The sequence below is a fragment of the Diabrotica undecimpunctata genome, chromosome 4 (genome assembly GCF_040954645.1).
Source record: "Diabrotica undecimpunctata isolate CICGRU chromosome 4, icDiaUnde3, whole genome shotgun sequence".
Lineage (NCBI taxonomy): Eukaryota > Metazoa > Arthropoda > Insecta > Coleoptera > Chrysomelidae > Diabrotica > Diabrotica undecimpunctata.
The window spans coordinates 92,327,358-92,471,536 of record NC_092806.1 but is presented as its reverse complement, the minus strand read 5'-3'; the positions used below and the strand labels follow the sequence as shown (position 1 = coordinate 92,471,536).

Here is a 144,179-nt window from a genome sequence, read left to right as displayed (position 1 = left end):
AGTTGTTCAAAATTTTACATAAACTTACTAATAGGCAAAAACGACTTTTCACAGATTTAATAACCTGAATTATAAAAAAACGTTTTAACAATTCAAACTTTGGTTTTCGAGCACCCAGAGAATTCTACCATCACTTAAGTTAAAGCTCTTGGTAAGTACTTTTATTATCTATATTGAGAAAAGGGGTTAGTATTATGAAATTGATTCAAGAATGCCAAAACTGCCGAGTACTTTGGCTTACTTTAGATGCATAATACTCGATTTTTCCAATTTTTGAATCAGTTAGATAAGGTCAATAATGGCTAAAACACCAAAAATAAAGAGTTACAGGTTGTTGTACATATGAAGAACTATCATCACACCAAGTTTCGTTACTCTAAAAGTTCAAAGATTTTTTTGCTGCTAGCTTGAAAATTCGAAAAAACGCGATTTTCACGAAAATGATCAATTTCAAACAGCTCTAACTCTGAATCTACTCGATAAATTTTAATTTACCAAGTCTCATTTTAAAGGTAATAAAAAAACCTTTCAAATAAGGCCTATCGAAAGTATTTCTAATTACCCATTCACTATTTATGATTTTTTAAAAATAACCAAAATCTTTAAATTTCGTCCGCACTAATTTAGTCCCCGACAATGGATCTTGGGATCTAGGATTTTGAAAATTGTTTTGTAAATAGCTGACGTTATAACAAAAAAAATGAGCTATTCTAAATTAAAATCGGTTTATAGGACATCGAGATATAGCTTTTTGAATATAGGCTAAAAAGGGCCTTTTTTGGGCCTTTGAGAAGGGATTTCTCGGGGCCTAGTGTACCTAGAGGGCTGAAATTTGAACTGTAGTCTTATTTCATAAGGTATAATAACATACTATAATTTGGAGCAAATCCGAAGACCCCTCCTACAAAAGTGGGTGAAAAGTATTGGAAATGCTTTTCACCCACTCGTGAAAAGTGCACTCGTAAGTGAATGGGATGTTTTCGGTCAATTTGGAGATAAAAAAGACATGAGTTGTGCTACTTTATTTATTTATTGAAGACGTTTCGCCCACTGTTCAATGAGCATCATCAGTTCATCTAAAAGAGTGTTATTAGCGATACATCTAATATGAAAAACAATTAAGTAAATGATCTTACCTTTAAAAGATCTGTAGCATTAAAATGTTATTATTGTGAAGAAACATAAAAAATTAATCTACTAAATACATCAGCAAAAACACAGAAACACAGAACGCCGAAAGATTCCCAATTTAAGTAATTTTATATTAATTTTTTTTTAATTTGACTTTTGAAAACATTGATTGATTATAAAATCTATCAAAATATACGTTTTGGTAACGCTAGCCGGTTAGGGTATACAAAAAATTTTTGGACAAGAAAATTATCACTTTGGGCTGTGAGACATGATATTGCACTCTAGACATAATCCTACATCACATTTGACACACATAGTACGAATACTTGAGCTACAACCTTCTCCAGCACATCGACGCCTCTTATTATTGGGGATGTTTATCAAAAAATGGTCTGTTCTGTCATATCTCAAGTTATCCGAAACCCTATTAAAAGATAAACTTGATTTAGCAGCCGCAGGTCTTCCAGCACCTTTTGAAGCCATGCCATATTTTATCAGATAGGCTTGAGCAATCTCTCGTCTGAATTCTAGTTGGGTAAGCTGTGTTTGATGTTTACACTTCTTGGATATACACCAAGCATTGACTATAGCAGCTTCTAGTAGCCAAGTAAAAATTGACCACCACCACTTCTTTCTACGAATTGAAATCCTGTATCTGGATATCTGCTGGTCCATGAAGTCAGTGCCTCCCATAAATCGATTATATTCAGAAATCAGTTAAGGTTGTGGTACTTGAATAATTTTTTTTTCGGCTCGAGAGTAGCGTTTTACTTGAGTGACTGGATTGACGCCATGACATGTAGATGCTACTGTCACTACATTATTATCCATCCACTTGACTAATATTATTGCATCTTCTTTGTCGATGACAGATATCGTGTCTCCTCTTTTTTTCGATTTCGAAAAAATACTTTTTTTAGGTAACTCACAACTTGTAGGAATTCTATTTTCCCTCATAGTTCCCGTACCATCATACCCTCTTTGTTTCAAGTAATATAACAAATTAAAGCTTGTGAAGAGATTGTCGAAATAAAATGTGAACGGGAGCTTTTTTATATCATCCGAAAATTCATCTATCATGCAAAGTAGAGGAGCAGCACATTTTCCAAAATTGCTTTCGTAACTAGTGTTTGACTTTGGGTTTTTTCCTTGATATATATCAAAGTTCACCAAATAACCAGAAGCAGAGTTTAGGCACCACATTTTATACCCAAATCTGATGGGCTTACCCCGAATAAACTGTTTACATGAATGCTTCCCAAAGTATTTGATCATAGCCTCATCGTAATTCAAGTTCTGTTCAGGTATCCAGTTGTCAATAAAGCGGCGTTTCAAAAGGCCCATCAGGGGGCGTAGCTTCCACATTTTGTCACCATGTACAGGCTGTGTGTTGTCGGCGCAGTGCAAATATTTTAAAATTTGGCGAGACCGATCTCTTCTCATAGATTCAGTGACTAAAATATTTTTCATATCTTGTTTGGAATCCCAGTAAAAGTCCCTTCCAGGTAACTCATTATATCCTGTAACAATCATAATCCCAATTACACATTTCATTTCTTCGTTAGAAATGTTTGGATCCGGTTTATTGCAGAAAAGTGCGTATTTTCTTGATTCGGTCACAAGTAGTTCAATTATTTCGCTATCAACAAACATCTCGAATATATCTAAATAGTCCATATCACTATATTTACTATAATCTGGTTTAGGAAAATACCTGCTCACACGTTCAAAGTCACCTTCAATCCAGGATATTTTTTCTGACCCAGGGCGGACGATATTTGACACTGGCTCCGATTCAGGTACATCGGTAAAAGCTCTGACAGCACGAGGAGGGACGATTTCAGCTCCTGCTGTCAACTGTAGACCGCTTAAATTATCTAGAAATCCGCCACCATCTTCATCACCAGAATCCTCATCGGTAAGGACATTCGCATCAGGAGGCTCGATGAATATTTCATGAACGTCCAGGTCTTCTTCATAAACCATTTGCAATGCTTCTTCCAGCGTAAACCCACGCCTAAAAGTAACAAATGAATATACTAGACAATTATTAATACATAAACAAGAGTCCTAGCTTTTCTGATCGCATATATACCACATACTCAACACGCAAGACATTTATACACGTACAATATTTTTTGTCTCCCTAAACCAGCTAGCGTTACCATACGGTAACGCCAATATTTCTGAGGTTACATTGTAGAACTTGAAATACTTTCATAACAAAATTTGGTCTAGAACTGAAGAATAATTATCTATAAATACTCTTTTGTAAGTATTTTTCATAAGAATTCAAAAAAGAAGTTTTAGTAATACTTACTCTAGACGGATGTCCATCTTTGGAAGCTCGTAACTGTTACCACAATTTTTAAAATTTGAATAAAACTGCCAAAAAGATTTTACGTTGACGTTGTACCCAACAATGTGTTCATTCACATACTAAAAGCGTGTTGACAAATAACCAACGCATTCCGATGGAACCAAAAGCTGTGTTGCCACTTCTAAAATGAGGTTGTCTACCGTTACGATATGGTAACGCTAGCCGTTTAAGGGTTAACAACGGCACGGCTAGGGTTCTTGACTGTTATGATCATATCATGCAAAATGAAGTATTTGAAAGCTCGAATGTCGGAACTGACAATCAGCTGGTGAGATTGAAGGAAAAGTTTTGTAGATGCCAACATAAATATTATGATATAATAAAAGAAGTTGAAAAAGAAACCAATAATGAAAAGTAGGCAATTTATGTTGGCATCTACAAAACTTTTCCTTCAATCGCACCAACTGATTGTCAGTTCTGACATTCGAGCTTTCAAATACTTCATTTTGCATGATATGATCATAACAGTCAAGAACCATAGCCGTGCCGTTGTTAATATAACATTTCAAAATTGACAATTACATTTTTTGATAGATTTTATAATCAATCAATGTTTTCAAAAGTCAAATTAAAAAAAAAATTAATATAAAATTACTTAAATTGGGAATCTTTCGGCGTTCTGTTTTTCTGTGTTTTTGCTGATGTATTTAGTAGATTAATTTTTGATGTTTCTTCACAATAATAACATTTTAATGCTACAGATCTTTTAAAGGTAAGATCATTTACTTAATTGTTTTTCATATTAGATGTATCGCTAATAACACTCTTTTAGATAAACTGATGATGCTCATTGAACAGTGGGCGAAACGTCTTCAATAAATAGATAAAGTAGCACAACTCTTGTCTTTTTTATCTCCAAATTGACCGAAAACATCCCATTCAGTTACGAGTGCATTTTTTTTATATTAAATTAAACGGTCATATTCCTTAAAGATATATACACTTGAGTGCAAAACAATCGACTCAAAAGCGATATTTGAGATTACACCTTCTGTTTTAATGTAAGAAGTATGAAAATAACAAGATGTAATGTGCAAACATTAACTTTATTATTGAACTTACAAAAACCGCTATTTCATTATTTGGAAGACGCATTATAAAAACAATATGCTATACAAACAGAGTTTCTCAAATATTCATCATTGGAACAATCCCAAGAAAGACGTAATGAAAAGAGAAATCATCAATTACGAAATTAATTTTTTTATTTTACAATATATGATATTACCACCCCTATTACTAATTACACTTTCCAGTCGATTTCGCATGGATCGGATGACTTTTCTAATAAATTCTTGACGCATTGCTTTTTATTCATCATTAAACGCAGCCCTCAATTCCATTATGCTCCTTGTTGCATGATTTCTGTTTCGGACCCTTCGTTTAAACTCATCCCAAACATACTCTATTGGATTTATGTCCGGGCTCAACGCAGGCCAATTTATTGTAGGTATACCGATCTCAGTCAGAGAGGTGGTGGTGACTCGTGCGGTATGACATCGTGCATTATCATGGAATAAAATAAAGGCATCACCAATAAATCCCACGTATGGAACCACATTACCTCCAAAATATCTCTGATGTAACGATCCGTCGTTAAACCTCCACCACGTCCTGCACCAGGCACGAAAACCAACTCAGTTTTCCCAGCCATGGAAATGCCTGCCCAAAATATAGAAGAACGGCCTCCATATGACACAATTTCTCGTATACAACATTGAGCAAATCGTTCTCCTGGCCTTCTATAGACTCGACGCCTCCTTTCGTTGCCATGTAGGCAGATCCTACTTTCGTCGGAGAATAATATCTGACACCATTGATAGTCGCCCCAATCCAGATATTCGCGAGCAAATTTTAGTCGCCTTTACTTCTGGGCTGCAGTTAGCTTGGGACTCGTAGCTGCCCTTTTTGGTGTCAGATTGACTGCTTTAAGTCTCCTTCTGACTGTCCAAACGCTAGTAACTACACCTCAGACCTCTCTAAGCTCTTCTTTGAGATAAGCACCAGTCAAATGTCGATTTCTCAGAGATTTAGATACAAGAAATCGATCATCTCTCTCCGTTGTTGTTCGTTTACGGCCTCTTCCCAGTCGGCGGACATAATTACCAGTATCTTGGTACCGACGATATACTCGGAACACAGCAGATTGGCTTAAATTTAGTCGATTTGCCACGGCCCTCTGGCTCAGGTCTTCTCTCAATACTGCTACTGCTTGAGCTGCTTTGACAGATGTGGTATCCGTTCGTTATGCAGTTGCGAACTTAATTGACTCATGTTTTAGTGCATCGCTATGGAAATTGATGCCTACGATGTTAACCGAACGCGTTAACTCGGTGCGTGTCGATTTCAATAAGTCAAATTCTGACCCCCTCTCTACGTGTTGCATTATTTATTTGTAATACGTCACCCGATTTACATATTATTAAATTTACACCTTTTAGATTTAAATAGGAGATGTACTTTCGCAAAATAATTTTGAGTCGATTTTTTTGCGCTCAAGTGTATATATATATATATATATATATATATATATATATATATATATATATATATATATATACATCCCGCTATCATTTTGAACTCTTTTCACGTTGCAGTAATTTAGCATCACCAAGAAATGCTATCATTTTCTAAATATAAGTCGTGTATATTCGTTTAGTGTATCTTTTTAGTCTTGACACCGTTGTCGGTTTTTCAATAATTCGTTTTTTTTTATATATTTAATTTTTTACACTTAACAGTCATTTTAACCTCTATACGTAAAATCTTTGTTTTTGTATCAATACAGTATCGATAGATGTTGCCAATATATATATATATATATATATATATATATATATATATATATATATATATATATATATACATATATATATATATATATATATATTATATATATATATATATATATATATATATAATATATATATATATATATATATATATATATATATATATATATATATATTATATATATATATATATATATATATATATATATATATATATATATATATATATTTACCTATATTTATAAACACGGTAGGTACATAATATCGATCGGTTTGGGTTGAGTTCAAAGAACGAAATAAAACTCCACTGACCGGTTAGCTGGCTGGATTCTTGAACTGAAGAGGTATATTTTCGTTTAGGTGCATACTAAATTTAGTAGGTATTTTGTTATAGAGAATTGTGGTTTATTATTGAAGTTTATTAAATTTTTCCTTTAAAATAATAAATAACTATATAAACGTATAATTTTTTATTTATAATTATAAAATTTGTAATATTGTTTCCAAAGTAAAAAATTCGTATAGAAGAATAAAAAAAATAATAAAAAACTTTTTACATTAGAATGAATAACTGAAAATAATTTGAAGCAACTAGTTTTTCGTAAAACAGTTTTTGAAAAATTTTGAGGTAAATGGTTAACTACCGGTTTTTTAATAGGTAGATACTTGGGATTTGGTCCTTACAGACTCTCAATGGCCAAAAGTTGCAAATCGCAAAGGGACATCTTCTTTTGATGTCTACTATTATAAAGGAAATATGCATTCAACAAGATGAGCTGAAAAATATGCACTTTTAACTTTTTGTACCACCTTAGACTCGTATGTTGTGATGAATTTTTCTTTTCACCTAATTAAACCAAGATACAACTATTATGTTTAAATATTGTAAGGATTAAAACTAGTCTTTTGTCGACCCATTTTATCACTTGTAAAATCAATAAAGGGGTTAAGTTTCATCGTCAGTAACCGGTTGCAACATTTTTAATCGAGATTTTGGTTTTACATGTTATTATAGTAGAATTCATTCATCGACCAATATTCTAAAATAAGGTGTTTTTACGTGGTCCGGAATAATATAAACTGGTTCTCTTTCACAAAGCATTGGAAATATGGTTTACATTCTATAATTAGAAAAATCTTTTACTGCAACTCTTGTTCGACCTAAACTAAATTAATACACAAAACAAATAATCTATTTTTTTTATAGAAATGTAGATTCCTGTCGGATTTTTATCAGTGCGGTATGAGTCACTGGTGTCTCGTATATCCGGACCTCTTATCGCATTACAAATATAATTCTCAATTGGCAGTGCGGTACAAGATACATTTAGGTCGTATAATCTTAAAGCCGCAATAAGACCATAAGACCGTATGTTATAAATAAATATATCCCTATAAGAATTATCTTGAAAGATGAGAAAAATACAATAAAAAAGTGCAATATTAAGTGTTATTTAAAAAATGGCAAGTCATTCACGGGTACAAGTCAATGTACAGTTAAAAACAAAAGTTTTCAGTGTTCTATTGCTTGATTATTGTTATCTGGTATTCGGAAAATGTTGACATTTTTTCCTGGTCTGATCTTCCTCAACTAACGTAATCTTTTTTAATTGGTGGGTTGTGTTGTGCAGGTCTCTTTAAGTGTTTTTGTTGCTATCAATACTGAATGATCCTCTTTAGACAATGTACTAATGTAGTGTTCAAATGTGGCATTGAGTGCATCATGTAGCGCTGATCTTAATTGTCTGATTAGTCGAATATATTTGTGTTTGTCATTAAGATTTCGGCTTCTTGTCCATCTACGTCTTGCTCTTCATTTTTCGACTATTAGTTGTATAATATAATTCGGAGTGTTATTTGTGTTTTCTTGATTTGGACTTGTTGATCGTGTAGCTCCATATGAAATAGTAGAAGATGAAAATGGCAGCATATTCATCCATAAAAAAAGGAAACGCAATAAAGATATCTGAAACAACTGTTTTATGTTATAAGAGATGAAATAGTCCGAAATTACCAAAACAGGTGATCAGGGTACCATAAAGAAGAAGTAGAATTAGCTATGAAACAGCTTGAATGGGGAAAAGAAGTAAGCTTAGACCAAATACCAGCAGGAATTATTCAACAGGAAAAAAATTAAATGGATAACAATATTCACTCCATTTACAGAAAAGGCGGTGACTCGAAAAAATTTAAGAACTTCTTTAATAGCCCCCAGTCAACAATTTCCTAATCATGTTTAAAAAACGTACCGAATGCACTGCATATTATTATACTAACCCAAGTCGTCAACATACTTGTTGTTGCAGTTATGTATTACGAACAACTTAAAGGTTATGCACGACTCCCTTTGTATAGGTACACAGGCATGCACCCGTGCGGAAAAAAAAGATTTGTCATACTGTTACATTATATCACATTTTAACATTGAATATTTTATGGTCCCCTTTGGGTTATAAAACGAATGATCGACTTTTTCCCGCACAGATCCCGCCTATGTAACTTTACAAAGCGAGTCGTTTGCTGGGTATTAAGGAACCGTCTATGGCCATCATATAATTTTACGGCAATATTTCACGTTCTACGACGTATTCCACGTTGGATACACTGTCTTGTTTAGTTTTCTGTCATTCTATTTGTTAAATCCTATTTCATTCTCGTCACAGCGTCAAGGAGCAGTAAATGTGTGCAGTGAACGGGAGGCATATGTCTAACAGTGAACGTTGGAGCTTTTTCGAGTTTATCATATGTACAGTAGTTAACTAAAAGTGAACGTATGCAAAGAGATGTATGACGTAATCGTATGGTATTCTCTAAATCCTGTCACGTAATATGTCACACATCTCTGTGCGTTAATTCGTTTTATTGCTGCCAGTTTACGGTGTTATTACATGCCGCCATGTTTAATTTCTCTCCACCATCGTATTATCTCCGTTAAATCCTATCATTTTAGGCTCCATATGTCATGATTAGACCTATAGGACCGGAGATACGCAACTAAGGCTATTTTGACATAACATATATAGGAGCAAAGATATGTACCTAAGGTCCTTTTGACGTGTTGCTGTATTTGATTTCTACGTCGTAGTATTCTATTGGTTAAATGTTACCATTTGAGGTACTGTACGTCACGATTGGACTAATAGGATCGAAGATACATAACTAAGGCCCTTTTACCAGGCTACTCTATTTAATTTTTATATCTCATTGTATTCTATTAGTTAAATTCTATCATTTGAGGTACGAAAGTCACGATTGGACTAATAGGACCGCAGATACATAACTAAGGCCCTTTTGACAGGCTGATGTATTTAATTTTTCTATCTTATTGTATTGGATTGGTTAAATCCTATCATTTGAGGTACTGTACGTCACGATTGGGTCACTAAAAACGAAGATACGTATCTAAGGCCCTTTTGACGTGTTGCTGTATTTGATTTCTACGTCATCGTATTCTATTGGTTAAGTGCTATCATTTGAGGTATCGTACGTCACGATTGGACTAATAGGACTGAAGATTCATAACTAAGGCCATTTTGACATGCTATTCCATTTAATTTTTATACCTCATTGTATTTTATTTGTTAAATCCTTTCATTTGAGGTACTGCACGTTATGATTGGACTAATAGACTGAAGATACACAACTAAGGCCCTTTTGACATTGTGCTGTATTTGATTTTTCTATCCCATTGTATTCTTTATGTTAAATCCTATCATTAGAGGTACTATAAGTCACGATTGGACTAATAGGACCGAAGATACGTGACTACGACCCTTTTGACATGTTGCTGTATTTAATTTTTTTATTTCATTGTTTTCAATTGGTTAAATCCTGTCATTTGAGATACTGTACGTTACGATTGGACTTATAGAAACGAAGATATAAAATTAAGGTCTTTTTGACATGCTGCTATATTTGATTTTTCTGTCTTATTGTATTTTATTGTTTAAATCCTATCATTTGAGGGGCTGTACGTCGCGACTGGACCAATTGAAGCGAAGATACAATAGGTAGTTGCAATATATTATAACCCGTTACTTTTAACTAAACATGATGCCAGAATGATTTGTGGATGAAAGAAATATATTTACTTAAATTTACTATTTCGTTGTGGGTAATATTATATTCAACAGCGATGCCAAATTATATATATATATATATATATATTTAGGGATTCTACAGTATTCACTGCCTTCCCTCGCTCAACCGTTTCCATCTCTCTCTGTTGTTCCATTCTTCATCGTTCAGTCCTCTCTTACTCATGGCGTCGTCTACTTCGTTCCTCCAGGATTTTCGGGGTCGTCCTCTTTTCCTCCTTCCTATGGGGCTCCATTCGGTTATTTTCTTTATCCATCTGCTGTCGCTAGTTCTTCTTACATGTCCATACCATTTTAGTCTTTTTTGTTCTATATATGTTAGTATGTCTGTTTCTATTGATGTTCTTTGCTTTATTTCGTCATTACTTCTCCTATCCATTCTTGTTACTCTGCAGCATTTTCGCAGGCATTCCATCTCTGTTGCTACTATCTTACTGCTGGTTTTCTTGTTTATGATCCAATTTTCAGCCCCATATGTCATAATACTTCGCACTAATGTTTTATAAATCTGCGTTTTTGTCTTCATATTTAGGTGTCTATCCCACCATACTGAGTTAAGTTGTCGGATTGCTGTTCTTGTTTGTCCTAATCTTTGTATAGTTTCTTCCTCTGTTGTTGCCTTTTTCGTGATTATAAACCCCAGGTATTTGAATTTATCCTTTCCTTTGATTGTTACGTTGTCATCAATCTGTAGATCTTCTATGTCTTCTTCACTTGTAGACAGGTACTCTGTTTTCGCGAGGTTAATATCTAGGCCAGCCTTGGTATATTCTTCTTGTAGTTTTTTCATCATGTAGCTGAGGCCGTCTTGGTCTTGTGCAATCACTACTTGATCGTCTGCAAAACTTAATGTATATAGGTATTCGTTCCTTACCGGTACTCCCATGCCTTCGCATTTTCTTTTCCATGTAGTCAAGGCTTTCTCTAAGTATATTTTGAATAGGGTTGGAGATGTGGAACAACCCTGCAGGAGCCCTTTTGTTGTGGTGAAGTCTCCTATGATTCTTGTTCCCATTTTAATGGACACTTTATTTTCTTTATACAGAGCTTTTGTAGCTTCTATGAGTTCCGTCTGCCGATGCCAAATTTCTGATGCTAAAATGATTGATAATGAAAGTGGGATATACATTTTCATGTATATAATGGCAACGAGTAAACGGTAAAACACTGAACTAAACATATATAATATTTTCACTGTATCATCATTTTAGACTCAAATATTTTCTGAAATAAACTTATATAACTCAGTAAGGGATAAAAAGAGAAAGCGGATATTTTAAAATACCAACACGGTATCAAATCTCTAATCAATGAGATGGTTAAAATTCTTGTAACAAGTACAGGAAAAAAGTTATTAAGGTCTTGTAAAGTAGCGTCGATATACAGATGATACTACAGATGCTACTTTGCAAGACGATGCTAAATTTATGGTAAAAGCATAATGTATCGATGCGAAAATGATAGTAGGATGTATACATATATATATATATATATATATATATATATATATATATATATATATATATATATAACGCAAAAGTCTAAGGATATTTTAATAATTTGACAATACCAATGACAGAAATTTCATGACCTTATAAATTTGCTTGTACTATAATTGTTGATACAGACACTCACTTCTTATCAAAAAAAAAAAAAAATTGTAAAACTGATAGCAATACGTGTTTTAGAATGTTTTTTATACAAAAAAATCGACATTTTTATGTTTTGTTTATTTTTAATTTTAGTCACTTTATACCATTCTTGCTTAATAGGTGAGTTAAAGATATTGTCTTTTTACCATGTAACGACAACATTTAACGTTGGACGAGATGAATAGAGCCGTTTGCCACCTCCAAGCTGGTATGCGTCAAACTCAAGTTGCTGACGAGCTGTGTATCTCCCAAAGCGTCGTAAGTTGTTTGTGGCGTCGGGTTAGAGACACTGGGAGTCCAGCCGAGTAACATCCAGGACGTGGCCGCTCTACAACCGCGCTAAAGACCGATATTTACTTTTAAATGCCAGAAGGCAGCCAAAAATCACAGCACCCGAGCTAGTTTATGAATTATAGCTTGCATATAATGTAACAATTAGCAGCAGTACTGTGAGGAATCGTCTCCATGAAGCCAATCTTCGCAGTCGGCGACCACTGAGATGTCCACCTCTATCTAGAGGCAATCGCTTTGCAAGATTAACCTGGTGTCAAGAGTTTCAGAATTAGACTGACAATGACTGGGCCACAGTTTTGTTTAGTGACGAGTCTAGATATGGATTTCATCCAGATTCTCGTCGGACAAGAGTTTGGAGACGACCCGGAAATGGAGAACGATTACGACATCTTCAAGAAGTGTATGCATACAGAGTTGGTACATTAATGGTATGGGGCGGAATCATGATTGACGGAAGAACTGACCTCATTTTCCCACGTGGCTTTCTTACAAGTCAACCCTATTTGGACACTATTCTTAAACCTGCTTTGTGCCCGTTTGCTGCTGCTGTTGGAGAAAATTTTTACTTTATGCATGATAACGCTCGACCACATGTTGCGCATATTGTAACAAACTGGTTGGATAACGAGGGTATTGATGTATTGTCGTGTCCAGCACAATCACCGGACTTGAATATCATTGAGCATGTATAGGACATGCCCCAACGAAGAATTACTCCATATATGGGCAATATCTACAATGAGTTTCAATTAAAAGAGCTTCTGAGAGAACAATGGACCCAACTACCTTAAGCAGACATTAACAATGTGATGCATGAACAGTAGATGTAGAGCTGTGATAAACCAACGTGGTGGCCATACTTTATTTTAAGTTTATATTTCGTATTTTTGACATTTTATGGGGGTAGGTGAAACATGGGTGATTTGCAATAAATTTTTGTTGCTCCAATTTTCTGTTTTTTTTTGCAATTTATGGTTTTTGGCATATTAAACAACAATTTAAACTACCAATTTTGTATTACTTTTTTTAAGTTAATTACAGATAAACAAAATACGTCTATTTATAAAAATATCCCTAGACTTTTGCGTTGTATATATATATATATATATATATATATATATATATATATATATATATATATATATATATATGTATATATATATATATATATATATATATATATATATATATAAGTTTATATTTCGTATTTTTGACATTTTATGGGGGTAGGTGAAACATGGGTGATTTGCAATAAATTTTTGTTGCTCCAATTTTCTGTTTTTTTTTGCAATTTATGGTTTTTGACATATTAAACAACAATTTAAACTACCAATTTTGTATTACTTTTTTTAAGTTAATTACAGATAAACAAAATACGTCTATTTATAAAAATATCCCTAGACTTTTGCGTTGTATATATATATATATATATATATATATATATATATATATATATATATATATATATATATATATATGTACATATATATATATATATATATATAATATAATATATATATATATATATACATATATATATATATATATATATATATATATATATATATATATATATATATATATATACAACGCAAAAGTCTAGGGATATTTTTATAAATAGACGTATTTTGTTTATCTGTAATTAACTTAAAAAAAGTAATACAAAATTGGTAGTTTAAATTGTTGTTTAATATGTCAAAAACCATAAATTGCAAAAAAAAACAGAAAATTGGAGCAACAAAAATTTATTGCAAATCACCCAATCGCTTTGCAAGATTAACCTGGTGTCAAGAGTTTCAGAATTAGACTGACAATGACTGGGCCACAGTTTTGTTTAGTGACGAGTCTAGATATGGATTTCATCCAGATTCTCGTCGGACAAGAGTTTGGAGACGACCCGGAAATGGAGAACGATTACGACATCTTCAAGAAGTGTATGCATACAGAGTTGGTACATTAATGGTATGGGGAGACATATATATATATATATATATATATATATATATATATATATATATATATATATATATATATATATATATATATGAAAATTACTTAGTTCTCGGGAAGAACCGCGTTGAGAATTTATTACTCGACGTTTCGGCACCCAATTTGGGAGGCATTATCAAGAGTGATACGGTTCGGTTCGAGTTCGGAGTCTCGATCTGCCTACTCACCTCACTCGAGACGTACCAGTATCGTGTTCTGTATTGCAAGAACTGTCTCTCGGCACTGAGGTCTCAATCTGCCTACTCCTCAGTGTCGAGTGATAACCGGTCTTACCCTGTGTGGCTGCTTTTATACTCGCTGTATGCGCGGGAACGGTATGCGCTGACGTGGTCTGAACTGACGTGGCCTGAGCGGTGTGGGCGGGAGGTCGCTGAAGCAGGGGTCGCCATGTTGCCGGCAATCGTTTCGCGTCATCGCGCGTGTTCAAGCTGTTAGGCCGTTTTTCGATTTCGATAGCTTCACGAATGATTTTCGATTTTAAGGAGCGGATAGGGGCGATGGTTTTTGCTTTTTCGAAATCTATTTTGTGGCCTGTTTGAATATGATGTTGGGCTAGGGCTGAAGTAGTATCGGAATGTTTGACAGATATAGAATGTTCGTAAATACGGTTATGGATTCGTCGGTTATGGATTCATCAGAAAAACCAGAAGAGGATATCGAGGAGTTCTACGCAATTGTACAAAAAGCACTAAAATACACCAAGAAGAACGAGCTAACCATCATCATGGGTGATTTCAATGCCAAAGTTGGCAAAAGCAGTGTAGAAGACATCGTCGGACAACACGGCTTAGGCGAGAAAAACGAAAGAGGAGACCGACTCATACAATTTTGCCGGGAAGAAGATTTTACCATTGCTAACACGTGGTTTAAACTTCCCCCGAGACGACTTTATACGTGGAAGTCACCTGCAGATACAGCCAGCAATATCATCAGAAACCAGATAGACTTTATTCTCATTAACAAAAGATTCAAGAACAGCTTGACTTCGGCGAAGACCTACCCAGGTGCAGACGTCTCATCGGACCACAACCCATTAGTGGGCCAGATAGAACTCAAACTAAAGAAACTCATCAAAAATAAACCTAAACAGAACCTGGATTATGACACTCTAAAAGACCCCGTAGTTCGTCAAAACGTGAGAGATACAATGAGACAAAAACTAGAAACGGCTCAACAACAAGAACAGAGTGTAGAACAAAAATGGAGTTATATCAAAGACGTCATGCTGAATGCGGGAAAGGAACATCTGAGAAAGAAAAAAAGAGTAAAAAATAAAGAATGGATGACTGATGACATTCTACAGATGATGGAACAAAGAAGATTAATGAAAAACAGGGACGCGAAGAAATACCAAGAAACCAACCAGACAATTAAAAAAGAAATACGAAGAGCCAAGGAGACATGGATGCAAGAAAAATGTAAAATAATCGAGGAGCTCCAAGAGAAACACGATCATATAAATATCCACCGAAGGATTCGTGAAGCCACAGGTCAATACAAGAGGAGAAACACACACCTCCTCATAAATAAGGACGGTAATCTGGCGACGACAGTGAATGAGAAGTTGGTTACCTGGAAAATATATATCGAAGAACTTTTCTGGGACGACCGCGGCAACCTTCCGGAAATAAATTGCATGACAGGGCCGTCAATTCTAGAAAGCGAGGTAAAGGCTGCTTTACAACAGTCTAAGAATGGTAAGGCTACAGGTCCGGACGAAATACCCGTTGAACTTATTAAGGTGATGAGTGAAGTGAGCACGAAGGAGTTAACTGAACTGTTCAACGCCATATACGATTCAGGTAATATCCCAGAGGAATGGCTATTGTCAACATTTGTAACGCTACCAAAAAAACGATCTGCGAAAACGTGCGAAGATTTCCGAACTATCAGTCTTATGAGTCATGCACTTAAAATTTTTCTTAAAATCATACATGCCAGAATTTACAAGAAATGCGAAGAAAATGTCGGTGAAATGCAATTCGGATTCCGTAATTCTATGGGTACACGTGAAGCACTTTTCACCTTACAAGTCCTACTTCAGAGATGCCGCGATGTCAGTTGTGATGTCTATATTTGTTTTATTGACTACGCCAAGGCATTTGACCGTTGTCAGCACCAGAAGATGGTCACCGCACTACAAAGAGTTGGATTGGATGAGAAGGACATTCGGATCATCATGAATTTATACTGGAACCAGCGTGCTCAAGTCAAGGTCGAAGACCAGCTGACCGACCAAGTGAAGATCATGCGAGGAGTAAGACAAGGATGTGTGCTATCGCCGACTCTTTTCAATATATACTCTGAGGAGATTTTTAATGAAGCCCTCACAAACCTAGACATGGGAATCCGAGTGAACGGTGAATACATCAATAATATCCGCTACGCCGATGACACTGTGTTACTAGCAACCAGCCTAAACGATATGCAGGCCTTACTAGACCGAGTGCGAACTGTGAGCGTAACATACGGACTGAACCTTAATATTAAGAAAACTAAATTCATGGTTGTCAGCCGTACAAATTTAGATCCCGGGGCACTAATGGCAGGTAGCGAAGAGATCCAGAGAGTCGACAGATTCACTTACCTCGGAACTACCCTCAACGTACAATGGGACTACGCTCAAGAGATTAGATCCAGAATTGAAATGGCACGGTCTACATTTATTAAGTTGAGATCCTTGCTGTGCTGCAGTGATCTCAGTTTGGGAACCAAGATGCGAATAGTGAGGTGCTACGTTCTTCCAGTGTTACTGTATGGAGTTGAAGCCTGGACACTGACGCAAGCCACTGAAAAACGAATCGAAGCCTTCGAGATGTGGATATACAGAAGGATACTAAAAATATCTTATGTGGACCATGTCACCAACGTTGAGGTCCTACAGCGCATGACAAAAGAAAAAGAAGTGCTTAATTTAATTAAACAACGCAAGCTTGAGTACCTCGGCCACGTGATGCGGAACGAAGAAAAATATCGAATTCTTCAACTTGTTATGCAGGGTAAAGTATTTGGCAGAAGAGGACCGGGACGCCGTCGTATCTCGTGGTTGAAAAATCTCCGACAATGGTTTGGGATGACCTCAGCGGAGCTGTTTCGCAGAGCAGTCAACAAAACCATGATAGCCTTGATGATCGCCAACATCCGGACCGGATAAGGCACTGAAGAAGAAGAAGAAGATTCGTCGGTTTGTCTGTCCGATGTATGTACGTGGGCAACTGGAACAGGGTATCTCGTAGACACCATGGTCTTCATTAGGGATTTGGTCTTTTACGGATCTGACGAGATTGGACAACTTGGAGTGAGTAGTGAAGATGGTTTTGATATTTAGAGGAAGAATAGTTCTACTGATCTTGTCAGTGACACCTTTAATAAAAGGTAGAAAGATTTTGGGTTGATTTGGCGGCAAGGTTTCTTTTGTGGATGGAATGAGGTTTAGATGTTTTTGAATGCTCTTATTGATTTGGGTTTTGTGGTAGCCGTTTTGTAAGTGTTTGCCTTATTGAATTAATATTGGATGACCTATGATTGTTATCGCTAAGTCTTATGGAACGAGAAATGAGAGTGTTGACAACTGAATTGAGTTGGCCGGGGTGATGATGTGACTGTGCATTAAGATATCGGTTTGTGTGAGTGGGTTTCCGGTACACGGAATAGGAAAAACTGTGAGGTAAGTTTTTCTGAATAAGAACATCAAGGAATGACAAAGACGCTTCAGACTCAACTTCCATCATGAATTGAATACTAGGATGTATTCCATTCAGGTGGGAGAGGAAGAGATCTAACGTGTCTTTACCATGAGGCCAAATGACAAAAGTGTCATCAACATACCGTAACCAGCAGGTGGGTTTGAGATTTGATGAGGAGAGGGCTGCTGTTTCGAAATGTTCCATGAAAATATAAGCTATTACGGGAGAGAGGGGAGATCCCATTGGGGCACCTTTGATTTGACGATAGAAATGATTTTGGAATGAAAAGTATGTATTAGACATGCAGTGTTTTATAAGAGATAGTGTGTCTTGGGGGATTTGATGTTTAGAGTCCAAGATGGAAACGGTTTCATCGATGGGAATGTTGGTGAACAAAGAAACAATGTCAAAACTAACTACTATATCTGAGGGTGAAATAGAAATATTTTTCAGAAGATCAATAAAATGAAAAGAGTTTTTGACAAAAGACGAAGCTTTTTCGGCTAATGGTTGTAAGGATTAAGCGAGATGTTTTGCCAATTTCTGAGTGGGACAGTTGTATGCACTGACGATGGGTCTTAGGGGAACATTGGGCTTATGGATTTTTGGAAGGCCGTATATCTTTGGAATTCGGGATGATTTTTCTCTGGGTATAAGAGATTTTTTGATGTCTGAAGGTAGAGTAGACTTATTTATGATGGATTTGGTCGTTTTTTCCAGATAGGTGGTTGGATCGTTTGGAACGCGTTTGTATTCTGTGGAATTGAGAAGTTCGAACATTTTGTTGAAATAATTAGAAGAGTTAAGAATGACGGTGGCATTACCTTTGTCGGCCGGAAGAATGACAATGTCAGGGTTGTTATAAAGTTCTTTGAGGGCGCGTCTTTCTGAAAGACTGATATTTGACGGTGGGGGTTTGGAAGTACGGAGAATTCTGGCGACATCTTGTCTGGCGACTTCGGCTTGGTCGGAAGGAAGACGAGAAATAGCTTCTTCAGTTTGACAAATGATTTTCTCAGTTGGGATTGAAAGAGGTGTGACAGAAAAATTGAAGCCTTTTGATAGAGCTTTGGTAGCTGAATCGGATATGTGGATATCTGAGAAGTTGCGGACAACAGTAGAAGGTTGTTGATTCGAAATGGGCTTTGGATTTTGTTGAGAGATAAGTTGGTCCAGTTTACGTTTCTGGGTTTGGGTTTTGTTGTCAGAAATGTGTTGGGCTTTTTGGTGAGAAAGACGATCGAAAGTGTCCCATAATAATGGATGGATATTAAAAGAGTGGATGTCATTGTAAATTTTAAGAAGTTGGGAATTTGTTGTATCTAAATTGCGTCGGGTGAAATGAATTGAATTTTGAAGAATATATATATATATATATATATATATATATATATATATATATATATATATATATATATATATATATATATTAATGTGATATTAAAAGTCAGAGGTGCGAGAAGCAATTAATTAGCTAATTAATTAATTAATTAATTAAACTTATTTAAATGATCCAATTATGATTTTATCACACTATTTAATTCTCTTATCTCAGGGTTATATTCGTGCTTCAATATCTATGCTTTACATATGATAGGTAAGGTCTAAAGAATACCGGAATAATAAAAAATATATATGATACAACATTGTATATTGAAATAAAATTCACACTCAAATATCTTCAACAAAAATATCTCATATAATGATTCTCAAAATTTTGTTCTACGTACGTGAACCTTCAAAAATTAACGTTTTATACAATATAAATTATAATTTCAAATCAAAATTGTTGTTCTAAATCTCCTGATCAAAATATTTCTATCTTTTTTAAAGCAATTAAAAAAAAACTTTGTTAATAAAGAAAAACTGACGAATGAAAAAAAACTATCTCTCTGATGATGAGTTGTCCAAATCCTTGTTCCTTGTAGCCTACAATATCTATTCTTAGCAGTTCCCTAGGTAATCAGCAATCTTACAACAAATTATTGCGAGCCTCTCGTCTTTAATGATCTCCTTCAAATGCACGTATCGTTCAAAAGATGCTATCCTCTTCTCCTCTCGATAAACTGAATCTCTCGTTCCGGCCTGAACAGTGACTCTTGGAATATATAAGTAGAAAAGTATAACTTACAATATTTTACTGGATCAGCTTCCGTCAGATACACTTACTCCAAGAAAACTCACAAACATTCACTTCTAATGCTTACTATCACTTGGGAACCACCAGAGAACAACGACTGTTCGCCTTGCACCCTTGGAAAACAACTGATTATCTTTTTTCCCTCAAAAAACTAGCTAAACTCTCATTCCTACATACATATCCCACTTTTTTTTCAATCTCCTCCAATCAGAGTTCGTCACACTTATCCCCATCTACCATTTAGATAACAAACAACAATTTTACCTACAATTATAAATTTCCTAAAAACTATTAACATGCTAATCGGTTTCTACAAATTCTTAAGAACTAACGGAGAAATATAATTTCTAAATAATCTATTCTATTGTCTTATTCACTGTACAAGTCCATTTGGAAAACCCGCCTCACTTAAGCTCACTCACGTCACTCGAATATATTTTACAAAGAAAATAATTTATGCATATCTTAAATTTTGTTTACTACAGGTCATCCAGGATAATGGGTTTTCATTTCTTCGAAATATCTTTTATAGTTTATTAGTTGAATTACTTGAATTATTATATTTTGTACTTTGAAATATATTAAGAGCAAACCAATATTATTTTCAATTTTACATAGCTTAACAACTTTCCAGGATATCTTGAAAATTTATTTAAATGGTCTATTTAGTAATTTTAATTTTATCTTTGGCTGATAAAATGAATCATAACAACATCTCCGCCTTGTTTTGAGATACAAAAATTTTTTTTTATAAGTGAAAAAAAAAATATTTTCTCTCAAACAAAAAAATTCTCTTGTTATCATTTTATCCTAACCTACTTCTTTTACTTTTTGTAAAGATTCAATTTTCTGGGAAACCTGTTCTTGTCTTAAAGCCATATCTTTCTCAAACAGCTTCCTCACTCATTTAATACTACTGCCTAATTTGCAACAACACTTTGATCCCATTTTAGGATCGTACTGCAAACGCTATCGAATCCAGTTTAGCTGATCCTGAAAAAGCTTTCCTGTATGTTTTTTGTGAGTTTTTGTACCCGATATTCTTTTTGGTATGCGCAAATGAATCAGGTGTTTGAGATCCTTGTTTCTGCAAGTTTTCTACATCAAAGCTTGATCTTAAATTCGAAAAAACAAATTTACTGGCTGTAACATAAGATTCTAATTCCACAATTTTTCGTTTTTGTTCTCCTAAAAGTCTTAAGAATCTGTCAATTTTCATGTTTAAACTTTATTCTATAAATGTAAATTTTTTTAGGCGATCCATAAGTCTTTTTTTGTCATCAGTTTTTATTTCCAGCAACATCTGCAAATTTTTCTTTTCAAATTTTACAGCTTCCAACTCGGAAATTAATTCCGTTTTCTCCATCTCGCATACTTCTTCTTTAAACACTCCCGTTTCAATGATATCTTTTCCCTTTTCTTTTATCAAACCTGATTTTTCTTTTTCTTCTTCGGCTGAGCTCTTCTCTTCTTTTGCGGAATTCCCTATTCCTTTTTTTAATTTTGTTTTCTGCTTTTTCTTCTTTCTCTGTCCTTGCTTCGTTGTCAAATTCATTTCCACCGTTTGTTCTTTGTTTAAATCATCATTTTTCCGATTCTCATGTTTCTTGTCCTTTTCCGTGTTTTCTCCACATTTTATTTTTCTTTCATCCTCATTTTTTTCACGTGTGTTCACTGTCCATAATATTTCTTCACAAAATTATGGATTCTCGTCCATAATTGCCATTTCTTCTCTGTCCTCATCCTTTATTTCTTCTTCTGGCTTTTCTCTATCTTCAATTTCCATTTGGTATTCCGAGCACCACGTTTCTCCTCCTTTCGTTTCTCTTATGATCACTTTCTTTTCTTCCTGCTTCCTTTCTGTTTTATCGTCGGTTGCCAACAATTCTTCTGTACCTTCTATTTCCTGTTTTTCTCTTGTCTCCACCTTGTTTTCCTGCTTTCTTTTCGAACTCTTCTTCTTTTTCTTCCTTCTCTTTTTCTCTTCTGATTGATTTTTTTCTTGTCCTTTCGGTTTATCCTCTACAGTCATATTGATTTCTTTATGTTTTTCCTGTTCATTTATTCTTTCAAAAATTTTTTTCCTATCTGTTCCCTTTTTTTCTTCTGTGTTGTCTGGTTCTGCTCTGATTTCCAGTTTATTTTCCGAAAAATTAATGGTGATATGTTTTTCACTCAATTCATCAATTCCCGCTATCATATCATGATTTAAATCTTCGATCACCACACATTGCATAATATAGAATTGGTCTCCCACTCTAATCCGTACTCCCAAACCTTCGTTTACTGTCGTCAATTTTTTATTGTTTGCACCCACTAAAGCAACCCTAGGAAACTTGTACACAAATCTCTCCAAATTTAATTCTTTCACTAGTTTTTTATTGATGAACCATATCTCCGATCCAGAATCAATCAAAACTTTAATCGCTTTATGTTTTATAAATGCATCTAAAAATATTAGATTGGAATTAGAATTTTGTCTTGCGTTTCCCGCCAACTGTATAAACTCTCTCGGGTGACAAAATATACCGGAGAGTTTTTTACTTTTGTTTAGTGGATCCTGTCCGGATTCATTGCATACATCTTCTTCCTCGTTTTCTATTGCTACATGATTCATCTCCCATCTATTTTGTCGTTGGAAGCTCTGATTATTTCTACCGTCCCTTTGTTCGTTCGTATTCCAATTCGGAGGATTTTGTGCAGCTCTGTTCCTGTTGTGAATTTCATATGTTCTATTTTGTGTGTCATTCCGGTTATCATAATTTTGTTGTCTAGTGTAATTGTGGTATTCTCTTGGCCTATATTCATTTGTTGATCGGGGATGTCGTTTTCTCTGGTCATAATTTGCTTGGTACCTTCTTTCCGGTCCATTGTATTGGTCATGTTGTCTTCTGTTTCTCATTTCTCCTCTTTTTGCTTCTTTTAATTGAAGGAGTTGGCACAAACTATCAATATGTTGATAGTTTCTCAAAATCACGTGATCCTCCAACGTTTCTTCGAAATGTCTGCTTATCATTTCTACCAGTTGTTCGGTAGAGTATTTGTAATCTAGATATTTTGAATTGTTATATATCTGCAAAGCATATCTTTCTTCAGATATTCCCATTTTCTCGTGATATTTTCCATTCTGTAGCTCTTGGTTGATTTCCCTCTGTTTATTTTTCCCCCAGAAATAGTTGAGAAATTTATTTTCGAAATCTGTCCAATTTTCAAACTCATCTTCTTTGCTTTCATACCATAACGCTGCTTCTTCCTTCAGATGGTTTCTAATTGTTTCTTTGCAATCGTAAAAATATCTAACATGTTGCAATTTAGTTTTCAAATTTTTAACAAACGGTACTGGGTGTGTCGTTCTAATGTCCCCGCCAAATTGTATTTTCGCCTCTTTTGTTCCATGGACGATAGCTTCTTTTCTCTCTGCTCCTCTTAGTTCAATTTCTGCAATATGTTTTTCATTTTGCTTTAATCTCCTCTCTACTTCTTTCCTGACTTCTTGTAGCGCACTTTCAAAGTTTTCTTTTAACTGTTCTAATTCCATCTTTTGCACAGTCTTAATATCCTTCCTTTTAGTTTCTATTTCTTCTCTCTGCATCTCTAGTTCCTTTTTCTGGCAATTTTGTATCTCCTTCATTGTATTTTGGATATCTTTAATCTCTGTCGCTTGTTTTGCATTCTTTAGGGTTATTTCTTCTATCTGTTGTATCAGTTCTTTCTTTATCCCCTCAACACATCCTTTAATTTCCTGTTCATAGTTTTCCAGACGCTGCTCTATATTCCTGTTGTTTAGTTCTATTGATTGTTTTGTTTCATCCATTTTTAGTGATGTTTCTTTTTGGTTTTTCTCTATTGTTTGTTTTGTCTCTTCCATTTTTAGTGATGATTCTTGTATTTGTTGTGTCTGTATTTGCATCATTGCTAATAGTTTTTCTAACATCCCTGTTTCTTTTCTTTCCTCCATTATTGTAGCATTTCCTTCATTATCCGATCCTTCTTCAACAATTGTTTCCTCTTCTCTGTTATCCTCCTTCCTTTCTTGCATTTTGCTTTGACTTCTTGTGGCCGACCTGTTGTTTCTTTTCGTTACTGTTTTTGTCCCCGCCAAATATGAAATTTTACCACACTCTATATGTTGCAGAACACGACAAATATTTCTCCCAAAATTTAATAAATTTTCACGACAAATATCAAATATGGAATCCGTAAAATTCAAATAATTCAAAATAAATATCAAATGTACGATTGGTAAAGAAAATAAAAATCAAATAATTCAATAGCAGTAAATATCAACCAACTACGATCAATCAATAAATCAAATTTTTATCTACTGGAAAAATTGTCAAAATACTTTCAACTTCAAATTCCCTCAATGTTTTTTTTTATCTCTGGATCACCTGTACTTATTCCGGATCTCTTTCCCTACCATCATACGTAAAGCTGCGATATTTTCAAGCCACCACGTTTTGGAAGCCAGTTAATGTGATATTAAAAGTCAGAGGTGCGCCAAGCAATTAATTAGCTAATTAATTAATTAATTAAACTTATTTAAATGATGCAATTATGATTTTATCACACTATTTAATTCTCTATCTCAGGGTTATATTCGTGCTTCAATATCTATGCTTTACATATGATAGGTAAGGTCTAAAGAATACCGGAATAATAAAAAACATATATGATACAACATTATATATTGAAATAAAATTCACACTCAAATATCTTCAACAAAAATATCTCATATAATGATTCTCAAAATTTTGTTCTACGTACGTGAACCTTCAAAAATTAATGTTATATACAATATAAATTAAAATTTCAAATCAAAATTGCTGTTCTAAATCTCCTGATCAAAATATTTCTATCTTTTCTAAAGCAATTAAAAAAAACTTTGTTAATAAAGAAAAACTGACGAATGAAAAAAAAACTATCTCTCTGGTGATGAGTTGTCCAAATCCTTGTTCCTTGTAGCCTACAATATCTATTCTTAGCAGTTCCCTAGGTAATCAGCAATCTTACAACAAATTATTGCGAGCCTCTCGTCTTTAATGATCTCCTTCAAATGCACGTATCGTTGAAAAGATGCTATCCTCTTCTCCTCTCGATAAACTGAATCTCTCGTTCCGGCCTGAACAGTGACTCTTGGAATATATAAGTAGAAAAATATATCTTACAATATTTTACTGGATCAGCTTCCGTCAGATACACTTACTCCAAGAAAACTCACAAACATTCACTTCTAATGCTTACTATCACTTGGGAACCACCAGAGAACAACGACTGTTCGCCTTGCACCCTTGGAAAACAACTGATTATCTTTTCTCCCTCAAAAAACTAGCTAAACTCTCATTCCTACATTACTATCCCACTTTTTTTTCAATCTCCAATCAGAGTTCGTCACACTTATCCCCATCTACCATTTAGATAACAAACAACAATTTTACCTACAATTATAAATTTCCTAAAAACTATTAACATGCTAATCGGTTTCTACAAATTCTTAAGAACTAACGGAGAAATATAATTTCTAAATAATCTATTCTATTGTCTTATTCACTGTACAAGTCCATTTGGAAAACCCGCTTCACTTAAGCTCACTCACGTCACTCGAATATATTTTACAAAGAAAATAATTTATGCATATCTTAAATTTTGTTTACTACAGGTCATCCAGGATAATGGGTTTTCATTTCTTCGAAATATCATTTATAGTTTATTAGTTGAATTACTTGAATTATTATATTTTGTACTTTGAAATATATTAAGAGCAAACCAATATTATTTTCAATTTTACATAGCTTAACAACTTTCCAGGATATCTTGAAAATTTATTTAAATGGTCTGTTTAGTAATTTTAATTTTATCTTTGACTGATAAAATGAATCATAACAATATATATATATATATATATATATATATATATATATATATATATATATATATATATATATATATATATATATATACGAGATATTCAAATCTATATTATATCTTACATCTTCATACAGTTATCTACACTTATCAAACTAATATCAGCGCAGCTTATATATGCAAGTTATTATGTGCTAGAATAATCTGGAATAGTCTACCTCTATTCTCGCTTGTATGAACGCCTTGATCTGTCAGCCGATCGATACATCAGGAACACTCTCGAACACGTATTATCGTCTCGAGAGATGCAACCGTTATATGGGGTACGTCGAAATAAGCTTGTTCGTTACACTGCTCCTCTCTTAGATCTAAGCGTAACGATCAATAATTTTACATGAAGGCCCAGGATGGCGAAATCTACAGGACTCTCCAGCTCTGCATAAACCCTCAGAAGGAAATAATTGTCTACTGTATTTGAAGGACACGATCTTTTCGGCTTAATGCAATGCATCACACAGTAGTTCGTACGCCGGTTTCTCGGAAGATCACTTCAAACATGCTTCTGGCAATCTTCCAATTCTTTCCAATCTTGATGTCATAATTGCACAAGATTTTCTTCAAATTAGTTAGAGCACGCCATATATCCTCCTAGCTTGCCTTGTCTGTATACGACTTCCTGGTTACCATATACAGCAAAGATCGAGGACCATCTTCTAATCTGAGTACTCTTCCAACTTTAGGCTGCTGATTTTTTAACTCGTCCAAACGACCAAACTTCTTATAGAATACTGACGAGATTCCTTTTGTCATCTCAAGGTCTTCGGCAATGCAGTGGGCTAGAGAGACGTTATGCGGAACACTAAAAAGATCCTGCTGAACTTCTGTGGTCACGCCGAATCTAGCACTCTTTCTCTCTGTGTAATTTGACATAAATTCATCAAAGCTTGGTCGCCGGTCATCGTTGATCTTATGGTAAAGGGCTCGTGCTTCTGTTTCATTTGAGCTAGCATAAGGTGCAAAACGATTTATGTGAACTACTTTTGGATTACCTTTCGGCAACTTCTTAATTCGATATATTGCGTAATTTATTCTCTTTTTAATTTCATACGGTCCTTCCCATTGTCTTTGCAGTTTAGGAGACAAGCCTCGACGACATTGTGGATTATAAAGCCAAACAAGATCACCTACTCCAAAGCTTTCATTCTTGCATGGAGAATCATATTGATCTTTCATTTTGTCACTGGCTAACACTCTCTCACTTCGACGAATCTAATCCAATACTGTTTTTATACATGGAGCATCTGCTTGGGCGTCTTGTAGCCGTTGTAGCCGTAATTATTAATCAATAATGACGGTGGTTGTCTCACGGGGAAAAGTCGTTCTTCTAATTTAAGGCAGATATTACAATTTGCACTGCACGGCCGTCTCGAAAAAGCATCAGCATTTAAGTGAACTCTTTCAGCCCTGGGTTCAATCTCGTAATCATATTCTTGTAATCGTTCTATCTTGCCATCTGACCCTCTGGCTTACGGAATTGTAGGAGCCATTTTAGAGCGGCGTGATCCGTACGAAGAAGGAACTTTCTGCCATACAAGTATTTATGGAAATGCTCGCAAGCCTTCACTACGCCTAGCAATTCTCTCCTGGTAACACAATAGTTTCTTTCTGGTTTCGACAAGACTTTGCTAAAGTACGCGATGATTTTCTCCATCCTATCTTGGAGTCGGGAGAGAACAGCTCCTATTACACTGTTGCTAGCTGTCTCTCGGCATCGTGTTACGAACTACTTTTCGCACCATTTCTTCCAGACGTTTATCGTTTGGTTTGTCGCCTTCTTCAATGGTTCTTATTATTATTATTATCCAGATTTAGCCATACGGCTCACACTCCCTCTAAGGGGAAAATTCACTCATCCCAGACACCTACGGTATCAAAAGGATTGAGCTCTGATGGGACGCTTTCCGTGTTATCGAGTCCTAGGTGACTTGGTATGTTGGAGTATCTCCCAAAAATTTTCGTACACATCTGGACGTCGCAAGGAGTACAGCGTTCTGTATGGCCTTATAGAGATGTTCATTAAGACCAAGCTGTTTCATGTTCTCTAGGAGGTTTTTGGGAATAACACCAGTAGTAGATAGAGTAATAGGTACTGTTTGGGTACTTTCCATTCTCCATTGTCTCCTGATTTGTATTTCTAGATCTCTGTATTAGGCGATCTTTTCGTTGTATTTAACACGTAAATTATTAGTGTTGGGTATCTCCACATCAATAAGTGTTGTTTTCCTAGTAAGTTTATTAACTAGTATGAGATCCGGTCTACTATGCGCCACTGGTTGGTCTGTGAGCACAGTGCGGTCCCAGTATAGCTTGTAGTTGTCATTTTCAAGTATTCTGTCAGGAATCTTCAAAGCTTCACGACCGCAGTGATTTGCGTACAGAGGCGGCACTTGCTTTGGCGCCCGTGAACGAAAACGATATAATAATATCGTTTTCTGTCCTCTGGGCTATGCGAAATGTGTAAAAGATTAAATCTTCTAGCAAAAACTGGTATCGCTTTGTTGAATTAAATGGCCAAATATAAGTATGGCCTAGAAGGACAAATTTTTTCAAACTTCCCGTGCTCGAATCGGTATCAATAAAGTGCATATCATGTTAGAATCATTTCGGCCTATCCCAGCCTCATCAGAAACTTGGGCTGATACAAATTCAAACTCGGAAAGTCCAACGAATGTCTCCTAAAGCTTCACCACCGCAGTGGTTAGCGTACAGAGGCGACACCTGCTTTTGCAATAAAGTGTTATGAATCATTTCAGCCTATCCCAGCCTCACCAGACACTTGGGCTGATACAAATTCAAACTCGGAAAGTTCAAAGAATGTCTCCTAAAGACTCACCACCGCAGTGGTTAACGTACAGAAGCGTCACCTGCTTTGGCGGCCTTGAACGAAAACGATATAATAATATCGTTTTCTGTCTTCTGGGCTATGCAAAATGTGTAAAAGATTAAATCTTCTAGCAAAAGCTGCTATCGCTTTGTTGAATTAAATGGCCAAATATAAGTATGGCCTAGAAGGACAAATTTGTTAAACTTCCCGTGCTCTAATCGGTATCAATAAAGTGTTTCAGACACTTGGGCTGATACAAATTCATACTCGGAAAGTCCAACGAATGTCTCCTAAAGCTTCACCACCGCAGTGGTTAGCGTACAGAAGCTCCACCTGCTTTGGCGGCCGTGAACGAAAACGATATAATAAGATTCGGGCACGGGGAGTTTAACGAATTTGTCCTAAGCTATGTATATATATATATATATACATATATATATATATATATATATATATATAAATTGTTATGATGTATTTTTTGTTTGAATGATGAGCAATGAGTATTTTTAATAATATAGGGTTTTTATCGCGGTTCTCAAAGAATTAGCTTGTAAGTACTTTTTTAAATTATCTTTATTATAACTATTATGAAACACACATATATATCTAACCTAGTCAATGTAAATTTAAAATAAACTATCTCTAAACTGATATTCTTATAAAACTAATTAAATTCTATAGACAATCTAAAATTTAAACAAACTATCTTCAAAATTGAAATTGTTATGACACTAACTAAATTATATTAACAAAATTTTGTACCTTTCTTTCACTGAATGCCTAAATGAACTATTTTCCACTAAGTATATAGATTCTAATCACCACTGAATGTCTTCGTACTTCAGTTATCCTTGTTTTTTTGTGAAATTACTTTTTTCAATTATCAGCTTCTACCAATTTAAGATATATTTTTCTTCACCAGCATCTATACACCACCAACCAAACCAGCAAACAGCATTTATATTTATTCTTCTTTTCAATATACCAATATCCAATTATTATAAGTTGATTTATACTAATCTCCAACCATAATATAATTTAATTTCTTCCAATATACCTTTTTTTATCTTCAATAATTATTTGTGTATAATTATAAATGTGCATTAAATTATATGCATAATTTTTAATCTTCATTTAACTCACTATATTAAACAATTTGACTATTTGTACCTGATTCACTGACTCCAACTAACTTTATATTTCTTACTAAACTTTTCTGACTGACTTCTTGAAAATTCTCAACAATTTACTTCACTATTCACTAACTAAATGTGTCTAGGTACTAACTTTCATAATAAACTGGGCTGACTTCTGACTAAAAACTTCTAAAAACTGCCCGACTTCTGAATAAAAACTTAAAAAACTGCCTAAAACTCTTCTGACTGCACTATCTAAAACTTTTCTGACTAAAAACTTTCAAAAACTGCTATAAACTGCCATCTTGAATCCAAATCACGGGTATTTATATCTTTTGGGCATTCTAGAACCATCTCGTAAGAGATCATGTTCCAATTTGTTCTATTTCATACTTGTATGAATTTTCTGGAACAAACCATTTCGCAAACATGGCCATCTCCGGAGATCCAGAGAATTCCATTCTTTTCTATTAATAATTTTGTTTACATTTAGGCTTTTCAGATCAGAATATATAATTAAATTAGTAACTTAACATTCTAATTTAATAAAATACACATTTCAAACAATATATTATATAACCCACTTTATATTCGTAAATATTCTTAAACGTCACTTCAGAGTATAAATATCTGTCAATCTCCGAGAGTATTTTTGGTTGCCTAAGCACATGGCTCACTTATATATATTTACAATATTAAAATACAACTTTTTACAATTATTATATGCTAATTTATTAAAAATACCCTCACATAAATAATTTTTATTAAATTCTCTAGTATATAACTTATTTAAAACAACCAAATATCTAATATTATGTAGTATATAACTTATAAATTATTTTCTATAAACCCTAATCGTCACAATACCCCAAAAATAATATTTAAAATAAATAATTTACTTATTATTTTTTTAAATATTAATTTTCTCATACCTTATTAAATTTAATAAATTAATAATTCAATTTTTTTTTATTATTTAAAGTGTGTTAAATACATCCCTGTTCGCTGTCTATGTCAAAACAGAGAACAACGGAGCACAGTTCGGCTATTCTATGGTCAAACTGTCATGTCAAATGGAGAGAATAAAATATAACCTTAATTAAAAATATAATGGATATTGTGTTCTGTTTATTTATAGACAAAATCTAGGAATTAATAACTTTCATCAATATAAATTGGTAAGTTTTTCCACTTTATTATATTAGAAAGACATTTTTATAGCAATTATAGTATCTAACCCCAAATTATGATTTTTAGGGTATCAAACAATTTCCATATGTACAAAATTCAACAAGTATGATGTCAAATTTATTCACAACAAAGAAATCTACCATCTATCTATGAAATGGATCTATCAGTAAGTTATTAGTGTTATTATATTTGTGTTAAAGGTATAGAAATCATTATTCAATCTCTTCATGATATTTAAAAATGTCGTTGATATGAAATATGCCTCTTAGTCTGTTCTCTGCATCTATTAACACATAACTATTTAGTCCATTCTGATTTTCAATTGTATATGGACCTTCAAACATTGGTTGTAATTTCTTACAACGGTTTTCTTTAACATTACTTTTTCTAAGTGAACGAATTAACACTAGGTCTCCTTTTTGAAATGTGATTGGTTTTTTTATATTTCGATTTTGTCTTCTGATATATTTTTCAGCTTTCCTCCTAATTCGGTTATTCACTTTCTGCATTACTTGTTCTAACATATCCTGATTATATTCACTAATCCACTTTCTGTTTCCTATATGGCCAAACATTAAATATTCTGGTACTTCCTCTGTATTCAAATTATGTGTATTATTTAAAAAATATTCTACTTGTGGTATATGTTGCTGCCAAGTTTCGTGTTGATTTTGGCACAGTATCCTTAAATATTTTATAACTTCTTTAATATATCTTTCTGCAGGATTTGCCTGAGGATGTCTGATACTTGTAAAATGAATGTTGATTCCCTTTTTCTCACAAAATGCCCGAAATTTTTGGTTGTTAAAATATGTAGCATTATCTATTATGCAATTTCTAAATGGTCCTATTTCTTCGAAAAATTGATTAATATATAATTTTAATGTTTTAACATTTGTTCTGGAGCAGGGATATAGTTTAATAAATTTTGTATATAAATCAACTATCACTAGTATATGCTTTTTTCCTGTTGGACTGAGAACTAAATTTGAAATAAAATCCATGGAAACTGTATTTAGTTTTTCATATACAACATTAGATTTATATGTGTTCTGGTTTTTGAAATTCTTTTCTTTGTTTAGTTGACATATTGGGCATTGGGTAGTAATTTCTTTTGCTATACTTATGTCATTCTTTGCAAAATAATTGTCCCTAAATAGCATCCATAGCTTTCTTGAACCAATATGCATATAATTGTTATGTAAATTTTTCAATATTTTCTTTGCTAAAGTTCTAGTTATTACATATACTTCTATGCCATTTATTATTTTATAATATACCCCATCTTTCCTAAGGACTTTTTGTTTTTCACTCAAATTGATCTGATCTCTTATAATTTCTTCTTTAGAATATAATCCTGTACTTTCTACTAATTGATTTAATCCAATTTTTATTGTTCGCTGCCCTTTTTGTGATGTATTTTCTAACCTTGATAAAGCATCTGCCACTATATTGGATTTTCCAGAAATGTATTTGATTTCAAATGAGTATTCACTCAATATTATACTCCACCGATGTATTCTACTGTTTCCATATTTGTTATTTAATATAGACGTTAAAGCTTGGTGATCTGTTTCTATTGTAAATTCATTACCCAACAAATAAAATCTTAATTTTGTGACCCAGTGTATTATACTTGCTAGTTCTAATTCTGAAACTGAGTAACCCTTTTCATGTGGCTTTGTAATTCTTGAAATGAATTGTATTGGGTATTCGACCCCATCATGTATTTGTAATAATACCCCTGATAATCTCTCTATTGATGCATCTGTTCTTAGTATGAATGGCTGTGTATAGTCAGGATAGTATATTTTCAAATTTGACAGAAAAATGTTTTTAATTTCTTGGAATGCTAGTTCTCTTCTCTGGTCCCATCTCCATTTTACACCTTTTCTCAGTAGTTCAAGTAATGGAATTTCTTTTATACTTAGATCTGGTATCATCCTTTTATAATAATTAATTATTCCAATAAATCCTCTTAAAGTTCTTAAATTGTGTGGTGTTTTATATTCCTGAATGACTTGTGTCCGTTCTGGATCCATTTCAATTCCCTTAGTGTTAAGTTTATAACCTAGATATATGACTTCTTTTTGAAAAAATGTACATTTTTCTTGATTTATTTTTAGTCCAACTTTGTCTAATCTATTTATTATAATTTTTAGGTGTTTCTCATGATCTTCAGCCGTTTTAGAAAAAATTAATATATCATCAATGTAGTGAATTACAAAATGTTCATCTTGATCCAAAATATCATGAAGACATCTACATAGAGCACTGCAAGATGATTGAAGTCCAAATGGTACTACTTTGAATTGATATACTACTCCATCTATCTGAAATCCTGTATACTGTCTACTTTTTCTTTCTAGAGGTATTAACCAGAAACTATGCTGTAAATCGATTTTAGTGAAAAATGACATTCCTGTAATTCTTCCTAATATTCCATCTATACTCATTGGTGCTTCAAATTGCTTTTCAGTAATCTTATTAATATTCCTTGCATCCAAACATAACCTGATTTCACCTGATCTTTTTCGTACTACTACTATGGGGTTAATAAAACGTGTGTCTGCCTTCTCAATGATCCCATCTTCTAACATATTATTAATTGTTTTGTTTACTTCTTCTCTGTATTTATATGGTATTGGGTATGATTTTGTTTTAAAATCTTTTTCTTCTTTAACTTTTATATTATGGATATAATTTTGTGCAATTCTATTTTCTTTATTGACAAGTCCCTTGTGTTGCTGCAATATGGAAACGACTATTGATTTATATTCTTCAGGGCAATTTAAAACTTTCATTATATCTTCTTTACAAATAAAATTATTCTTCATTATGTACTCATTATTCCTTGCTTCCAATTTTACGCACTCCGCCTCGTAGGCATCCATCTGCTTAAAATTTCCATTCCTTAAATATTCACTACAATAATTATTCTTTACATTCTTTTGGGACATTTCCCTATCATCAAAATACATTTCTTCTTCATAAACATCATTATTTTCTTTTAATAATATCCTATCAACTCTTATTCCTTCTTCCACCTCATCTTTCTGCATAAATTTAATTATTTGCCCTTCCAAAGTTACCATTTTTTCTTCAAAATCTATCTTTACTTTCTTCTTTTCCAATTCATCATTTCCCATTAATATATCAACACATAAATCCTTGACAATAAATCCTTGCATATTAATTTCTTTATTAAGAATATTAATTTTAAAATTGGCTAGTTTATCAATTTCACCCAACTTCTTATTATTTGCACCAATAATTGTAATTTTTGGAATCTTTATTATATCTGATAGTTTTAATGTATTAAAAATAAAATTCTCCGAGACTAAAGTACTTTCTGAACCAGTATCTATCATAATCTTAATCATTTTATTTTTGGCCAAAGCATTTATATAAATTAAATTAATAGATTCAATAATTTTCTCTTCATCTAAAGAAATAAATTCAGAAGGTTTTTCATAATAGCAATGGCCTAACTTGTAATTCAGAAAGTTTACTGCACAAAATTTTGATTATTAGAATTGTCAGATTGTATCTGACCACTTGGATCTGATGTACTATGTCTTTCCCTACTATGACTTCTACTCACATTTTCTTGCCTTGTACTATTTCGTTCCCTGTCTTCGCAGCTTCTATTCCTTCGAATACAATTTACCTGTCTGTTATAGTTAGGTCGCTCTGTATTTCTTCTATTGTTAAAATCTTGTCTATTACTATTAGTACTGTTATTAAATTGTTGTCTATTATAATTAGTATTATTATTAAAATTTTGTCTATTATAACTAGTATTATTATTAAAGTTCTGTCTATTTGGATTACTGTTAGTATTATTAAAATTTTGTAAATTATCACCATACCTAGTGTTATTGTTATATGATTGTCTATACTGTTGAAAGTTATTATTGTTTTTTCTGTTGTTATTATTACTTGTCATATTGCCTCTTTGTATTCTTTGAATAAAATTAATAAAACTATCTATTGTTTGAATATTTTGTACAGTTACGGTTTGCACAACATCAGCATCAAAATGTCTAGATACATTTAAGACTGTTTCATCCTCTCTAAGTGGTGGTTCTAAATATTTTGCAACTGTTATCAATTTCAATGCATAATCTACCATATTTGATTTTAAATTTTGATTATACTTTCCAAAATATAGAATTTCTCTAAACTTGGCTTGCTCTAATTCACCCCAATAATAATTTAAAAATTTATTTTCAAATGTTTGAAAGTTATCTAAATCATTTTCGATACTAGCAAACCAAGTTGCTGCATTGTCATTTAATGTCACTCTAATATAATCTTTAATATCATTAATATTATTCACAAATCTTAATTTATGTTTTAAACTATTTATGTATACTCTAGGATGCAAATTTTTTATATTACCAGAGAATTTAATCCCAGTCTCATTTGTTAAATTTAAGTAAGGTCTCCCTATGTCTCTCATTTGTGAAATATCATCTATTCTCTGTTCCACATTTCTTATTTGATTACAATTTATTTGGATATTTTGTTGTATATCATCTAATTTTTCTTCTGTGTTTCTCCTGTCTTCGTTAATTTTTACTTCTAAGTTACATTTCTGTAACTCTATTTTCTGTTCTATATCTATCTTATTATCTTGAATAATCCTCTTTACTTCTGTCCTCTCATTGTCTATCCTTTTCTTGTAGTCATTCCGTATACTTTTTATTTCATTTGCTACTTTTTTCTCTGCAGCTTCAAGTTTTTTATCCATTTGTTTTACAATTTTATTATTATTATCTTCTATTTTCTTTTCTAATTTTCTATAATTCTCTTCCAATTTCTGTTCCATTTTTTTCATGTCTTCTTTGACTTCTTTTGAATTCTCTTCCAATTTTTTTATGTTTTCTTTGATTTCTTGTGAATTCTGTTCCATTTTGTTCGTATTCTCTTCCATTTTTTTCGTATTCTCTTCCATTGTCTTGTTCATCTGCATCATTAATGACATCAAAGCTGCCATATTGACATTTTCCTCTCTTTCTGGATTCATTTCTGCAGTATCTTGTGGAGCTTGAACTAAACTCTCCTCTTGTATAGGTTGTGTTTCTACTTCCACATCTTCTTCATTCTTTTTGCTTCTTGTACCTTTCTTTTCTTGAGACATTTTGAGACTTTACTTGTTCAAATATAATTAAAAATAAAATCTATAATTTTTCCTTTCTACTGATAATTAATTTAATTATATGAGAGCACTTATCTTCCCAAACTAATTCTTTTAAATAGAGAGCCACCGCGTTGGGTGCCAAAATTGTTATGATGTATTTTTTGTTTGAATGATGAGCAATGAGTATTTTTAATAATATAGGGTTTTTATCGCGGTTCTCAAAGAATTAGCTTGTAAGTACTTTTTTAAATTATCTTTATTATAACTATTATGAAACACACATATATATCTAACCTAGTCAATGTAAATTTAAAATAAACTATCTCTAAACTGATATTCTTATAAAACTAATTAAATTCTATAGACAATCTAAAATTTAAACAAACTATCTTCAAAATTGAAATTGTTATGACACTAACTAAATTATATTAACAAAATTTTGTACCTTTCTTTCACTGAATGCCTAAATGAACTATTTTCCACTAAGTATATAGATTCTAATCACCACTGAATGTCTTCGTACTTCAGTTATCCTTGTTTTTTTGTGAAATTACTTTTTTCAATTATCAGCTTCTACCAATTTAAGATATATTTTTCTTCACCAGCATCTATACACCACCAACCAAACCAGCAAACAGCATTTATATTTATTCTTCTTTTCAATATACCAATATCCAATTATTATAAGTTGATTTATACTAATCTCCAACCATAATATAATTTAATTTCTTCCAATATACCTTTTTTTATCTTCAATAATTATTTGTGTATAATTATAAATGTGCATTAAATTATATGCATAATTTTTAATCTTCATTTAACTCACTATATTAAACAATTTGACTATTTGTACCTGATTCACTGACTCCAACTAACTTTATATTTCTTACTAAACTTTTCTGACTGACTTCTTGAAAATTCTCAACAATTTACTTCACTATTCACTAACTAAATGTGTCTAGGTACTAACTTTCATAATAAACTGGGCTGACTTCTGACTAAAAACTTCTAAAAACTGCCCGACTTCTGAATAAAAACTTAAAAAACTGCCTAAAACTCTTCTGACTGCACTATCTAAAACTTTTCTGACTAAAAACTTTCAAAAACTGCTATAAACTGCCATCTTGAATCCAAATCACGGGTATTTATATCTTTTGGGCATTCTAGAACCATCTCGTAAGAGATCATGTTCCAATTTGTTCTATTTCATACTTGTATGAATTTTCTGGAACAAACCATTTCGCAAACATGGCCATCTCCGGAGATCCAGAGAATTCCATTCTTTTCTATTAATAATTTTGTTTACATTTAGGCTTTTCAGATCAGAATATATAATTAAATTAGTAACTTAACATTCTAATTTAATAAAATACACATTTCAAACAATATATTATATAACCCACTTTATATTCGTAAATATTCTTAAACGTCACTTCAGAGTATAAATATCTGTCAATCTCCGAGAGTATTTTTGGTTGCCTAAGCACATGGCTCACTTATATATATTTACAATATTAAAATACAACTTTTTACAATTATTATATGCTAATTTATTAAAAATACCCTCACATAAATAATTTTTATTAAATTCTCTAGTATATAACTTATTTAAAACAACCAAATATCTAATATTATGTAGTATATAACTTATAAATTATTTTCTATAAACCCTAATCGTCACAATATATATATATATATATATATATATATATATATATATATATTGTCGCCAAGGTAACCAATCACGACAAAGATTGTTACTTTGGCCGGCCAACCACACCGCTCGTTATTAACTGCGCTGTCATTGGCCTTTCGGCGGAAGGGTGCTGAAAATTCTCAAACACGATGTGTATAAAAGAGCAGCACATCATCCGAACGGGATCCAGTCGATATACACTACTAGCCCCGTAAGACCTTGTTGGTTCGGTGCGCTACTAAGCTACCTTTGAGTTTTATTAATTAACCAATATCCTGCTATCGTCGAAGACGTCCAAAAATTGAAGAATAATACCTAATAATGGTTATCCAATTTAGAAGTTAAATCATCAAGTATACGAGAACCGGCGTGTCGACTATAAAACGCTTCCTGACAGTAGAACACGACTTTCTGAGATAGAAAAGACATTGGTCTTATAACTATTTCAAATCGTGTCGAACTGACCACAGCGTTATTTGGGCCTGTCACGGTAAAGAGCGAGTAAAAGCCCCGACGGGAACTTGTAATTGCTTTTCCGATCAGGTTGAGCTGCAATAACACTTCGTCTCCGAAACCTTATGTAAATAGTAATTATAGGAATTACTGTTAACAAAAAGGTAGCTATACGAAGCGACTGGCAGCAGGAAGGGTCGACATTGCCGGCATTCTTGTACCTCTCTCGAGGAGGGGGAACGCGGCTACACAAAGCGAGAAGGCCGACATCTTTGTGGAACTTGAGATATACACCACGCATCAGAATTCTAATACATATAAGTCAGTGTAAGAATATTTTGTCTGTAAGAAAGCTCGAACTGTTAGAGAATTCTGATTGCCGGTGTCCCCTCACCTACCACAAAGGCTCGGCGGAACTTCTTGCCCGTAACGGCCGGTATCTCAATAAACTCCTTAAATACGAAGATGGACTCTCGAAACTTGAGATCCTCTTCGAGAGCGGCGGTTGTAGATCGTCCAGAAACCCCCGAAAACCAGGAGGACGCTACGGCCGTACGACATGGCGCCCAACTAACAGAAGATACCCACAACCCAGACCTGGCTACAGTATTGTCCACGCTGATACAAGCAGTCACAGCTTTAACACTGGTACAACCCAAACCTGAAGCCCAGGAGAAAAAGATCGAGATTCCACAACCAAAATGGACCCCTGCACCACCTCAATATTCCGGCGATGATACCGAAAATCCACAACAATTCGTAGATGACATAATAGACCACATGAGCAATATGAACAGCGATACCAAACACTGGATAGCCTACATCCTAGAAAAATCACTAATAGGAGAGGCAGTTCAATGGGCACAGAGCCAATTCACGACTGGTCTAAACTACGAGACGTTTTTAAACAGGCTGATCGATCACTTCAACAACACAACGAAGAGATCATCACTAACGTCCAAGTTATACGGACATTACCAGAAATATCAGTCAATAGCCGAATTTATTTCAACCAAGATGGCTCTTTTTCGACGATTATTACCACATATCGACGAGGAAGAACGGTGCAGGGCCATTACCAATCTAATTCGCCCAGAAATCAGAAAACATCTCCGCAACAACATGCCGAGAACTGAAGAAGACCTGAGGCGAATCTGCGAAGAACTAGAAGTAGACGACAATATTTTACGACGTGCAAATCGACAACCTGACCCGCCAAAAGCCGCAAAACAATCGAACCAGAACCAAGTCAGGGGACAATTTTCACAAAGGCAACCGAGAACTTCTGAGACTATAGATGATTGGAGAAATAAAAATCCAACTCAGAAACCAACGCCGAAACCCCGACAACAACCTAACAACCAGGGAAACGACGAGAGGGGCACCCATTAAGCCTCTCTCCAGGTGCGGTGCCCCAACTTAATCCAATCAACGCCATGAAAGTTTCAAATCTGCCACGAATCGATGCGAACATCAATTCAAAGAGAGTCCAGCTCCTCATCGATACCGGTGCATCGATGAATGATATCAATCCTGACTTGGTTCAAGCGGCAGATATTCATAAAAGGCGGAGAATGGTCCAGTTGGCTTGCAAACACACCACTACACATAGTCAGGGTACAGTCGAAGTCACGATCGATTTTGGAAGTTTCCAGTCCACAACGAGATGTGCCATTGTCAAAGATCTGAACCAAGATCTAATTCTGGGTATGCCATGGCTCCAAAAAGAAGAGGTACTAATAGACATTAACCGAAAATGTCTACACGTGGGAAAAGAATCACGAAAAGTCCTCTACTGGAAGTCGCATTCAGCCAAACAATGCAACTCAAAGACTCAAGTCCAAGATGACCAAGCTCCACAATTTGCAGTCCCAACCGTAAGGGAACTCCTGCAGGAGTACGAAGACGTCTTCGACGATAAACTTAAACAACCCACTACCCGAGACACGGTGATGGAAATCAAGCTGACAGACACACGGCCGATCAATACGAAGCCATTTAAATGTTCTCCAGCTAAGAAAAAAATAATGTTCGATGAAGTCCAGGAGATGCTTGCAGCAGGTGTCATCCGACCAAGTCGATCACCCTATAACAGACCAGTGGTGATCGTCAAGAAGAAGGATGGCACGCCTCGATTTTGTGTTGATTATCGTAAAATCAACAAGATAACCATCGACGAGGTCTCCACCCTACCGCCAATCCACGATGCAATTAAAGAGCTAGGAACGGCGAGAATATTTTCGACATTAGATTTGAAGAGTGGTTTATGGTAGTGGCAAATACCACTACACAAAGATTCGATTCCGCTGACAGCATTTAGTCTACCCGACGGATCGTCTTATGAGTTCGTAGTTATGCCATTCGGACTCAAAAATGGACCTGCAGCCTTCCAAAAATTGGTTACATCAGTCTTCGCTGGTTTCATAGACGAATTTGTAAAGGTCTACATGGATGATATAATCACTTATTCCAACTCCTGGGAAGATCATCAGAAGCATCTCCACCTCGTCCTAGAGCGACTCAGAACACATGGACTCTGGGTTTCGTTGAAGAAATGTCGGTTTGCTACCAACACGTTAGAGTATTTGGGCCACAAAGTAACCGACACAGATACTCAACCCTTGGAAAAACACTGTGAGAAAATCCAAGGTTTTCAGCGACCCAAATCTGTCAAACAACTGAGAAGTTTCATTGGGACAGCAAATTGGCTCTGAGATTTTGTTCCAAACTTTGCAGTCATTATCACTCCTTTGACTGACTTAACATCGAAAAAGAAATATTTCAAATGGACGCCAGAAGCCGAGACAGCTTTCAACACATTGAAAACAGCCCTATCTGGAGATCTTCACCTAGAGCGACCTGACATGAACCAGCCGTTTAGCCTGCAGACTGATGCCTCCGAATATGGTATGGGGGCCGTCCTATTTCAAGGCTCGACCGAAGAACGGAAGATAATTGCCTACGCTTCCACTAAACTTCGACCAGCCGAAAGAAAATACCATATAAACGAAAAAGTGTGCTTAGCAGTTATATGGGCACTCAAGAAATTTCGTCACTTCCTCCAGGAGAAAAAATTCACTCTTCTCACCGACAGTACAGCGCTGCTATGGTTAGACAAATACCAAGCCGATAAAGCCAAACTGTCAAGATGGTCACTGCTACTACAGGAATTTAATTTCGAGGTGGTCCATATACCAGGAAAAGAAAACCAACTTCCTGATCACCTCTCACGAAATCCAGCAGAAGATGACCAAACCACAGAAGAAGACATAGACAGTCAAATTGACCGAATCTCCTGGCCAACACAGTCTCCGCCTGAAGCCTAGATGACGAAGAAGAAGGGGCAGAACACCCCATCCTCGACGATTTGAGAGAAATGCCTCTGCAAACCAGAATCGCACGAAGTCACCAGGTGCACACCGGCATGCAGAGGTTCGTTCGAAGATGGCATAGAATCACCGCCAGAGGCCCGAGGAACGAAGTCGAGCAGAGCCTGCTGGAAGAATTTGTAGTAGAAAACAACACAGCCTACTACACAGCCGGCCAAAACGATAGAAAAATCCTCGTACCCGATGCTTTCAGATCCGAAGTCCTGGAGTGTTACCACGACAGCGAGGAAGCAAATCACCCCGGCCAGGAGGAGACCACAAGGGCCATTAAAGAGGTATATTACTGGCCAACAATCTCAAAAGATGTGACGAAATATGTCAGGTCATGCCTAATATGTGCCACGACGAAGGCCGCAGCCAGACAGCCAAAAGCACCCATTATTCCTAGAGAGCCCGTAAATCCTTGGGAAAGGATATCTTTCGACGTTCTTGGACCGTATCCAGCCGCAAGAGGTACCAAAAATAGGTATATTCTCCTAGCTACCGACTACCTCAGTAATTGGATCGAGTACAGATGTTCGACAGCCGCAAAAAGCCGGGATATCATCCGTTTTCTACAAGAAGAAATATGTAACAGATGGGGCAGACCGTCCACCATTATTACGGATAATGGTATCCAATTCAGAACAGATGCTTGGGAACGCTTTCTCCGAAAACACAATATCCAAAGCGAACGAAGTCCAATCTACCACCAGCGGGCCAACCCGGTAGAGAGACAAGTCCAAGAACTAAAGAAAGGTCTTCGTGCACGAGTTTCATCCCCTGAGGACCCCAGATGGGAATCCTACCTGGCCGATATTATTTTCAGCCTCCGTACCCGCCAAAATGAAGCCACAGGCCAGACTCCGGCGGAACTTCTACTGGGCTACCGACCGAGAAGGTCTCAGGAAACTGAGCACCAGGTGAGACGAGAAGAGACAGGCCAGCAGAGGGTCGAACGAGCCGTTCAACGAGCCACCCTATATGCCAGGAATCTCTTCCCAGAGAATGAGGATGTCCGCCAACCCAGAGCTTACCTACAAGGCGAACAAGTCTTGGTGAGGAACCATACCAAAGGGAACTTCGGCCCCACCTGGACGGGCCCCCACACCATCCTCAGAGTGGCAGGCGACCATACGTACGAAGTACGTAGAGATCAAGATGTCGACAGAGTCATCCACGTAGACGACATCAGGCCAGCTCCACCACCACGGGACGCTCCCGTATAAGCCCCACGTAAGTGTTTAAACAGACTAATAATTCTCCTTTTCCTTTAAAAATTTTACAAACTTTTTTAAGTGTAAATCGTTAAAACTTTTCGTCATATTTACAAACTTTGCCAAGTGTAAATTGAATTTGACATTTTAACCGCGAAATTTTACAAGTGTTTAAACACCACATTGACATTTTAAATTTTCCTACATTTTTTACATTTTACCTAATCCCCAAAAAGACAATGTAATATTGAAGAATTTTTTTTTTATATTCTAAGTATTTTAATTTTTACAACTATTTTGGAAGATTGCAGAAATCAACTTTACCTAATATCATTTACAAGTAATATATTTTCAGTTTAAAAGTTTTGGTCTTTCTAGCAACCTCTCAATAAAAGTGTAAATAATTTCGAGGCTGATTTAACCGGCGAAAAAATTGAATTATACAAGTCAATTTTTTCCAACACCTCGGAAATAAATTATGGTATTTTTACTTTAACAGTTCTTAAAAACTTTCTTAAACATTTTTCCTTGCAGGAATATTCGCATAACATATATTTCAAGCGAAACTATATATTTTATATTATTGTTACAGCTCTACTAGTGTCACAATTATTTCAAGTTTTATAAATATTTCATGCCTTAAAATATTGTACAAGGCGCATTTCAAACTTGAACAGACACTCTGCGGTAACCAACCAAATATGTTTCATGAATTTATGCACTTGGGTAGATACCAAGTCGATATTCCACTTAACAATTTTAACACTGTTTATTAATTGTAACTTTATCACAATTTCTTTGTTTTTATATATGCCCTATTCTAACCTTTGGTTTATAACCTGAACATTTAATGTCTTAATTAGGACTATTTTTATTTTGAATAAATGGCCTAGTGATAAGAATTTTTCTTTGCTACATTTATATAGTGTAATTATATTGTATCAAGGTTTTTACATATGTATACTAATTACTATTTCATATGTTTGAGAGTAGGAGCCTCTCAATACTTTGCGTAAGACAGACTGGGCGGGGGATGTCCTCAACCCCGACACGGCGCGTCCCAATGGCTGATAGGGAATGTTCCTGCAGATATGCAGGGCAGGTACGAATAAGGCTTAGCCAAATCAGTACCCGCGGATCAACTGAGGACATGGCATTAGGCAGCAGTGATGCCATTACTGAATCAAGGCTGTTAGAACGAAATCTAGCAGGTTTGACGACAGACACCCACAGGCGGCAATCCCATAATGATTTAACTGGCTGTGATACTGCGGTGCAGAAAGCAATGGGAAACTACTGCACTAAATCTCCCAAGAAAAGCTCCATGACAAATACAAATCATACTACGGCCCCGAGTCTCCGGCGTCCCTTTAATGGGACAGGGGTGCTAAGAATCTCCGGAGGGAAAAATAAAAATAAAAATAAATCATTAATAAAACATATTGCTACGTGGAATGTTAGAACTTTATATCAATCAGGAAAACTAAAAAATGTACAACTCGAAATGAAACGTCTGGGCCTGCAAGTCGTTGGAATTAGCGAAGCTAGATGGACCGGATCGGGAACTGTGAAAAGTGGAGGTTATATTACTTATTACTCCGGAAAAACGGATGATGTTCATGAAAATGGTGTTGCTATAATTCTTGAAGAACGACTTGAAAATCTGGTTGACAAATTTGTTCCTCTTTCAGAGCAAATAATGATGATAACTATTAAAAGTAAGATTAATATAAACTTAATACAAGTATACGCTCCTACAAGTAACAGTACAGACAACGAAATTAATGAATTTTACCATGTATTAAAGCAAGCACTAAATAACACAAAAAAACACGAAATTTATGTTATAAGACATAACTCCCGGAGTTACTGGAGGATTCGGTCTTTGGGAAAGAAACGAAAGAGGTGATAGATTGGTGGAGTTCTGCCAAGAGGAAAACTTTGTTATCACCAACACATGTTTTAAACAACCAAAAAGACGTCTCTATACATGGATATCACCGAGAGATGGCCATGGTAGTGTAATGCGTAACCAAATAGATAATATCATGATTAACAATAGATTTCGAAACTCATGTAAATGTACTAAGACATATCCAAGTGCCGACGCAGCCACCGATCACAATTTACTGGCATCTAGAATCAACCTAAAATTAAAGACAATCAAAAAGCCCTCCATTACAAAGAAATACGATAGACAAAAACTAAAAGAAGAAGAATTTAAACATCACTTTGAACAGACAATGAATGAAAAAATTCGAGACAACATCACACAAGTATACAATATACCAACAGTCGAAGAAAGATGGGATAACATAAAGAATGGTATCATCGATACAGCAACGCAAAGTGAAACTGTCACCCATTATAAAAAGCAAGCGTGGATGAAAGATGAAATAATCGAAATGATGGACGAAAGAAGGACAGCTTAAAAATAGAAATAACTCAGAGTATAAACGAAAGCATAATCTGATTCGAAGAAAAATCAGGGAAGCCAAAGAGTTATGGATGCGAGCAAAATGTGAGGAATTAGAAGAATTGCAACGAAAACATGACGAATTTAACACACATAAGAAAATAAAAGAAGTTACAGTACACAAAAGAAATACACCCATAACATTAACGAATAATGAAGGTCATGCACTATCCCTAGAAGACGAAGTAATGGAGGAATGGGAAAACTACATTAAAGCATTATTTAAGGATGATCGAGGATCACTACCTAACTTAAGTGCAAATACAGGACCATCAATCTTAAACGCTGAAGTGGAAAAAGCCATACACCAAGCCAAAAACAACAAAGCCAGTGGACCAGATCAAATATACAGCGAATGGCTAAAATTACTCTCAAATGACAATATAAAAGAACTCACTGTACTTTTCAATCAAATATATGATACCAGTGAAATTCCATCGGACTGGCTAAAATCGATCTTTATTCCTCTACCGAAGAAACCAAACGTTAAGAAATGTAGCGATTGTAGACTCATTAGTTTAATGAGCCATGCCGTTAAAATACTGTTGCATATTCTTCTAAACCGAATTAACAACAAGTGCGAAGAAATAATTAGTCAAGAGCAGTTTGGGTTCCGGAGATGCCTTGGAACTAGAGAAGCACTATTTTCTATGCAAACACTCCTTCAACGATGTTGGGAGGTAAGAAAACCCGTATATATGTGCTTCATTGATTTTGAAAGGGCATTTGATCGCGTTCAGCATACCAGACTAATTACCGCCTTGCAGAGCATCCAACTAGATGAGAAAGACATCAAACTTATTGCCAAACTTTACTGGAACCAAACAGCCATTATTAATACCAACAACAGAGAATCAAAGCCAATCAGTATTGAACGAGGCGTAAGACAAGGCTGTATACTATCTCCCATCCTCTTTAACGTGTATTCTGAGAATCTATTTAGGGAAGCTTTAAAAGATCAAAAAGGAATTATCATAGGAGGAGAAATAATTAACAATATACGGTACGCCGACGATACTGTGATTCTAGCTGAAAACATCGACGATCTGCAGGAGCTAATCAATAGAGTTGACATGGAATGCACAAATTGGGGACTGTCGATAAATATCGATAAAACTAAATACATGGTGACCAGTAAAGTGGATATCGGCGCAACCCAACTGATATTAAACCAACAACCGCTGCAGAGAGTTCAGAGATTCAAATATCTTGGATGTTGGATTACCCAAAATCTAGATCCATCCTTCGAAATTCTATGTAGAATTGAACAGGCAAGAAACTCATTTCAAAAATTCAAGCCTCTATTATCCAATAACTAATTAAATTTGGAAATCCGTGAAAAGTTTACAAGATGTTACGTGTGGTCTGTACTTTTGTATGGATGTGAAACTTGGACTTTAACCGCCGATATCATGAATAAAATCGAGGCGTTTGAGATGTGGTTGTATCGAAGGATACTAAAAATTCCATGGACTAGCAGAACTGGAAACGAAGAAGTTCTTCGAAGAATGGGACATCAACGAACTCTATTAAATATTATTAAGAGGCGTAAACTAGAATATCTTGGACATATAATCAGAGGACCAAGATATGAGTTCCTTCGGCTAATTCTCAACGGTAAAATCAAAGGAAAGAAATGGATAGGACGGAAGAAACTCTCTTGGTTGATGAATTTGCGGCAGTGGACAGGTTTGACAGCGGACCAATTGCTACACGTAGCGCAAGACCGAGATCAGTATAAAAATATTATAAGCACGGTAGTCGCCGACGTTCCGTAGGGATATGGCACTCTAAGAAGAAGAAGATTTCATATGTTTACTGAAAAAAAATTGTAAATTTTCTTGATTTTTTCAATAAAAAAACACCCTACCAACAGGTCTTCGGAGGAGAAGGAGTGTCGCCAAGGTAACCAATCACGACAAAGATTGTTACTTTGGCCGGCCAACCACAGCGCTCGTTATTAACTGCGCTGTCATTGGCCTCTCGGCGGAAGTGTGCTGAAAATTCTCAAACACGATGTGTATAAAAGAGCAGCACATCTTCCGAACGGGATCCAGTCGATATACACTACTAGCCCCGTAAGACCTTGTTGGTTCGGTGCGCTACTAAGCTACCTTTGAGTTTTATTAATTAACCAATATCCTGCTATCGTCGAAGACGTCCAAAAATTGAAGAATAATACCTAATAATGGTTATCCAATTTAGAAGTTAAATCATCAAGTGTACGAGAACCGGCGTGTCGACTACAAAACGCTTCCTGACAGTAGAACACGACTTTCTGAGATAGAAAAGACATTGGTCTTATAACTATTTCAAATCGTGTCGAACTGACCACAGCGTTATTTGGGCCTGTCACGGTAAAGAGCGAATAAAAGCCCCGACGGGGACTTGTAATTGCTTTTCCGATCAGGTTGAGCTGCAATAACACTTCGTCTCCGAAACCTTATGTAAATAGTAATTATAGGAATTACTGATAACAAAAAGGTAGCTATACGAAGCGACTGGCAGCAGGAAGGGTCGACATTGCCGGCATTCTTGTACCTCTCTCGAGGAGAGGGAACGCGGCTACACGAAGCGAGAAGGCCGACATCTTTGTGGAACTTGAGATATACACCACGCATCAGAATTCTAATACATATAAGTCAGTGTAAGAATATTTTGTCTGTAAGAAAGCTCGAACTGTTAGAGAATTCTGATTGCCGGTGTCCCCTCACCTACCACAAAGGCTCGGCGGAACTTCTTGCCCGTAACGGCCGGTATCTCAATAAACTCCTTAAATACGAAGATGGACTCTCGAAACTTGAGATCCTCTTCGAGAGCGGCGGTTGTAGATCGTCCAGAAACCCCTGAAAACCAGGAGGACGCTACGGCCGTACGACAATATATATATATATATATATATATATATATATATATATATATATATACATATATATATATATATATACATATATATATATATATATATATATATATATATATATATATATATATATATATATATATATATATATGTTGTTTTAAACGATATAAACGACCTTTTCCGTTTCAAACAAAATTATCAAAAATCCTTTGTTTAGAATTCGAAGACATTTTACCTGAAGGTTAATCTCTTCATTGTTTGTAGAGTCGAGTATTAAATGACCATATTCTAATCTTTTGAAATATGTATAAATGATGTATTAAAAAAAACCAATTTTAAAGTAAGCTATTTAGTTTTCTCTGAAACCGAAATTAGGCTTTTCCAATATCATAGTAAACACAATTTAAGCTTTTTGATTGGACGGTCGTTTTTTAAATGGGAATTTGGGAGTCGATGATGAGACAGGAGAAGTCAGTCATATTTTGGTCATCGAAAGGAAACAGTCGTGTGTCTCAAGATAAGGTGTGGTTCGTGAGTTTGGATACCGACGTAACGAAAAGAAGTGAATAGTTTGAAGGAGATAACAAGTAGATTAAAAGAGGTCCTTGTATCTACCGTGGGCATTTTATAAAGTATATGTGAAAGTATTCTTACGGCATCAAGTTGACAAAAGGAGGTCCTGGTGTCATAAATAAGTAGCGGAGTTTGGAGAAGTGAATCAGGTGTTTTTTGTGTAGTCTGAAGGAGGTTTGCAGAGACGTAAAGAAGGAGCCGAGGTGCCAAAGAGGGGAGATCACATCTTTGAGGAGACTGGACTTTTCTGGGTATGTTCCAACATACAACTCAAGAAGAAAATAAACTGTAAGTGTTTGTACAATTGAATTTTATATCTGTGAAGGATCGTTTTGACATCATGGTCATTAGCATTAAAATTTAAGAACTGAGGTTTTGTTAGGCTAATCAAAAGTTTAAAGTTTTGTGGTTTCTTTTTTCAAGTAAAGAAAATTTTAAGTAAAATTGGTTTTTTTCACGAAATATAAATGTATGTAGCTTTATAATCTTATTATCATAATAATTTGATTTATTTTCTTGTATGCTGATTGATAAGATAACAACAGAATTTAATAATTGTTTTATTCGTTCATATAAAATAAAGAAACGTAAATCTTTGTAATATAATATATTTGTATTATTATCCTTTCTTCTCTATCCCGATAAAAGACAACTAGAAAATCTTTTGAATCCATCGAACACAGGTAATATAAGGATTATTTTACTTTTGATAACAGATAAGTTATAATTTTTTTATTGGCTCAATAAACTAAGTTTGAACTCAAAATAAACAAGCATAACAATATATATATATATATATATATATATATATATATACATATATATATATATATATATATATATATATATATATATATATATATATATTTATATATATATATATATATATATTTATATTTATATATATATATATATATATATATATATATATATATATATATATATATATATATATATAACTGTTTTGGATGGGTTGGAGTCAATAAAAGGGCTATTGGTTAACTATTTTTTTAATCTCGAGCTTTCAACTGTGTTTACAATTATTATCAAGAGCTAAAAAAGACAAAATATCTTACAAGGTTGAACTAAAAAGAAAAAACAATTTTTGTTAACTTACCAAATAAAAATTAGTTTAGTAAGTAAAAATTACTGCTAATACATCTTCAAAATAATTAATATAAAAATGTTTTAATCCAATAAATGTTTCTCTGAAAATTTTTATAATTTTGAAAACATTTTTTTAATACAAAAATAATTGAATTTATAAATAAGTTAAAATAGCAACCAATTACAAATAAGCCTCAATGTCATAAATGCCAACATAAAATTTTTATTTTTGACAATTATATTGCCAAAAGTAAAATTTCGTTTAAACATTCTTTTTTGTTTAGTAACAAAAAGAAGAAGATTTATTCACCGTTGACAGATGTCTGAAAAAATGTAACAGATATATGGAGAATTAAATATGACATTTTTACAATTTTTATATATAAATCATAAAGAAAGAACATAATTATAAATTTTGGACTTTTTTGGACAAAAGATCAGAAATTCATTCACCATTTATTGGATTAAAACATTTTTATATTAATTATTTTGAAGAGGTATTAGCAGTAATTTTTACTTACTAAACTAATTTTTATTTGGTAAGTTAACAAAAATTGTTTTTTCTTTTTAATTCAACCTTGTAAGATATTTTGTCTTTTTTAGCTCTTGATAATAATTGTAAACACAGTTGAAAGCTCGAGATTAAAAAAATAGTTAACCAATAGCCCTTTTATTGACTCCAACACATCCAAAACAGTTATATATTTGTTCCAAACGAGTCACAAGTACTTCTTTTTTCTTATTCTTATATATATATATATACATATATATATATATATATATATATATATATATATATATATATATATATATATATATATATATATATATATACATATGTCAGTGTGGACATGTGGGTGCAAAGAACAACTAAGTTTTGAGGAAAATGCAGTCATATTTTATAAAAAGCAGGGTATTGAACATGATAATCTTGAGCAGAATGACTTTAATGAGCAGATGTTTAATAATTATGAATAAATACAGAAATATATGTTAGAGAAGTTTGGTGAAAACATAATTGCCAGAGATTCAACACATGGTTTAAATGGCTACAACTTCGAATTTAAAACACTAATGGTTGTAGACGAATTTGGCGAGGAGTTTCCATGTGCATCTATGTTCACAAACCGACAGGACACATTTATTCATAAGCTTTTTTTTTCACAAACTTACGGATACTCTAGGACATATAATTACTCCTAAAACTTTTATGTCTGACATTACGGGGGTATTCTACAACGCTTGGCAGCAAGTCATAGGCATACCTTGTTGTCAATTATATTGTGCATGGCACATTGACCGTGTCGGGCAACAAAATTTATCATAAATATCCAGCAGTGAAAAAAAAGTGAAAAGTGGGCGTATAAAACTTTAAAATATTTGCAATATATTCCAGAAATAAAAGAATTTCAAAGCAGTTTAGTTAACAGTTTAAATTTATTTTATGAAGATCCATATACTGTAGAGTTTGAAAAATATTTTAAGAACAATTATAGTACTAATTTCAAACTTTGGGCAGTCTACTAAAGGCGAGAATGTGGAATCAATACCAATATGTAGGTACCTAGAGTCTATGCACAAAACAATAAAATACTTTTATTTACAAGGTACAACTGTAAAACGATTAGATAAAGGCTTACATGCGGCTTTGAAATATATTCGAGATAAAGTTGTTGATATAATAGTTAAAAAAAACAAAAGGTAAGCACACTAAACGTATTTCTGCAATTGTTTCAAAACATCGTCGAGCAATAGCATCTTTTGAAGTAAAACAGAATGAAAATGAAACGATTTTGTCAACATTTGGTGATGATAATACTACTTATACTGTTACAAAAGTAAACGACATTGCAAATACTGCAGTATATGTGTGTACGTTTACCAATGTTCGTGTGTAGACTACTTTTTAAATAACACAATATGTAAACATATACACTATGTAGGATTACATAATAATAAACCACCGCCAGTAAACAAACATGAAAATGAAAGTAGTGAAGAAATTAATATGCACTAAACACAATGCAAAATATTAACAATGAAAATTGTAATATTGAAGTTGAAGCTATGGAGAAAAAAGTTTTTACTTTGCTAACAAATATATCTGAACAAGTTAGAGATTCTTCAAATGTAAAGACTTTACAAGAATGTTGCAGCTATTTAAAAAAGGCTTCTTTAATATTAAATGTTGAAGCTAATAAGGCTGGTAAGCTAATAATAATTTTAAAAACAAAATAACTCAGTATATATTATCTATCATTAATTTTTAACACGATAAACATTACCTTGTTCATAATGTATTTTTTTACATCAATTTATATTCAATAACGGTTTTAAAGTACTTCTTAGTCCGTCCCTGACATAATTTTTATTATAATATATACTTGACATATGTAACTAAGTAATTCTATAAAAAACACCCGCGCAAATTCGCGCTTTTTTGAGCTAAGCCCCGTTGAAATGCTGTATGTCATAGCAAAATATTGAGTTTGCGTTATTTTGTATTAAACTCGTTTTTCATTTGTTTCAGGTATACCTAGTGCATCGGGTACTAAAGTAGTGACTCGTCAATACATATTTGACCAACTACAAAGTCAAATTTTACCAACATTAAATGAAAAACTTGACTATTATGAGAATTTTCTCTTAATGCGATATGGGCACAACCAAGAGACTAAAGGTATCTTCAAACAAAGATATTCTAATATAAAATCACAAATTAAGCAACGATGGGCAAAAGCAAATAAACACCTAGATGTTTTCCTGAAAAAAAAAACAATCGTGGGTATAGAGAATAGAGGGAACATTCGGGATTCCCACTGAAACAGCTTTCATACAAGGTCGACCACGCAAGTCTTTTTTAGAATTAAGTGAGCGTAGTAAACGAAGGAAAACGGAAGAAATAAGGGCATCCGTAGGTAATGAAGTTATTGTCCACGCTGCTAAATCTGTGTTGCAGACAACAGGACATAGAACCGCCTCAAAATTGCTTAACGACATTACGAACTCACTAACACGGGCCAGTAAATATAGAAAAGCCTACAGTAAAGTTTGCAACAAGGATCAGCTACCTCCATTGACGCCTCTGCAAGCACTTAAGATGTTAGTTGAAGCTGATATATCGAGACGGCAGTATGAGATAATAAAAGAAACAAATCCAAAACATTTCCTTTGCTATGATCTTGTTTTGAAAACTAAACAAGAGTGCTATCCGCCAAAAGAATCTCTAGAAATTACATCTACTTGCACAGAGAGTAACCTACAGTGCCTAATGGATCTAACCGTGACACGATTATCAAAATACCTAGAAGATGTGCTAATTCGACTTAACGAACAAGAGAGGAAGTCCTTAATGATAATTTGCAAATGGGGTTGTGACGGTGCCCAACAATCCAAATTTAAACAAAGTTTTAATAATGATACTGATTCAGATGCCAACATTTTTATAAGTTACTTTGCACCTTTGCGCATTGTTTTAGGAAAAAAACGGAAGTACAATTATATGGCAAAATCCAACCCCCTCTTCGTCAAAGTTTTGCTGGCCAATTCGATTTAGATTTGTAAAAGAAACAACGGATGTAACTAAAGAAGAGATAAAATATATGCAGGAGTCCATTAAACAACTGAACCATACAATTGTTACGTTAAATGAAGAGGGGTTTTCGTTCGAGCACCAACACAAAATGAGTATGATTAATGGTAAGGTGTGCAACCCAGTCGCAGACACAAAGTCAACATTCAAGTGCTACATTTGCGAAGCTACCTCAAAGAACTTTAATGATTTGTCAATGAAAAATACTGTAAACCCTCAAGCTTTGGAATTCGGTTTGTCAATATTACACGCGCGTATCCGTATTTTTGAAAGTATTATACACCTTGCGTGTAAACTACCTGTAAAAAAATACAGGGAAAGAAAAAGTGAAGAAGAAAAGGCATTAGAAGCCCAAAAGAAGTCGGAAATTCAGGAGAGGTTTCGGAATGAAACCGGACTAGTCGTTGACATGCCAAAAGCCAACTTTGGTAACACCAATGATGGCAACACAAGCCGCAGATTTTTTGAAAATCCCGAATTGGCTTCAGACATTACAGGTATTAGATTTGATATGATTTACAGATTAAAGGTCATTTTAGAAACTATTTCAAGTGGCCACAAAATAGATGCTGAAAAATATGATACGTAAGCTTACGAAACAGCAAAATTGTACGTGGAACTGTATGGTTGGCATACAATAACGCCAACTATGCACAAGCTATTAATACATGGAAGCCAAATCATAAAAAATTCGTTACTTCCAATAGGACAGCTATCAGAAGAAGCTGCAGAGGCCCGGAACAAGTATTTTCGATCATACCGGTTAAATTTTGCTACAAAGTTTTCTAGGGAAGAGTGTAACTTAGATGTATATTATAGGCTTTTGTTAAGTCCAGATCCCTTCATTAGTTGCTTGAGACAAATAAAAAAAACCTTCACGCAAGTCATTTCTATCTGAAACGATTGCACTTTTATTACCTGCTGACCCAAACACAGAGTCAATGGAGACGTCTGAACTGGAAGATAATATTTTTTTTTATTGTTAATTTTGAGTTTTCATTCAGTTGTAACGATTACTGTTTTTTTATAACATGACAAATATATGTTTGTTGTAAAAATATATACTTTTTCTTTAATTTAATTGAACGTAGAACCAAAATTACACCAAATATAATTTTGGCCGCCTAAATCTTTGAAATCTATGTATGTGCAGCGTTCACTTACAACAAATATTTTAATTGTGCGCGATTTTAAATGAAGATACCAACCTGTAGCCAATATCACAACCAGCACGGAGAGCTCTCGATAGCCGATCCTGTAAAGCGGCCACTATACTACTCACGAAGTTGATCGAATTTCAGCGAATACGAGAGTGTAGACAGGTACTTAATGCGACTTCGCTTAGCCTCATTCTACTTCCGTTCTTTGTCGGTTTTTCGCGTCCGAGTCAAAGGGCCCGATGTTCGAATACGAAGTGTCACTACATTACTCGACTTCACGAGTAATGTAGTAATTACCATGTAGAGAGTCACCTCGCCTCTATTAACTCCACTTCGACACTTCGTTCAAACAACTTCGATCGAGAGTGTAGACGGCGTTTAAGAAGGACATCTCCGTAACGTTTGTCTAGTCGAGTGAACAAGGTCTGGTAACATTGTTCTTGACCCCTAGGAATCGATGTTATGATATCCGCAGCATCGCCTCGTTATACACACTTTACACTACATGATTTATCATGTGATTTGTCATATGATTTGGTCATAAAGTGAAATTTATGTTTACACTGTGTGATTTGTCATATGATTTTGTCAAAGCACTGTCATGCGGCTCGTCATAGCTTGTCACAGAAGAATAGGACGGTACCTATTCCGCATGATAAAATCATATGATTTTCGGTAATAATAGGGGTAACACCAACATATTTAAATATCGCACTTTATTTTTATGTCAATTCAGCAACATTCCCTTACCGACAACATTCTTTATTTATTTATTTATTTTTTGTTTGTTGCATTGATATTGAAATTGTGTCGTATTTTTCTTTTATTATTTATTTATTTTATTCTTAATTTAGTGTTTTATAATCTTCTTAGTCATAATTTAAGTTTAGTTTCTTTATTAATTATTTTTAATTTGGTATAATATCAACACTAAATTTGATATACCCTGTCCACGATTTCTTCGTAAGAGCTACCTGCGAGCCCAAAGGCGTCTGATCTTTTTCTTCTTACTGCTGTACGCTGTTGTTGCCGGCGTATTATTATTAAAAGTCGGGAAGCCAATGCAATCAAAGATTTATTTTCCATTATAATGGTTTCAAAATCTAATAGTTGATACCTATACTGTGTCTAATATATCTATGACCATAAACAAAAAGAAAAATCAATAAAACCTCATTCATTGTGACTCATATCATAAGTCATAACTTATGCAGTGTAAACACGATTTTTTAAAACATCATAGAAACGAGGAATCATAACAAATCTCATATGATATTTTGTCATATGATAAAATCATGTAGTGTAAAGTATACTTAAAGCAGCAGTCAAGGAAACAGCCTTTTCTTGTTCTATCTAATGATTGGCTGTCGCAATAGCTTAAATTTGACTAAGGTATATGGACCAAGAAGACTTCCCATCAAATTGTGGCAATTTGAATCTCATATGATGTGTCGTTTCGGCTCTCGCGTGATTCTTCTTTTACTACAGTGGATTTCTCTTTTACTACACTGGAAACGCAATGCATCGTTTGTGTGCCAACATAGTACAATGAATACAAGGTATAATACATAATATTCCAAAATCGGTTCGATTCGCACATGACATAGTCAAGAACGCTTCTTCACGCAACATTTGAATGTAGTTGTCTAGGAAAGACTTTTAATTTTAAGTTTTTTTTATATAATTTGGCTAATTTAATTACAGTCATTATAAAGAGATGATAAAGTTATCTTATTAAAATATTTAATCATAAATAATATTTTGAAGTTAATTTAATTTTATTGATTTTTGGTACAGTTATTTTGTTAACATGTGATTTGTCATATGATTTGGTCATGAAGTCAAATTTGCATGTTTACACTGTGTGATTAGTCATATGATTTTTTCATAAGCACTGTCATGCGGCTCGTCATAGATTGTCACAGGAGAATGGGGCGGTATCTATTCCGCATGATAAAATCATATGATTTTCGGTAGTAATACCGGTAAAACACCCAACATATTCAAATATCGCGCCTTAAGTCGACTTTACACTACATGATTTTATCATATGACAATATCATATGAGATTTGTTATGATTCTTCGTTTTTATGATGTTTTAAAAAATCGTGTTTACACTGAATGATAAGTTATGACTTATGATATGAGGGACTGAGGTTTTATTGATTTTTCTTTTGTTTATGTTCATAGAGATATTAGACACACTATAGGCACAGAGTAATAAACAATCAGAATGCCCACTCTGCTTGAAAAAATAAGTGCGCATCTCGTTCGCGCAGACGGAATCAGCCATGTTTTAGTCGGAACCAGTGCTGTTCAGTGACATTTTATCCGTGTGCATAGACAAATTAACCCGGTTTAATTTACTTACGGCAATTATAGACATAATTGCACTATTTTATTCGTACTTTTAGTTGAACAATAGATTAAATTATTTCAAATGTACTATGGTCTGTTTTTTAACCAGGAGGAGTAATTCAAATTTACCGTGCCGTAATGTTTGTTTGTAATTGGTCCAACCGCAGGCAAGTTTACTCCACTAAATTATGACATTTTGACATTAATGACATTTATAAAATTTTAAAATTCAAAATTTATATCGACGATTTTTTGTATTTTCTGCTTTAATCCTTTAATTTTTAGATTTTTCGTTTGCATTTAAATAAAAAACAGTTCTTTTCAGAACTATTTAGCGACATATTAGTGTTATTAAGATAAAAATATGGATTCAATGCCAAGTACTAGTGGTAATTATCCTAATCCACCTAAAAAACGCCGAGTAGATTTGGGACATTTATCATCAATTGAAAAACAATGCAATATAAACATGTACAAACAAATAAAAATTGATAATCCTGGAATGAATATAACAGCCATGGTAGCGAAAATAACAGGAAACAGGTTAATTTTGCAGAATAGTTATTGTTAAAATCAATACTTACTAAAGTAATGTGCTAATTTTAGGTGATGCGAATTAAACTATTTACAGAACAATTAAAAAATATAAGCAAACTGGAACAGTAAGATGTCCTAAAAATATTGGCGGTCGACCTTCTATCCTTGCAACATACGATGAAAGAGTTATAACATGTAGGACAGATAGTACACAGCTTCTTTTTCAAGAATGAAATGCCCACTTTAAGTAAAATTAAGAACCGCCCAGATCTTCCAAAATATGTGTCTATTATTATATAAATTCTTGAAGCAAATCAGTTTGAAGTAGGTAAATATGGGCTAGCCACAATTATATAGTAAGATTATCTAAAACAGTTTAGAGGTTTCATTTTTATAATCGGGTAAATTATTGTTACTACTAAATAGTTTTTGTAATTAAAATTTATGAGCTACATGGGAAATGATTGTAATTGCACCCTTCTTGTTTGATCAAAATATTTTTTCTATTTATAGACATATAAGTACAACAGTCTTTGTGTGACATGTTTTCGAAAACATACCAATGTACAAATATTTTCATTTTAAGTATCGTACTTACATTTCACTGTTTTCATTTAAAGAAACGATACTTTGGTATGTTTGATGATAAGTATACTATCATTATAGCCATTTCATAGCTTTGTTGCATATAAGATCTATTTGCAAATTAAGGCAAATTTCTGTGAAAAACCACACAGATCTGTAATTCAACTTCTTCCAAACAATCCAACATTTTTTTATTGTAATTAGAAAAACAAAAAATATATATATATATATATATATATATATATATATATATATATATATATATATATATATATTGGAAATTGAATTGGAAAAAATTATTATTCAAATACAAACAAAGTTCGGTTAGAATCGACGTGTGAGATTATCCGATACTGAGGTACTGGATTAGGTGTGATTACTGAACTTTCTTGGGTGTGAATCTGTCTTTTTAGTTTACTCCTCCTGCTTAAAAAACAAACCATAAATTAGGTATTAATCTCTAATTTCTCAATTCTAGTCTATGTTTCCGTCTAAAATATGGTGTTCGCTTGCTGACAAACTTCAAAGGCGGCATCTGAGAGTGGGCATTCTGATTGTTATTTATTCTGTGGTAATAGGTAACAACTATTAGATTTTTAAACTATTATAATGGAAAATAAATCTTTGCTTGCATTGGCTTCCGGACTTTTAATAGTAATACGCAACAACTGCGTACAGCTAATAGTAAGAAGAAAAAGATCAGACGCCTTTGGGCTCGCAAGTGGCTCTTAGGAAGAAATAGTGGACGGGGTATATTAAATTTAGTGTTAATATTATACCAAATTAAAAATAATTAATAAAAAAACTAAACTAAAATTATGACTAGGATGACTAAAAAACACTAAACTAAGAATAAAATAAACTAAATAAATAATAGCAGAAAAACGCGATACAATAGCATAGATTAGACAATAGGCTCAATATCAATGCAACAAACAAAAAATTAATTAATAAATAAAAGATGTCTCTTGGTAAGGGAATGTCGCTAAATTGAAATAAGAATAAGGCGCGATATCTAAATATGTTGGTGTTACCGGTATTATTAGCGAAAATCATATGATTTTATCATGTGGAAAAGGTAAAAAACCGTCCTATATGCCCATTCTCCTGTGTGTAAACCATAGCACACTACCCCCTAGCATTGAAACTTCCGTGTTAACGAATAAAACAATGATTGGCGCATCACCTAGTGATCGGGCGCGTAACTATATATGTCTTATATGGCCTTGGAACTACTTTTATGTTCTAAGCATATGACTATGACAGCTTCAAGAAGACCATGGCCAACTTCAGGTCACTTAACGAATATTTCGTGAAACTAATCTAACTTTAAAAAAGGCGGAAGAGTATTGCAGAGCCGCTGAAATAAGTTCAATTCAAGTAAAAGAAATAAGAAATGACAAGGAAGTGGATTTTGTAAGATATAGTAACAAGAAATCAATGGGACACAGTAGTAATAGACAGAGTGTTGATGTGTACAAATGTTTCAAATGTGGAACAAACCATGGTAAAATGAACTGTCCAGCGTATGAAAAAAACTGTCAAAATTGTGGAAAACTTAATCATTATGCAGTAGGTTGTTTTAATAAAAAACATGGTTAGGTATGACCACAGATATTGAAAATTATATTTCAAAATGTAATACTTGTCTTGAATTTTCACGGAAACCAACCAAAGAACCTTTACTTCCACATGATAGGCCTAACATACCTTTTCATAAAGTTGGATGTGATATTTTAACTTTTGGTGGTAGAGATTATTTGGTAGTAGTGGATTACTACACGATTTGGATTGAGCTAGAAAAGTTAGAGTCTAAAACCTCTGGCGATGTGATTTATAAATTAAAACAAATATTTTCAACTTTTGGTATACTTTTGATTGCTGATAATATGCCATTTAATAGTGCCGAATGTCATAGTTTTGCTAAAGATTGGGAATTTAAAATTCAAACATCAAGTCCGTTATATCCAAAATCTAATGGTCTTGCAGAAAGGGCAGTAGGTATATGTAACAATATTTTGAGAAAAAGTCTAGAATCAAATACAGACGTTTTTAAGGCGTTATTAGAATATAGGAACACTCCTTTAGCAGGGTGCAATATTTCGCCTGCAGAATTGATTTTTAAGAAACAGTTGCGTAGTATCCTTCCCCTTTCAGGTAAACATTTGGAACCATCCTTGAATAGTGAGTCACAGAAAGTAGCTGAAAAAAGGAACATGGATAAGATTCATTACGATCAAAGTTCGAAAGGTAGGTGATAGTGTAATAATCAGGTTAGAAAAGGAGAAACACTGGATACCAGGGGAAATTGTAGGGAAATGTGATGTTCCTAGGTCGTATATGGTTCGGGATAACTTTGGCAGGGTAACGAGACGAAATACTTCATTTTTAAGACCATCACCAAATGAATGTCCTCCCATTCAGAAAGAATATATGTCTCCACTCTGGTCTTAGGTCTGAACCTAGCTCCTCACAAACAAGGTTAAATATTAATAATAATAAAAATAATAACTTTAAGCCTGAGATTTGTTCAAATGAACCAACTGTTTCAACCAAAATTGTGTCTAGTAACTTGAGTTGTAACAGTAACCTGAATTTAGGTATTAATAGTAAGACAGTTACAACAAGGTCTGGTAGAGCTGTTGTAAAACCAGCTAGGTATAAAGATTAGTTATAAGTTAGACATAGCTTTCATAGATGTATTCCTAGAGCATAGTCAGAATAGTTATTTTTGTTTCTCAGTTGTAGTTTTGTTAAAAAAGTGTATAAGGGGAAGATGTCTCATATGGCCTTGGAACTACTTTTATGTTCTAAGCATATGACTATGACAGCTTCAAGAAGACCATGACCAACTTCAGGTCACTTAACGAATATAGGTTAAGCACATTGTAATATGTAAGATTTCAAGTAAAACTTAAAAAGAATAAAAGTATATTATTTCATAATAACAAACATAAGACATTATATACATGGCGCTAAATTCAAAAAGTTCAGTAATATTACCTAGGATTGTGAACTCATTTTAAAGTAAAGAAAAATCAATATAATCCTAAAATAACAAGAAAAATCCTTATCATATACGATAATAAATATTTTTCGTATACTTTTTGGGTTTTCTTGTTATGTTGAGACTATATTTATTTTCCATTACATTAAAATGTCAAAGTGATTGAAAAAATTAAAGAATAAAATATAGAATAAAACCTTTATTTATAAAAATGTTACAAGAAATTTTATATGTGTTACAAGAAATATTAATAATACAAGCCGAGTGTAGTATAATTTAGTTTTATTAATGTTGTGACAACAACTGGTCAGTATTTAAATAATTGTTTTGTCATTCTTATGTCAAGTTTTATGTGACTAAAAGCCTAATTCTGCAAAAGGCATTTTAATACAATTTTAGTCGCATAAATTTACAATTTACGGCTCTTAGCAGCACTCACCCATTTATCAAACATATCCATATAATTCCGTGGACTTGGAAAAACGGTAATGCTTGCTAGTAGTATCCATGTAATCTGGAACACAACATCTTTTTTGTTCATTTCTTCGTTTTTCCATTGGTATTCCATATAATATGTTCGATGCCATAATAAAAAATCGTCTAAACTTGTACCTTTTTGCACTACTTATATAAAAAATAAATGGCGAAAAAATATGGCGAAATAAAAGTGTTAAACATTTTTACCAGTGTTTATTCCGATTTTTGAGGTAATAGTGAGAAATAAAATCCAAACTATACGTGAAAAATTGTATGAGGACATAAACTCTCTGCAGTGCAAAGAAAATTGGCAAAAAGTGACCTGTAAGTAAGTTTTAAAACATTTTATTGTATTCAAAACAAAACGACATTTAGAAATTCCAGTTCTTTTAATAACAGATAAGAAGACAAGTCTTGATCAAATTGAATGCGACGTTGCCGGTTATCCAAAAAGTTTCAAAAATCCAAGAAAGGAAATCCGCTAATTAATAATATTAACTAAATAAACAAAATTTAGAAGAAATAAAATATTTAATAAATTTAAATTTCATACTCAATTATTGCTTGAGAAGTTCTAGAGCTTCTGACGGGTTGACCGGAGAACTAGAACTTACCGCTTGCTATAATATAGAGTAAAAAATACATAAAAAAGAAATAAAAATGGATAGCGATGATGACTACACCTCAGAAGACAATAAAAAAAGAAGTCGAAAGGAAGATGATGAAGATATTTTCAACAAGAGCAAGAAACTTACCAGAACACCAACCAAACAACAGAAAGATGAAAACAAAATAGATCAGCTTTTAAAAATGATGCAAAATTTAACAGATCAAACAAAACATCTAACAACGGAGGTAAAAGGAATAAAAGAAGAACAACGAGAATATAGAAATGACCTCAGAGAATTAAAAAAAGAAATAAATGAATTCAAACAAAGTAACCAACAACTAAAAAAGGAAAATGATGAAATGAAGCAGGAACTAAAGATAGTGAAAATGAAGGTAGAACAGCTCGAGAAAGAGAGAAAGGCTAACAATGTTATTGTCCAGGGTCTACCGATGGATACAAATAACCCAAATGTAGTCAACGAGATTATGGCAAATTTCGTGGAAAAAGAATTAGGCATTAAAGTAGAAATAGAAGATGCTTATAAAATAGGCGACAAAACATGTCTTGTAAAACTAAAAAACAGAAATGAAAAAATTAAAATCATGAAGAACAAAAACAAACTAAGGGCATCAAAGCCAGAAATATACATCAATAACGATCTAACGCAAGAAGAGATGAAGATCCAACAAGAAATACGGAAAATTGCAAAATTTCAACAAGAAAAAGGTATGAACACCAGAGTAGGTTATCAAAAATTAAATATTGACGGGGCTATATGGAAATGGAACAAAGAGAAGAATGAACTGGAAAAGGCAAACCAAGACACGCCAAAAAACCGATAAAACAACAAATATCGTACACACAACAAAAAACGGAAACGAAAATGACAAAGGAAAAGGACATGAATAGATTAGATAAGATAAAACAGACGAGCAGGAAAAAATATAATAGAAAAATGAAAAAACGCGATGAACTAAAAATAAGTACGTGGAACATCAGAACAATGCTTGAACCAGGAAAAATGCAGGAGATTGTCTCAGAACTAGAAAGATACCAAATTGATATTGCAGTGATTCAAGAAATTAGATGGGCAGGTCAAGGAGAAATAAATAAAAAAAACTACACACTACAGTATTCGGGACATGGAAAACAAGGTCAATATGGAGTTGCTTTCATAATTATGGGAAAAATAAAAAATAACATTATGCAATTTAAACCAATAAATGAACGTATGGCTTACCTGAGAATTAACGCCAAACCATTTAATATATCAATCATAAACGTATATGCTCCAACTGAAAGTGCTGCTGCGGAGGAAAAAGACAAAATGTATGAGGAACTTGAACGAGAAATGGAGAATTTACCTAGAGAAGACACAATACTGGTAATGGGAGATTTTAACGCCCAAGTAGGTAAGGAAGACTACATTAACCAAGTAGCAGGTAAACACACATTACACGAAAAAACAAATGACAATGGTCAAAGATTATGTAACCTAGCAGCTAGTACCAATATGATTATCATTAGTACAAATTTCGAACATCCTAAATACCATAAAGTAACATGGATTTCCCCAGACCAAAAAACATGGTCCCAAATAGACCATATTCTGATTACAAGAAGGAAACAAACATCGGTTACGGACGTGAGAACTTACAGAGGTGCGCATGCAGACACAGATCATTTTATGGTGACTGCAAAGGTAAAACAAAAAGTCAAAAGAACTCTAAAAAACACGACAATGAAAGACAAATGGTACGTAGAAAAACTGAATGCTCCAGACATAAGGATCAAGTATGCTGATGACATGAACAAAAAACTAAAGGAACAGTGTAAATATACAAAGGATATAGAAACAGAATGGAGAAATTTAAAAAAATGTATAAATGAAACAGCGGATGTACACATAGGAATAAAAAGAAACAAAAAAAAACAAGAATGGTATAATGAAGAATGCCATAACATGCTAAAAAAGAAGATAGAAATTAGACAAATGTGGATAAGAACAAATAGACAGGATTATAGGGAAGAATACAATAGAATAAGGAATGAATGTAAGAAAAAAATAAGGAAAATTAAACGTGCCTGGTTAGATGATAAGATAAAAGAAATAGAAAAAGAAAGTAAGAACAGAAACACAAAAGCATTTTATAAGAAAATTAGCGAGCAAAACAAAACTTTTAAAGGAAAGATAAAAGGCATAAAAGATAAAAATGGAAAAGTATCAGAAAATGATGAAGAGTATAAAGAAATTTGGACTCACTATTTTAAAGAATTATTAACAGAGCAAGAAGATCAAGACCTAAATGAAAACGTAGAAGAAGAGACAATGATGTTAGGAAACCAGCTAGAAAGACCAACAAAAGAGGAAGTTGAGGAAATTATAAATAGCAGCCGTAATGGTAAATCTTCAGGATCAGACGGGATCAATATGGAACTTATAAAATATGGTGGTGAAGAATTAAAAGAAAAACTGTACAATTTAATAAAAGACATATGGGACGAAGAAAAAATGCCGGAAGAATGGAACAAAGGACAAATTATCACGATTCATAAAAAAGGAGACCAACAAATGTGTAATAACTACAGAGGACTGACGCTATTAAACACAGCATATAAAATTATGTCGACCTTAATACATCGAAGACTGACCAACGCTATGACGAATATCATAGGACACTATCAATGCGGATTTATTAAGGGAAAGTCTACAACAGATGCCATACATACAGTTAAACAAATTATGGAAAAAGCTCATGGATATAAAATAGAAATTGAACTGCTTTTTATAGATTTTCAGCAAGCATTTGATACAATAAAAAGATCAAAATTAATGGTAGCTCTGAAAGAAATGGGAATACAAAACAAATTAAGACGATTAATAAAAATGACAATGAGTAGAACTGTAGTGAGTATAAAAACTCAAGTAGGAGACACAGAAGAATTTGTCATAAATAAAGGGGTTAGACAAGGAGATTCGTTATCAGCAACCCTGTTTAATCTTGCCCTGGAATACATCGTCAGGAAAATAAACAAAGGTACCCTTAGAACTAGAGAAGGACAAATAATAGCATACGCTGACGATATTGTGCTAATAACAAAAAATAGAAAAACAATGGAAAAAATGTTAAATGAAATGGTAACAGAAGGAAAAGTAATGGGATTAAAAATAAACCAAGAAAAAACAAAAATAATGAGATTTGATAAAAACTTCGAAAACAAAAAGGTTAGACTAGGCGAATACATTTTTGAAGAAGTCGAAAAATTTAAGTACTTGGGAATATTAATAACAAACAATGGAGAAAGAGAAACAGAAATCAAAGAAAGGATTATTACAGCAAATAAGACCTTCCATGCAAATAAGAAATTACTAAAAAATAAACTATTGAGTAAGAAATCGAAAATGAAGGTATACAAAACAATAATTCGACCGACGATGATGTATGCAGCCGAAACCCTCAGCATGACAAAAAAACAAGAGGAAAACCTTAGAATACAAGAAAGAAAAATACTAAGAGCAATACTGGGACCAATAAAAATAAATGAAAATGAATTTAGACAAAGAACGAACCTTGAGCTACTGGAAGAAATTAAGGAAGATATAGTGTGTAAAATAAAACAACAAAGAGCAAAATGGCTAGGACACGTATGGAGATCAGGATCAACTACGACGATATTCTCAATATTGGAATGGACACCAGCTGGCAAAAGAAGACGTGGAAGACCAAGATCTACATGGTTACAAGAAGTTGTAAATGATCTCAACAAGGCGGGCATACGACAGTGGAAAGGAAAAACCAGAGATAGGACACAATGGAGAAAAATAACTGAGAAAATTAAATAAGGAACATGAGGACTGATCTACCTCAAAACATAGATCTAGAGAGCGTAAGCGGCGTAACCCCTAAAGGGGTGTTTAGCCACATATATATATATAAAAAATTTTAAATTATAAAAAATAAAACAAATACAAATATGGCGCCGTATTTGTCTAAACTCTTCTTCTTCTTCTTCGTTTGTTTTTGGGTTTCGATTATATAATCATTTACCCAGTACATGTAAGGTTATGCTCGTCTTGCTCTAGGCAATGCACAACCAGGGATAAATTTCTACTTCTGTTTACTTTACTGCTAATTGACAACTGGGTGATACTGAAAGATCAGCTTTTTCATTTGTTTATCTTCTTCATTTAAGGTTACTTTTTACTGCTAATTGACAACTGGGTGATACTGAAAGATGAGCTTCTCCATGTATTTATTTTCTTCATTTAAGGTTACTGTTTACTGCTAATTGACAACTGGGTGATACTGAAAGATCAGCTTTTCCATTATTTGTTTATCTTCTTCATTTAAGGTTACTGTTTACTGCTAATTGACAACTGGGTGATACTGAAAGATTAGCTTTTCCATTTGTTTATCTTCTTCATTTAAGGTTAGATTAGACTTTTCTCGTTTGGGGGTAGCTTCCAAACATTGTCACATTAGGTTTATGGGTAATGCTACCTTCGGTTAGGATTAAGGATTTTAAGGACGTACATTTTTGTATGTTAGGATATTTCCAGTATTTTCTAGATTTATTTTGTTATTTTGACAAGTATAAAAAAAAAAAAATTTTTTTATAGATCGATTTGAAAAAATTTGATGAATTTAATAATTATTTTTATAACTTTCTCAGAGGGTTTATATAGAATACTATGTAAAGATATTGGACTCTCTATTCCTGCTTTTATTAGTTCTAAATACAGATCCATATTTTTGTGTTTGTTTATGGGACATTCAAAGAAGATATGGATCACTGTTCCAATGGTTCCGCATTCACATATCGGTGTTTCCGTTTTACCTATTTTGTAGAGATAGCAAGGAGTTTTGCAATGTCCACTACGTAAACGATTAATATTTGTTATGGTATTTCTGCCCATATACCCACATTTGGCATACCATGGTTTTATGGGGAAATCACACTGCAATCTGCAATAGTTTGGATCTTTATGTTTAATTTGGGAATGCCATTCATTGTAGAACTGTGTTAAAATGTCTTTTTTTGTAACGCAAAAGATATCTGTACTAACATTTTTTATATTATATGGTACTCTTAATTCTCTCCCAATATTCGCCAGCCTATCAGCTACCTCATTACCTTTAATCCCCTGATGTCCAGGTACCCATTCTATTCCTATCGAGAATCCCATATTATTAGCTTCTACCAATAGTTTTTTGGTCATTATGGTTACGTAATCCATTTGATCCCATTTGAGACTGGAAATTTTGGATAAAGCACTTTTTGAATCCGCAAAGATAACTGCTTTCATGATCCCCTTCTCAATGCACACAGAGATAGCTTTATATATAGCTATCATTTCAGTTGTACAGATTTGTGTGTAATTATGGAGCCTTGATGAAAATTTGTAATTAATCTGTGGTATATAAATTCCAAATCCAGATTGGTTTGTTTGTGGGTCGATAGATCCATCTGTATATACATAGGTATGATTACTATATATTCCACCATATTTTGCTAAAAACATTTCATTAGATTCAATTTCATATTTTTCATATTCTAGGCTATTAATTGTAATAGGATACAAAAGAATTTTTCTTTCTACTTCATATATGGGATTAATTTTGTATCGGATTATATTTTTTGATTTTTTGAGTATGTCCGTATATGCTAATGAGTAGTCTGGTATAGCTTTATTCTTCCAAAATTGGTTATTTGCGTTTATAGCTTCATTTAACTTATTTAAACTTCTTATTACTATGTTATTTTTTTCAGACATTTGTTTCAATATATACTTATGAGCCAATATTTCCCTTCTAACTTTTAGTGTGGATACTGAACATTCCGCTTGTAATATTAAAATTGGTGTAGAACGTAGACAACCTGTTATAATCCTTAAGGCCACATTTTGTACTTGTTCCAACTTCATCATCAGACTTTTACTGCAAGGATTTAAAAGATTGGCTGCATAATCTAAATGAGATCTTACTATCCCTTTGTATAAGCTTAAAAGAATGTTTGGGTCAGATCCCCATTTTGTACCACAAATTGCTCTCATAACATTAATTCCTTTGTTTGCTTTAGCTATCATATCATTTATTTGAATTGTCATATTCAAGTTACACTGTAGATGGAACCCCAGATACTTTATTTCATTTTTCCATGGGATTTCCAGGTTTTGGTACATAAGGTGGGGGAAGTTATAACCTTGAGCTCTTTTTCTAAATATTATTGCTTTTGATTTATGTGCTGAGATTTTAAAGTTGTGTGTTTCAAACCACTCCTGTAATTTTTGTAAGTAAGTGTTTAAGCAATTAATTGATTTATATATATCTGACCCTTGTACCAGAATTACAAAATCATCTGCATATTGGAAGCACTCCATTTCAGGTTTGATTAAATCATGTAAAGACTTAGAGTACAAATTAAACAATATTGGACTGAGAAGAGACCCTTGTGGCAATCCAGTTGATGCTTGGATTGGGCCTAGTATATTGTTTGATTTATCTTTAATATAAATATTTCTATTGAGCAAGAATTGCATAATTAGGTTTGTATAGGTTGTTGGAATACCATACTTTATTAGATATTTATATAGCAAAAACGTATTGACAGTATCATATGCCCTACTAATATCCAAAAAAATTGCGATTGTATTTAAATTTTTACTAAATCCTGTTCTAATATAATTTATTGTTAAAGCTAAATTATCGTTACACCCTTTATTTCTTCTAAATCCTAACTGTTTTGGATTCAATATACAATTTTTTTCAATTATTTGTTCAATTCTTAATTTAATTATATTTTGGAGTATTTTGCCCACACATGACTCTAGGGCAATATTTCTATAGTTGTCTGCACATAATGGATCTTTATAGGGTTTTAAGAAAGGAATAACAAGAATGTTTTTCCATTCTTGTGGAAATCCAGCTTTTCTGTTCATTATTTGATTAAATATTATTGACAGTGATTCTAATGCTACCTGAGGAAGTCTGCCAATCATACTATATGTTATTAGATCTAAGCCAGTAGCCTTATCCTTTTTTTTAATGACACTTATTATTTCCTCTCTGGAAATGTCCTCCACATTGTCATTGGATTGGATAACAGTAAATTCTGGATCTGTTATATCAATTCCCAATTTATTTAATATATCCAAAGCTATGTGTTCGCTGGGAAGTTTGGCAGGAATTATTGCATTTTGATATGTGGAGAACTGTTTAACAGTTCGCCATATTTCTGCTAGGGGAGTGTCCCTGTTTAGTCCATTACAAAAGCATCTAAAACTATTTCTTTTTTTATTTTTAAATATTTTTTTACTATAGGCAAAGATTTTTTTGATTTCTATATAATTATCTGTACTTGCATCTTCTTTGTATTTTTTGATTTTTTCTTTCCTCATTTTAATTAAATTTGAGCATTCCGTGTCCCACCATGGAGGACTTTTCTTTTTTCCTGTGTGCTTTTTTGTTTCCAAAAAGGGTATTTCTTCATCACTCACCTTCTCCATAATTTGCGTAAAGGTGCTATATTCTTTACACCCACTTTTCATTAGTTCTTCTATTTTTGAACAGTATTTTTCCCAATTGGCATTTTTAATGTTTCTTTTGTAACTTTTTTGGATAGATGTATGTTGAATTTGTGTCTGGATTTTACACATCGTTGGGAAATGATCACTACCACCCGAGTCCTCTAACACATCCCATTGACATCTGTTCACTATTTCCGAGGAGATTAGTGTTAGATCTACTGCTGAAGCATTCTGACCTGGGAGTGTAATCCGTGTGGATCTTCCATCATTGCAACAAACTAGATCCAAATCCTCTAGAGAGTCAGCAATTATTCTTCCATTAGCATTAGTAGTTACCTGACTTCCCCAAAGTGCATTATGTGCATTCAGATCACCCATTATAATTTTATTGCCTCTGATTTTTTCTATTCGCCCAACCCATCCATTTAAATCTATTTTTGCCCCAGGATGAATATAAATATTAATTATTGTTATGTCCCAATCAATTATTTTAACTGCTAAAATTTGAATTTTACTATTATTACTGTTATAAGTATATACTACTTTATGATCCAAACTATTATCAACAGCAGTAGCAATACCACCATAACCATCTAATCTATCCAATCGATGTATTTTATACCCTCTTAAATAAAAATGATGATTTATTTTTAACCATGTTTCATTTAATAATATTACTTTAGGGTTAAAATCGTGTATAAAAATCTTTAAACTATTATAATTACTGTTTAAACTTTTTATGTTCCATTGTAGGATGTATGGATTCTTGGGATCCATCTAGATCTAATAATTTTCTATTTGTTGAAGTTTCATGTGTAATTAGCTTGTTCAAGTAGGTGATTAGGTCTTCCTTATGTCTCCAATTCAGTTTTTTTAGTATTTCATTCAATATTTTTTCCGTTTCCCTCTCTAGTTGTTCTGTACGTGAACATCCAGGGATAGGAATTTTAGAACTAACAGAGAAGGTTCCCTCTTCAAATCTGCCATTTGGAGATATTAAATTCTGATTGTGAAGCTCTCTGTCATAAGTTTTATTTGACTCGTTAATTTTTCTTTTATTTTTGTTCCCGCTATTTTCTGTTTTTTTGCTAAACCACTGTTCTGGGTTACTTCGAATATTTTCTATCCATCGCTCATTAATTGGAATTCTGTCAGGTATATTAACCTGATTTGATAGAGGTGGAAATTCGTCCTGGCTTACTCTAAATGTATTTTCTTTTGATAACTTTTTATTGGAGACATATGGATACCTTTCACTTGCCTCAAAATAAGAGAGATTATCTAATGACATAACAGCTTTAATATTCTGTTGTCTGACATATTCAGGACACTCTTTAAAAGTACTTACATGAAAATTACTACTACAATGGAGACATTTCATCATACATTCACCTTCATGTGCTTTATCAGCACAATTTTTACATTTTTTATCCCCTCTGCATTGATTTTTTGTATGGCCAAAACGAAAACAATGATAGCATTGAACCACCGGAATCATATATGGCTTTACCCTAAAGGGAATCCCATATATAGAAACCTCTTTTGGAATTTGTTTTCCTGAAAAGGTAAAAGCAACTGTCTCTGTATTTATGTATTTGCCTGAATCATATTTTGATTTTCTTTTAAAACGTCTTACCTCCAAAATTTTAATATTTACTGAGGATGTACCCGAAAAACTAATTAATTCAACATCAGAAATACTTGCATCAACATTATTTACTACACCCCTACAAGTTACTTTATTAGCAGGAATAAAGAGTTCATATCCATCATTTTTAATCTCTATATTTGAAACAAATTTATTAGCACATTCCCATTTCTTAAAAATAACGCTAATTCGGTTTTTACCCTTTTTATGAATTTTTTGTATATTCTCAATTTTCTTATCATGTATATATTTTGCTAGCTTTAAAAAACTATAATTTCCAACGTTATTGTTTTTTGATTCCATATAGACCTCAAATGGGCCAGTGTCGGTATACTGATAAGAATACTGTTTTTTGTCTTTTTTACTCTCATGTTGATTAGTGGTCTCCGAATTATCATTATTTCCTACAAATGTTTTGTCTAAATTTATATTACATTCTATATCTGAATCATCTCTCTTACTTATTACCATCTTAACACTAGGAGGACCAACCCCCCCTGTGCTATCCCCCATTATTAAACCTCTTTAAATCTTTTTTTTTCAATTGATTTTAAACAATAAAAATTATTTATATACAACTAAAAATTAAATTAAAGTTTATAAAGATAGGAACAGAACTATTATAATACAACCTCTCTCCACAAAAGCCAATCACGGAAACCGAAGATAGCCTCAACCCTCAACCTCAAATGAGTTTGACAGAACCTCTCTCCTACTTTCGATGGACAAAATCGACAAATTGTTAAGATTTTCTTCAAAAAACCGTGCTTCAAGTTTGACAGTTTTTTGACCTGACTAATAATCTTGTCTAAACTCAACTTTGAATTTTTAATTGATCACAGCACACTCCCTCCGCGCAGAACGAGACTAGCAGCGCCACCAAACGAATGGGCGCCTAATCCGAACGTGATTTGACCTAGATTCTAACTCGATGGACCTTGGCTATCCCTGTTACCAATCTAGGTGTAATTTTAGGCTGTCCCGCTGAAAACACTTGAAGACCCATACTTTACGCATTTGTTTGTCTCTAGGAAACACAAAAAAAAACGACACTTCGAAAAAGATTTACTTTTTTATTATAATTGTTTAAACAACCCACCGCTGCGCAATACATTGTGGCAACCAAATAATTAGTCTTCTTTACAAAGTAGCTACAGGTAATCGAGAGGAAGTAGCGTAAGATGTATAAATTAGGTGATATTAACACAGTAAACTGAATGTTTCCACCACAAAATTTATATACCAATATAATATACAAAGTCTTTACTACATCAATGAATAAATAAAAATCTCATTCACTACGTTTTGAAGCACACAGGATAGCAAGAGATAGAGCATTTAATTTGGCATCATTAAAGTTGTCTCGGGTTTACGTCACAGGTGTGCGAGAGAGATGCAAGAACATGCGCGTTGACTTATCTTGTTAGTTATAGTATCATGAACTAACATGTTTGAATGGCATGCGTGTTTGAATGGCATGCTCTTGAAATTCTACGCTCTTATTTGCAGATATAAAATAATCTTTAAACTCATCACGAATTTTTAAAGCGGTTATGTATTGTTTTTAGTAATACATCTCCTACTTTCAGTAGTTCCGATGCTATTTCATCCAATCCCTGTGATTTATTGTTTTTCAATTTGGCTACTGCTGTTCTAATCTTGGTTATTGTTGGTGGGCACTTTTCTCTGATGTCTGCTTGGTCTAACGAAGTTTTACGTTTTTGCGCACAAATTGGCGCATTTCTTGTACAAGAAACTGCAGCGGACACAAATTCTTGTATCGTTTTTGATATAAGAACTATACGCTTGTATGACACTATCCATTTTTTGGTTTTATCAGAAACGATATAAGAAATGATACAAGAAAATGCATAGTGTCATACAGCCTTTATAGTTTAGTTATAATTTTAGCTTAGTTTCTTTATTAATTATTTTTAATTTGGTATAATATCAACACTAAATTTTGAAACCTAAGTAAAGTTTAGGGGGTGGTATATGGAGTAGGAGATGATAAATTAGAGAAGAACTAGCAAAGAAGTTATAATAAAAAGAATGGCTTAGCTCAAAAGAACACAGAGACACAAAACCTCAAGCACGAATTCGGGCTAGCCTCACTACACTAGAATTTGGCTTTGAGATAAGGGGAAAAGAGATCTTTTTATCCAAAAGAATACAATATAATAATGCACCGGAAAATCTGGAACTATAAAAGGGGTAAGATAAGAGAATATACGGAGATGCCTAGGAAAATACTGAAATGGGCGCCAGCTAATTTCTGAAGGAAATTAACGAAAAAAATAAATGAAGTTATGAACAACAAGGAATAAAGTACTATTGATTTAATACCCTGTAGTAATGTTTAAAAACCGAAAAGACACTATTGACCTTGTTCTGCTATATTATAACTGTAAGCAGGAACTGAAATAAAAGCAAAACTACTTGTAACAAATATATTTATAATATTAACAACTAACAAAACTCACCTATATCTATATATAGAAAATATAATTACAGTAGTGGGGCTACGGTATGCGAGGACCAAAAAGCCACGACAAAATGAAGGACCCCCACTACTGGGCCAAACAAAAAGGTGTATTAGTAAATATATAATCTAAGTCCATGGGAGAAGCGAAATCTTAACACTAAGGTTAGTTACGAAAGTTAAATCCTAGATAGGTAAGGTAGGGAATATAAATACTAAAAAAAAAACCGTGACGGTTATACAAAAGAAACTACCTTACCTAACAAATATACGACTAATATGTGTCGAAGCAGCTAAACACCAGATCTATGTGTAAGTGTTATGCTTACACATAGATGCTGGGAGATATCTAAAGTGATCAAGTGTGATGAGTATGGCCAACAGACTCGGAAAGATATATATATATATATATATATATATATATATATATATATATATATATATATATATATATATATATATATATATATATATATATATATATATAACTGTTTTGGATGGGTTGGAGTCAATAATAGGGCTATTGGTTAACTATTTTTTTATTCTCGAGCTTTCAATTGTGTTTACAATTATTATCAAGAGCTAAAAAAGACAAAATACTTACAAGGTTGAACTAAAAAGAAAAAACAATTTTTGTTAACTTACCAAATAAAAATTAGTTTGGTAAGTAAAAATCACTGCTTACATGTTCAAAATATTTAATACAAAGATGTTTTTAAATGTTTCTCGGAAAAATTTTTATAATTTTGAAAACATTTTTTTTAATATAAGAATAATTGAATTTATAAATAAGTTCAAATAGCAACCAATTACAAATAGCCTCAATGTCTTCTTCTTCTTCTGTTTTTTATGGCTTCGCTGCGAGGCGATTCGCCAGCACTATTTGTTGGCGACCGTGATGTAATCTGGTTCTAAACCATATCAGGGCCGCAGACATTTGTCAATTGTTGTCTATACTGTGGTAGTAATGTTTTCTGAATTTTTAAGTTTGAGGTTAGGTGGTTATCAACACATATTGTAAACAAATGGTAATGGGAGGGTTACATATTACACAATAAACAGGACGCCACAGAGGAAAAAACTGAAAAAGGCAAAAACATTGAATTAAAGTTGAGCATCGTAAATTACAAATTAATTTTATTATAGTCAAGAAACTGTAAGATTACACTGACTGACTTTTCATTAGGGGATATTAAGATTGTGTCTATTGAGATTGGTGTTTGGAATTTCATTGAAATAAAAATTGAATATAAATCCATGTTAGGAATAACATTAATGGGGCACTCAAAGAAAATGTGGTTTAAATCCTCCACTGCTCCACATTCACATGCCGGACTGTCTATTATTTTAATTTTAAAAAGATGTTGCTTAGTTAGGCAATGACCTGTTCTCATTCTTATTATTGTGGTGATATGTCTTCTGTTTTTAAATGTTAGGGTTGAGAACCATGCCTTAAAGGAGAAAATGGTTTGGATTCTTGTATATTGGTAGTTTTTCTTCCGCAGTATTGCTCCCCAATTGGTTTTAAATGTATCCCTAATTTTTTCTTTTATGGTGTTCAGAATATCTTGGGAATCTAATAACATGGCTAAAGGAATATTCAAATTTGTTCCTATTTTGGCTAGTAAGTCAGCTTCTACATTACCAGGAATATCAGAATGACCTGGAATCCATGAGATTAAAATGTCAAAACCCTTCTTAATTGCTGATGAGATGAGGTTTTTTGTTTTGAGGGAGATTGAGTCATCAGAGGCTGAGATTATCGGATTTTTAATTTTAGTAATAGCATTTAGAGAATCAGAGAAGACAACAGCCTTCATGATGCCTTTAGATATTAAAATTTTAATTGCTTGGTAAATTGCCACATTTTCGGCTTTTGTTACAGATATCTCACCAGGAAGCCTAGAAGAAAACTTGAAGTTAATGTTGGGAATATTGATTCCAAATCCTATTCTACCCTTATTTTTTGAGGCGTCAGTATATACAAAGGAGAATTCCCTATTGTATTTTTGGGTAATTATTGAAAATTTTTGTTTGGTTGCTGAGTCATTTTTCTTAATATTACAGTTTAAAGTATGTATTGGGTTGATTAATGTGTTAAAGTCTAAGTCATAACAAGGAAAGTTTGGGTGTTTATGTATTTTATTTTGATAAGGGAGAAAATGTTCAAGGGCCATAACAAGGAGGGGTACAAGGTTTGTCTTGTGGAAAATTGGTTTATTTATGATTTTTCTACGTATGTTCAGAAGTGTGACTATTACTGGATGATTATTGATTTTAATAATTTTAGATATAAATTTAGCGGCTAGTATTAGGCTTCTATGTTCCAGGTCAATCTGAGCAGATTCAGCTAAGATTGCCATGCGCGGAGAGCCTAGGCAGATTCTGAGCCCTTCGAAAAATACTTTATTTAGGCTATTGCTACATTTCTGTGTTATTGGACTGAATAAAAAGGAACCATAATCCATATGAGACCTAATTAAAGCATTAAAGATCATAATTAAGGTTTTAGGATCCGCACCCCACCAAACTCCACATAATGCTCTCAATATGTTAATGTTTTTCTTTGCTTTAAGTACAATTTTATCAACGTGAGGGTCCCATTTCAAGTTTTTATGAAAAGTGATGCCCAAGAATTTAACCTGATTTTTAAATGGAATGTTATTGTTATTATTAAGAGAGATTAAAGGAAGGTTTGTTTTGCGTTGTCCTTTTGTGAACCACACTGCTTCACATTTATCAATTGAAATAGACAGCCCATGGGCTTCTAGCCAATTTTGAATGTTTGTAATTTCTGGGGTGATCTTATTTATCATATTATGAATGTTTTGACCGCTAATGTACAAAACTAAATCATCTGCATACCCACATATTTTCACTTTGTTAGAGAATAAGTAGAAAAGGTCATGAATGTATATGTTAAAAAGAATGGTACTTAGGGGAGAACCTTGAGGGAGCCCCTTGGAAGTTTGATATGGTCCCAAGAAATTGCCATCATCAGATCTTGAATATAAGAGTCTGTTTTGTAGGATTTTGAGGATAATGTTGTTTAGAGCCATGGGGATGTTTAGATTTTTAAGTTTATTATAAAGGTTGTATAGTTCTACATTGTCATAGGCTGATTTAATATCTAGAAAAATGGCTAATACCGTTTGAGAAGATTCAAAGGCTTCTAAAATCGTAGAATGTAAAAGAGCTAAGTTATCATATGTCCCTCTACCTTTCCTGAAACCTGACTGATTAATTTTAAATATTGAATTGTGTTCCATAAACCAATCCAGACGATTTTTTATTATGATTTCGAGAGTTTTAAGTACACAGGAAGATAAGACTATTGGTCTGAAACTTTCAGACAAAGTAGGATTTTTTTGAGGCTTTATGATGTTAATTATGTTAAATTTTTTCCAATCCAACGGAATAGGACCCCCATTTAAACAATTGTTGTAAATTCTTAACAGTGTGTCCTTGGCTGCAAGTGGGAGGTTTCTTAGCATTAAATAGGATATGTCATCGATACCTGGCGCGGAATCTTTTTTATTATTTAACGCCAAATTAAATTCATGAATTGAAAAAAGAGCAACTTCTTGATTATCATATGACATATTAAAATTAGGGTCTATGTTTACTGAAGACATTTTGTCTAATATTTCTAGTTTAATGTTATCTGGGGGACTATGAAAGACTTTATTATTGTGATAATTGGAAAATTTTTTAATTTTATTCCAAACATATGTGATATTGGATCCTCTGTTTAAAGATTCACAAAATTTTTTAAATTTGCATTTCTTTTTTGCTTTTAGGTTCCTCCTCGTCATAGCAATTATGCGTTTTGTTTCGATGAAATTTTCTATAGAAGGGGATTTATTAAAATTAGAGATTGCTTCTTTTCGTGTTTTGATCCATAAGGTACACTCTTCGTCCCACCATGGATTCCTGGGTTTGCCCTGTACTCCACAATTTTTAAAAGGGATTGCTTCATCTGCAGCTGTGTTTATGACTGTAAGGAAATCTTTATAATTTTTGATTTCTGACAGGTTTTGCTTGTTTAACAGTATGTTCTTGTAATAGGTGTTCCAGTCAGCTTTTTTTGTATTTCTTGTTTTATATGGTTTCTGTAGAATCGTTTCTGTTCCGTTAAGATTCGCTATATTTAAATTAAGGTAGGTAGGGAAGTGGTTACTGTTACCGCAGTCTTGGATAACTCCCCACTCAGAAGACAAAGACACACTGTTGCTCACAATTGCCAGATCTATTGCACTGATATTCTTATTAGAGTCTTGAAATAATGTTGCTGATCCATCATTTAACACTGTAAGGTCATTATCAAAGGAAAAATCAAAAATTATTTTACCACCTTTATTGCATAGCCCTTTATCCCAAGCAGGATGGTGCGAGTTCAAATCCCCCATAATGATTAGATTATTTAAGGGTATACCTTCTACCATATCATTTAGTAAAGTAGCAGTGATTGCGTTATTAGAGCTGGAATATATATTTATAAGGTATAGGTTACAGATACTAATTATTACATATTGCACTAAAGCTGAATTGAACTTTTTGATTGTTGAAAACCTTATGGATTTCTTTATACATGTTGCCACCCCACCAAAACCATCATCTCGGTCTTGCCGGATGATGTTATAAAAATTTAAAGAAAATCTGGCATCATGCTTAAGCCATGTTTCATTGATGAAAATGATGTCTGGATCTATTTCGGATATTAGATTAATGAGGTTATCCCTATTAGCATTAATACTTCTGATATTCCATTGTATTATTTTTAGTTTTGGATTGTGAGACATTGTGGTGTGTGGGAAGTTAGTATGTGTCAAAGTCTGAGGTTGAATCTTGGTCCATATAGTCCAAGTTTGTGTGGGATAATATATTTTTAAGAATATTTAAATTATCGATTGTTGCATTATTGATAAAATGTAGACAAGCGTTTCTGGTATTATATAAAGGATCTGAATCAGAATTTTGGATATGTTGCAATGCACTGGAATGCCAGGCTAAGTTTTGTTGAGAGTTAAAAGAAGATTTTTCTGGTAAGTTTGTGTTATGGGATGTTGAAGGTTGTTGTTGAGAGAGAGAGTATGACAATTTTTCAGGTCGTGAATTAGGGAAAAGAAGGTTTTCTTCATGCACTTTTTTGTCATATCCTTTTTGAATGACCCTTCTTTTGCTGTTTGAATTAGAGACCACCTGTTGGAATGAATGCTTCGTAGTGGAGGATTTAAAGTTATGAGTTCTTCTTTGGGAGGGCATGACAGAGTCGTTAATGCTAACATTAGTGTTTTGGTTGTCATTGCACTTCCTGTTCCTAAGAGCTGGGAAGTCACCTGCATGCATGACAAATTTATCTTTTTCTACGTATGTTTTTGGGATAGCTTCATTTGCATCGTAAAAAGTCATATTTTCGAAAGCCATTAACTCTTTGATATTTTTTTGCCTAAGGAATTCTGGGCAGTTCTTGTCTGTGGCTTTATGTGGTCCCTTACAGAAGAAACATTTGACTTCACATACTTCGGAATGTGCCAGTTCGCCGCAGTTAATGCAGCGATCTTTACTTTTACAATTTGTTTTCGTATGACCAAACCTCAGACAATTAAAACATTGTGTAACTGGTGCAATATAAACATTAACTAATTTAGGCATGCCGTAAAAGTATACTGTTTTCGGCATTATTACACCTTTAAAAGTGAAAAGGGCTGTGCCTGTTGGTTCATAAGTAACTGTGTCATTTTTGTACACTTTTCTATTAAGTCTTTTAACATTTAATATTTCAATATCAGTACCCATACTACAACATTCTAATAATTCCTTATCACCAATCTCTATGTCTATTTGTCGAATTATGCCTTTACAAGTTACAAAATTAAAAGGAATATAAATCTTATATCCCTTGTCTAGTAGAGTTTTATTATTTAAAAATTCGTTTGCTGATGTGAAATTGATAAATTCAATCGCAATCCTATTTAAACCTTTACTATATATTTTTTTAATGTCTTTTAAATTTAAGTTAAAGATATCGCGAGCAATTTTAATCCCATTAAAAGCACCTACTTTAGTATCAGGTATATTTGTCGATTCTAGGTATACAAAAAAAGGGCCATTGTCTTTTTCAGAGTAAACATTGATAATTTTTTGTTCCTGTGCTTTATCATTCTGAGAAGGACAGTGGACGTTAGATATATTATTATTTATATTTAATGCGGAATCTAAAATTATGTTATCAGGTGGCTTATGGGGGGATGTACCCCCCTGTTCGTTATTCATAATCCGAAAAGCCAGTCAGAGTCAATTTTATCATAAACAAAATGTAACAAAAGAAAGATAAAAAATTATTAAAATAAGCCTATAAAAAATGAAAGAAAAATTTATTCAATAAATTAAGCTGATGCTCAACTTACCCAGACAAGACAATTTGGGTATGTTAGTACAAAAACCTCGTAGTGTAGTCGTAGTTTGCGAAGCGATGCACACACAACGAACAACAAAACGCAATTGAGCCTCAATGTCATAAATGCCAACATAAAATTTTTATTTTTGACAATTATATTGCCAAAAGTAAAACTTCGTTTAAACATTCTTTTTTGTTTAGTAACAAAAAGAAGAAGATTTATTCACCCTTGACAGATGTCTGAAAGAATGTGATAGATATATGGAGAATTAAATATGACATTTTACATGTCATAAGTTTTATATATAAATCATAAAGAAAGAATATAATTATAAATTTTGCTTAAATTTTGAATTTCAGATTTTTTGTTTAAACTCTTATCATTTTTGCTAATACAAACCATTTCCAAAAAAGTCCTTTTAAATTTATTACTTTCACTACATTTTTAAATTCAATTATTCTTATATTAAAAAAAATGTTTTCAAAATTATAAAAAATTTTCAGAGAAACATTTATTAGATAAAAACATCTTTGTATTAAATATTTTGAACATGTAAGCAGTGATTTTTACTTACCAAACTAATTTTTATTTGCTCTTGATAATAATTGTAAACACAATTGAAAGCTCGAGAATAAAAAAAATAGTTAACCAATAGCCCTATTATTGACTCCAACCCATCCAAAACAGTTAATTAAAAAATTATATATATATATATATATATATATATATATATATATATATATATATATATATATATATATATATATATAACTGTTTTGGATGGGTTGGAGTCAATAATAGGGCTATTGGTTAACTATTTTTTTATTCTCGAGCTTTCAATTGTGTTTACAATTATTATCAAGAGCTAAAAAAGACAAAATACTTACAAGGTTAAACTAAAAAGAAAAAACAATTTTTGTTAACTTACCAAATAAAAATTAGTTTGGTAAGTAAAAATCACTGCTTACATGTTCAAAATATTTAATACAAAGATGTTTTTATCTAATAAATGTTTCTTCCCTTCCCTTTTAAAACCCGCTATACAAAAATCATGAACCCCTTCCCTATCAATGAATCTAGTTTAATTAATTAATAACTATTTACCTAACTTTTTATAGCTGATACAAAAACTGTAATAAGTACTAACCTTGGTGTATGCATATACAAAGTTGTAAATTACAAGAAAAACCTTAACCCTGAGAAACTTGTTGTTAATGTCTGTCACAACACTACAGCTGTCCTGGTTAGGTCCCCTTAAGACTCTGACGGTCCTTGAGGCTCCGAAAAAAAAAAACGAATGACGAAGAACGCTGTGGTTCTGGAGACAATCGGTTCCTGGTTTCCAATGGGTTGAAGTAGGTGTTTGGTTAAACTACTTCTAATATTAAACGTTATCCTAATCGGGTGAAATCTGGGTTTTAAATAATTATTTCAGTAGATTTGGAAGCCGGGTTTTAAATATTCATTTCTGCAGATTTGGAAGCCGGTTTTTTTCAATCAAGATTTTTATCATTTGTTCCAATTTCTCCCTTGATGTTCGGGGAAAACATTAAATCCAATCCCAGATTTTCTACCCGATTTTAAGACAAAAAAAAAATGCCGGTTAAGGCTTGGAGAAATACACCTCTCTGTGTGAGTTGTTGGCCAAAACTGCCTTTAGCCGAGCACCTCTTGATCACTTTAGTTTGCGCATCGTCTCGTCTATTGCCCATAAACGTTTCATAAACGGGATTCTGGGGGGTTTTAGGATTTTAATAATAAATTATATTAATTAATTATATGTGAGCAGTTGTGACTGCTACAATTTGATATACCCTGTCCACGATTTCTTCGTAAGAGCCACCTGCAAGCCCAAAGGCGTCTGATATTTTTCTTTTAACTGCTGTACGCTGTACGCAGTTGTTGCCCGCGTATTATTATTAAAAGTCGGGAAGCCAATGCAATCAAAGATTTATTTTCCATTATAATAGTTTAAAAATCTAATAGTTGATACCTATACTGTGTCTAATATCCCTATGACTAGAAACAAAAAGAAAAATCAATAAAACCTCACTCATTGTCACTCATATCATAAGTCATAACTTACCATGCAGTGTAAACACGATTTTTTTAAAACATCATATAAACGAGGAATCATAACAAATCTCATATGATAAAATCATGTAGTGTAAAGTCTACTTAAGTAGTATGTCTACGAACCGTGCACGCCGTGCACCATCCCGGTGTATTCTGTGATAGCACGTTTCAAAAGGTTCCATAGTTCTGAGTTGTTCGGTTCGGTGGTTCTGACATCTGACTCAACTCAACAGGACAGGACGTGACAGTTGTTCGGTGACAGGACGCAGTGTTAGCATGTGTTAGTGTTAGCACCCAGTTAGCACCGAACAACAGTTGTTCGGTGGTGTTAGTTAGTGTCTAGTGTCATCATTGGACGTGTCAAGTAATAAAAGTTTGGGGTTAAGTTTTGTAATTTCAAGAATTTAAAAATTTAACATAAAAATGGTTTCTATATTAAATTCAATAGATACTGGTCATGAAGATATGATACATGATGCAGAAGTTGATTATTACGGCTTAAGGTTAGCAACTTGCTCTTCAGATAACAGCATTAAAGTTTATGATATAAAAAGTGGAGCTTCCACACTACTGGATGATTTAAAAGGCCACTATGGACCTGTTTGGCAAATAGCTTGGAGTCATCCTAAATTTGGAAACTTATTAGCTTCGTGTTCTTATGATAGAAAAGTAATCATTTGGAAAGAGCAGCAAAGAAAATGGATAAAATATTATGAGTATGCAAATCATGATTCCAGTGTTAACTCTGTTCAGTTTGCACCTGCTGAGCTAGGTTTAATTCTGGCTTGTGGAAGTAGCGATGGTTCAATTTCTCTTTTAACTTATAATGTTGGAAGTAACATTTGGGATGCCAAGAAGATTCAAAATGCCCATGCAATTGGATGCAATGCTGTAAGTTGGGCTCCAGCAATTACTCCTGTTTTTGGAGATGACACTACACCTGTGAAACGTCTTGTTTCTGGAGGATGTGACAATTTAGTAAAAATCTGGAGGGAAGATGGTGACAGGTATTTCTTTCCTTTTTGTAAATTTATACTATGCAGTTATTTTATATGTATATCTAATATTTCTCATCTATGCATAAATTTTAAATGGTATATTTCTTTGAAGTATTCTGTCCTTACAAACAAAAACTACTGTTTTTAACTAAATTACTAAATTCCTGCCTTATATAAACTGATTTCATATGAGACTGATGCAGTTGATCTTCAAACAAATTTAAATATTCTGTAGAATTCTGCCCAAGTTAATAATCAATTTTGAAATATAAACAAGGGCTTTTTAAACCTATTTTGTTCCAGCCATAGATTTCCAACTTATATGACCAATAACACAAACCTAAGAAACAATAGACTCAAAAGTGGATGTTGTTCTATGTTTGTTAATGTATGTATTGACAGTATAGACAGTTTTGAAGTAATGTCGAGAAAAATATAAAATAGATTATCAGTTAAGTTTAAGTAAAGAAACTCATTGCTTATTTGGAAAATTTTGATCCTAATTGCAGTTTTTTGTTATTCTTAACAACTGATTTCCAACCTGAAATTAATGTTATTTTAATGTGTTTACACCCCATTAAAATTTAGTATAAATTCTAAACTTGAAATTAATTTTAGTTAGTTCATTTGATTCATTGAAGTTCAATAATTGTTAGTTAGTTCAATTAGTTTATTTTTTAGCTAGTTCATTTGATTCGTTGAAGTTCATGTTGACTATAGTTATTATTGTGGTTTTTTGTGTTATAACAATTGCATTTATTAATGGAGAACAGTACTCTGAAACATCCCCAGGGGAAGGCATTGTCATTAGGGGAGAAACAAATCTTAGTCAACATGGTGAATTATCGTATAAATCAAGGATATGATTATTCACTTTCAAAAATAATACAAATAGTGGCAGTTAAAAAACAATTTACTCAGTGACCTCCCGCCCACACTGCTCAGACCATGTCAGCTCAGACCATGTCAGCGCATACCCTTTCCGCGCATACTGATAATATAAAAGCAGCCACACAGGGTAAGACCGGTTGTCACACGACACAGGAGTAGGCAGATTGAGACCTCAGTGCCGAGAGACAGTTCTTGTATTTATACAGAACACGATACTGGTACGTCTCGAGTGAGGGGAGTAGGCAGATTGAGACCCCAAACTCGAACGGAACCGTATCATCACTATTGAAAATGGGTCCAAAACTGGTGCTGAATCGTCGAGTTTTTAATTCTCAATGCGGTTCTTCCCGAGAACTTAGTAATTTCATTCATCTGACCGTGAAAATTTATCGGAACATAAAATCTATATGTTACAATTAATTGCAACAAAGTCAAGACAAAAAAATTTAAAATAAATTACAAAGTAGTCCAAAATTTCTCAAAACCCTTGGAAAATTAAAACATACAAGTAAAGAATACAATTTCAAAAATTAAAACAAACCTAAAATATACTACAAAGTAAACCTACAAATACACCTAAAATATACTACTACAAAGAACAATGTTTGTAGCACAGGCATTACAACTTTTGAGTTGTATAGAACCTTTGTGGAACCTGACATAAAATTCATTAAGGTAGCATGCCTTACATGAATAGAGCATTTCGTCAGGCAAGAGGTAGGTGCAACAGTCAGAAAGGTTTTTAACAGAAGAGGGCTGATGGGACAATAAACCAGAAGAAGACCATGACTTAGGTATCATGACAATTTAGAGGATGATTTAAAATCTATTGGAGTTAGAATGTAGAGAAGAGTTGGTAGACACAGGGGTAAATGGAGGATTGTCCTAAATAATTATTTGCACAAGCACAGGGTTTTACATTACAGCCCTGTTAAAGCTGGAAACATTATATATTCCTGTGTTGCATTGATGTTGACTAATGATAATGGTTTTCCGAATAAAACTTAAAAGAGTACAAACACCTAAGCCCAAACAAGTAATAGATATCAATTGTTTAAATGATGAAACAATTAAACATCAGGTAGAAACAAGCATTCAGGCAAATCTTGAAAAACTTTAAAAGACAGAGAAGATACCAGAACTCTGGGCCATTATTAAAAAGAACATGCTGGAGCCCGCTAAAAATATTCTGAAGAGAGAAAAACCAAAGAAACAGAAAGAATGGATGAGTGACGAAATTTTGTTATTGATAAATTCTCGAAGACTATCGAAAGGCAAAAATGAAGAACAGTATAAGCAAATTAACACAGAGATCAAAAGAAAAATCCGCGACGCTAAAAAACAATGGTTACAAGACAAATGTAAGGAGATTGAAAACTTGGAAGCCAAATATGATTCGTTCTATCTTCACAAGAAAGTTAAAGAAATGATCAACAATAGAAACAGGAAGCAGACAGTACTTATAGACCAACAAGGGAACATGATAATGGAAACAGAGGAGAAACTAAAACATTGGCAGAAATACATATGTGATGTCAGGTAGTATAATTCATAGAAGAACTGTTTGATGATCCAAGGCAGCCTCCTTGTGATAATTTTCCAGAGGAGACAGGTCCAGAAATAAGCAAAGAAGAAGTAATGCAAGCGGTGAAGTCATCAAAGAATAGCAAAGCTCCAGGACCAGACGAGCTACCAGCGGATATACTAAAGTTGATAGACGAAGATCGAATTCACTTGTTAGTAGACTTATTTAACAAGATTTATGAAAACAGTATAATTCATGAAGAATGACTAAGATCAATGTTTGTCCCTCTACCCAAGAAGGCACATGCTAAGCAGTGCAGTGATCATCGCACGATCAGTCTGATGAGCCATACCTTAAAAATATTCCTCAAAATAATTCACAATAGAATTTACAGAAAATTGGAAGAAGATATCGGAGAAACTCAGTTTGGATTCCGGGAGGGATATGGAACTCGCGAAGCATTATTTGCCTTTAACATCTTGACACAGAGGTGTTTGGATGTGAATCAAGATGAATTTGCTTGTTTCATTGATTACAACAAGGCGTTTGATAACGTCAAGCATGACCAACTTCTAGAGATCTTGGAAGCTAAACAGTTAGACACTCGCAATATAGGAATAATATCTACTCTGTATTATAATCAGAAAGCAGTCGCACACATCGAAAATAGCACAACAAATGAAATTCAAATTAAAAAAGGAGTTGGACAAGGATGTGTGCTGTCACCAATGCTATTTAATCTCTATTCGGAATAAATTATGAAGAAAGCATTGGAGGAAGAAGAGATTGGGATAAAAGTTAACGGCCAACCAATTAATAATATTAGATACGCAGATGATACGGTTTTAATGGCGGAGACAGTAGAAGACCTGCAAGCCATTTTAAACAAGGTAGTCACAGCTAGTGAAGAGAAAGGGTTAACAATGAACGTCAAGAAGACAAAATTCATGATTATTTCAAAAAAACAAAGATTGAATGCAAACCTGTACATTCACAATAACGAAATCAAATGGGTGCACAAATATAAATATTTTGAAACAAGAGTTAATAACAACAATGATATCACAGAAGAAATAAAAACTAGAATTGGAAAGGCTCGAGCTGATTTTGTTAATATGAAGGACATTCTGGGAAGTCATGACATTAACTTAAACCTGAAAATGAGATTGGTTAGATGCTACATCTTCTCGATACTGCTGTACGGAGTAGAGACTTGGACTTTAAACAAGAGCAATATTGATAAACTAGAGGCCTTCGAAACGTGGATATACAGAAGAATTTTGAAAATACCTTGACAGACAAAGTAACAAATAGTGAAGTTCTTCGAAGAATGAACAAAGAACGGGAGCTGTTGATCACCATCAAGAGAAGAAAGTTGGAATATTTTGGTCATGTGATGAAAGGGAAAAAGTACCGATTGCTCCAGTTAATTATCCAAGGAAAGACTCAGGGCAAACGAAGCGTGGGGAGACCACGTATATCTTGGCTACGCAATTTAAGAGACTGGTTCCAGTGCACACCTAACCAATTATTTAGAGTAACAGCTTCAAAGATACGAATAGCAATGATGATTGCCAAACTCCGTAGTGGAGAGGGCACTTGAAGAAGAAGAAGAAGAATGATAATGGTAAAAAAATCTAAAACAAACTAAAATATATTACAAAATGGTCCAAATGTGCTCATAACCCTTAGAGAATATGAAGAAGTATTATTGATGCAAACTTCGTGTTATCAAATAAAAACAAATTGTTAAATAAAAGTGTTTATTTTATAATTAGTATATTTCATAATGATTTGTAGAAAAGAAATGTAGGAAATGAAACATGTATGTTACAATTAGTTACAAAATCAAAAAGAATAACACAAAGATCAAGACAAAACAAAAAATCTGAAACATATTACAGTGGCTCAAAAATTTTGAGTTATAAAATTGTTAAATAAAAATGTTTATATTCAGTTTATTCCATAATTGAGATATAATTTTATAAAGCTTATGTTTATAGAATGCCAAATAAAACTATTGCCTTCTCATTTTCACAGGTTGATTTCCTTTTCCTTCTGAAAAATATTATACACCATAATAAACATAATACATCAATCATTAATATTTACCTCTAAAATCAAATGTATTTATAATCTGAGGCTCCCCAAGATGAATCTTTGAAATGAGTTGCAAAATCTTCCACTCATTGAACACCTAAACATTTAGCATTTGTTAAATTTGATAGTAAGAAAAATTAATTTTCTTACATGTCTCCATTGTTCCCGTTTTGTTAGGGCCACCATCTACTGCATTTGTATTTAACATGATAGCAAATTCCTGTCACAATAATTTTTTTATGAACTCTAACATCACTTTCAATTGCTTCCTGGTTGTTTTCTTTTTAATTGAAGTCATTAGTTTATTTCATTATAATTATAAAAAAATAGTAAATTGTTTCCACAAATAACATACAATAGCATAACCTAACTAAGAGCGAAAACGTCATGTAATTTGTCTTGTCTTGTCTTGTTGTATTGATGGCTTTGCTGCAAGGCAATTGCCAGCCCGATTTGTGTGAGACCCCACTTTGTCTGGCTCTGGGCCATGCAGGAATCTCTGAAAACTTCACTGAACTACAGCTTTTCTCGTGGTGGCGCTTTTCTTGTTTCTATATAGCTTATAACTTCGCTATTATTGTATCGGCTTTCTGATCTACGGCAATAATATTGGAGGACAAATTAATATTACAACAAATGGAATAAGAGGCCAACACCAAAGCACTAAAACAGGCAGGATTATAGGATATATCGGGAAAATTGGATAGTTGAGCTTCAGAGTTTGATTTTATTATCTGATCTGATCTACGGCAATAATATTGGAGGACAAATTAATATTACAACAAATGGAATAAGAGGCCAACACCAAAGCACTAAAACAGGCAGGATTATAGGATATATCGGGGAAATTGGATAGTTGAGCTTCAGAGTTTGATTTTATTAATGTTAATGAAACGCATGATTATCTCTATAGTTTCATCTTCCGGAGAGGATAGAAGGTCAGTCATGGATAATGGTGATATTTTCTTTTTTGATACAAAGTACTTATATAAGTCCAAATTAGGAATATAGTTAATAGGGCACTCGAAAAATATGTGATTCAGGTTTTCTATCATGCCGCATTCACAGGCAGGGTCATCTTTTATATTAATTTTGAAAAGATGGGCATTAGTCAGGCAATGACCTGTATGCATTCTAATTATAGTTGTGATGTGTCTCCGATCTTTATAATTTAAATTGCCATACCATGTCTTATCGGTGAATGTTGATTGAACTCTAGCATACCCACGATGTCTGGATGAGACTAAGATTCTCCATTTATCTTTAAAAATGTTTAAAATATCCTGTTTTAAGAAATTTAAAATGTCTTTTATGTCATATACCATTTTTCTGGGAATATTAAGATCTGTTCCAATTTTGGCCAAATTATCTGCCTCTGAATTCCCAGGTATACCTGAGTGACCTGGTATCCAGGATAATTGGATATTATAACCATTCATGTTAGATGCAGCAATTAGCCTTTTTGTCGTAAGAACCCAATATTCAGAATTTGTTGCAAAAGAAGGATTACAGAGTTTTTGTTATAGCCCCCTGTGAATCTGAGAAAATTATCACATTTTTAATTTTTTTATTAATGGCAGTTTTTACTGCATCATGTATGGCAATTATTTCTGCTTTGTAAATACTTAAATGGTTGGGAAGACGTGACGAAAATTTATAATTTAGGGATGGAATGAATATACCAAAACCAACTCTGTTGTCCCTCTTTGACGCATCAGAAAAAATGAAAGTATACTGAGATTTTAGACTATTAGTTTTGGCCTCAAAATTAATTCTTGACATAATGTCTCCTTTTTTACAATTACAGTTAAAAGACTTTAAAGGTTTATTGAGTATATGAAAATCAATTTCGTAACATGGAAAATTTGAACCTCTATATATTAACTTTAAATAGGGCCTATACTGTTGAAGTGCTTCCACTAGGTATGGTATTTTGTCTTTATTCCAATACTCCGGTCTATGGATTATTTTTAATAGAAAGTTGTTGATAAATTGAATAGTTGGATGATTTGTTACAACTAAGAATTTTGAAATTAATTTAAGGGCCAGTAGTTTTCTTCTATGTTCCAGATCTAATATAGATGCTTCTGCTAAAAGAGCAGCCCTGGGTGTGGAACGCATACATCCCATACATATACGCAATCCCTCATAAAACACCACATCCAATTTACTGAGAGCGGCCTTAGAACATGGTCTAAGAAACATTGATCCAAAATCAAGATGTGATTGGACTAGAGCAGAGAAGGCGATCAAAAGTGTGTTTGGATCTGCACCCCACCATACCCTACACAGTGCTCTTAATACATTTAGTGATTTTTTTGCTTTACTTGCAATGTTAGTAATGTGTGGTGACCATTTCATGTTTTCTTGCAGTATAATACCCAAATATTTAACCTCTTTTTTAAAGGCAATGATTGCATTATTAATATGTACGGGGGGTGGGATGGTATGTTTCCTCCCTCTAGTGAACCATACTGCCTCACATTTATCCATGGAAAGTGACAGGTTGTGTTCACGAAGGTGTGCATTTATGTGCTTTAAAGCATTATTGATATTATTTACCATGGCTGCTACACTTTTTCCTCTGATCATAACTGCCAAATCATCAGCGTACCCTATGATAGATGCTTCTCCCAAATTTAAATCAAAAATATCCCTTAAGTAAATATTGAATAAAATAGTACTCAGAGGGGAGCCCTGTGGTATACCCGAGGTTGTTGGTACAGGACCCAGGAAGGAGCCGTCATTACCCCTACAATATAGTGATCGTTCTGTCAGAAGATTGAGAATTACGTTACACATTCGGATAGGCACTTCTAAGTTTTTGAGTTTACTATAGAGTTTATATATGTCAACATTATCGTATGCAGCTTTTATGTCTAAAAAAATTACGATGACTGACTCAGAGGATTGAAATGCAAGGTTAATGTAAGATGTGATGAATGTTATGTTGTCATATATACCTCTTCCTTTACGAAATCTAGTCTGATTATTTGAAAATTTTAAATTATGTTCCAATTGCCAGTCTAATCGATTCTTGATCATTATTTCTAGAATTTTGGCTCCACATGAAGACAGGACAATTGGTCTATAATTTTCTGGATTTGTCGGATCCCTATTTGGTTTTAAAAAACTAATAATATTAAATGTTTTCCATACGGCTGGTATTTCTCCACCCATTAAAATTTTATTATAACTATTAATAAGAATTTGTTTAGCTTTGAAAGGTAAAAATTGAAACATTTCATAAGATATATCATCCATACCAGGTGCAGATGATTTCTTTTTATTTAAGGCCAGGTTTAATTCATTTATGGAAAAGGGCTTTAAATTTTCATCTACATTGTCAAGAACAAAATTTGGATCTATATTTATGATTGACATTTTATTTAAAATAGATATTTTAAGATTATCTGGAATAGTAAGATTAAATCTTCCTGTTTTGAAGTTATTATTATTGAATTTCTTAATCTTGTTCCAAACATAAGTCATGCTAGAGTTCCTATTTAAAGTTTCACAAAAAAGCCTAAACTTTTCTTTTTTTTTTATTATTTAATTTTTTTTTAGTTAATGCAATGGTTTTTTTTTGCTAATATATAATTTTCCATAGATGGAACATTATTAAAATTTGCTATGGCTTTTTTCCTTTCCTTAACCCAGGATGTACAATCATTATCCCACCAGGCATTACCCCTTTTAATATGTATACCGGCCTGTTTAAACGGAATTACTTGATCAGCTACTGTGTTAATAATATACATTAGTTGATCATAACTTAAGTTATACTCTAAATCTTGAAGGTACATCAAAACTTTATTATGGTACGCTTCCCAGTCAGCTTTTTTAAAGTTTCTAATTTTATAAGGACTAGTCATGTTGTTGAATACCTCACAATTGCCATTATCATTAAGTAAAAGACGTACAGGAAAGTGGTCACTGTTACCACAATCTTTAATAGTATCCCAATTAGCCTGTATAGCTAGATTCCCACTTACCATAGTCAAATCTACTGCACTTGGTATTGCCGTTGATAATTGAAATAGTGTTGGTGAACCATCGTTCATAATCACAAGATCATTATCAAATAGGAAATCATGAATTATTCTACCTCCTTTGTTGGGTGTAGCTTTATCCCATAAGGGATGATGAGAGTTAAAATCTCCCATAATTATAATGTTTTTAGGATTAAAGGAAATAAGATCATTTAAAATATTGTTATTTATATGCATATGTGAGTTGCAATAAAAATTAATTACTTGTAGATTACCTATTTCTATTATTATATATTGAATATGTTCTGAAGAAAAAGATTTAATTTTCTTAAATATTATATTATTTCTAATGCACGTTACTATCCCACCATACCCATCATCTCTATCCTGCCTAACTATGTTATATGAATTGAGCCTAAAATTGTCATTGGCCTTTAGCCAAGACTCATTTATTAAAAAAATATCAGGGTTTTCGTTGTAAATTAAGCTAATTAAATTACCCCTGTTTGAATTTATGCTTCTTAGATTCCAAAAAATTATCTTTAACTTAATTGTATCTGACCTAGTTGAAAAGAAAAGAAGGTTGTTTAGGACTCTGAGTCCGATTGGGAACCGGGGTCTATATTCATATTAAAGTTTTGACTGAAGAGTATGTTTTTAATTACTCTTTTATTATTTTCTGAAGTATTAAAGATTGCATTAATAATACATCTAACTTCATCTGGATATGATGAAGGAGATTCTTGTGAATTATACGTATGAACTGCACTAGTAGTAGGCAACTGTGTATTTATATTGTTTTCAAGTTTTTTTGAGAAATTTGGTGAGTTGTTTTCATTTTGAGATCTTGAGTTGGGAAATAGTAAATTTTCATTATGAGCCTTTTTATCATAGCCTTTGTGAATTATTCTTTTTTTTTTATTGTTTTCAGCCACAACTTGTTGAAAAGATCTTTTGATAGGGTCGGTTCTTACATGATGTGTACGTCTTTGTGAAGGTTGAATCAGGTTATCTTTATTATCATGAGTTTTTTCAGTTCTATTAAAGTTTTTAATGATAGGGAATTCGGAGGGGCGATATACAAATTCATCACGTGTCAAATAATTTTTTTTAACTATTTCGCTAGCATCATAGAAGGTTATATTTTCAAAAGACATGAGCTCTTTGATATTTTTTTGTCTTGTATACTCGGGACAGGTTTTATCGGTTGATTTATGGGGGTTTTTACAATAAAAACATTTAATTTCACAAGAAGAGTGAGCCTCCCCGTCCGATTTTTTTTCTTCAGCACAGGTAAAGCACCTCTCCTTGCCTTTACAATTTGTACGTGTATGGCCATACCTTAAACATCTAAAACACTGAGTTACTGGTGAAATATATACAGAAACAGGTCTTTCCAATCTATATAAATTTATGGATTTAGGGAGACAAACTCCTTTAAATGTAAAGAGAACCGATCCAGTAGGTTCATATGTAGTTTCATTATTTTTAACTATTTTACGATTAAGTCTCTTAACTTGAAGAATTTCTGCTGAGCTGTCTGTTTTACAGCACTCTAACAGTTCTTTCTCTCCTAATTCGACATCAATTTGCCTAACTAATCCCTTACAAGTTACAAAATTGAATGGTATAAATATTTTATAGCCTTTATCAAGAAGAGTTTTATTTTTTACATAATTATTTGCAGCTTGAAAGTTAACAAATTCTACTGAGATTCTATTTAAGCCTTTGTTATTAATTTTTTTAATATCAGTTAGGTTTTGAATGCAAATATCTCTAGCAATTTTAATATTGTTAAATTTACCAATATTGAAACCCACTTTTTCAGTGGATTCCACATATACCAAAAAAGGCCCATTATCGTTTTGTGAATAAAAAACTGGCTCTTTTTTAAGGTTATTGGTATTACTGGTCGCATTATTAATAAAATTATCACCACTATCCATCTGATCTTGGCATTCTAGCCCTGTGTTGGGGGGGCCGCCCCCCCCTGTGACGCTCATACTACTTTAAACAATCAACTAGAAGAGATAAGCATGCAATCAGGGAAAAACAAAAAAATTAAGCCAATAAACAAACTATGCAAACTAACAAAATAAAACTTATTTAGCTGTTATCAAGCTCAACTCACCTTTTAGAAACACACACCAAAAGAATATAGACGCTTACACACACTAACACAAAATTAGATGGAAAGGAATGAAAACACAGCCTCCCAAACTGGTCATGTAATTTTAGACAACTTAAAAATTTCATTTACACAAGATAAATTACGTATCAAGGTAGGCAACCCGTTATACGTAGTTCTTACATCATACCTATTTGAAAATTTTTACATAAATGTGTTAAAATAGGAGTTTACAGCATGTAATTATTTCACATAAATGATCATCATAGCCCTCAATGTTGATAGAAAAACCTGAAATTATTTCTTGGCGCGATCGATATTTTCGAGAAATTCATACATTTCGGGAACAAAACTAAAACATTGTATATTTGGACGAATCATGGGTAAATATTGGTCACAGTGTCAATTATGAATGGAAGGACACTTCCGTATTGTCACATAGGGATGCATTTGTTTGTGGACTCACTACAGGCTTGAAACCCCCTACTGCACATAGCCCACGCTTCGTTTTACTGCATGCAGGAAGTAAAGATGGTTTTATTAATGGAGACGAACTAACTTTTTTAGCAAAGAAAAATACAGCAGCCTATCATGATGAAATGGATGGATCTCTTTTCGAAAATTGGTTTAAAACTAAACTTTTTCCAAATATTCCCGATACAACTGTAATAGTAATGGACAATGCGTCGTTTCACTCCAGGAATTTGGAAAGAATTCCGAACAATTTTGACAATAAGGAAGAAATAAAGGAGTGGTTGCGTTCAAATGATATTTATTTCGAAGAAGAGTACCTAAAATCCGAACCGTTAGACATTGTAGCTTATTTTAAATTGCAATATGATGAGCGTATCACTAGATGAAATTTCAAAAAGTAAGAATGTTAAGTTACTAAGATTACCTCCATATCACTGTGAACTAAATCCGATAGAGCTGGTATAGAGTGGAATAAAAAGATTTGTGGTAAGACATAACACAAACTTTAAGAAGGAACAAGTAGAACATCTAATACATGAAGCTACTCTTAAGTTACTCGACAAAAATGGAATAATTACGTGCAACACGTAATTAGCATAGAAAAACAGATGTGGAATATCCATAATTTACCGGACAATATCGACCCAGTTATAATAAACCTTAATGACAACAGAGGCAGTGAAAGTGAGGAAGATGGGAGTATAGAAGAAATGTAAAATACACAGTTTAAATACATTTTAATTATTTATGTAGGACCTACGTATTTATTAAGGTTTTAACATGTATATGCGCTTAAATACATTATTAAACAAATGTTTTATACACTTACTTACTTACTAGCCAACGCCCACCCTTGGCATGTTAGCCATTTGGTGGCGCGCTGACCAGTATAGACGAGCCGTTTCTCGTAGGCGATCTTCATCCTCCTCGGGTGGGTCTGTTTTCAGGGCTGGGCACTCTGGAAGGTGAGCAGCATCCATCTGGGGCTGATCACATAGTGGACAGTTGTCATTTTCGCGGACTCCGATGCGATGTAGATGGGAGGCCAGGTAGTCATGCCCCGTAGTTGTTCTGAACACGGCTACACTAATGGGTCTCGGCAAGTTGCGAGGGATTGGTGACTCTATTAGGTGGGCCCAAGATTTTCCAGCACCAGCTTGTATTTGCTGCTCTTTTATCTTCGCTTTGATTCCTCTTCTAATGGTGGACTTTGCTGATGTGTACGATTGGAAGCTAGGGGGCTGTGGAAGAGTAGTGCCTTCTTTTGCAAGTTCATCCGCCGCTTCATTTCCTTCAACACCGACATGACTAGGGATCCATTGTAGAGTAATCAGCCACCCTTTTTCCATCAAGTTCGATAGTTGGACGCGGCAAGATATTGTTTTGGCACAGTCGGTGTATCGATTTGTCGACAGGGCGAGGATTGCGGCTTGGCAGTCGATGAAGAAGGCAACTTTGTGGGGGTGTTGGAAATTCTCAAGATTTTTTGCAGCTTCGTGTATAGTAGCAATTTCGCCGTCGTAGTTGGTGAGCGGGGCACCCACAGCTATAGAGCCTTTGAAGAACGTTGAGACATATCCTGCTCCTGTTCTTCCCGAGTCCGGCATCGAGGATCCATCGCAGTAGATGTGGAGCCACTCATGTGCTGGGTACTTGGTGTGTATCGTCTCTAGGGCGGCTTTCCTTAGGGCAATGTCTGACGATAGGTGCTTCGGGTCGTTATGGTTTTCAAGCAGTAATTCTGTGTTTGGTAGATAGCGGGCCAGTGTGGTTTGCGCTGGGAAGGGGGCGGCTTCCGACAGGACAATGTGGTATTTTTCCATGATTTGGTTTGCTACTGTAAGCGGAGTGGTTTGTGTTTTAAGACGTGAGGCTGCTTGTCTATATTCGTCCCATTTTTGTGGAAGTATTAGTCTTTGCCTTTCCCAGAAGGTTAACGCGTGTTGCTCTCTTCGGCATTGTATTGGTTCAATACCGGTCTGGGCTTCCATTGATGTAATCGGTGTTGATTTTGGAGCACCGGTGATGACGCGAAGGGCAGTGTTCTGGGCGACTTCAAGCTTGGAGGTGGTGTTTGTACTCGCAGTTATTGTAGCTTCACTCCCATATTCTAATATCGGCCGGACATAGGATTTGTATGTTGCTACCAGGACATCTTTCGTGGCGCCCCACTTTGTTGCTGTGAAACGTTTGAGCAGTCGACATCTCTTTGTAGCTTTCTCTGCAATGTCGTCGATTTAAGGTTTCCACGTCATTTTCTTATCTATGTACACCCCCAAGTATTTTGTTACGTCCTGTCTTTCCAGATCAACTCCTTTATATGTCAGCTTGACAGCAGTCTGTTTTGTTGAAAGGCTAAGTACTTGATATACGGTTTTGGTTGTACTGACTGTTAGGCAGTTTTTATCCGCCCATTTTTCTAGATTTTTCAGAGCCTGGTTCATTACTCCCTCGAGCGCTCTCAGACTGCTACTTGATGCCCATATTAGGAGGTCATCAGCATACAGGAGGGCTTCCACACCAGGTGTCTTTCTAATCATTTCGAGCACATCGTTTATCATTAAGTTGAACAATTGACAGCTGATGACAGCTCCTTGTGGCAGCCCTTATCATTGCAGTCTGAATTTGGAACAGTGGTTGTGAAATTTGACTCTCTGATACCTTTCCCCGAGAAAAGATTTTATCCAATTGAATAGTTTGCCGTCAACTCCAAACTATGTTTTATACAAAATTATTTTTATTTTATTCACATAAAGGTATTTTTCGAAAAAAAAAAAAAATGTTTTAGAAGCCACAAAATGTCAATAATATTAATTCGTAAGTTATTTATAGTTATCCTATAGAAAAAAGTATATTTGCTTTAAACCTGTTTCTGATAAAATTTGGCACCACTGTTGGTCATAAGAACCTGTACTGTAAAGTCAAGGTGGTACAGACTATAGTTAGAGAGGCTTAAAATCTTAACACATTAGAACAAAGGGAGTAATGGCTGATGTCTACTTTATTTTTAAGCTAACGCATAGTTCACATTATGCTAGTATTTTAGTCGAGTAGCGAATAATTTAGTAACTAAAATACACACAACTACCCAAAAATTGGTCGTACTAGAGTATAATTCACAAGTAAGTTGTGTTTTACATGATTAACCACCTACAACACAATAAAGTAAATAAACTGATTAAGCTAATCTTAACAGCTATTTTAGAAGAGATGGATGAGAAAGTTTGTGTGATTAATAAAAAGAAGCTATGGATAAGAAAATAGATCGATAGAAGAGATAAACTAGGACCAATTGTCTTCTGAAGGAATTAATATTGAAAGATCCCACATGAACATGACCTCGAATTCAACTGGTTCGGACTGGTTTAGCCAGTGAACCAGTGTGCACTGACATGTGGTAGGTACTACTTGCCCGAAAAATGTAGAATAAAATAGATTGACTCAACTAAATTACTTACTAATTTACTTGACTAAATTTTTGTTGCTAAGACACATTTAGTTACTAAATTACTTGCTGCTCAACTAAAATACTAGCATAGTGTGAACTAGGCATAAGCATGATTATTTGTCAAGAGCTCATATGAAAATTAAATTTAACATCCTGTTTAGAAATTGAGATATATTGATTTTTTTTTATAAATTTTGTTCAAAAGATATGGTTGGACTCTCCTATTCACAGGTCATTAAAGTTCATTAACATAAATGTAGATTTACCTTACATTTTGATATACTTGAGTTGAAGAGGTCCTGCAAAAATGTGATGTGTTTTTATAACTTAACACAGTTACAGTCTTACAGTCTCATATTTTCTTTTCTCTATTTGTAAAATTTTTGTTTATTATACAGTGAAAACCACTCATAAAATATAATTATTTCTATCCTTATTTTAAAAAACTATAAAAAACACTGAGACCCATAGACTTTTATATGTGTGTGCTTTTAAACATAAATTTAAATGTACATGGTGATTCACATAAGCTTATCATAGTCCATAAGCTTTATTTTTAATACAGGGGAACGCCCTGTATATTTTTATATTATTAAAAACGGCTTAACAAACTGATCTCAATGAACTATATTATGTAGGGTCTATTATTTATTTGTTAATATACTGGATTACCTCCATTACAAAAAAAATAAATGTTAACATACAGTGTAAAAATTAATTTCTGTAATTGCTTACAAACTAAATGAAATTAAAATCTTAATTATAAATAAAACAAAATATTAATTATATATGAAACAAAATGAATTAAAATAAACAAAAAGTACCTATAACTTGTCAAGCTCTTTTTATCCGATTTTTAAATGAAGCCAAGGAGACACCAAATATTTTTAAATTGTTCCTCTTTATAATTTTCAGTGTTTGCTTAATGGGTGAATGTATACCATAATTTGTACAGTGAAAAGGTATATAAAATAAATCAACATGTCTGAGACTTCTGGAGGGAACATGTAAACTAATAGATTAATGAAGTTCAGAACAACAAATTAATCCATTTATTAATTTAAACGCGATTTTTAGATTCAAAATTTCATAATTCATAAATATACATGTTAAAACACTGTTGTGTTGAGTATTTGACAACTCATATATACAGAGTATGATATAAAACTGAAATTATCATGTACAGTAGGTAACAAGAGAAATTACAGGTAGGTAACAGAGAGAAAAAAAAAACAACCAGAAGTGTCTGGATGAAAAAGGCAAAAACGCTGTAATTGACAGAATATAATATTAATTCTACGAAAGAAAAAAAAATAAACAGAACTAGACTTGTTTAACTTAACTAAAGCTAAAAACATTAATATTATCTGTTAAACGAATCAATAACATTGTAAAATTCTTAAGATAAAAAATAAGTAATGTTTTTTTAGCTGATCAAAATACATTTTTCCTGTTTCTGAACAAATTTGTTTTCAAACTTGAAGATCTTTGTATTTTGCCATCAGAATGGGCTGTGACTCAGTATAGGATCGAGAAGGAAAAACGAATTCTTTTCCAGTATACGGTGGTAACCTACCAGTCAGTTTTTTGTTAATGACAGCAGAAACCATTGTTCCATTGTAGGTGTCTCTGAAATAAATTAGTCTGGGATTTTGCTTTGAAATGCTTAATTCTCTTATTGGTCTAGTTTTAAAAGGTGCTTTTGTAGCATACATAGGTGCAAGAAAAGTATCAACTACTTCTACTTTGTAAGGCGCAGGTTTTTGACGAGCCAATCGTAACACTGCTTCCCAATCTTTTTTGGCTTAGACTTATCGTCATACAGCCACACACAAAAGGAATAAGACAGTCATCATTATAATTTATTTAAATGCCCTATCAAAATAAAAGATTATATCGATATTAGGAGAACAGGGACACACTCTTCTCGCCTAGGAATCTTCTGGGGTTTCTGCTGCACTTTTTTGGTTAACGATACCAAAATCTTTATCCGTCTCCATGTAGGAGTGACCTCTTATAGGAAAGGTCACTAAAATAAAGTCAAATCTGTTTATCTTATGGACTAAATAATGTAGAAATTGAAATACCGTCCCAATTTTTATTTTGGCCTCTACACGAATCACAGAAAATCACTAAGTTACGAACTTCAGGAGGAAGCTGGATTGTCACAGTCATACAGAAATGAACAAACTTCATTGGCACCCTTTCGAGCTACTGTCTCAGGGTACGAGTACATAACAACATCATTACCACTAAGTCGATGGACATTAAAGGAGTAGAAAGACAACTGCCTTTTATAATACACGTCTTTACTCGTAATATTAGGCATTGGAAGGTTTTTCATTATAGTCCATGGCTATGACTTCATATTCTCTTGAGGTCCTTGCTCGTAGTTTAGCTTTTGTTTTTCGTTTGTAAAATGTCTGTGCTTTCAGCAAGTGAAGATTCTGCCCTGTTTTAAGTTTATTAATTAATTTTTCATCTTTACATTCCCTTATTTTTATTTTGGAAGCATCATAAATGCTGCAAGTGTCGGTTCTGGGATACCCAAAGGAGATATTAAAGCGTGTGTTGAATGTTTTTCTATATACTTCATAGCACAGTGCTCTATTGGGATGTTTGTCAAGGAACATTTTGTACATCTTTTTAATGTTAAGTTCCTCTGGAAGGTATTTCCTGCTAGATTTTTTTAGGCTGTAGTGACTCATGCGCCTTTTGATTGATTTTATGTGATTTAGAATTAACTGCATAGTTTCTTCAGATATTTTATTGGGTCTTGAGCCATGTTTACCTCTATTGTCCTTGGCAATTGTACCATGTTTTAGGGCTTTTTGTACAGTTCTCGTGGATATGCCATGAAGAGCAACAAAAGCTTTTTGACAAACTTGAACGTCTTTTGCAGGTGATGTATGCCCCTCATCAGTACCGCAAGGCGAATTCTGTAATAAAAAGAGCCATCTCTTTCGTTGCAATTCTCTTCGTCTTTTCTTGACCTTCTTTGAGTTACAGGAAGTATGAATATTAGACCACCCAAATACACACTTTGCTCGTCCCAATTTAGCATAGAATTAAAATTACGAATAATTGTATTTCTTTGTTCAACCGTTACATTTTCAAAACACTGATAACGTTTGCAACGGCAGTCCTCGCCTGTTTCGTGAGTTTGCACTTTTAGCGCTTTAGCTAAATCACGTATTCGCAAAAAACTTTTTCGTTTTCTTGTAGTTTTTGACTATAAAGCCTCTTCAATTTCACTGTCCTCACTTTCCATATTAATAAACAATAGTTCAAACTTACTAAACGTTAAAAAGCAAACTGTGATTATGATAATAATGATACTGAAATAAACAATTTGTATGAATGCTGAATACTGACTGTGATTTTCCGTTGTAAATTGCCCCTACGGACAGGCGCATTGAGCACCTAAATCTGACTTATAGCATTGTTGCTAGTTTAACCTTGACTTGCAGCGCTCTTCAATTGTACAGCATTATTTTATTCGTTTGTAACGTTTGACTTATTGCAAATATCGAAAAATGTATTCATAATTGATAAAATTTCCCCTGTAGTCTTCAATTACTAAATCAGATTAATCTCGTCTGATTTTTAATAAGTTTATGTTGAGTGTTTTTAAAATATCTGTATAATCATGATTAATAATCCGTATGTTTAATTTATATGCACAATATTTTAAAAATTTGTTCTGCAATCTCTCCAATGTAGTAGAATTAACTTGGTATTGTGGAGACCATATAATAGATGAATATTCCACTTTAGATACGATCAAAGCATAATAAACTGTTATTAAAGCCCAAACAGATAGTCTCAGACAGTTGCGAATGATAAAGCCTAAAGGTTTTAATGAATTTACTGTAACATTATGTATATGTTGTACAAAAGCGCAACTGTTCATCAAATGTGACTCCTAAGTCTGTTATTGTTTTGACATAAGACAATTAATTATCATTACCTAATTGTATAAGAAGTATCATATTTTTTAATACCTCTATAAAAACTGATATAGCAGCATTTAGCAACATTTAAATGCAAAATAATATTGTCACACCGAATACACAACTGGCCTAAATCTTCTTGAATTAAAGTTATATCATCATTTGACTCTACCGATTTAAATAATTTCAAATCATCTGCAAACATCAGAAAATTGCAATTTCTAAAACACTATGATATATCGTTCACCAACTAATTAAATAACAAAGGTGAACAGTGAGCTCCTTGGGGTAGTTATGATGTCATATGATTTATATCTGAATTAAAACAACCTATGCCCACTTGTTGTGTATGGTCTCTTAAAAAGCTACTAAACCATTTTAAGGGTTGATGACTAAAGCCAAAGGCATTTCATTTTTCTAATAGGATGTTATGATCTACTCTGTCAAATGTCTTGGAGAAGTCAGTATAAATAGTATCCACCTGACTTTTATTCTCCAATGTGTTTAATATTTTTTGTTCAAAGAGTACTAAATTTGTTACTGTTGATTTATTCTGAGAAAATCCATGTTGATTGTGTATTAGGCGTTCTGTACAATAAAATTTTAATTGATCATGTAGTAGTCTATCAAAAAGTTTTGGTATAGAACACAATGCTTCGATCATTTGTTGTCTTGTTTATTACCTGCTTTAAAAATTGGGAGAGAAGATGCAAAGGATTAGTTAGTGAATAAATACAGTTCTTTAGAAAATAATCAGGAATACCATCTGGATCACTGTTTAACTTGTTCTTCTTCTGCTAGTGCCTATCCTCTATGGATGTTGGCTACCACAATGGCCCATCGTATTTTATTAGCAGCTGTTCGAAATAGGTCTGTGGTGGTCATACCTGTCCACTGTCTCAAATTCTTAAGGCAGAATATTCGGCGGCGTCCTGGTCCTCGATTTCCTTCTATTTTCCCTTCTAATATTAATAGTAGGATTCTGTATTTATTTTCATTTCTCACTATATGTCCGAAGTATGCTAACTTTCTTTCTTTAATGGATTTCAAGACTTCAGGTTCTTTTTGTAAACGTTGCATTACTGCGTCGTTAGTTATATGATGTACATATGATATTCTGAGCATGCGACGATAGCACCACATCTCGAAAGACTGCAACCGTCTGCGAGACGCATCAGTGAGTGTCCATGCCTCTGCTCCATACATAAGAACAGAAAACACATAACAATTAAGGATTTTGAGTCGGAGATGTAAGTTCAAGGTTAAATTGCAGAGAACTTTCTTCATTTGTTGGAAGGCACTCCTTGTTTTTTCGATCCTACATTTAATCTCGTATGAGTGATCCCAACTGTCTGTGATGTTGCATCCTAGGTATGTTATTTTTTCTGTTCTATCCAATACCTCATTGTCTGCCATAAACTTTGCATCTGTATCTTGGTTTTTGCTTATGATCATAATTTTCGTCTTCTTATTATTAAGTTGCATTCCATATTTTCTACCGATGTTAACTACTTGATCTATCAGTCTTTGTAATCCTTCAGCACTACAGTGTCGTCTGCATATCTTAGATTATTTATTACTTCACCGTTAACAATCACGCCATCAGTCGTTTCTCCCAAAGCTTCTCGAAATAGATGTTCAGAGTACGCATTAAACAGCAAAGGCGAGAGTGTGCAACCTTGTCGTACTCCTCTTTGTGTTGGGACTTCATCGGATAATTGATTGTCTACTCGAATCTTGGCTACTTGTTTCCTATAGAGATTGGCTATTATTCTTATATCCTTGCCATCGATGTTTACGATTCGCAAAGTTTCAATAAGCCTCTCATGCTGTACTTTATCAAATGCCTTTTCAATGCCAAAAGTCAATGAAACAGGCAAAGATATCTGTATTAACATCTCTTGCTCGTTGTATCAATACTTGTATTCTAAAAAGTGCTTCTCTTGTGCCAAGACCGCTGCGAAATCCAAATTGTACATCAGCAATACCCTCCTCCAATTTCTTGTATATGCGAGCATGGATGATGTTTAAGAATATTTTGAGTGAGTGGTTCATGAGGCTAATGATTCGGTGTTCTTCACATTTCTTAGTATTTGCTTTTTTTGGCAGTGGTATAAATATGGACATGTACCAATCTTTTGGTAAAGTTCCTGTTTCATATATACGGTTAAATAATTCTGTCATAATGTCAAGTTGATTATCTTCTATCAATTTCAATACCTCAGCGCTTTGTTGTTTTTTAGACGACTTATAGCAGATCTTACTTCTGATTTTATTATTGTTGGTCTATTCTCGACGTTGTCATATACTTCAATGTGTTGGTTGTCACTGAACAGTTCTGCTATGTATTTCTGCCATCTGTCCAGTTTTTCTTGCGTATTGAATAGTATGTTTTCATCTTTATCAAACAGTGCAGTGGGCATTGTTGTTCTATATATTCCTGCCATTTCTTTGACCTTCCTGTGCATATTTAATATATCATGTTTTTTCTGTAGGATCTCTATTTCTAAGCATTTCTCTAACAGCCAGGATTCTTTTGCTAATTTTATTTCTTTAAGTACCTTTTTGTGATGTTCCTTGTACTTTTCTGCGTCTTTATTCTTAAACTCTCGTCTTTGCTCCATAAGCTCTAAAATCTGATGTGTCATCCATGGTTGTTTTATTTTGTCTTTCCTGTTTGATGTTGTTTATTGTTGTTGTTACTAATACATCTTTGATCTCGTTCCACATTGCATTTGTTGTTTTACGTTGCTTTGTTTCAGTTTTTGTATGTCCACCGTTCTTATAACGCCCGACTTTATAGTTTTTTTCATCCTTACTCTCAGTTCAGCAAGCAATAAGTTATGGTCGGAGTTCTGCTATATCTTCTCCAGGATAGGTTTTTATTGAAGTAACCGCATTACGAAACCTTTTATTTATTAGAAAATAATCTATTTGATTTCTAATAATTTTTGCGGGCTATCGGCGGGAGACCTCCAGGTATACAGCCTTCTAGCTAGTAGTTTAAATTGACTGTTCATGATTACATTATCTGTTTCTTGACAATATTGTATCAGTCTTTCTTCTCTTTCATTCCGTATACCCAATCCATACTCTCTGTTTAAATTCAAATATGGTTGTATAAATTAATTAATACATTTGTCCTCCCTGTATTCCTACGATCCTTATAAGTACCGCTCGGGCTCGTGGAATGCTTCCCGCTAAACACAAGAGCGTAAGTCGTTAAGAGGGAAAGACGCAACCCGACAGTGAACCAATGCACTCATATTGAATTCGTTTTGTTCGTTGTTTCGTAAAGTAGTGTAAATCATGGTAATTAGCGGTAAGTACACCTAGTTTTACCTGAACCTATAAATTGGTTTTGACTGTTTATTGCAACCATTTAAATTTTGATAATTATTTGCACCTATGAGTTAAAGTTCATTAATCTCACCAGGGCTATCGAAGGAAATATAGTTGGTGTTAATTTAATTATTATTAATTCTCGTAATAATTGTTTGTTTAATTCGCCACATTGGCCTATCTAGCCGGATTTGAACTCATTTGTTGAAAAAATATTTTTGTTATATTTAAATTTGAATGGTTGGTTTCGTCTCGTCGTATTTTTTATCGTTTTAAGGGTTCATAAAAAACCGGGTTAATCGCTTTGCGTCTCTTGTCGAAAACTATTAAATTCGAGGCTCGAGAATAATTTATGAGCTTTTGAAGTGAATATTTATGGGAGTTTTGAAAAAAGGGATTAGTCGTTTTAATAAAGTTTCAAATATTAATTCTTGATTTCGGGGATTTTAAAGAACAATCTTGTACATTTTCGTGGGTATAATATTATTGGAATTTGTTAGAAATTTAAAATGGAAAAACTAAAATGGAAAAAAATAAGAAACTCCAATTTTTAAGAAAAATAGCTTTGAATGACATTCAGCTAATTTTCGATTTAGGTTTTAAGGCCCTTTCAGACGTAACCATCCGACCTTTATTTAAAATAAGACTAGAATAATTAGATTCAATTCGTGAAGAATTTTTAAAACATCACACAAATATTATTGGTAATATTCTTTCTGTACCAGACGCGGATATGAGGGTTGAAGAAAATGTTCGGGAATTATTTGAGCCACAATTTGAAACTCCAGAACCGTTTAGATCGGTAGTAGTTCAACAATCTAACATTCGCTTGCCTAAAATAGAGCTGCCTAAATTTAAGGGTGATTTTAAGGAGTTTAGTTCATTTTTAGACTTATATAATTCGGTTGTACATAATAACGCAGGCCTAGTAGACGTAGAAACGCTTAAGTATTTGAAAGGATATTTAGAGGGGACTCCACTCAGTTTGATTCGTAATTTGTCAATAAATAGCGATAATTATCAAATTGCTTACGATCTAATTGTTAAATGCTACACAAATGTTCGTCGTTGTGCGACCGCGCATTGGGATGCGATCATGGGCGTACAGAAAATCTCGGTAGTTAATTCGAACAATCTGGCTACATTAGTAGACACCTTTTTAGAAAATTTAGCCGCATTGAAAACATTAGGTCTTCCGACAGAACATTGGGACTATATTATGTTTAATTTACTTTTGTCGAAACTAGACGCGGATTCAGTAAAGTTATTTGAGTTAGAAAATAAATCGAATAAAATTCCGTCATTTCAAAAATTGGTAGAGTTTATTGAAACTCAGTACATTGCTTACGATGATTTGAATAGTAGCTTAAGTGAATCTAAGAAATCGTCGCGGGCCCCAACTTATACGGAGCCAAAGTGTAATTATAAACATTCTAATGAGTCAAGGCATAATCGTAGATTATCCTTTGTTACAAATTCGTCGTCAATATGCTGTGCTTTATGTAAACAAAGTCATTTTCTAAACCAGTGCTCTTTATTTTTGAAAAAATCTCCAAAAGAAAGATACCAATTTTGTAAAGAATCTTCCTTGTGTTTTTGGTGTCTCAATCAGACTAATCATTCTGTCAAGTCGTGTCCAAAGTCCTTTAAATGTAGTAAATGTCATAGTCACCTTCATAATAGTTTGTTGCACTTTGATAGAAATCGTTCCAATAGTCAGACGTCCACAGAAAATACTAATAATCCAGGGTCATCGGGAGCCGAACAAAAGTCGCCTGAAATATCACATTGTGCTGCTAGTTTTGTGGGGAAGAAAAACGAAACAAAAAAGGAAATCTTGCTCGGTACCGTTTTGGTTCATGCGATTGATAGTAAGGGATGTAAACAGCCCTTGAGATGTCTTCTAGATTCGGGTTCAATGTGTTCGTTCATTAGTCGAAAAGCTGCCAGTAGATTAGGCTGGCCTAAAACTCCTTGTTCGTTTGAAGTTAACGGACTCAATTCGGTTTTGCTCGGATTTGCCTAGCACCAAAATTGACATATCGACGTGGAATTATATTAAAAATTTGAAGTTAGCCGATCCTGAATTTAACTGTAGTCAATATATTGATTTGTTAATTGGTTGTAGCATATTTTCGAAGGTGTTGTTAGAAGGTAAAGCTGGGCAACCAGATGCCCTAAATACCGTTTTTGGATATATTTTGTTAGGACCTACTAGCACACCTAATCTTTCATCGACTTCGCTTGTTTGTCTTTCAAATATTGAAGACCCACTAGATTCTTCGTTAACGAAATTTTGGTAACTGGAAAACATACCGGAAAAGCCAGTTTCAGAACCAGAAGATGCTCTGTGCGAGAACATTTATCTGGAAACGCATAATCGGGACGTCTCGGGTAAATATGTTGTGTCTTTGCCTTTTCGTGAATCGCCGCCTTGTTTGCAAGATAGCTATGATATTGCTTTAAATAGACTGCTATCATTAGAACGGCCCTTATCTCGTCAGCCAGGTTTGCAAAAGGAATATTCTTTTCATATGCAGGAGTATCTTGTTTTAGGTCATATGACCTAATGCTGAAAAGAAAAGGGGAAAGTATTATATTCCACATCATTGCGTTGTGAAACCAGATAGTGTTTCAAGTAAAATTCGAGTTGTTTATAATGCGTCTCAGAAAAGTCCCAGTCGTGGCAAGTCTTGGAACGACTATTTACTGGTGGGTCCTAAGTTACAACAGAACATAGTCTCGCTTTTGTTGAATTTTAGAATCGTTTTGCGCTGTGCGCGGACATTCGTCAGATGTATCGCAATATTTTAGTCGCTCCTGAACACACGGATTATCAACGCGTGTTATGGAGATTTTATAGCCTTGAGAAAATTCAGGAATATCCTTTGTTAACCGATACTTTTGGAATAGTATCTTCGCCGTATCTCATTTTAAGAACCATTCAACAACTAGTTTTAGACGAAGGCTCTCGTTTTCCTAAAGCCGTCTCGCTTATTCGTCATGCTTCGTATATTGATGATTTTGTTTTTGGTGCTTCGACTCTCGAAGAAGCACAAACTGTAGTTAACGAATTAGTCGCTTTGTTAGAGTTAGGAGGCTTTGAATTACGGAAAAGGTGTTCGAATGAACCCAAATTGTCGCAATTTCCTGAATCCCCTATTAATCCTCATTCCATTAATTTTGATCCAGAAGCAAATGGTCCTTCACTAAAAATCCTTGGTTTAAAATGGATTGCACAGTCCGACGTCTTTCAATTTTCAGTCAAATTGCAAGACGTCCCTTATACCAAAAGATCGTTTTTGTCCGAATTAGCTCGAATTTATGATCCTTGTGGTTACTTAACACCTATTACTTACATTTTTCATTAAACATTTAATCGAAAAACTTTGGGCAACCGGTCTTAAATGGGATGATCGCCCTCCATCGGAAATAATTCGTGTATGGGAGCAATATAAGAGCGAATTATCTCTTATTTCACAGTTCAAAATTCCTCGTTTTTTGAATATTTCCTCATGTCCCATCTTAGAGCTTCATGGAGTTGCCGATGCTAGTGAAAAGGGATATGCTTGTGTCGTTTAAATTCGTAGTATTGATAGTCGTAACCTAGTTCAAGTTAATTTACTGTGTGCCAAATCGAAAGTAGCTCGTATAAAACAGATTACTATACCTCGATTAGAATTGTTAGCTGCTGTTCACTTGGTAAAACTTATGTCGTTTGTGTTAGAGTCGTGGAAGCATATAATATTTCAAAATATGTATGCTTGGTTAGATTCTCAAATCACATTGCACTGGATTAAAAGTTCCCCCTCGAGATTCAAAACTTTCGTCGCAAATCGCATTTCGTATATCCAGTCCCATAGTCAAAATTATTCTTGGCATTATATCGAATCTCGAAACATGGTCAACATTTTTTACTACTTTTGTTTTGTTCGGCTTTTATCAATATAACCGTGATGAAACCACCATTTTAATTTTAATTTTTTTTTATTTTAGTTTAAGTTTTGAATATTTGTATATTCAATGAAGATTTGTATAGGAATTGTTTGTATTAATTATCGTTTCTTGTTGTTTAAGTAATGATATTATTTAGAATTCGTTTGTTTTTAAAGACCTTATGGCCTTTAAAGGGGGGAGAATTTTTAAATTCAAATATGGTTGTATAAATTAATCAATACATTTGAAATATAGTTGGTGGTAATTTAATTATTATTAATTCTCGTAATAATTAATTGTTTGTTTAATTCGCCACACTCTCCTATTATGCCTTCTACTGTATCCTTTCCAATTTTGGCATCTCCCATGATTATACCGACTTCTTCTTTTTTTCACATTTTTCGATGCATTCCTTAATTCTTCATAGAAATGTTCAATCTTCTGCTCTGAGATATCCGATGTCGGTGCATAAATTTGTAAGATATTAAGGTTGTTTGGTCTTGCATACATTTTCAACAAAGCTACTCTATCCGAGATTGGGAGAAATCCTACAACCGCATCATCCCATTCTTTCCTAATATATTTAATAAAATTTTATGGATAATACAGGGTGAGATGTTGAATTTATAAAGTGTGGAAACCTTATGGAATAAAATTTCTTGTGTCCTTATTTTAGAAAATTATAAAAAATGCTGGGACATGTCTACTTTTAAATTCAAATGTACGCTTTTTAAACATAAATTTAAATGTATATTGTGATTTACGCAAGTCTGGCATTGTCTATCATCTTTATTTTTAATGAAACACCAAACTACTTAACAACCTCATTTCAAAAAATTATAATATGTAGGATCTATTATGAATAATACAAGGTGAAATTTTGAAATTACGTTTAGTTTTCGTAAAGCAATTAAATACATAAAAATTTTTACCCCCTAGAACCACAAGGTGAGATTGGTGGAACAATTTTCACAAGGTGAGGTCACCGGCGACCCGAAAATATTTTTCAAAATAAGCGACATTTAAATGTTTTATAAGCTTATTTGTCCAAAAATTTACCAAATATTTCAATTTCTAATCAGAAAATGGATTGTTAGATAGCAGTAAGCAAAACTAATATACAGAGTAAGTCAAAATATAAAAGTATTTATATTTGACATATACTTTTAAGGATGTCAAAAGTAAATTAATAAAAAAGTTGTTGAATTGTTTATTCCTATATTATTTACAATCTCCACAAATACTAAATTGGTGTTTTGCGTATATACATTTTTCACAATAAATACAAATATGGTGGCCTTTTCTATTGTTACATCTTGGACAGAAATAACATTGATACATTCATTTCTGGAGATTTACAGAGGGTTTTTCGGCTGGATATTCCAAATAGTCACAAATAGATTTCCTTAAACTTTTCAGAAGCCGTTTATTATTTATTCTTTTTTTAATATATTCTTGCACTAATTCATCAGCTAAAACAGAGTCAGAAAAAAACAGTTGCCATAATTATTTTATGTTGGTTGTATTTGTAGCTTCCCTACTTGTACCAGGCACATGATTTTTTTTTCAGTTTTGGTTCTCTTATTAATTATAGGTTGTGTGAACCAAACATAATTATTTCGACCCCATACTTTGAAGCAGTTGTTTTCTTCTAAATCTTGGTCCATTGCGTTTTGTCATAAATCAACATCATCCCCTTGTTGCAATTTTGCCAAATCAAATATATCTTCAAAATAGTCATCCGGTAATACATCATCTTCACTTTCACTCAAATAACACTTTACCACTAGAATCTTTCTTAAAAACACACATCACCAGTTACGAGTCATATGAAATATTGAAGGTAGATAGGCGGACAACTTACAGACAACACAGAAAATACAGATAAACAGCCGAAAGCGAAACCTTCTTAGAAAGCTATGAAAATTAAGATTGCCCTACTCGAAAAACATTTTAATGCTTTTGTATTCTGCCAGAGATACTATGCCGACCAAGCCGTGTTAAAGTTGATAAAGGTGCGCGAATAATTAAAAGCAGCGAAACAGTCTTTAAACAAAAAGATTCAAAAGGCAGTTGTCCAAAAGAAAGAAAGAGATAGTATGAAAATCCAGAAATAAAAAAACTACTCCTGAGGGATTTAGTTCGATGTCCTAGCGTAGAAAACGATCAACCATTACTATTTAAAATAATTGCAGATATTGCTTTATTTGGGAGTGTAGCAGATGGTAGAAGACGAACAGAATCTATACGTAGTGTAAAAACTCTTGATGAACTCACTCAAGAATTATGTAAAATATGATTTGACATTAGTCGAAGTGGGACATTCCTTCGTGTGATTCCCAGAAAATCTAATTCTACAGAGGGACAAAGACATGTATCGCCTCACTTAATCTCACTCGAGCCCAGACTGATCACCACAAACGTCACTTAGATAGCAATTTCGCTAAACCATCAATCCATTATTTGGAAAAGATAACATCCATACTTGGACCAGATCAAGTATTTTTCATATCTCAAGATGATAAAGCTCGGGTCTCTATTCGTATAACTGCGGCAAATAAACAAGCACCTCTTCTAATGCATCTGGAATATTTATTTATTTAAATATAAGGTTGAATGCTCGAATAAATGAACTTTGATCAGATAAAAGGCATATATCGAGCACAGTTTAATTAAATCTTGCCCAAGTACTTTCGATCCCTAGATCATCTTCAGGGGCATCTGAAATAAGCCAAGAAACGTTTTTTTATAACCAAAGAAATTGATTAACTTCGATAAAAACTCGAAGTTTTATGGTTGAAAAAAGGTTTTTTATATGATTAACGTTTATAGACTTACTTCGTCAATTGTGGCCTATCCGGCAAGAACAAGATGTCATAAACATATAATTGTACATTACACTACACTACAAATGGACAAACAAACACTTTAAAATAATTTAAGGAAGGCTACATTACTTGAAGAAGCCGGAGACAGAATGGCTCCTGATCTAACGGAAATGTTGGGGTGACATGTGACAAATGACAACTTGGATGAGCAGTCACAATCATAGATATGTGATCTGCACCTTTTACAATTCTATGAAACTAAGTATTGACCAAAAGTCCAACTGACACTACTATAGGAGGTCACTGATGAAATATAAAATTATATAGAATATTTTTAAGTAGATTGAATAATCCAGATCTCACACTCAAACATGTCTGTAATAATTTTGAATAAAATCCTTTATAAAAAGGTATATAAAAAACCCAGTTGGGCTATGTTAAATTGGCAAAACGTTTTCGGAATAAGTATTCCATCATCAGTACCAAGTTAATACATGGATGTAGCCACTAAATATGGGGTTACAAACCCTTTAAAAATTGCTAATTGAAATTTAGTTTACATTATGTCTGTTTTACAATTTAGATGGTAAAGTTACCGTTGGATTGGTAACATGGTGACATATGACTCTGCAATAAGTTGCAAGTCCTGAGACGGTATGTCTACGAGGACTTCAATGAGCAACATCTTGAGCAAAGGCTTCATTGAAGTCCTCGTAGACATACCGTCTCAGGACTTGCAACTTATTGCAGAGTCATATGTCACCATGTTACCAATCCAACGGTAACTTTACCATCTAAATTGTAAAACAGACATAATGTAAACTAAATTTCAATTAGCAATTTTTAAAGGGTTTGTAACCCCATATTTAGTGGCTACATCCATGTATTAACTTGGTACTGATGATGGAATACTTATTCCGAAAACGTTTTGCCAATTTAACATAGCCCAACTGGGTTTTTTATATACCTTTTTATAAAGGATTTTATTCAAAATTTTTAATATATGGTATACAGCCAAACACAGGAACTTAGTTTCCTTGTGGATGTCTGTAATAATTAAGGTGTTAGTTTGAGAGCAACTGAAATAGACGAAAAGTAAGAATGCAAGAAGCGGACTAAACAATATGTTAAACAGTGGGTGGTTGACTACAATAAAATGGTCTACCAAGCACTATCTGTAATATAGAAAGGAAGAGATCTGACTATGTAATTAAAATACTAATAATTGAAAATCAAAATGGAAAGCAAATATATAAATGGGGTGTAATCCAAGTAGTTCAGTTGAACCCACAGTCAATGGTATAACTATAAAATTACTATGGATGTGCTCAGTGCAGGAAGTCTAAACAGTCGAGCTGGGTCCCCCACGAGGTGAAGCTGTAATAAAGTTTTTAAAAATAGGTTTAAATTTAGTACAATTTAAATTAATTTGAGTATTAAGACAGTGAGAGTTTTCATTTGTTTCCCTTGTAATTTCCAAATCTTCCAATAAATCCAACTCCATATAGTTTTTCTTTCTACTAATGTCATGTAAGATAGATGAACCAGTGTTGATGTTAAAATTGTGTTTACTGGATAATAAGTGTTGACCAAAACTTGAAGAGTTTGGTCTTTTCAAATGTTCTGAAACTCTAGTGGATAACTTTCTAATGGTTCTACCTACATAAGAGGCATCACAATCATCACATTTTAATTTGTAAATACCACTTTTGTCAAGTGTGTTCATCCTATCTTTGGTGTTGATTAAGAAGGAACCTAAGGTGTTGTGTGACTTGAAGGAAATTTTGATGTTATCGATTGTAGAAGTAAAAAGTTTAGATATTTTATTGGAAATGCTGCTAATGTAGGTGAAGGAGAAATATCTGGTGTTATTTGAAGCAGTAGGTTGAAGAAAACATTGTGATGAATATGCAAGCTTTTCTGCAATTTTTAGTTTAGCTCTATTTAGAAGCTTATAGATAATGTTAGGATCATAACCATTATTGAAAGCAATTTGGTTAAGAGTGTTAAGTTCTGAATTAAAATTATCATTAGAAAGTGGAAATTTGAGTAACCTATGAATGTAACTGTTGAAAGCAGCCATTTTATGTTGGGTTGGATGATTAGATGTATCATGTATAACATGATCTGTTTGGGTAGGTTTTCTGTAAATATTGTACTCTAAAGAATCTTTATTACGGGAAATAGTCATATCCAAGAAGTTCAACTTTTTATCAGATTCTGGTTCCAGAGTAAAAGAGATGTTGGGATGGAGGTTATTAAGATCATCCAGAATCTGTAAAGCATCATCTTGGGTTCCCTGTATGATAGCTATACAATCATCAACATACCTTGACCAAAAAACTATTTTGTTGTTGTTGTTAACAAACTTCTGTTCTAAACTGTCTAAGAAAATGTCAGCCAGAAAAGGTGATAGTGGAGATCCCATTGCTAAACCTGTTGGTTGTTTGTATATTTTTTGATTGAATTGAAAGAAGTCCTGATCCAGACAGAATTTAAGTATAGTTAAGATAGCATCTTTGTCTTTTGCTGATATGTTGCAATTGTCTAGAAGATTGTGTACTAAAGGTAATGTTTCATCTCTTGGTACAGAAGTAAACAGATTGGAAACATCAAAAGAAACTAAATAAAAACCCTCTTCTATCCTAATGTTATTTAACCGTTCTATTAGATCTAAAGAATTTTTGATGGAGAACTTAGGTTTAAAATTAGTGATAGACTGAATTGTGTTGTAAATAAACTCTGATAAAATAGAAACTGGAGTATTACAAAAACTTACTACCGGCCTTATGGGACAATTGTGTTTATGGATTTTAGGAAGTCCATATAACCTAGGTGTTATAGGATTAGATACAATTAACTTTCTGTTGTTATATTTAGTAATAGTATCATTAAACAATTTGACCATTGCTTTTGTTTTATTAATAAAGGTGTTAAGTGGATTTTTTTCCAAAACTACAAAACTGTTATCTGAAAGAAAAGATTCTACTTTCTCTATGTATTGAGTTTGTTCTAAGATTACAACACAAAAGAGATTCTCTTGTACTCAGCAAGGCTGATAAGGGTAATTGTGTTGTAATCTTAGAACAAACTCAATACATAGAGAAAGTAGAATCTTTTCTTTCAGATAACAGTTTTGTAGTTTTGGAAAAAAATCCACTTAACACCTTTATTAATAAAACAAAAGCAATGGTCAAATTGTTTAATGATACTATTACTAAATATAACAACAGAAAGTTAATTGTATCTAATCCTATAACACCTAGGTTATATGGACTTCCTAAAATCCATAAACACAATTGTCCCATAAGGCCGGTAGTAAGTTTTTGTAATACTCCAGTTTCTATTTTATCAGAGTTTATTTACAACACAATTCAGTCTATCACTAATTTTAAACCTAAGTTCTCCATCAAAAATTCTTTAGATCTAATAGAACGGTTAAATAACATTAGGATAGAAGAGGGTTTTTATTTAGTTTCTTTTGATGTTTCCAATCTGTTTACTTCTGTACCAAGAGATGAATCATTACCTTTAGTACACAATCTTCTAGACAATTGCAACATATCAGCAAAAGACAAAGATGCTATCTTAACTATACTTAAATTCTGTCTGGATCAGGACTTCTTTCAATTCAATCAAAAAATATACAAACAACCAACAGGTTTAGCAATGGGATCTCCACTATCACCTTTTCTGGCTGACATTTTCTTAGACAGTTTAGAACAGAAGTTTGTTAACAACAACAACAAAATAGTTTTTTGGTCAAGGTATGTTGATGATTGTATAGCTATCATACAGGGAACCCAAGATGATGCTTTACAGATTCTGGATGATCTTAATAACCTCCATCCCAACATCTCTTTTACTCTGGAACCAGAATCTGATAAAAAGTTGAACTTCTTGGATATGACTATTTCCCGTAATAAAGATTCTTTAGAGTACAATATTTACAGAAAACCTACCCAAACAGATCATGTTATACATGATACATCTAATCATCCAACCCAACATAAAATGGCTGCTTTCAACAGTTACATTCATAGGTTACTCAAATTTCCACTTTCTAATGATAATTTTAATTCAGAACTAACACTCTTAAACAAATTGCTTTCAATAATGGTTATGATCCTAACATTATCTATAAGCTTCTAAATAGAGCTAAACTAAAAATTGCAGAAAAGCTTGCATATTCATCACAATGTTTTCTTCAACCTACTGCTTCAAATAACACCAGATATTTCTCCTTCACCTACATTAGCAGCATTTCCAATAAAATATCTAAACTTTTTACTTCTACAATCGATAACATCAAAATTTCCTTCAAGTCACACACCACCTTAGGTTCCTTCTTAATCAACACCAAAGATAGGATGAACACACTTGACAAAAGTGGTATTTACAAATTAAAATGTGATGATTGTGATGCCTCTTATGTAGGTAGAACCATTAGAAAGTTATCCACTAGAGTTTCAGAACATTTGAAAAGACCAAACTCTTCAAGTTTTGGTCAACACTTATTATCCAGTAAACACAATTTTAACATCAACACTGGTTCATCTATCTTACATGACATTAGTAGAAAGAAAAACTATATGGAGTTGGATTTATTGGAAGATTTGGAAATTACAAGGGAAACAAATGAAAACTCTCACTGTCTTAATACTCAAATTAATTTAAATTGTACTAAATTTAAACCTATTTTTAAAAACTTTATTACAGCTTCACCTCGTGGGGGACCCAGCTCGACTGTTTAGACTTCCTGCACTGAGCACATCCATAGTAATTTTATAGTTATACCATTGACTGTGGGTTCAACTGAACTACTTGGATTACACCCCATTTATATATTTGCTTTCCATTTTGATTTTCAATTATTAGTATTTTAATTACATAGTCAGATCTCTTTCTTTCTATATTACAGATAGTGCTTGGTAGACCATTTTATTGTAGTCAACCACCCACTGTTTAACATATTGTTTAGTCCGCTTCTTGCATTCTTACTTTTCGTCTATTTCAGTTGCTCTCAAACTAACACCTTAATTATTACAGACATGTTTGAGTGTGAGATCTGGATTATTCAATCTACTTAAAAATATTCTATATAATTTTATATTTCATCAGTGACCTCCTATAGTAGTGTCAGTTGGACTTTTGGTCAATACTTAGTTTCATAGAATTGTAAAAGGTGCAGATCACATATCTATGATTGTGACTGCTCATCCAAGTTGTCATTTGTCACATGTCACCCCAACATTTCCGTTAGATCAGGAGCCATTCTGTCTCCGGCTTCTTCAAGTAATGTAGCCTTCCTTAAATTATTTTAAAGTGTTTGTTTGTCCATTTGTAGTGTAGTGTAATGTACAATTATATGTTTATGACATCTTGTTCTTGCCGGATAGGCCACAATTGACGAAGTAAGTCTATAAACGTTAATCATATAAAAAACCTTTTTTCAACCATAAAACTTCGAGTTTTTATCGAAGTTAATCAATTTCTTTGGTTATAAAAAAACGTTTCTTGGCTTATTTCAGATGCCCCTGAAGATGATCTAGGGATCGAAAGTACTTGGGCAAGATTTAATTAAACTGTGCTCGATATATGCCTTTTATCTGATCAAAGTTCATTTATTTATTTATTTTAACGGTAGAACTATTTACAATAAAATACAACAAATAGTAAAAACTACAGATCATTTACAATAAACATCAAAGCAATAACAAAGAAACAATTAAACAAGTAAAAATTTGTACAATAATACAATATATCAAACCACAAAAGTTAAAAAAATATCACATATTTAGATTAATAATTAGTCTTTTAAGTTGCGTTTTGAAAGCATTAATGTTTGGACAGAGTGGATCCAATAGGAGGTAAGAGCTGAGCATTCTCGACAAGGGAAAATGACGAGCATTCTGTAATAATGTTATTGAGATTATATTACAGAATAATCTATGAAATAATTTTCAGTAATTCTTATATTAATATGTGCTTTAAAATCTAAAAATCTTACAAACTTCCGCTAAACGCTCTCCAATCCAATAATCCATTAATGTAGACTTGATGAAATGGGGACCAAACAACAGAGCAGCATTCAAGACCTCAGCGTACCAGAGAGCAATATAATAATTGATACGATACGATACGAATTGATACAATAAATGAATATAATAGGTGAGGGATCATGACTGCTATGATAAATAAAACCAAGATTACGAAATCCTGTTTCCTTAATTTTAAGAAAATGGTTTCTAAATGTCAATGCACAATCCGATAATACACCCAAATCTCTAATCTCAGTAACTGAATCCAAGAGTACATCATTAAGAACATATCTATTAGCCATTAGATTATTTATACGACCAAATAAGATTTCTATCCGATTTATCATGTATACATGAGTATAAAATCATCAGATTATCAGCAAATAGCAGAAAGTGTGAGTTTTTGATAGCCTTACCAATATCGTTAATGAACAAGTTAAAAAACAAGGGACCTTAATGAGACCCTTGAAACCTATGAAACCAAACTAAGAATGAAGAAAAAAAATGGAAAGAAGTAAACCAAAACGACAATTACTTATAGGGAAGAATGATGCAATTAAAGTCAATGGTAAAGATCTAAAGGGTATACCCAAAATAGCGGACCTGCACGTATACAGGGTGGACCCACGTATGACTGCTGATGATATGACAGAATCATTGAAAAGTTTTTTCTCGGAGGTTACATGTACATCTTTGTCTTCCAAACATCCTAATCTTTATTTAAGGTAAGTATATATGATTACCACTTTAAAGATGCTATGGATTCTAATAAATGGCCGCATGGTGCCTATGTCCAACGGTTTTTTCACCTGAGAACCAACTCAGACATGCATCAGCCGAAGACGCAAACCTAACGGCAATTAGTTCAGAGGTCAAACATTTTAAAATCATTTGTGTAAATTCACAGTCAATAACAAACAAAACATGTGCATTTGAGCTAATTTTAAATTGTAACTGTCCGGATATTGTTTGTGTTACTGAGACATGGTGTAATGAGTTAAGTGTAAATAGTATTAATTTTGAGAATTACTTTCAAGCTGCTTCATATAATAGACTTGAAAAAATCCACGGTGGTGTCCTAATATTTGTCAGAGAGTCAATGTCATTTAAAGTACCAAAGTATATAAATAGTTTAGCAGAAGAAGTTAATTTCGAGTGTTGTTGTATAACCTTCAATTTAAATGCAAGTACGTACTGTTTGATAAACATATATAGAGCACCCAGTGGTGATGTAGAGATTTTCATGAACAAATTATTTTTAGCGTTAAACTATTGTTATGATCATTTTAAATATGTTATTGTAAGTGGTGATTTTAATATTAATTACCTGAGTGTGTCTCGGGAAAAGTCTTTACTGAATGACATTATTGAAAGTTTTAATTTAACATGCCAAAACTTAGAACCTACTAGAATTTTCACAAATAAAAACGGCAGAACAACAAAATCTAAAATTGACTATTTTCTTACAAATTATTCCCTACCATATGAGGAAACAGTTAGAGATTTTCATCTTGGAGATCATAGTGGATTGAAACTTATAATACCAAATATAAATTCAATAGCAAATCACCACACAAATGACATAACGAATACTATAACATTTAGAAATTTGTCTGAACCAAGTATATCAACATTGCAAACAAGGTTGAATCATGAGGATTTTAAGGTTGTTTATGAAAATCTCGACAATATTGACTCTGCTTATACTGTTTTTGTAAATATTATATTGTATCATATTGATATATGTTGTCCTATGGTTGTAAAAAAATTAAGTCAAAATAATACTAACAACTGGATTTCTAACGAAATCTTAAAAGATGGGAGTTGATTTAAAAAACCTTTTCTGGTTGACAAAAAATTCGACAGACCCTGATGTAAAATTAAAATATAAAGAAGACAAAAAGAAGTATACTGATAAAATTCAAGAAGCAAAATGGCATTGTTTCCAGAATACTTTTTACAACAAAAATAACCATCAAAAGCAAAAATTTATTTGGAAAACAGTTAATATCAAAACTGGAAAAAAAGGACAGTATAAAAACATAGAAAAAATCGAACACTTAGGAAGTTTCGTAAACGATAAAAAAGAGATGGCAAATGCTTTCGGCGTATTCTTTTCATCATTTTCAAAAAATGCATTAAATGCCAAATATGAAAATTCACAATTTAAAAACTATACGACCTTAAATGTTGACCAAACATTCTTCTTCTATCCTATTGACTATAGCGATGTTGCCGAAGCTATTTAATCCTTAAAAAATGTAAATTCAGTGGGTATTGATTGCATTTCCACAAAGCTAGTTAAACATATGAGCGTGTACATTATTCAACCGTTAACTGATTTAATAAATAAATCTGTAGAGATGGGTATTTTTCCCACTGATTTGAAAATTGGTATCGTTTCCGCAATATTTAAAAAAGGAAACAAAACTATGTTAGAAAATTATAGACCAATTACCGTACCAACTGTCTTGTGTAAGGTTATTGAAAAATGCATTCACAAAAGGATGTTGTCATTTCTTAGTAAATATAACATAATAAGTTCATATCAAAATGGGTTTCTTCCAGGTAAATCAACCGAGAGTGCATCAACAACATTTTTTAAATTCATTTATAGTTCATTAGATCAAAAGAAATTTGTTGGAGCCCTCTTTTTTTATTTAACTAAAGCTTTTGACTCTATAAATTTAAATGTAGCAATTTGTAAACTAAACGGACTTGGATTTCGAGGTAATTTTTTAAAATGGTTACAATCCTATCTAGAATATCGACAGATGTATGTCAAGGTCGGTCATTATCAATCAGATTTGTATGACGTTGATCTTGGCGTTCCACAAGGATCAATACTGGGTCCTTTGTTATTTCTTTGTTATATCAATGATATGCCTAAATATATGAGTACGGAAAATATTTTTTTGTATGCTGATAACACGCATTGATGACATCTGCAGAAAATGCTGAGGAATTGAGGTTAAAACTCAATACCTTAGCCCAGCGGTGCCCAAACAGTCGATCGCGATCGACCGGTCGATCGCGACAGCTTCTTGAGTCGATCGCAAAAGATTCAGATCCTGATCGAAATATTCCATGCTTCTGAGACAATGTGTGACAATTTCTGTTTCTTGTATAACAAGCTGCTGTGACAGAGCATTATGTCAGTCTTTATTAATTTATGACAAGTAGAAGTTGAAGAAGTAAAATAGCAATATTTAAAACACCAAATGAGTACGACAAATATCTCACATCAGGCTTACGGTTGGCACTCAGTAATTACGATACGTTTTACAAAACAGTTATAAAGTGTTTTCAGAAATCTACGTATTTAAGTATCTAGGCTCCAGTCTAGTTGTAGTAGTCGGTAGTCGATCGCTTGTCTTTAAAATATTGTGTGATAGATCGCAGACACTACAAGTCTGAGCGCCCCTGCCTTAGCCCATGAGTTTACGTCTTGGTGCGAAAAAAACTCCTTAATAGTAAATTCGAGTAAAACACTATGTATGCAATTTTATATAAAAACTCCAATAAAGGAAAATTTCTCTGTCAAAGTCGACAATGATTTTATCACTTTATCTGACACTACAAAATTTTTAGGACTACATCTAAACAGTAATATGAGCTGGGAGGTACATATTAATCATGTATGTTCGAAAATTAATTCTGGATACTATGCTCTTTTGCAACTCAAATACTTATTTACAACGGAACAGATACTTAATGTTTATTACGCTATCATCTATTCACATTTGTCATATAATATTGTTCTATGGAGCAGTGCAACAAATGTCTCGAAAGTTTTTATAGCCCAAAAGCGCATAATTCGCTTGATTTTTAATTTACCATATAGACATACGTGTAGAGAGCATTTTAGAAAATATCAATACTCACTGTTCCCTCAATTTTTATATACAGTATTATTCTGTATACAAAAGCTAATATTAATAGATTGAAATCAAATTCAGATCTACACAATTATCGTACCAGAAAAAAAGATTTCTTTAGGACTCCTAAACATTACACTTCTATGTTTGAAAAAAACCTTGATTATAGCGGCGTAAGGTTTTTTAATCAGCTCCCATCCAAATTAAAAAGTGAAGCAGATGATGATAGTCGAGTCATGTTTTTATAGTGTCTCAGAATTTATGTCTTAGATATGTTGTATGTTGTTTCTATATTTATGTGTATGTTTATATTGTATAGGTAGTCTTTAACGTTTCTTTTTACTTTGACATGTCCTATATTATGTAAATAATCTGCAAGGATGAATAAAGTTTTATTTATTTATTTATTTATAATTGTTAATACGAACTTGCTGTGTACGTCCCATCAGAAAACTTCTAATCAGAAAAACTAATCCAATTAACAATGGGGTCACCAAAGCCAGATGGATGAAGTTTGTAGACCAAAAGGTTATGATTAACCTAGTCAAATGCTTTTGAGAAATCAGTGTAAATGCTGTCAACCTGAATTTTATTCTCAAATGCACCCAACAAATATTGTTAGTAATGTATATGTAATGTAATAGTAAGGTTTGTTACTGTTGACTTCCCGATAGAAAATCCATGTTTTTCATCAATAATTATGTTTTTGCAAGCCCAGGTGAGATTTATCGATACCAATTTATCAAGAAGTTTCGGGATTGCTGATTGAATAGTTATGCCTCTATAATTGTTAAAACACTCACGATTGAGAGATTTATAGGTAGGTGTAAGAAAACTATTTTCCCAATATGGAAATAATACAGATGATGACAATGATAAATTGAAAATTTGTTGTAAAGGTTTACATAGGAAAAAAATAAAGTTCTTAATAAGTACTGCAGGTATACCATCAGGCCCTGAAGAATATGTAGTTTTTAAACTCATAATCCCCTTGAAAACCTCAATCAGACTAAATTTCAGAATCTGGAAATCCACACTATAGTCCAATTCAAAATTAGGTAAATTATACTCACTATCATTATATGTACCTGAAAAATAACTGGCAAATAGATTGACTATTTCATCACCATTCTGAGATATTACATCCCCACCTTTATTAGACATTACATTAGGATAAGCACTAGACCCACGTGTAGCACTAACATGCCTTCAAAAAGAGCGGGGATTACTTGAAAGATTTGCTTGAATATTCTCTAAATAGTTCTTACAACATACTGCTTGTAATGATTTACATATTTCCCTTAACACCGAAAATTGCTCGTATGAGTTGCCTGATGCTTTAAAATTCTTGTGAGCCATTTTTATTTCTGTAAACAAGCTCAATTAATTCTCACGAAAACCAAACTGGAAAGTTTAATGATTTAAACCGTAAAAATTTTCTTTGCAGCAATTAATATCTGATTCATCTAATACCTTGTTCCAAGAAATTGAAGCTAAATATTCATTTAAAACTTGATAATTAGATTGTTTAAAATCATGATAGAAGACATCATATTTAAGAAACAAATTTAAATTGGCTGCATGTAACAATATAGTATAAGCTGAATGATGTTACGAAGTATTCAATAGAATATAAGTTGAAATCGACACAACTGCATCCCTCTGAGTACAGAAAACTAGATCTAAAAATTTATTATTAAGGTTAGGCAGAGCACTTACTTGTGACATATTTTGAAAAATGTAGTAAGTACAAATAATATTTGCTGGAGAGTGATGCGGACACTCAACTCTAACACCATTATTAAGATTATCCCAGGATGCCTCAGGTAGGTTGTAGTCACCACAAATACAGAATTCACAATCATTGAATCTATCCGCAAGTTCCACATACAGGTGGAATGCTCCTCATATACTGACCCAGATGACCGTGGAGGAAAGTACACAGCACCAATCATCATCGCGTAGCGCTACAACCCTGGGTGGGTCTTGGCTGACTGTACAACTTTTTTCCAATTTGTTCGGTCTTCCATCAACCTAGGGTCAAATGGAATATTCATATTCCGGAGATCTGCTTGGATGTTATCTCTCCATCGCATTCTGGGACGTCCGAGTGGTCTTTTGCCTGTAGGAATCTCCTCCCATACCAGTTTTACAAGTCTCTCGTTATGCAGTCTGTGCACGTGGCCTGCCCATCTTAGTCGCTGTGATTTAATTTCTTGGACAATATCGGCGTCATTGTAGAGTGCTTTTATTTCGATATTGGTTCTGATCTTATACTGGTTTGTGGTGATGTCATGGTGAGGTCCTAAAATTTTTCTAAGTTTTTTCGTTCAAAGCGTCTGAGTTTTTCTTCGTTTGCTTTGGTCATGGTCCACGTTTTGCATCCGTATGTTATTACAGGTCTGACGATGGATTTATAGATTTTTATCTTTGAACTTCTTGTAAAATTTTTTGATTTTATGAGCTTATCCAATGCGAATAGACAGCGGTTTGCAGATTGGATTCTCTCTTTTATTTCTTCGGTAACATCGTTGTCAGCTGTGATTACGGCCCCCAGATACTTAAAACGTTGTACTCGTTCGAAATTGAAGGTATTGACCGTCACAACTTGTCCTATTCTGTCTCTTCGTGTCGTTCTATTTATACACATATATTTCGTCTTCTCTTCATTAATCTTCAGCCCTACTTCACTTGTTGCTCCTTCCACTTTGTTGAAGATGTCTTTCGTGGATAGGATGGAGTCTCCACAGCACCAATGACTAACTTTTTTGTGCCACACATTACCTATGTAAAAACATGTTCCACAGAGGAATCGATAGGCCTAACCATCATTGAATAAAGGCGCTTATGAACGGCAATAAGAATACCACCACAACGAGTCTTTGAACTAGTTTGAGTGTCCCTGTTATGTCTATACACATTAAAGTCACTCAATCCCAATTCAGCATCTACGATTATAGATGTAAGCCATGATTCAATAATAATAATAATAACAGCATAACTACAGAAGCACACAGCATGTCTGAAATCCTGAAGTTTTCTGAAATTTCTGAAAATATAAGCTCAATGATCGTTTTTTGAATTATTGGATTTACTGACAATGATTTTGGGTACCCCATTAAAGTATTTGATCTTCACGTCATTCTCACCCGTTTTTCTGAATTCTAATTCCTGATAAAGGACCTTTACTTTCTCACGCTGTAAAGTGGTAAGATCAGCTCCAATGAGCAAATTAGAACCCATTAAACATCTACGATGGTAAAGACAGAGATGGTTCCATAATTAGTGACAAAGAACAGATACTAAACAGGTGGGCGAATCATTTTGAAGAACTGCTTAGCGATAGTCGTGAAGAAGACCAAATAGAAATTACTTTGCCTGAAATGGATAAAAACGCTCAAGAGCCGCCCCAATCGAAGAAGAAATTAGAGAAGCCATTTCAAAACTGAAAAATAACAAAGCTCCCGGTTTGGACAATCTTCCTGTCGAACTCTTTAAGAATGGTGGTGACACCCTTTAAACACATGCGTAAATTAGTAACCAAAATCTGGCAACGGAAGGAAACGCCCGCGGACTGGAAATTAGGTGTAATGCACCCTCTTCACTAAAAGGGAGATATGATGGTGTATGATAATTATAGGGGCATCACCCTACTTAATGTGGCATATAAAGTATTAAACTCCATTCGCTTAGCTCGGGCACATTTTGACAGATTCATTGTCGGAAACCTACAACACAACAATTCCTACTTCTCAGTATTAATAGCTCAAGTATGCTACTATTGCAGACTTCTTTCTTTTAAAAAAAAAAGAAGAATTATTCTAAATAGTGGAAGTGTATACTAAAACCATCAAATTTTGGGTAGTATATATTTAAAAAATATATTTTAGTTGAAATAATTTAACATAACTATTTATTATATGGTGCAGATAAATAAATATTGTTTGTCGGTAATTCGCAAAGTTCTATTTTATTTACTATTTAGTTTGTTTACTATTAATATTGGCTATGAGTACGTGTGCTTGGTTGTATAGTAATTTCCAGCCACTGTTAGTCTGTCAAAAAGTAACTAACTTCGCAAAAAAATAATTACTAAATTCACTAGACAGTTCGGACTGGGAATAGCGAACCGAGTTTATTCTCCAACGTATTGTACAGAAGATTGATCCCCTATGCTGAACAAATAGTTGGGAACTACCAGTGCAGTTTATAATAAATCCGACCTAATAAATCAACAACGGATCAAATCTTCACAGTCGGGCAGATTCTTGAGAAAACGCTTGAGTTCGGAGTCGAGACCCACCACAGATTCGTGGATTTCAAAGCCGCATACGACTCAGTCAACAGACAAAAACTTCTACAGGCTATGGTGGAATTTCAAATGCCGCTTCATCTTGTTCAACTAACGGAACTTACACTCACAGGCATAGAGAGTGTAGTCAGAATCCAAAACGACTTTTCCAGACCCTTCCATTGTTAAAATGGACTGAGACAATTTAACCTTGCACTAGAAAAAGTAATTCGAGAGTGCCATATTAATACGAATGGCACCATCTTTAATAAATATGTACAAGTGGTCGGAAATGCAGATGACATAGACATTATTGCTAGGTCCACAGAATCTCTGATCGAAGCATTTCGATCACTAAGGGCGTCTGCACTTAGAATGGGATTAAAAATAAACGCACAGAAAACCAAGTATATGTATTGTACTAGATCAGGCAACCAAATACCTAGACTATTAATTGATGATCTGGAACTGGAAGGTGTGGACACCTTCGTCTACCTGGGCTCGCTGCTGACCGAAGACAACAATGTCAGCGAAGAAATTAAAAGAAGAATAGTGCTTGCCAATAAGTGCTATTATGGCTTGAGGAAACATATGGCCACAAAACTACCCAGAAAAATTAAAGTTACCATATATAAAACACTAATAAGGCCAGTGTTAACATACGGGTCTGAAACGTGGTCACTTGCACAGAACGACCAAGAATTGCTTAAACCTTTCGAGAGAAAAATTCTAAGGAAAATATATGGACGAATCCAAGAACAGGGTTTGTGGCGTAGGCGCTACAACTTAGCGTTAGAGCTATAGAGTTATATAGAGTTATATAGAAGTTTTGGGGAACCTGACGTTGTAAAATGTATTAAATTAGGACGCCTTCGATGGATAGGACATGTAATTAGGCGAGATGAAGATGCAACGATCAGAAAAATTTTCGACCGAAGAGGACCAGTGGGAAGACGAGCCAGAGGAAGACCAAAACTTAGGTATCAAGATAACATAGAGGATGATCTAAAATCCATCGGAGTTAAAGCACGGAGAAGAGTTGCCAGAGACAGGGGCGAATGGAAGATTATTCTGAAGATGGCTTTGGCTCATAACGAGCTGTAATGCCACTGATGATGATGAAAGATCTACGATGTTTTAAACATGAGATAACTACATTTCTATCGTGTTCAGCACGGATGTTAGATTCACCGGAATGGTTTTCAGGTAAATTATATATAATAATATTTTTGGCTCTCCGGGTCCTGTCCTGTATCTCCCCAAAAACTGCATGGGTACCTTCACATCTGCACGATTTTGAATGTTACCATTTCCAGCACTACTTACTGATTTGTTGCCAGTGGTAGATTCTTTAATAATCCTAAGATCTTTTTTAGATCATCATACATTGTTTCAAAACTTGTTTTTAAACTTTTCATCTCCACACTTATCTTACCAATTTCCTCCTCTAAATCAATAATATTCTAGATGCTGGCAATTTTCACTTCACTTAGAGTGTTTTCAAGCGTACTGACACGATTGTTTAGGTTTAGGGCGTTCATAACCCCAGGTACACAATCCTTACACAAGTAAGGCATGATTCTGATAGTTAACAATAAACATCTTAACTCGGTTGAACTAAATCCAGCACAGCTCCTGCACATCGCCCTCTTGCAAAAATCACATGGTTAACCAAACACTTCACCGGAGTTCTTAGGCTCTTTAAAAATGTAGTTTACAGAACACTTAAAACATTTGGCTTGCATTTTGAGGTTAGTTTTAGATACTTTCCAATTTACCAGTAAATTTTTAATGATTATGATATATTAGTATAGCACAAACAATTTTTAAAATTTTTTTTTATTATAAATCCTTTAAAAGGTATATAATAAAATACCCAAACGGGCTATATCACAAATACATTACAGAACGTTTTCGTTCTGTAATTTTTAGACAACTACCGTAAGTTGCACTGACTGCTTTGTTCCGACATCCGTTCTAACATGTCAATATTAGCTCTTAGCTATGAACTGGCTGGTTTGATATATAATTTCATATAAACATATAAATATATAGTGTGGGACGCTGGGACCCGTCGACGTTTATAATACATATGCGCGTTTTAAACATAAAATTAAATGTACCAGAAGACTCACGCAAGCATAGCATAGTCCATAAGCTTTATTTTTAATGGAACACCCTGTATATTTTTAAAAGCTCAGTAACAACTCGATCTCACTGAACTATGAGATTACAGTCTATTATGAACATTACAGGGTGAAATTTTAAAATTATACAATGTGGAAAGTGGTTAGGTTACGTTAGGTAAAATTAAGTATTAATCCCACTTATCAACAAAAGTAAGCAAAGCTCATCCCCTCCACTCTTACGTAAACATTGTTATATGTCTTTTTCTTTTAATGTATTTCTGTTTTTTATTGTTTCATGAGCAGCAGTTATAATTTTAGAAATAAGAAATTAGATTTAGGATATAGGATTTAACGCACATAATATTGAATTAAATAAACTATCGACACAGTATTCAACATAGATTAAGGTACCCATATTATAATCTTAAGTAATATTACGAATAAAACAAATTTCTTTTAAATTTTTGGTATACATATTAATTCCAATTAACAGTCTTCAGTCCATGACACCCGAATCCATGATTCTAAGTTTTCGACGATATTAGATGCTCAATGATGTGTGTCTGCCCACTTTCATCCGATTTTGGGATGTCTACGTCGTTCTCACTGAGCCATTTAACATCGTAATGCTCTAAATTTTGAATAATGCACACCAGTTCATTAGCACGACGAGCAGTGACTATTTTAGAAATAACTTTCATATCAGTGTGCGTGTTAACTTTTTAATGAATTTTCTCGATGTGACTTGACGGAAACATAATAAAGACCACACGTGTTGCATGTTAATCGCTTCAATTTTACCATCGGACAAAAGTAATTGTAGGAAATCTTTGAGTTAAGCACTTAAGCGTAGAGCTAAATTGACTGGAAGATTGGGAAATTGTCCTCCATCATCCAAAACCGAGAAATAAACTGTTTATTTTACTTTTACTGGTGGTGAAAGAAACCTGTTGTCTAGTAATCTGAATATGCCACTTCTTTGACGACGGCATTCTATGTTTCTACAATTTATAATATTGGCTTTCACGCACATGTTCTGAATACCATTTAATGTCTGAGAAATCAGGAGATCTTATTCGCCCGGCCCAACATATTTTACAGTAACATGATAGCTCTCAATTTTCATTGAACTCCATACTTCAGCGCTGACACATTTCCTGCAAACTCAAAATTGGATCTTTCTAAATGTTCATTAATTGTAACTCCACGCTCATTCAAATGAGACCCAAAATGGTCATGAGCCAATATCAAGCCAACCAGTTCATAGCTAAGAGGGGCCATTCTGCACTCTACTCTGTTATATGCACTTCTGCCAGGAGCATAATTAGCTAAAAACAACGCATCGAGACAATGTCGCTTAAATCTTTGCATAACAAACCCTATAACTTTTTGATCTGGTCCTCTGTCAACCGTCATGATTATCACTGATTTTACCAATCTACAGTCAGTTTTAACTCTTTAAGTTCGAGAAACGTCTCAAAATCCTGAGTATGAGTAATATTACCAGTAGATGAACTATGTTTTCCACTTCGAATAACGATGTATGTTGGTCAAGAATATCCAACGGCATAGGTTTTCTAGCATACTGGTAGTGATTTTGATACCTGCATAAACTGATGGCATTAAATTATGCCGCTTGGATATTACCCAGTCGTGATCAGGCAATTTGATTCTATATTCCACTATTTCCACTCAAAAAAAAGAAGAAAAAAGGTTATGTACACTGTTTACTTGGTGTTCTAAAATTTTATTATTATTCGTAAATTGTTGTTTAAAAATTGTTTGTGCTATACTATTATATCCTAATTATTGCAAATTTACTGGTAAATTGGAAAGTATCTAAAACTGACCTCAAAATGCAAGCCAAATGTTTTAAGTATTCTGTAAACTACATTTTTAAAGAGCCTAAGAACTCCGGTGAAGTGTTTGGTTACCCATGTGATTTTTGCAAGAGGGCGATGTGCAGGAGCTGTGCTGGATTTAGTTCAACGGAGTTAAGATGTTTATTGTTAGCTACCAGAATCATGCCTTACTTGTGTAAGGATTGTGTACCTGGGATTATGAACGCCCTAAACCTAAACAATTGTGTCAGTGCGCTTGAAAACACTCTAAGTGAAGTGAAAATTGCCAGCATCTAGAATATTATTGATTTAGAGGAGGAAATTGGTAAGATAAGTGTGGAGATGAAAAGTTTAAAAACAAGTTTTAAAACAATGTATGATGATCTAAAAAAAGATCTTATGATTATTAAAGAATCTACCACTGGCAATAAATCAGTAAGTAGTGCTGGAAATGGTAACATTCAAAATCGTGTAGATGTCGAAGGTACCCATGCAGTTTTTGGGGAGATACAGGACAGGACCCGGAGAGCCAAAAATATTATTATATATAATGTACCTGAAAACCATTCCAGTGAATCTAACATCCGTGCTGAACACGATAGAAATGTAGTTATCTCATGTTTAAAACATCGTAGATCTTTAATGGGTTCTAATTTGCTCATTGGAGCTGATCTTACCCCTTTACAGCGTGAGAAAGTGAAGACCCTTTATCAGGAGTTAGAATTCAGAAAAACAGGGTAAGAATGACTTGAAGATCAAGTAGTTTAATGGGGTACCCAAAATCATTATCAGTAAATCCAATAATTCAAAAAACGCTCATTGAGCTTATATTTTCAGAAATTTCAGAAAACTTCAGAATTTCAGACATGCTGTGAGTTTCTGTAGATCTATAATCTTGGATGCTGAATTGGGATTGAGTGACTTTAATGTTTATAGACATGACAGGGGCACTCAAACTAGTTCAATGACTCGTTGTGGTGGTGTTCTTATTGCCGTTCATAAGCGCCTTTATTCAATGATGGTTAGGCCTATCGATTCCTCTATGGAACATGTTTTTACACAGGTAATGTGTGGCACAAAAAAGTTAGTCATTGGTGCTGTGTACTTTCCTCCACGGTCATCTGGGTCAGTATATGAGGAGCATTCCACCTGTATGTTGGACTTAGCGGATAGATTCAGTGATTGTGAATTCTGTATTTGTGGTGAATACAACCTACCTGAGGCATCCTGGGATAATCTTAATAATGGATTTATTCAATCAAAAGGAATATCAATGGATATTCCTTTGTTTTGCCAGTCCGCGTCATAGAAAACGGGCCACCCCAAATATTTAAAATATTTTCGAAATTATTATTTAATGCTACAAAATTAAGCATTTAATTTTTGTATATTGAATTAATATTATTTTATTTTTAATGTGTCTTAGGATATTTAAGTTAAATGGGTTGTTGTGAAAGCAAACCGACCCTGTAACTGGATTGAAGATATTTGAAGAACGTATAAAACAAAACAATTTTAAGAAAACATTGTTTACAACTTGATCAATTTTCGAGGAAGCGATTGTTTTGAGAAATGTATGATATGGTAAAGGGCTCTAATGAGTTTTAAACGCATCTCAGTATTGCAGTAACCCACTTAGTGTGAAGTAGTCTTGAGTTAATAACAATCGAGAATTTTCAAAAATCTGTTGAAATTGTAACGTTATTGGGAAGTGGATTAAGCCAAAGACAAGTTGCAAGACAATTGAATTTTAGTCGTTCGACTGTACAAAGGACCCAACAACGATTTATTGTGACAGGATCTCACCAACAATGACCTAGTACGGGTCCAAAAAGGAAAACAACCGCTAGGGAAGATGGAGTCGTCATTCTTGCTGCATTACAGAATCGGACCCAAACCGCTAGAATACTCCAAGGCAGTGGCGGTTGGTATATAAGTGCTGCGGAGCTGCAGAACCACCAAAATAATCCAAACAAAATTACTTTGAAAATTAAATAAAAAATATCACTACTTATAAAATTTAAATTCATTTAGATGGTTTTCGTGCATGGCCGCCTTTATTTTAATCTGTCGTCCGTCGCATCTCATGGCGACAGCAAGTCCCACTTATTTGACCGGACCGGTGCTACTCCGAGCTGTGAACTGTTAAAGATATCCCCGATAACACCCGCTCAACCCCTCGCCAACACTTTTCAGGCGACGACTGAAAGCAATATTTGAGCTGCATTTGTCGCAGTTCGAACTAGTGTGTACAAACCTACGTTTATTGTAATTTTAAATAATCGGTGATCGCGACGCGACGACTGTTAAAATAAGTTGTCCTGCACGTAATTCGGTATTTATATTAAGTATATGAGAATAAAAGTGCTGTTCAGGATGGATGTTATTTATAATTTGATTAATGTTAAGAGATTCTTTAAATATTCTTATGACGAAAAACTAGAATTAAAATGCAAAGGACGTCCTTTGCCGGATATTAAAATCGTAAAAGAAGGATCAAGCCGAGGGAAAAATTACAAACGACAATTTAATTGCGATATTTATACGAGAAATAGTTGGATATGTGGCTGCAACAGAAAAAACGCTCTTTTCTGTTTTCCTTGTGTACTCTTTGGAGGTGATAAGTCATGGACGCAAGTTTACATTTAAGTGATAAAATAAAAAAGCACGAAACTTCTAAGCATCATTTGCACAATCAAATGGAATATGCTTTATTAGGCTCCGTGAATATTAAAGAACAGTTAGATTCTGCATACTGGATAAATATTCAAAAATTCAATGAAGCTGTAACAAAAAATAGGTATGTTCTCTCAAAAATTATAGACTGCATAAAATTTTGTAGTGTTTTCGAATTGGCGCTTCGGGGACACGACGAGACACAAACATCCGACAATCCTGGAATTTTTCGCGGCCTCATAAATTTTACTGCTGAATTGGATAAAACTTTAGCACAACACTTGGAAGAATCGACGGTTTTTAAGGGCATTTCTAAAGAAATTCAAAATGATATTTTGGACTGCATGTTGGAATTATGCCAGGATAAAATTTTGGAGGAAATTTGGGAATCTCCATATCTAGCTGTCATGGCCGACGAGACTACAGACATTTCAGCAAAATCACAAATGGTTGTAGTATTTAGATATTGTCGAAATGGAGCACCGGTAGAACGATTTTGGACATATTTGGTACCTTCAAAATTAAATGCAGATACTTTAAGCAAAAACATTTTCAGTGTTTTGGATCCTATCCTGGAAAACTCAAATAATAAACTAATTGCTCAGAGTTATGATGGGGCAGCGGTCATGTGTGGACAGCACGCAGGAGTTCAAGCCAGAATCAAAGAAAAATATCCATTTGCTCATTTTGTATACTGTTACGCGCATCAATTAAATTTAATAATGTCTAAGGCTTGTTCCGAAAACTCTCAAGTTAGACTTTTTTTTGGAAATTTAAATGAAATCCCTACCTTTTTTAAAAATTCGCCACAACGAGTGGCAGTTTTAGATAAAATCGTCCAAAAGAAAATTCCTCATGGCGCTCCAACTCGCTGGAACTTCAATATTCGAACTGTTAATGTTGTGTTTGAATAAGAAAGTGGAATAAAGAATACTAGTGGATCAAAATTTTGTTTTTTGGTTAACATTTTTCCATCGCATAATGCCACAAGTAGACGTTTTGTATAATGCCCTTCAAAAGACTAAAACGGATCCTTTGGAAATCAATAAAAAGGTGACAGATTTCGAAAGATACATGAATTCAGTTAGAAATTCAATAGATGATATCATTGACCAAGGTTCTAGTTTATGCGTTGAACCATTACCAACTAAAAGGTTATGGAAGGATAACAGTCCAGTAGGTCATCGGAGAGCATCTATCGAAGTTTGTGATATAATCATAAATTGTGCAAATGATAGATTTGCTTTTAAAAATCACCTACTTGCAACTTCATTGCTTTATCCTGAGCAATTTGATAATTATTGTGATAATTTCCCAGATGATAATTTAAGCCTGACTTGCGCGTCATATCCAAATTTAGATAGGGAGCGCTTGAAGACTGAATTATCTGTTATTTATTTTAGAAGAGACTGTAGAGACATTAATGGGGCAATACCTTTTTTAAAATTTTTAATTGAAAATAATTTAACAGAGCCTTTTCAAGAAACTGTAAAACTGCTTCAAATTCTAATTACAGTGCCCATGAGTACGGCAGAAGCTGAAAGGTGCTTTTCGAGTTTAAAACGGATTAAAACATTCTTGAGAAATTCCATGACTGAAGACCGACTTGTAGCATTAACCATGTTGTCAGTAGAAAAAACACTTATAAAAGAAATACCAAACTTTAATGAAAAAGTTATAGACAAGTTTGCTTTAAAAAAAAATCGACGAATCGAGCTTATTTATAAATAAAAATAATATATTTGGCTCTGTGTGTAGTTAGTTCGTAAGACCCTATAATGCAATTATTGTTGTGGCGATTTTGTTTGTAGTGTTTTTTCGTTTGCATTCCTTAGTTTCACGTATTTATCGATAAAATTCTACTAAAAACATAAACTATAAAACAATTACTAGTGTGCCATAATGTACCATTGCTATTTTTGATATAATTGGATTTATCTTCAATTTGAAAAGAAGAAAATCGGTAAGTTCTTTATTATTTTTTAATAGATATATAATGAATAAATATATGGTGTAAAATATCAAACTAAAAGCCTCGTTGTAAAATACAACGATTAAAAGATATTGAATTAAAAAAAACCAAAAAATACTGCAGAACTACCAAATTTTTGAGTCACCAGCCGCCACTGCTCCAAGGCCATTTACAGCAAGCTCAAGGATCAACAATCAGCCTTTCTACTGTTCGGTGAAGATTAAGGAAACAATGTTTGACAGCTTGCAGTCCAGCAACCCTTAGGTAGCCCTTACTTTCCCCAGCTCACAAAAGACGAAGACTCGAGTTTGCCAGTGAGCAATTGGACAGCAGACGATTGGAAAAAAGTATTGTTTACGGATGAGTTTAGAATGTCCATTTATGGTAAAGACGGTCGCAGTAAAGTTTACAGACGGGCTGGAGAACAGTTCACTGGTTGCAAACGGGTTGCTTTTGGTGGTAGTTTAGTAATGTTTTGGGCAGGGATTTCTTTTGATGCGCATACGGATCTCGTGGTGATCGACAGAGGTGCGTTAACAGCAGTAAAGTACATAACGAAAATCTTACATCATGTGATGCCCTATACTGGATTTATTGGCAACGAATTCCTGCTAATGCAGGATAATGCGAGACCACACACTACACACGGCAAGAATAGTAACGGAGTACCTTGAAAAGGTTGGTGTTCCAAAAATGGACTGGCATGTTTAAAGCCCTGATTTAAATCCTATTAAGCATATATGGAGCCTGCTAAGAAGTCGTGTTAGGCGTCATATACCTGCTACAATAACACCTGGAGAGCTGTAGATGGCACTCATTGTGGAATGGGCCACTTTTCCCAAAGAAATATTCAAAACGTTATTAATTCCATGCCAAATCGAATGAGGAGTGTTATCCGGAATCGATGTGGCAATACCCATTACTGAAAACGGATACCAGCTTTTTTTAATATACAGTTCATTGTTGTTTTAAAAATTACGTTGATTTTTTCAATAAATTGCCTTTTTTCCTTAAATTTCTTATTTTCGATTGATTTTTTATGATAATGACAAAATTTTATGATAAACGAGATATTGATTCAATATACAAAAAAGTAAATGCTTAATTTTGTAGCAATAAATAATAATTTCGAATATATATATATATATATATATATATATATATATATATATATATATATATATATATATATATATATATATATATAAAATAATTATATATAACCATTGAATAAAATTAAGAAAAATAATATTACTGTAGTATTTTTATTAATCTAATTTATTGTCTTTATTTATTATAAAAGGTTCTACATTTATAACACAAGTTTATTAGAATCTTTATATATTTATTACAGTTTTACACTTATCACTAAGAACTAGAACACAACTACTTTAATTTATATCATTTATTTACAATATTTATTTCGGACTAAAAACTCGACTTCATATTCAAAACTAACTGTCACTTAAATAAAAGGTTCCTCTATATTTATACTAAACAACCGTTAGACTAGAATTCCGGCGATTCCCTTCGAACAGACGAGAAAGTCACCCGGACTGGTTTTCATTTGACCTTCTTCTGGAAACTTCGAATCGTAGGAGACCCGTCAGGTATTACCTGGAGTTTGTGCCGGCTGGTGTATGATCTAGAAAAGACTTGAATGGAATAGAATTAGAAATATAATGTTTACAGTTAAATATGAATCATATATTTATCGTAACATTATAATAACGAACTTTAGTCAAATCACAAAATGCATCACCAGGATTTTGCAATCTTGTGGAAGAGTGTTTACTGTAATAGGTATGATGAAACTTAACTAAAAACAATGGCATTTCCTCCAAAAGTCTGGAGTAGTACCTAAAATTAAGGAGCTGAAGTAAATTAAGATATATATCATTGCATATGAGTTTAAATAAAAAAAGTGTATCTGCTTTGTTCAAGAGATGTATCTTCCGAATTAGACCTGTTTTAAATTTCAAATTTAAGAATTTATTATAAACTTTTTCTAACATTTATATGTTTACATCATAATATGGACTCCAAAGATTGGATCCATGAGAAAAAATACTTTATGTATGTCTATCCAACTTCAAAGTTAATTTCATGAAATACTTTCGTTACATATACGAAGCATAAGTAGACTAGTATATTGTATTTACTATTCTATTAACTGATGAACTGTGTTAGGAAAATTATTTTAATTCAATTTACAATCTTGGTATAATATACTTTTTTTCTATTTAATATCATTCTATTTTGTAGGTGGATTGAAGAGTCCAAACTTGAAGTACACTCTGATTGGGTAAGAGATGTAGCTTGGGCTCCATCGGTAGGTCTCCACAGATATACCATTGCCAGCTGTTCTCAAGACAGGAGAGTTGTTATATGGACTAGTAATGATTGCATCAACTGGAATTCAACAGTCTTACATACATTTGATGATGTAGTTTGGAATCTTAGTTGGTCTTTAAATGGAAATATCTTAGCTGTATCTGGTGGAGATAATAAAATCACCTTGTGGGATCAAAACTCAGAAGGTAGTTGGCAATGTATTAGTGATATTGCCAAGGGCCAAGGTCAAATCAGTAACCAATGATTTTGCTATTTAAATAGATTTCGAAATGTTGCTTATATTTTGCATTTTGTTCTGTATTAAGTTTTAATGAATGTATATTTTACTACTCTAATTTTTAAAATTAATTAATAAAAATTGCCTTATTTGTCCATTCTCATTATACACGTCTTGCACAAATTAGCGCGTTTATTACATTTAAAAATTTACAATCTACTGGGTACATATAAATAAGAACAGAAAAAGAACTTGTAGGTTGATAGTAAAATTGATATTGATAACATTTTGTACTTAGCTACTGTAATGTTTTATTGAGACAACTATTGTTAGTTTAATCTTTATTATTTAGACTTCTACATATCTTTTACAATGTCTGTTCTCTAGTGACAAGTGACAGACGTAACACCGACAGGTGAACTAACTCATGTTAAGGTTGGTTCACACTAAGCTGTTTATGTTACATCTCCCTCTTTTACAAAACTTAAAAACAACTGAAAACACTAAACTAAAAAATACAATATTTAAAATATGATTAATCTCTATATCTAGCTGGTTTTATAATGCAACGACCAGAGCGGGTTTTGTTAGGGCCTGTTACTGGTGTAATTGTTTTACTTTGAGTTTTATCTGATTTTTCATTACTAATAGATGTTTCTGTTTGAATCTCAAATTTTGATTTAGAGACATCAGTTTGGCACATAGGTAATAAATCCTCATTATTGGATTCTAGAGACACCGGATTTGGATTTGGTCTTAAGAACGATGAATTCCGTCTTAGAACCTTATCCCTATCCTCCCTCACCAAATATGATCTAGGAGTACTATGTTCTTGAACCACTTCACCTGGTACCCAATGATTGTCTTTCTTTATCATTATACTCTGCCCTTCTACAAATGAAGGTCTTTCGTGAGTTTGCTTGTCATATAAAGTTTTCGTTTTAATACTCTTTTCTTTAATTTTTTTAAAGTCAAAATCAGCTGTTTCTGTTAATAACATCCTAGTAACAGGTAAATTGGTTCGAAGCAATCGTTTGTTCAATAGCTCTGATGGGGAAATATTTAGACCAGAGAGGGGGGATGTTCTATATTCTAATAAGGCTTTATGAATGTCATTACCTGAATCATAACATTTTTTAAGGATATTTTTACAAATACTAACAGCTTTTTCACGTAGTCCATTTGATTTTGGGTATTTTGGACTGGAGGTTATCAAATTTATTTCCCAACTTTTAGCAAAGTCTTTAAATTTCTTACTGTTAAATGGTTGGTTATCAGACATAAATTTAGTTGGTATGCCATGAGTAGAGAAAACAACTTTAAGCTTGTCAATTACTTCCTCTGCAGTTTTATTTTTTAAAGGAATAAGTTCTATCCAATTACTTAAGTAATCAACCAAAGTCAAATAATCTTGACCTGCATAAGTTAAAATATCAGCCCCCACTTTTTCAAAGGGAATATTTGATCTTTCATGCTGAATGAGTGGTTCTCTAGGAATTTTCCGACTGTATTTTAAGCATGTTTTACATTTCGACACAAAATTCTGTACATCTTGTGATATACCAGGCCAATAAAATATTTTCCTGGTCTAGCTTTGGACTTTTCTATTCCAAAATGCCCTACATGTAATTTATTTAACATTTGCTGTCTTAACAATTTAGGAATGACCAATTTAAAGTTATGAAAAATTAGATCATTGTTAATATTTATGTCGTCCTTAATATTGTAAAATGCTTTGATATCACGTTCTAAAATCGATTTTCTATTTGGCCATTCTGTTTGACAAAACTTTTTTATCTGTGACAAAATCTGATCATTGTTTGGTTGCAGCTCTGATTTCTTCAATTCTCTCCACAGATATGGGTAGATCAAACTCAACTGAGTGAACAATTTCTCTCATTTCTTTATCATCTTTAACTGGGTCTTTATAAATGATCTTGATAGGAGATCTGCTATGTACATATGTTTTCCAGGCAAGTATTGTACTTCAAAATCATATTTAAGCATTTTTAATTTTAATCTTTGTAAACGAGAACTTATTTTACAAATGTCTTTTTTGTTAATTGCCACCAATGGTTTGTAATCAGATTTTATTATTACTTTTCTACCATACACAAACTGATGGAACTTATTTAAACTATAGCAAATTGCCAGATACTCCTTTTTAATCTGAGCCCATCTAGTTTCTGTCTCAGTCAGGCCTCTAGAAGCAAATGCTACTGGCCTACCTTCCTGTAGCAAACAGCAGCCAATACCATGCTGGCTTGCATCAGTTTGTATTTCTATGGGCAACATAGGATCAAATATTTTTAATATAGGTATTTTAGAGACTATATTTTTAATTTTTTGGAAGACTGCCAAGTGATCTTCTGTCCACTTATATTCTACATTATTTTTAATCAAATTTCTTAACGGTGACAACAATTCAGAGAGATTCGGTAAGTATTTAGACAAGTAATTAAACATACCTAATATTCTTAACAATTCTTTTTTATTTTTAGGTTCTTTAAGCATCAGAACAGCTTTTATATATTCAGTGTCAGGTTTAACACTTTCAGAGGAAAAAACCTGACCAAGATAACTAACTTCAGAGACTTTGTATTGAATTTTATTTTTATTAAATCTTATACCAGACCTCTCTGCTCTCTTAATTACATCTTTAATGATTTCATCATGTTCTTCTTCTGTTGAAGCACTTATGATGAAGTTATCAAAGTAGATCCCAATCGGCAAATCCCCAAATATTTTCTCATTCATGCGCTGAAATACCTCAGGACTAACATTTAAACCGCAAGGCAATCGATTAAAGCAAAATTTTCCAAATGTTGTTATAAATGTACATAGTTTACGACTTTTAGAATCAAGAGGAACCTGGTAAAACCCTTCTTTTAAATCAAGCACAGTAAATATTTTTTTGTCTTTTAGCTTAATTGATAACTCATCAATTGTAGGAATAGGAAACTGGTCTAAACATATCCACTTATTTAAATGAACTGGATCTAAGCATATACGTAGGGCCCCTGATGGTTTCTCCACTATAACTATATTGTTGACCCATTCTGTGGGCTCTTCAACTTTAGAAATTATTCCTCTTTTCTCAAGATCTTTTAAAGCCTCTTTAAGACGTGGTTTTAAAGCATCAGGTACCCTTCGACAACTATTAGTTACAGGCTCGGCTTTTTTATGCAACACAATCTTATACTGATAGGGAATTTTGCCAGTGCCTTGAAAAACATTAGAATATTTTGTTAACAGTTCACTTTTTCCTTTAGAGTAAGTACTTACTGTATCTACTTTTTTTATTAGACCAATTTTTGTACAAGTGTTTAAACCTAAGATGGGCATACTGTTGTTGCAATCTATTACCACAAATTTAATATTATAACTTTTACCTTTGATAAAACAACTTAAAATAATGTTATCTATGGCTATCACTCTATTGTTTCCATAAGTGTTAAGTTCAAGGTTATTTTCTACAATTTTATCTACAACTTTTAAGCTTTTTACAAACTTTAACGGTAGGCAGTTACAATTAGCCCCTGAATCCAGCTTAAAATTTACAAACTCATTATTTATTAATATATCAATAGTAAAAATATTACCTTTATTATTGTTTTTTACATTATCCAATGTTAATTCATCTATGTAGGGTTCACTATCACTCTGTGAAGTTGAGGTTTCAGCGCTAATGTTATAAACAGTTCTTGACTTCTTTTTCGAATAGTCTAACTTCCTGTCATGCCTTTTATTTTTTTGTTTGCAACTTGAAGAAAAATGATTAGGTTTTCTGCAATTGTTACAAATTTTCCCAAAGGCTGGACAACTTCTTGGGCCATGCTTTGTGACACATTTAAAACAGTTATATTGGTTGTTACAGACAGCTTCTGCAGGTCGTTCTAGAGTTTTGCTCCTGGAGGGTCTATTGTATCTAATTTCATCAACTTCTGCATTTTTTTCTGAGGCTTTTGACTTGGAAGGTACTCACTTCTGCTATTCTGCATTGATTTTCGGCTTCTGCAGCAGTTAGGTTTGGAATTCTTAAAAGTCTTTTTTTGCAAAGCTTGGTCTCGAATCCCACTACCTAGTCTATCTCTTATTAGGGAGTCTTCAAGAGAATCAAAATTGCAATTTTTTGCCAGAAATTTTACATCCTTCATAAAGTTATCAAACTCTTCGTCTTCTTACTGTACTCTAGTGAAGAAGAGGAACCTATCATAAGTTTCATTTTTCAGTGGTGAGCAGTATGTTTTAAACGCATTTATTACATTATACTGTTTCCTCTCCTCATCACTGAGCTTAAATGTTTTAAATATGTCTTGGGCTTCTTCCCCTACTAGATTTAAAAATATTGCAATCTTTCTGCTCTCTTGTTTGCTGGCCAAATCCGCTGCTTCCATGTATATTTTAAAGCTATCTAGAAACTTCTCAAAGTTTTGACTTGCATTTTGATCAAAACGGATCCCGTTAGGCGGTTTAAAATTAGAATCCATTGTATTTAACTACGGGTTCAGACACCTGACACCATGTAATGTTTTATTGAGACAACTATTGTTAGTTTAACCTTTATTATTTAGACTTCTACATATCTTTTACAATGTCTGTTCTCTCAATGATAAGTATTTAAACAAATCAAAATATCTCTAGATGAAATTTATAAATTGTCAAAACAAGTTTAACCCTAGAATACTAACCTTATTTTTACCTTCATTTATACTAACCATCGTAAAATTTACTACGCTGAGAAAAAAAATGTGGTCACTGAAAAAGTATTTTATTTAACGTAATTTTACAAATTATTTTGAACAAAGAGATGTTTCTAAAACCTGAAAATCACAAAAAAATATAAATTCTAAATTTTAGAACTACACTGCTGACAACAAAGGGCGCGATGTTCACCACAAAATGGACGTCGGTAGTGTTCGCAATGATGAGTTGTCATTCGACGTTTTTTAGACGGACAAAATTGACACATGGCACGTTTTGACACAGTAGGGCATATTCGTTCTTGCTGCGGCTCCAGATTTAAAATATTTTCAATAAGTAACTTTACCGAGCGGTTCAAAGTTGGCCAATTTACACGATGCTGTAGCCAAGGTTTAGTCAGTTGTTCAGACAAAATGGCCATAAATTTTTTTCTGGTGATGGTTTTTTTCTGCTGTCGTTGTTGGTTATGATTATAAATTATCCAAGAGTTTATGCAAGCTATATTTAACATGCCATAGAACAGGCAAAGAGGCCATCTTCGTGTTTTTCTGGAAATATTCATGTTTCCGCACATTTGGTCAAATGTGTCTACTCCGTACTTGGTTGCATTATAAAATTTAATGATATCTGGCTTTCCTGTTCGATCACATTCTACTGGACCATTGTGGATTGTCGACAGAAGAAGCACAGACTTATTTACTTTTGTCTTATAGGATACCATTGTTTTTTCACCATCAAAGCAAAATAAGGAATGACCAATTTCACGATTTTTGAGATTTATCATCTCGGGAGGTATTTCTCTTTTATTTTGCCGTAGGGTACCAACAATAGTTAAATCGTAAGGAGGTTTTAAGAGCTCCGTTGCTAGTGGTACTGACGTAAACCAATTATCCATGGTTATGTTACGCTTACTTCCGTATACACCCTGAGTTAATTGTTTTACATAATATTCTCCTAGAGGCTGTCCATTGGTTTTATTTCCCTTTCCTAAATACAATTCTGCATCGAACATATATTTGGTACCTACGTCACACAGCATTACTATTTTCAGTCCATATTTGGCTGGCTTGTTTGGGATATACATCCGGAAAGGACATCTTCCCCTAAAAGCCAGTAGCTGCTCATCGATTGTTAGGTATGATCCGGGCTTATTCGCTCCGTGCGTGACCATGGTAGGGGTACCTTGAAACGATGCCAGCGTGCGTAGCGGCGAAATTTGACACAATTGGAGTCTTTATACGCATAAATTTTATCAAAAATGTGTGCAAATACATATTGCGTATTTAATTGTGCTAATAATAGCAAAAATAGCAAGTGTAGTTTTTATAGGTTTCCAAAGATTACATATAAATTAGAGAAAAGAAAAAGATGGATCCGTGCGATTAATATGAAAAAGTAAATATCACATAACATCATTTTTATGCAATTAAAATAGGAAATATTTAAATAATTTACCTTAAATGATATTTTATAAGGCTTCAAGCTAACTGCAGAGTGCCTGATGACTTTAGCTTTTATATCATAACTTTTACTATTACTGTTTTTAATTATATGCTCTTTCACGTGAAAAACTTGATTTGGCAGTACTAGATTTTTAACTTTTCTTTTCCGTTTGGGCTTAAAAAGATATATTATGATGAATTTTGAGAAACCCAGTTTTTAATACTACATTTATTTTGTACATAAACTGAAAAAATATAGTTAAAAAGTTAATTATTAATAATTGTCAATTTCGCCTGTATTTAACAATGTCAAACATATGTCATTAATGTCATATGTTTAACCTGAAAATTGGTAGACTCCCAAACTGTCAGATGAAGGCGGTAGGTGTCGCGTCA

At 33.5% G+C, this 144,179-nt stretch overlaps 1 protein-coding gene and 1 long non-coding RNA gene across 2 annotated transcripts; one reads left to right on the top strand and one right to left on the bottom strand.

Moving 5' to 3' along the window:
• The first annotated feature begins 82,887 nt into the window (after positions 1-82,887).
• On the top strand, positions 82,888-137,792 carry Sec13 (nuclear pore and COPII coat complex component secretory 13). The gene is made up of 2 exons (XM_072529911.1): positions 82,888-83,629; positions 137,331-137,792. Exons 1-2 carry the CDS (start codon positions 83,046-83,048, stop codon positions 137,662-137,664), a joined length of 918 nt encoding a protein of 305 aa, XP_072386012.1. The 5' UTR covers positions 82,888-83,045; the 3' UTR covers positions 137,665-137,792.
• On the bottom strand, positions 87,947-94,350 carry LOC140439772 (uncharacterized). Its single transcript, XR_011950726.1, has 3 exons — positions 94,260-94,350; positions 88,149-88,731; positions 87,947-88,094 (listed from the first exon to the last, which is right to left on the bottom strand). It is a non-coding gene; the product is annotated as an uncharacterized lncRNA (long non-coding RNA).
• Positions 137,793-144,179: the final 6,387 nt, after the last annotated feature.

What these genes read in the sequence shown, in the direction of transcription:
- Sec13 (XM_072529911.1), top strand. Translation starts at nt 83,046, where the DNA reads ATGGTTTCTATATTAAATTCAATAGATACTGGTCATGAAGATATGATA. An exon ending in TGGAGGGAAGATGGTGACAG is followed by an intron (nt 83,630 to 137,330) that starts GTATTTCTTTCC and finishes TCTATTTTGTAG; the next exon opens with GTGGATTGAAGAGTCCAAAC.